The sequence below is a fragment of the Hibiscus syriacus genome, unplaced genomic scaffold, assembly GCF_006381635.1.
Source record: "Hibiscus syriacus cultivar Baekdansim isolate YM2019G1 unplaced genomic scaffold, ASM638163v2 tig00110893_pilon, whole genome shotgun sequence".
Classification (NCBI taxonomy): Eukaryota; Viridiplantae; Streptophyta; class Magnoliopsida; order Malvales; family Malvaceae; genus Hibiscus; species Hibiscus syriacus.
The window spans coordinates 5,146,115-5,290,293 of NW_024062901.1; the positions used below are offsets into that span (position 1 = coordinate 5,146,115).

General features: G+C 33.9%; 12 protein-coding genes, 1 long non-coding RNA gene and 6 pseudogenes across 14 annotated transcripts in view; 6 read left to right on the forward strand and 13 right to left on the reverse strand.

Moving 5' to 3' along the window:
* Positions 1–2,782: 2,782 nt before the first annotated feature.
* On the reverse strand, positions 2,783–7,459 carry LOC120145090 (annotated as a pseudogene).
* A 2,324-nt stretch (positions 7,460–9,783) lies between these two features.
* On the reverse strand, positions 9,784–11,987 carry LOC120144999 (actin-related protein 2/3 complex subunit 3-like). 2 transcript variants are annotated; one of them, XM_039158914.1, is made up of 5 exons: positions 11,896–11,987; positions 11,428–11,509; positions 11,051–11,159; positions 10,699–10,968; positions 9,784–10,125 (listed from the first exon to the last, which is right to left on the reverse strand). In XM_039158914.1, the coding sequence occupies exons 2-5, from the start codon at positions 11,428–11,430 to the stop codon at positions 9,983–9,985; spliced, it is 525 nt and encodes a 174-aa protein (XP_039014845.1). In that variant the 5' UTR covers positions 11,431–11,509; positions 11,896–11,987; the 3' UTR covers positions 9,784–9,982. The 2 variants fall into 2 exon arrangements, with proteins under 2 accessions (XP_039014845.1, XP_039014846.1); XM_039158915.1 differs by lacking the exon at positions 11,896–11,987 and adding an exon at positions 11,627–11,667.
* Positions 11,988–15,516: 3,529 nt separating this feature from the next.
* Positions 15,517–19,362, forward strand: LOC120145217. The gene is made up of 3 exons (XM_039159109.1): positions 15,517–15,608; positions 16,391–16,754; positions 16,994–19,362. Exons 2-3 carry the CDS (start codon positions 16,408–16,410, stop codon positions 19,167–19,169), a joined length of 2,523 nt encoding a protein of 840 aa, XP_039015040.1. The 5' UTR covers positions 15,517–15,608; positions 16,391–16,407; the 3' UTR covers positions 19,170–19,362.
* A 1,775-nt stretch (positions 19,363–21,137) lies between these two features.
* On the reverse strand, positions 21,138–26,349 carry LOC120145219 (3-hydroxyisobutyryl-CoA hydrolase 1-like). Its single transcript, XM_039159111.1, has 14 exons — positions 26,317–26,349; positions 25,984–26,064; positions 25,119–25,187; positions 24,446–24,509; positions 24,107–24,186; positions 23,465–23,548; positions 23,132–23,216; positions 22,693–22,778; positions 22,304–22,425; positions 21,994–22,054; positions 21,776–21,874; positions 21,551–21,652; positions 21,423–21,464; positions 21,138–21,336 (listed from the first exon to the last, which is right to left on the reverse strand). Exons 1-14 carry the CDS (start codon positions 26,347–26,349, stop codon positions 21,193–21,195), a joined length of 1,152 nt encoding a protein of 383 aa, XP_039015042.1. The 3' UTR covers positions 21,138–21,192.
* Positions 26,350–29,204: 2,855 nt separating this feature from the next.
* Positions 29,205–30,410, forward strand: LOC120145623 (protein PHOX1-like). Its single transcript, XM_039159428.1, has 3 exons — positions 29,205–29,256; positions 29,350–29,844; positions 29,936–30,410. The coding sequence occupies exons 1-3, from the start codon at positions 29,205–29,207 to the stop codon at positions 30,082–30,084; spliced, it is 696 nt and encodes a 231-aa protein (XP_039015359.1). The 3' UTR covers positions 30,085–30,410.
* Positions 30,411–31,215: 805 nt separating this feature from the next.
* Positions 31,216–33,610, reverse strand: LOC120145624 (annotated as a pseudogene).
* Positions 33,611–34,379: 769 nt separating this feature from the next.
* On the reverse strand, positions 34,380–46,574 carry LOC120145220 (annotated as a pseudogene).
* A 753-nt stretch (positions 46,575–47,327) lies between these two features.
* LOC120145218 (heparanase-like protein 3) lies at positions 47,328–49,857 on the reverse strand. Its single transcript, XM_039159110.1, has 9 exons — positions 49,604–49,857; positions 49,381–49,417; positions 49,094–49,277; positions 48,846–48,994; positions 48,528–48,758; positions 48,247–48,436; positions 48,052–48,177; positions 47,873–47,972; positions 47,328–47,786 (listed from the first exon to the last, which is right to left on the reverse strand). The coding sequence occupies exons 1-9, from the start codon at positions 49,838–49,840 to the stop codon at positions 47,391–47,393; spliced, it is 1,650 nt and encodes a 549-aa protein (XP_039015041.1). The 5' UTR covers positions 49,841–49,857; the 3' UTR covers positions 47,328–47,390.
* A 10,713-nt stretch (positions 49,858–60,570) lies between these two features.
* LOC120145625 (ankyrin repeat-containing protein BDA1-like) lies at positions 60,571–64,017 on the forward strand. The gene is made up of 2 exons (XM_039159429.1): positions 60,571–60,912; positions 63,814–64,017. The coding sequence occupies exons 1-2, from the start codon at positions 60,571–60,573 to the stop codon at positions 64,015–64,017; spliced, it is 546 nt and encodes a 181-aa protein (XP_039015360.1).
* Positions 64,018–67,004: 2,987 nt separating this feature from the next.
* Positions 67,005–70,311, forward strand: LOC120145626 (annotated as a pseudogene).
* Positions 70,312–71,323: 1,012 nt separating this feature from the next.
* On the reverse strand, positions 71,324–76,183 carry LOC120145627 (annotated as a pseudogene).
* Positions 76,184–79,698: 3,515 nt separating this feature from the next.
* On the forward strand, positions 79,699–84,549 carry LOC120145508 (protein OS-9 homolog). The gene is made up of 8 exons (XM_039159332.1): positions 79,699–79,838; positions 81,253–81,329; positions 82,040–82,243; positions 82,392–82,463; positions 82,621–82,736; positions 83,320–83,386; positions 83,512–83,618; positions 84,346–84,549. Exons 1-8 carry the CDS (start codon positions 79,754–79,756, stop codon positions 84,482–84,484), a joined length of 867 nt encoding a protein of 288 aa, XP_039015263.1. The 5' UTR covers positions 79,699–79,753; the 3' UTR covers positions 84,485–84,549.
* A 340-nt stretch (positions 84,550–84,889) lies between these two features.
* Positions 84,890–88,813, reverse strand: LOC120145507 (NEDD8 ultimate buster 1-like). Its single transcript, XM_039159330.1, has 11 exons — positions 88,450–88,813; positions 88,117–88,239; positions 87,760–87,856; positions 87,430–87,465; positions 87,021–87,208; positions 86,804–86,906; positions 86,241–86,422; positions 86,084–86,161; positions 85,766–85,868; positions 85,587–85,680; positions 84,890–85,422 (listed from the first exon to the last, which is right to left on the reverse strand). Exons 1-11 carry the CDS (start codon positions 88,752–88,754, stop codon positions 85,079–85,081), a joined length of 1,653 nt encoding a protein of 550 aa, XP_039015261.1. The 5' UTR covers positions 88,755–88,813; the 3' UTR covers positions 84,890–85,078.
* Positions 88,814–92,907: 4,094 nt separating this feature from the next.
* Positions 92,908–93,212, reverse strand: LOC120145509. Its single transcript, XR_005518136.1, has 2 exons — positions 93,125–93,212; positions 92,908–93,021 (listed from the first exon to the last, which is right to left on the reverse strand). It is a non-coding gene; the product is annotated as an uncharacterized LOC120145509 (long non-coding RNA).
* Positions 93,213–105,791: 12,579 nt separating this feature from the next.
* On the reverse strand, positions 105,792–107,629 carry LOC120144980 (40S ribosomal protein S11). The gene is made up of 6 exons (XM_039158901.1): positions 107,569–107,629; positions 107,455–107,495; positions 107,262–107,362; positions 106,268–106,412; positions 106,094–106,183; positions 105,792–105,992 (listed from the first exon to the last, which is right to left on the reverse strand). Exons 1-6 carry the CDS (start codon positions 107,578–107,580, stop codon positions 105,902–105,904), a joined length of 480 nt encoding a protein of 159 aa, XP_039014832.1. The 5' UTR covers positions 107,581–107,629; the 3' UTR covers positions 105,792–105,901.
* Positions 107,630–111,438: 3,809 nt separating this feature from the next.
* On the reverse strand, positions 111,439–113,319 carry LOC120144981 (40S ribosomal protein S11). Its single transcript, XM_039158902.1, has 6 exons — positions 113,214–113,319; positions 113,100–113,140; positions 112,907–113,007; positions 111,915–112,059; positions 111,741–111,830; positions 111,439–111,639 (listed from the first exon to the last, which is right to left on the reverse strand). Exons 1-6 carry the CDS (start codon positions 113,223–113,225, stop codon positions 111,549–111,551), a joined length of 480 nt encoding a protein of 159 aa, XP_039014833.1. The 5' UTR covers positions 113,226–113,319; the 3' UTR covers positions 111,439–111,548.
* Positions 113,320–117,050: 3,731 nt separating this feature from the next.
* LOC120145058 lies at positions 117,051–118,951 on the reverse strand (annotated as a pseudogene).
* Positions 118,952–128,353: 9,402 nt separating this feature from the next.
* LOC120145159 lies at positions 128,354–135,222 on the reverse strand. Its single transcript, XM_039159050.1, has 6 exons — positions 135,093–135,222; positions 134,375–134,965; positions 132,323–134,287; positions 130,259–132,016; positions 129,485–129,710; positions 128,354–129,396 (listed from the first exon to the last, which is right to left on the reverse strand). The coding sequence occupies exons 2-6, from the start codon at positions 134,870–134,872 to the stop codon at positions 128,816–128,818; spliced, it is 5,028 nt and encodes a 1,675-aa protein (XP_039014981.1). The 5' UTR covers positions 134,873–134,965; positions 135,093–135,222; the 3' UTR covers positions 128,354–128,815.
* Positions 135,223–142,407: 7,185 nt separating this feature from the next.
* Positions 142,408–144,179, forward strand: part of LOC120145160 (serine/threonine protein phosphatase 2A 57 kDa regulatory subunit B' kappa isoform-like) — a 2,605-nt gene continuing 833 nt past the window's right edge. The window contains exon 1 of the mRNA XM_039159051.1: positions 142,408–143,581. Coding sequence (XP_039014982.1) covers positions 142,430–143,581 — 1,152 coding nt within the window. The 5' untranslated portion in view covers positions 142,408–142,429. The remainder of the gene's footprint in view (positions 143,582–144,179) is intronic.

The window sequence follows — 144,179 nt, forward strand, 5'->3', positions numbered from 1 at the left end:
GAAAATGAAAATCGCAACACGAAAATGACTATCGCAACGAGAGAATCGCAACGCGAAACTAAAATCGCGTTGCGATTTGCATTTCGCGTTGCGATTCTTGGTTGATTTAATAAGCAATCTAAGTGAAATGGTTAATTTATTATTTAAATTACCAGTAAATTATCATCAATTTCAATATGAAAAACCTAATAATAATGCAAAAATTTCAAAAAGAAAATAATTAAAAAAACTAACCATCGTTGGTTGATTTGGTTGATTTTCCATTTCTGATTGTGAGGGTGGCTCTGAGAGATTTAGATAGACGGATTTCGCCGGAGATGGGACGGATTTCGTCGGAGATGGGTGAGAGAGTGAGAGATGGAGATGGGACTGAGTTGTGATTTTAGGTTTTAGGTTATGAGTTGCAATTACGGGATATACTGTGGACAGTTCAGTGTTCCAATATATTAATATTCATGTTTGGAATTTAAAAATAAAATACTTGGCCAGGATACTAATGGCGCTTTGAAATCGCATTGCGATTATGTATTATCGCGTTGCGAAAGTCAGTATCGCGTTGCGAAAGTAAGTATCTCGTTGCGATTTTTTATTATCGCATTGCGATAGTCAGTATCGCATTGCGATTTTCCCAATTCGCGTTGCGATTTACTTATTCGCATTGCGATTTTCCCAATTCGCGTTGCGATTTACTTATTCGCATTGCGAATTGGGAAAATCGCAACGATACTGTAGACCATCGCAACTCGATTTTCAACTATCGCATTGCGAAAATGCAACGCGAATTTGCGATAATGGAGATCGCGTTTCGAATTAGCGATCGCATTGCGATTTTGTTGGTCATTTTGGCAAATCCGGAAAAAGTTGGTTAAAATCGTATATTATATGGGATTTTTGGTCACTGAGGTTATTTTCGTTTGAAATTAACTACATTCATAAAAACCGTAGTCGCTTTCTTCCTCCTCCTTTCTTTCCCCTTTTATTTTTTCTTATAATTTGTGTTAATTTTATTGATCAGCCTAACTTTTTTTTGTTTAATTTTTTTAACCGGCGGCGGCACTGGTTTTAATGCTAGTTGTCGCCCGTTTGTTAACTTTTTTTCTTTATTTTGTTTAATTTTTTAATAGAATAATTATGCCTTTGTGACATGTTATCTACCTTTATGACACGTTTATATCTGCCTTTGTGCCATGTTTTTCTTTACCTTTTGGTAGCTTACGGTTTTTACCGTTGTTTACGGATTTTTTTGTCGTTTTTTGGTTTATGTTTTTTCTTAGGGTTTGATTTGACATCGTCACGACTGATCAAGATGGTGTTTATTTATTATCATGATGATATTCCTTGCTTTGGGCCCTCGAATGGATTTGGATATGTATTTTGCGTTCGTGGATAGTTTTTCATATCGCTTGACTTGATTTGTAATTCGTCGATGGTCTTTCAGTAATTTTATCACTTTTTGTGGTTCGTTTATCGATGCAGTTTAATTTTTCGTATCTTTATTTTATTCGAGTTTTTTGATTAGGTTTTTTTTAACATTTTCCTTATTTGGTCCTTATGTGATCTAGGTAAATTTTAAAATATTAAAAGGTAAATTTATAACATCAATTAAAAGGTAAAAAATAGAGACAAATGCAATGTACAATTTAGGAATTTACACAATCTACCGATAACTAATATGTTTTTTTTATAATTATGAAGTAAATACAAAATAATATATATGCAAAAACTATCGACCATCATTTGACAAGAAACACTCGTATTGATGTCAAATGTCAATTCGACACCAACCATTTTCTTTAGAATGAGAAAATGTTCAATGTGAAGATAAATAGAGATATGTGCTAGATCTCTTGTCATAAAGGTAATGTCAATATCTAAAAATAAGTATTTAAAATATATTCTTTTTTCATATAAGTATATAAAGTATTTTTTTGGTTAAAAAAATACCTCAACTTAAAATATTTTTGATCAAAATAGATACCTAAAATATTAAAAAAATTTCATCTAAGTTCTAGAAAAGTTGACTTGTGATATTAATTAAAGAATATTTTAGATACTTAGATTAAAAAATTGAATACTTTAGGAATCTATTTTGACCAGAAAATGCTTTACGTACATATTTTGATCAAAAAGACAAGTTTAGATACTTATTTTGACCAAAAAATACTTTTGGTACTCAAATAAAAATGTGATATACATATGCTTTAGGTACTGATTTGTGATATAAGTCTGTCTAAATCAAAAAGATTACCCAAAGCATTATAAATACAGAGTTGATTCTAAGTAGAGTTGCAGATACCTTGATCATTGTATTCTAATCCCTGAAATGGAGGAGACTGGGAAAATAAGCCACCTCCACCCCCGGACAGTGGACCGATCTGGACAATACTTAAGTAAAAACCCAGTCTCCATACGATCGGAAATATGACCAGAACAGAAATATGATCAGATATCATGAATCAATCAAATCAAGCAAAATGCTTAGATCTAGCTTTCATTGATCATTGAGAAAAAGGAACAATAACCACTTCAAGCTTACTGCTTACACTTGAGACATCATCAACATTTTGATATATATATTTGACTTACAGTTTATCATCTCTCCAAATTGCCATAGAGCATGATTAGTGTAATGTATGAGTGTTTTCCAAGTAAGAAAATGAACCTTAACCTTTATGGGGAAAAAAAAGGAAATTTGCACTTCAGTCTGATGGTATGCCATGTGAGAAACAATTAGTGAAATGATTTGAAGGGAAAGAAATCGAAAAGGTAACACTTGAACAAGTATGAAGATGAAACTCAAAAATCGATTCAAGGATTCCATACCTCATAAACTTGATTTTCCTGAATACTGTAGTACCTCAAAAAATTAGGCTCACTTAACACTGTAACCAGTAAAGAACAATCTGCCAAACTATTGAACAATTGAGTTGAGCAGCTTGATAGAAACTTGTTTTCCTCGTATATTAAAAGCTACCCATGTTAACCATAGACCAAATTCTTATCTCTGATGAATATCAGGAGGTGGCTTGGTTTTCACTTTCTTTATAATGTAGCACTTTCTGTACATAAAACATCATGTATCCTTGGGCGGCTCTCACAATGCTTTCATTAACTTGAGTAATCCAAGCATCATCACACTGGTACCATTGGTTACTTAATCGCAAATAAGTCGCATAATGAACGGCATCTAATCTACCTGTGTGTGTGACAACAGCAAACAACTCAAATTCGGTTGATAAGTCATTGGATGCATCTTGTTCATCTCCATCAAATGGGAAGATCCTGTTCCCAAATCGACTCCATAAAATGGAAGAAGAAAGATAAGGAGTCATGTCTAGTGATAATGGGAATTGCAGATACCGGTCAACCTTCCTTGACATCTTTCGTATCGAAGAATGTTCAAATCTTTTAACATGAAAGCATGAAACCAGAGGAAGTTTTCTTATCGACATCTGCTTATGGGACTCTTGCCTCACCTGACACTTTTGGCAGAAAAATTTCTGGTCAGAACCCAACTTCTCAGCTCTTGTAAATCGTTCTAAGCAACCCTTTAAGGTAGATACCCCACAGTTTTGGTTTGGACCCATGCAATCTACCTCAACATTGCAAGAACTATGGGATTTTGTAGATGAAGACTTCCCAGAACCTCCTTGATTTGGTTCCAAGTCCAGAGAGGTGTCTACACACGGGTCATTTGTTGTGGATGTGAACCCACAAGCCTTACACATGACATCCGATCTCAGAATACCAGAAAATACTCTACGTGGAATGCAACAATCTCCACTGCCAGTAGCATCAAGGAATGGGGTCATGACAATATCAACTATATATCACCTAAAATTCTAATTCAATTATAAAAGAATGGCATCAAAAGCAGCAAACACAAGCTCTTCGTTAAAAAAAAACTATTTGTGGACATGCATTCAATTTTATAAATTGTGCTGATTATATCCTAGCAGTAATAATGTCCAGAGAAAAGTGCAACGTGCTTCTAAAAAGGTTGCACAAAGCCAACTTTCAACAAAAATCAATTACAATCTAAGACGCCAATTTTCAACTACAATTAAGTGGACGTAATGAATCAAAAAATGTCTTTCAACTTCGTTTTTGCCAAGAATAGAGGATACTAGTTCTGCATTCACCTTAACAAGATAAAAGAGAGTGATATTAAATGTTTCGCTCATTGCAGGCTCACTAAAGCTCAATGATATTGATAACTAATGGTCAGTACTTGGTATTTCCTCTGCTTCCGATATTTATCTTGAGCTTCCGGGCAAATATGAAAAATGAAGCAGCACACGATAACGGGTCCCAAGGAATAATCTAAATTCAGACATTAATAACACAAGCAGAACATAGCAAGAAACTAATGGTGTATGAGGTAGAGAAAAGATTATTTAAGTTGAGACAACCATGCAAACAACTAGCCCAAACTTCAAGGTCAAAAGACTCCAGATTTCTTTAGCCCAATCAAGGCATTTGAAGAAAGTTTATGTAAAACAAGATGACCACATGACAGAAACGGCTTTCAGGTAGGTTGTAAAACTAAAGCAATTCTCTCTCCTTTTCTCAGACCAGGACAACTCTTTAGAGGATGGGATCTTACATACGAGAAAGGGGAAGCAATGTGAGAATTGAGGTGAGAAATTCCTATGATGAAACCAAGTAGGCTAAAGAAGATTGACTTACAGGAGTAAAGCAGTTGACATCATCAAGCCTGCAGTCCTAAATCTGAGTGCACTTGTCAACTCCTAGGGCAAGAAAGAAGACACCTAAACTCATGCCCTGCAGTTGATATCAGGGTTACTTCTTAATCTTTATCAAAACCTTAAAGATGTTGATTAAAAATATAAATACTGAAAACAATGAAGCGAGGGACACACTAACAGTACCTGATACGGCAGTACTAACAAAGCACCAAGTTTTGCACTCTGCATTTCAAATAACACCTTTCACCAGCGAATTATTCTAGTTAATTTAATAAACTAATTATGCGGATTCACATACGACTCCTGAATAAAATAGTTTTTAGTAAAAGATAAAATCCTTCCAAAGCAAACACCTTTTGGAGAAACTAACAAATATGTAACAGCACATAAATTACTAATAACATAACAAGAGTAGCCAACAGTTACAAGCCATGAGGAGCTTAAGAAGATGTGGACCCAAAATCAAATTCCTTATATTTAGGAGCTGCTTCAATCTATAAATTACCTTATAAATAATACAATCTACCTATGTAAAAAACCTCACATAAACATTCAAGTGCCTACATAAACATAAACAGTTACATACTTAAAGTCGCTACGAGTAAGAAAGCAAGTCACCTGGACTCTGGGACCTCCTTTTATCCTTCTCCACCTTCTCATGAATTCCATCAAGCATGGAAATGAAAAATTCATGGGCATCTTGCTGCTCATAACTAGCCAAATTTGCCGCATGTTGCTACCAACTACACAAACCTTATTTTACATTAATCCCACTTCTTTTACCTCAAAACAAATAATAGAACCCAAACGATATTTAAAAAAAACTTTTTTTTATTAATCTTGATATTCACTCTCAGAATTAAAAACAACATTATGTTGACAAAAACTAACCTGTACAAGAACTTAGCTGGACTATATGGAGTCCGATCCCCGGAGAAAACAGCCGACAACATGACGTCCATGTCACAAGCCAAACACAATCTTGAATTTTTAGTGCCATTGATAGCACTACTTTTTTGTTGACAATAATATCTATTATGCCGATCGCTTAAGAAATAGTTACGCAACGGCGGAGTATGGAGCAATGCTTGTAAGGGTTTGTTTGTTTCCCGTAATTGGAATTACGGAATTGGTTTTCCCCGAATTCTCGTGTTTGTTTCACGTAATTCGTTTTTCGGAAAATGTTTTCCCGTGTTTGTTTCACGTAATTTGTTTTTCGGAAAACGTTTTCCCGTGTTTGTTTCACGTAATTCGTTTTCCGGAATGTAATTCATTTTCCTAGTAACAGAATTTCCTTTGTGTTTTCTGTAAAATGACTTACAGATTCATTTTCCGTAAGTCATTTTCCGAACTTTTCACTTCAAAGCAAAAATACTCAAAATAATTTTATTTTATGAATTTAATATTAATAAATATTTTATCATATCATATTATTAAAATAAAAATATATTATTATTAATATTTATATAATATATATATATTTTAATATTATATATAATAATATATTATATAATATTTTATATTTTAATAATAATAATAATTATTTATATATTTCAATAATATTTTAGTAAAGATATTAAAATATACTAATTAATATTTTTAAAATATAATATAGTACTATTACTTTAATAAATAATTAATATAATTTATAAAATTTTATTTCACTAAAATATACCGAAAAAATGTTTAAATAACATCTTCCAAACATCATAAAACGTTTTCCAGATGTTTTCCAGAAATGTAATTCATTTTCCAGAAATGTAATTCATTTTACAGAAATGTAATTCATTTTACAGAAATGTAATTCATTTTCCAGAATTCAAATTCCAGTAATTCATTTTCCAGTAATTCAAATTCCAGTAATTCAAATTCCAGTAATTCATTTTCTGGAAAACCAATTACAGCTAAACAAACAGACCCTAAAATTGAATTCATAAAGCAAGTATTCCCTAATTTATTTAATCCACGTAATCCCCAAGGTACTTGTGTTTTCGAAACCACCGACGCATTGGTGGAGTCGTGGAGAGGGATCAATTGGTTTCCAATGGAGATGTCTTCTTCTGAATCTGGCTTCCACGGGCGGTAATCTACTCGATGTCGCTTTCCTAGATTCTCCGGTTGAGACCCCGCAACGTTGAATTGCATTGCTGTGGATCCGGAAGTTGAGGTGGTTGCGGTGGCGTTCTTAGCGAGGACGACAACAGCGTCGAAGTCGCGATCGTAGACCTGGTCACGGCACGCGCAGCAGAACAGTTCAGCTCGATCGACGTCCACGGCGATCTCGTGACCGGGAAAGGAAAGGGAGTGATCCGACGCGTGGGAATGAAGAAGAGGCGCGTGACAGAACACCGCGGCGCAGGAGACGCACGCGTACAGTCTCGGACGGGAATATTCGTCGCACGTGTCGCACCGTGGGACCTCGGAGGGTTCCCTCCTTATGGAGGCGCGACCACCGGGCGGCTTGACGCGGATACAGTCCTGTAGGGCGCGAAACGGCTTGGAGCCGTTGCGAGAACGGAACTCGAGGAGGTGGGGACACGGCTGAGGCGAGGCGTGGCCGTCGGTCTTGGAAGACATGGTGGTGGTGGCGGCGGTGGCGGGAGGTGATGGTCGCGTTGGAAATAGAAACCCTAGAATGAAGGACATAAGGGTCATGGATCTGGATAATCGAAGTTGAAAATCAACGGCTGAGATTGATCGAATGAGAGTGAAGGAGCATTGAGTTTGATGGAAAATGTTGGGGGTGTGTATCGGATAAAAAAATATATGTTTTACAATTTCTGTTTATCTTCTGCATTAATCCAACAATTAAGTAGATCAAATAGAAACCCTATTCAATACTTGCCCAACAAGGAACCATTCCATTTTGGAGTTTTTAATCATAAAATAGTAGGTTTACGCGTTGTTTTTGTCTATGTAGTAAATTTAATTTATCATTTTTTTCTTTATATTATTTTATCGTTAGTTTAATTCTCAAAATTATTTAATTACATAATTTTAAACTTTAAAACCTTTGATCTTAAAGCCTAACCCCAAACTCTAAAGTCTAACTTAAAACTTAAACTATAGCATTTGTACGTCATTGAGGGGATACGATATCTCTTTTCGACATCCATTTTAGAACGTCGGAGGGAATAATACCTCTTTCTAGAGGGAGGTTGTATCCCTTATTTAACATCGAGGAGGACCATACATCTTCCTTGAAATGCCATGGATTATGGTCAAATTTGGTGAGGAATTAAAATGAAAGATCAATCGATCATTATTGGATATATAAATGGACTTAGACGGGTAGGTAGGTCGTTGTCCCCTAAAAATTTCAAATTTTTATATAATTTAGATTTTTTTATTTCTATTGAAAATTTATTTCCATACTGCTAAAATTTTATAAACTTATTTCCCTTTAAAATTTTATAAATTTATTTTTACTAATATAAAATCTAGCATTCATCCATATCTAGACAGAAAACGAATTTAATTTTCTAATGTGTAGTTATTGAAGTTGTAATCCTTATCCTGTTACATGCCTCCAATAATTTGGGCAAGCATAGGGAAGTTTTACCGTACGATAGTCTTAATATACGACTAAATAAAATCATTATTGGTTTTGTTATTTTTTTAAACAAAACCGGTAAAAAATTACCTAAAACATTATTATTTCTACCGGTTTTGTTATTATTGGACGCTTTATCGAGCTTGATAATATATCCGGTAAAATGCTACCTAAAACATTATCAAAACCGGTAAAGCGCCCAATAATAATAAAACCGATATAAATAATACTATTTTCAGTAATTTTTTATCGGTTTTGTTAAAAAAATAATAATAACAAAATCGATAATATCTTTCTTTAACCGTATAATAGGCTGCCGCACCTGAGACTTCCACGCATGCGAGGAGCCCCATTTCTCTTTTTAATACAATCATATGTTCCCTTTTCTTGCATCATTGACATGGTGTGGTGGCCAACCCACCAACCCAAAGCTCAATCATTTGGTTGTGTTGTAACTTAGCCACCTCTGCACCTCAAACAGCCTCATCATCAAAACCAAACACCGTAAAACCAGGCACTACATGATCTAGGGTTATTGCTACAATACAAAGGGAAAGACTGCATGAATACCATGCAATTTTAATTTTGTAATAAAAGACATATAGATTATTCTACGTCTTCGGTTTTTCCAAACAACATTCATAGAAATATAGAGTAAATAAAAAATAGTCGGTGATAGGGAAGACGCACTATGATCCATGCATCTTTCTCGAAAAAATTAAAGTTATGTAATGTTTTCGACATCCTCCCCTTAATACTGTAGCAATGACCTTAGATAAAAAAAATAATATGGTAAACGTCTTATGCGAAAAAATCTTTTATTAATAGAAGGATTGTTGGTGTCATACTTAGGGTAATGATGACTATAAATAGATCGACAATGCGAATAGATTTAGAGCATCATATAGCAGATTTAGTTGGTGACAGGATTTTATAGTTTTTTCTTTTATAAAAATTGGATGTCTCATTAAAAATTCCATTCGTATTCGTCCACATACTAACAAGTATGTTAACGAACATTAGAATGAAGAAAAGAGTACTTCATAATTCATTAAATAAAAATCCAGTACATTTGAAAACACGAAACACCCTCACGCAAGGATAGACACCATTACAAAAAACCAGAATCACCTAAAACTCTCACCTCCTCAACCACAAAGCTCCAGAGACAATCACCCTATTCCTAAATTACACCTCCAGCAAAAGTAAAACCACCCAACACCTGAGGACATTACAGAACAGAAAAACAAAACAATATTTTATAGTTGTCTTGTCAAGTGACTGTAACAATCCGACTGTAACAATCCAAAGGATATAGAACTCCGACGACCTCGATATTCAGAGGATTATAATCAGAGGTGCGATTTACAAAGGACATTGACAAAGGAGATTGCAAGAACAGATTTGACAGTTTTTGACAGAGATCTGCAAAATGATTACCAGTTACAGTCCCTGCTACTTGTGAGGAACAAGTAACTGAAACATGAAGCAAAGGAGATTCTTACAGCTAAAGGCAGAATAAAAAAGCTTAAAATGATCCTTTTCTTTTGCTCCCTTGTCCCATGAAGCAATCAAGATAACAAACAATACTAATTTCCATCAATACGATATGATCGAATGTACAAGTTCATTTTGTTACAGGCATTTCGAAACATATCGTCTTATGGAGGCTTTCACATGTTGCTTTTTTGATCGAGTATACAACATTTGTATATTTTTTTCATGGAACAATTATATTCATGAATTTTCTTTTCGCGAAAGCTAACCACCATTTATTTGGAGTTCCGTTGGGCCTATAGGCGACGCTCAGCAGTCTCCCGCTTGTTTCTTCTCGTATTTGCTTCAGATAATTCCTAAGCAGTTCTGCATTTAAGAAACCAACGAATTATATGGTAGCCAACTATCGAGACCTCGGTACCCGAAGAGGTGAATAATATCACAAAGGATCGAGAGTTCTACAAAGTATCCCAAGCATTGCATACTTCCTCCAACACTCCTTGTTTATTCAAAGCACTATTGGAAAATCAACAGATTTTACAATTTCATGTTCACCAAAATTGAGGCTTTTTAAACAACTTGATTTAATTCCACCATCAGAAGGGAGGCTCTCGGAAAAAAACTCGATCCCCCGAGTTAAGATAAGCATAAAGTCGAGAATTTGCATCACATATAATTCAAAACTATAGCCCTGAAGTGGAAAATACATTTTATCTGCATAATTCTCAATCTTCCATGCAAAAACAATTTGAGCTACTGTTTTCTCAAGACAATAAATAGATCAGGTACGGTGAGGGCCGAGGCAGCTAAACTGACTAAAAGAGTTCACTACGGCTCAATACGATACTTGGAACATGTTTAACAAGTACCCAACACTTCAATAATCGATGCATCTTATATCATGTATCAAAATGTAAAAGAAGATAGTAAGAGATTAACCTGCTTCCTTTTGAGACTGTGGAAGCACAAAGAGCCCTGGAAAAGGAAAACCCGATTCTCCAGGTACAGGAACGTCTTCCAATCCCAAGTTAATGATTGCCTTGGTACCTTCAGCCAAGGTCCTACAACCCTCAAGCCTCTTCAAAGCCACATTTATGTAGAAAGTCAGATATATAAGGAGTTTATCCGCGGGGCTCTTAATATCGAAGTTTCTAAAGAACACATTAGCACGAAAGAATGTGATCGCTTCATCGACAATATCAGTTTTACCTGCAAAAAAACATCTTGAATTACCAACTCAAAAGATAAGGATATAATATCGAGAACTACTGATGACGGTGATAAATCCGACCTTGATCTGAAACAGGTGCAGGACCCCTTATATGACTTTTCAAAGGAAGTAAAAGGAAGCCACAAGCTTTAGTAATTCCTTCCTCATCAACAAAACTAGAGTGATAAACCTGGCATTAAATAACCATTTCTAAGCGAATACGAGCCAAATGATCATAATTAAACTATTATGAATTACGTGCATAATCTAGCAGATGAAGGGGGCAGGAATTTAAATAGCGATCTGCTATTGGAACAGCAACCATTATATAGCCTATTTCACAACTGCAATAGAGGCAATTACTGCAATCGTGATAAACGCAACGCAGCCAAAGAAACGGCCGCGATCGCAATTTAAATCCCTGGATGGGGTATAAGGAAAGAGATTGCTTCAAATACCATTCTCTTAGATTTCTTTTTCCAAACAAACAAACGAGGCAATGGGATTTCCACTCAAAAGAACAAGGGCAACCAAATGTTTCTGCAAAGAACAACAATACAACACCAAATTACAATCAAAAGTTACGATTTTTTTCCCCACATGAGTAAGGAATTTCCCTATCCACAATATATAATAACACTCAATTAGTTTCTTTACATGGAATTAAGCGAGACCCGAGATCTTAAAAACTAGGCATAAGCCCATCAAATTAAAGAAGCAGTGAATCGAAAATTCAAGGCAAACCCATTATACTAATGGGGAGTTCAGTGCATGTAGAAATCTTTAATGGGAAAAAAAGAGGGGAAATGAACCAACAATTTTTTCTGGTTAATTTAAACTTAGATGAACCAACCAATTGGGTGTTGATCCATTCAATCATATGGTTAAAATGGGAGAAAGAAGAAGAAAAAGAATGAGCAACTTACTGCCAACAAACGCTTTCAACTCAACGCCAAAGTTTGAACAGTAATCAACTCACCTGCCTTTGGTTGGGGTTTTTCTTGGAGATCAAACCATTTAACTGGGTTGAAGATCACTACACAAAGCCCAATATAATGAGAAAAAAAGTTAAATTCGATTTATTTTTATTTAAGGGTAAAATACACAAATGATCCTTCGATTATGGGATACTTCTTTATTAAATATTTCAACTATTAAAAGTTACAAAATAATCCTAAAATTATATAGTGTTGCTTTGTTGAGTCTCTCGACTATTAAAAATTACAAAATGTCTCATATTAATTATGTTCCAAATTCGTATTGAGTTGAACATTAAGCTGTTGACTATGATATGATAAAATCTAATCCCATAATCCCATGCCACTATCATATCACAACCATCATGTTAACATCCAACTTAAACAACCGTTAATTTTTTACCGAAAAAAGATGAGTTTGGAACATAATGATTAGTCAAGTGATCATTTTGTAACTTTTAATATTCAAGGGACTCAACAAAACAATACTCTATAATTAGAAGAATATTTTGTAACTTTTAATAGTTGAGGGACTTAATAAAGTAGTACCATATAGTTGAGGGACCATTTGTGCAATTTACCCTTTTAATTTATAATTAATTTTAATTTATTTATAGGACAAAGTACCTTAACTGTTCATGACTATAAGATATTACTTTCTTAAGTTCCTCAACTATTAAATATTACAAAATGTTCCTTTTATTATAGGACAATGATTTGTTGAGTATTTCGACTATTAAAAGTTGTAAAATAGTCATCCAATTATTCATATGTTTCAAACTCGTCATTTTTTATTAAAAAATAATGATGACAATCTAAGTCGGATGTCTGAGATATGATAGTCGTTTGAGATTTTGGGATAAGATTTTATCATATTACAGTTAACAGGTTGAGGTCTATCTCAGACTATCGTATATTTTTTTAGCATAAAATGGTATAAGTTTGGAATATATGAATAGTTGGTTGACCATTTAGTAATTTTTAATTTTCGGGAACTTAACAAAAAAAAATGTCATATAATCAATGGATCATTTATTAACTTTTAATAATCAGATGACTCAACAAAGCAATGCTCTATAATCGAGGGACCATTGTGTATTTTACCCTTATTTAAAATATAAAGAATAAATATTTTATATTTAAAATGGTGAAAATGAATTTACAATACTACATAAAAATATTGATTTTCTGTTTTTATTGAAAAATAATTTTATTTAAAAATATACATTATGAATAAAATTTTCTGGTCCCTTTTCTTGAGTAGAAATTATTAAAAAAAACTTATTAAATAAAAATATAAAGCTATTTCCTTAAAATAAAGTTTAAAACTAAAAAAAATCAAAACCTGTTCCAAATAATAAAATATTTAAGTGCAAACAGCTTCATCATTATGGATCACTAAATTATTAGGACGATCCTACGTAGCTTACTCAAGTGTAAAATTTATCAATTAAATTATTAAATAGAAGAATTAATATAAAAATAAGTGTTTAAATTTTATCTCGAAAAAATGTTTGAGTGCTTAAAAATTTTCACTAAAAAAGTTTTTTTCGTCACACTTTTAGATATCCGGACGTTAACCGTTATTAAAAATTGTTAATTGATACGTTTCACGTTATGATAATTTGAGGGTTTTTATTTAAAATAATTTTTTTTTTAAAAAAAACTGATTTTTTTTCAAATTTAAAAAACCCAAAACTTTTAAAACTTTAAATTTAGTCCCTTTGCTACAACCATTCGCCATCAACACTGTCACTCAACCGAACACTTAACGACGTATGGACGACCAACCACCCCACGAAAAAAACCCATACTTTTGCAACCAATCGAACACTAAAAAAATGGTGTAAATGAGAGATTTCGTTTTAGGTTTTTGAATCCCTAAAAATTTCTTAGATCTTTTGTGTTTTTTTAATAAAAAAATATTTTTTTAGCATTTTAAATAAATTCTTAAAATTATTAGAACGTGTCATATATTATTTAACGAGGTTTTTTTTATTGTGGTTAATGGTTGGGCACCTAAAAGTTAATAGAGAAAACTTTAGACACCTATTTTTAACAAAAAATTCTTTAGGCACTAAAATGTTTTTTGAGCCATAGTTTGAGCACTTATTTGTATTAAACCTAAACATAATAATGACTAAATTACATAATTGATCACTTTCATTTAAGTTTTATACAATTTTCTTCATTGAATTCAAAAAAAATAATATAATTTTGACCACTTTCATTTTTATTTAATTATGATGTGTTCATTTTAAGGTTAACTCTAATTAAGATGTAGTCATTGAAGGTTAAATCTCATTAGACCCGTAATGCATTGTTGACGTAACACAATAAATTTATAAAATTAAAAAAAAGGTAAACTACACAAATGGTTACTTATGTTTGATTACATTTTCGTTTTCTCCATCGAAGTTTCAAAAATAAAAAATTAAACGCTAAAACATCGAATAGGTCTTTGAACAAAAACTTAGTGATCATTTGTGCACTTTACCCATTTTAATTTTATAAATTCACTATGCTACACCAACAATTCGTTAAAGGTCAAACAATAATTAACCCTTAGTGTCTACGTCTTAATTGAATAAAAACAAATATGACTAAATATCATGTTTTTTAATTAAGTGAGAAAAAATATATAAAATTTAAACGAAAATAATCAATATTGTATTTTACTCGTTATTCTATTTTTTCCTTTACATTCATTTTAACCAATCAAAGCACGCCACGTATCAATTTAGATTAAAAAATCTATTTAATTTTAATAAAAAAGAAAATATGAGTGACTTGAAAGGTAATTTACTCTTTTTAATTAAAATCATATAACATCTTTTAGTTAAAGATGTCGTGGCTTACTTTGTTTAACTAAAATTTTCTCATCAACGAACTTTAAAAGAGGGATTTAATTAAAAAAAACTTTAAAGTTTAGAAACATACTAAAAATACTTTAAAAAAATAACTCAATACAATATAATTATATAATTTAAGGGCCAAATTGTACTTTTCAGCTATAGGAAAAAATGTACCATGTATCTTAATATTGTGGGTAAACTATAAACTTCATCACTTAATTATACTCTCTCTCATGTTTTGCTCACTAAACTTTAAAAGTTTCCAATTTTCTCGTTGAACTTAATACATTTGATTTTTTAGTCACTTCTCCGGTAAATAATTAACGACGTCAAAATGATGTCGTTTTAAAATAGAAAATTTTCATCAAAACGATGTCATTTTATATCTATATAAAAGTCAATTTATAACGTCGTTAGTGAGAAAACGACTAAGTGACAAAAACTCAATGTATTAAGTGTAGTGAAGAAATTGAAAAAATTTAAAGTACAGTGAGTAAAATAGGAGAGAGACTAAAGTTCAGTTACTAAGTTTGTAATTTACCCTAATATTGTCAACTACGCTTCTAATATCACAATTTCCAAGAATATTAATATATTCGTTAAATTACAAAACAATCCCTATAATTTTACAATTGTTCCAACACTGACCCCCAATTCCCCACTTTTTATTTATTTCCCCATCACACCCTCTCCCTTCTTTCCTTCGATAACTCGCTCTTCTTTTTCCTAATTTCTCAAAATTGACCCCAAAGCTTTTAGGGTTTCTCCTTCACCTCCATTTCCAAGCCCTTGACTTTTGCCTCTCTGGTAAATTCACCCCCTTTTACTCTTTCCTTCTATTCTTTATCACTCAATTTTTCTCCTTTAATTGATAATTTTTTAATGCATGGGTTTGCATGCTGTAATTTGGTTTAATTATTTTAATTCTATTGCATGCTCCAGGAATCCTTGCGGCTGATTCGAAAATCTAATTTAGTTTCGTATTTAAATTATTGGATTTTCGTTAAATCTTCTGCTTCTTGGTGGGTTTTTGCTAATCTGATTATTATGAGACCCTTGTTTTTTTTAATTGAGCTCCCTAGCAGTGGATAACCCGTTTGGTTGTTTTATATGTTGGCTTTGAGCACTTTTTTTTAATTACTGGTTAGTTATGTGATGCTGCTTGTAAATTTTGAGCTTTTGTTAATGTAAATTCTTTTTTTGTCAATGGTGTATCTTTTTTCTTTTTTATTGCAATGATAAATTATTAAGTTGGTTGCCTTGGTTTGATGGTTTAAGAAAATTTTATGGTTCCGTTGTTTGAAGCTTTAGTAGTGTGACCGCTTAGTACTTACTGTAAGTTTGCCTTTGAGGAATGCCATGGTGCTTAGTACTGACTGAAATGAAAAAAACTGTGGTTTTTGGACTAAATTGCCAAATCTTGTGTAATTGTTGTATGTTTTCTGCCAAACCCAATGCTTGCCTTGCTCATAGTGTTAATGCACTGATGTTGTAGGCCATGTATAGTTTGTGATGATTTTAAATTTTGGTTGTAATTTATTTTATGATTTTATGTTACCATTTTGTAGTTTTGTTGTTGTTCATTTAAGTTAAGAAGCGATTTGGAATGGTGCGGGGGAAGCTGATTTTGATTTTCCAGCATGGTGGTGAATTTGTGCCGAAAGATGATGGATCCTTGTCATATTCTGGAGGAGAGGCGCATGCCTTGGATATCAGTCCTGAGACAGAATTCGACGATCTCAAGTACACATTAGCTGAAACATGTAACTTGGAATATAGATCTTTGACTGTCAAATATTTTCTCCCTGGAAACAGGAGAACTCTAATTACTTTGTCTAATGACAAAGACCTGAAAAGGATGTATGATTTTCATGGGGACTCGGTGACTGCAGACGTTTTCATTACAGGGACAAAAGTCGTTGCTCCTGTAAATCTTGGCACGCAAGCTAAGAGGTAATTGCAGTCTACCGGCGATTATCAGCATCTTCTAGATTCTTTTTGCTGTCAATGTTATTCTTTTGTCACGTTTTATAAGGGCATCCATTATCTTTGCATCATCAAGCAAAATGAGAATGTGCTGAAACAATCCATGTTCTTTGATGAGTTTGGGTTTGCCTCAGTATTTGTGCATAGTGGTTAATTGTGGAAATAGTCAAATCAACAGTTTCATTAAGATCAGTCATCACTTGCAGGAAAGCTGGCGCAAAAGAAGGCTGCGCCTCTGCTGCGGGTCCTGCAACTTCCAAAGGTTCTCGCTCTGATGTTGGCCTGAAGGATGTTACCGTCGGTATAGCAACTCCCCGAAGCCCCACTAGAGCAGCAAATACATCAAAACATACTGCTGTCTGTAACATTGTTGATGGTCTTTTTGAGGTCAGTGTCGTTGACGCAACTGACTGTAGCACAGATACATTTGATATGAGTGCTTCTCCTGGGGAATCTGTTAAGAAACGAAGGCGTACTGACTCCTGGAGAAGTGAGGCTAATGGTCTTACCATTGTGCCTGATGCTGACAATCTTGAGGAGACGAGGCAAACTACATCCTGGAAAAAGGTTGCCAGGAAATGCAATCTTGCTGCAGTACCTGATAATATGAGTCTGGATCTTCCCAGTGATGCTTCACCGGTGAAACTGGTTGAATTTTGGAAAAATTGTATTACTGGTGAAGGCCAGGATTTCGAAAGTGTGGTGGAATTCCGTGACGCTCTACAGAAATATGCCATTGCACATCGGTTTGGTTATAAACTAAGAAAGAATGACACTAATCGTGCTAGTGCTATATGTGCAGCAGAAGGCTGTCCTTGGAGGATTCATGCATCCTGGGTCCCATCCGACAATGTGTTTAGGGTTAAAAAGCTGCACGAATCACATACCTGTGATGGTGAATCTTGGAAGACTGCCACTCCAGCTAAAAATTGGTTGGTGAATATTATTAAGGACAGGTTAAGAGATAGCCCACACCACAAACCGAAAGAAATCGCCAACGGCATTCTTCGTGATTTCGGGCTTGAGCTGAATTATGCACAAGTATGGCGTGGAATTGAAGATGCTCGGGAGCAACTTCAGGGTTCATACAAAGAGGCATACGGTCAGTTGCCTTGGTACTGTGAGCAGATAGAGGAGGCAAATCCTGGTAGTTTTACGAAGCTTCTCATCGGAGATGATAGAAGATTTCATCGTCTTTTTATATCCTTTCATGCTACAGTTAATGGTTTCCAAAGTGGTTGCCGGCCCCTTCTTTTCCTCGAGGCCATCCCTTTGAAATCAAAATACCATGAAATTCTGCTCACTGCCACCGCACTGGATGGGGACGACGGGATTTTCCCTGTTGCATTTGCTGTTGTAGACAATGAAAACGAGGACAGTTGGCGTTGGTTTTTGGAGCAGCTGAAATCTGCAGTATCGACTTCTCGTTCTCTAACCTTTGTCTCTGATAGAGATAAGAGATTAATGAAGCATGTACTTGAAATATTTGAGAATGCACACCATGGTTACTCGATATACTACTTGATGGACAGCTTCATACAAAAATTGAAGGGACCCTTCCATGGAGAAGGGAGAGCCTCATTGCCTGGCTGTTTCTTGGCTGCAGCGAAAGCAGTCCGACATGGTGGTTTTAAAACGTACACCGAGCAAATTAAACGGATTTCTTCAAGTGCCTATGATTGGATCATGCAAAATCAGCCTGAATACTGGGCAAATGCATTTTTCAAGGGTGAGCTTTACAGTCACATAACACTCAACATTGCTGAGTCATATGCTGACTGGATAGAGGAAGCACGAGAACTACCCATCATGCAAAAGCTAGAAGTACTAAGATGTACAATCATGAAACTAATGGAAGATTCTCGAACGGAATCGAGTAACTGGACTACGAAACTTACACCATTGAAGCAGGAAATGTTACAAGAAAAATCCGCAAAAACACGTGGTCTGAAAGTATTATTCTCAACCGACACCCTATTCGAAGTCCATGATAACTCCATTCATGTTGTGGATATCATTAAACAACACTGCAGTTGTGCCATTTGGAAACCAACCGGCCTTCCTTGCCATCATGCGATCGCCGTTTTTAACTCCACAGGTGGGAATGTGTATGATTATTGCTCAAGGTACTTCACAGTAGATAGCTTCCGATCAGCATTCGCTGGGAGCATAAATCCTGCTTCGGCCATTGTTCACCCTGGCGGAAATGAAGAAGATGATGACGATGAACAGATAATGCCTCCGTGCATCTCGCGACCATTAGGACAACAACAGAAGAAAATAAGACGGAATAAAAACCAGGGAATCATCAGAAGATCCGTTTGTTGCACTCGGTGCAAAGGAGTCGGGCATAACAAGGCTTCATGCAAGGTAAGCTTATAGGGAGCATTTATCTCTTGTATGTATGTATTACTCTGTACAGCTTTCATGGTTACTTCATGTAATTTCCAGTTCCTTTTAACAACAATCTCCATGAACTAACAACATTTGCATGCCATGAATAGTTGTATTAGGATAAAGTACTTGGACTTTGTTGCACCTCAACTCTCATCATCATGCTATGGTTGCAATTTTGTTTGGATTGAGTCATACCTTCTTTCTTTTGATACATACATACATACACGCGTGTGTGTATATAGGTGTAGGATCCGCTTACACTGTGTAAAACTAATAATAGGTGGTAGAGGCCGTTACTCCTAGTAATAGTATTTTAGCTCCTTTTTATATCGATTAAATAATATCTCTATCTTTCTCAATTTTTAAATTTAAATACTTAATAAATTCTTATTATGTTATTATAAAATGAATTAATCATCTCAATATTTGATTTTAGTTCCAATACACCATGTATGAATACACAGATACAACCTCCTCCTTTCTCTCTCTACGCATACTTTTAGCTTAAGCATACACTGAAGTTAACTTGCTTTCTCAGTCGAATTATATAAGGGTAGTTCTGCTGTACGACATCCTAATATACGGATAAAGAAATATGCTACTGGAAATGTTAATATTTTTTTTAATATTTTCGGTAAAGTATTACCTAAAATATTATTTTTTATCGGAAATGTTAATTTTGCTACCTAGTTTTCAGTAGAAAAAAATAACATTTTAGATAGAACCTAATATTAACATTTCCGGTAGAAAAAAATATTTTAGGTATCATTTTACCGAAAATGTTAAAAAATAGTAACATTTCCGGTAATGTCTTTCCTTAGTCGTATATTAGGATGCTTTTCCTTAGACATCCCAATTATATATTATTTGTTGCAAATTTTACCTTTATAATTTTTAAAACATAATGATCATTTTAAGATTAATTTATTAAAAATATATTTGAGGAACGATAATAAACTCAAACTAGTAAGATCAAAGATTTATTTGATAATTTTTTTAAATGATTAAACTTTTTAAATTAAATCTTTTTTTATATATTGAAATGTATTTTTTTTAAATTAAATATCATTTGCACATAAAATAAGTGTATATATATATATATTAAAAAAACCCGATTATGCTCGCGAGCTGTTCGAGCCGCATATTATAATGCTTGAATTTGTGTTCAACCGATTGAATGAACAAATAAATATAATTTCAGATGGTAATTATCTAAATATTTATTAATAAAATAATAATAAAAATATATGTTTAAAAAATCATAAAATATTTATAATATTACATCTAAAATTATTTATAAAAAATCTCGATATTTATAAGATTGATGATTAAGATGTTGATACGTGCTAATAATCTAATTACTACTAAAATTTATAAATAGGATTCAGGGATATACAAGAAGAATAGTGAGGAATAAGCAATCATCATCTGCATCAAGTGACTGAAATTAATATTATTAAAATTCAACAGCAATGAGATAATAAAATTCTTATTCAATCATCATAAAACAAGATAAAAAATTAATATATAAAATTATCTGTAACAAATCATTAACGTAAGTGATCGAAATTTAACTTTTTAAATTTCTGTGCTTAAAGTAAAACAAAATGAAAATGAAAGCAAAAGTATCATCCGAAAAGTTTACCATCTTTCTTAATCTTTGCCCTCTCCTAACAATGTGCTGGCATTGGCCTAGCTTACTTGCAACACAAGTTGTTGCCATTTGTATGTCGAAAAAATATCATCGAAACAAGTATATATAAAGTGTTTAGGGTTCAAGTGAAGGCTACAATAGAACAATTGGATTTGGAGCTTGTTCAGGCATGAAATGAAACACGTTGTGAGCAATGTTGTTAGCTCCGAAATCATGCGAAATCGAGAATAAATCTATCAAACGAGATCAAATGGTATATAATATTTAACAGAAGCATTAATTGTGGTCTCATATGGATTCAGGCATCACAACTTACAGCCCATGTACTCTAACATGATCATTTTATGTGATCATCTACAGCTTTGCAATGACATACGGTGGCAAGTTGAATTTTGATCTAGCTGGAAGCTTGAGATCTTCCCAGTCTTCATTCTTCACCTTTGAGAAATAGATGTCGACTGTAGTATCGGTGATAAGCTCCAATTTCGACGGCTCCCACTGGTGAAACAAAATGGAAAATGGTGAACTAGTCCCGGAATTTCATAATATTTAAGGATTGAAGATTCGGGAAAGAGAATCCTAACCTTTGGGTTCTTATCTTTATCCAGTAGTATGGCCCTGCAACCCTGTTAAGTAAGACAGATTTTAATCGGTTGAAGAAATGGTGTGAACCAAAACGAGTTAAAATGCATAAATTTGAGACGATCGAAACCTCGAAAAAGTCTTTGCTGAATTCTCCACGCATGACATGGCAAACCATTCTATATTCACGAATGAGGCATGGACCTACACCTTGGAGTCTACCTGCCCTAATCTGGTATTGCAAGAAACAACTCATCAAGCTTCAAACAAAAGATATGATAAATACACTCAAGGAAATCTCAGAAAATAATGATACCATTGGCATGTCCTAATCAATAAGAATACGTAAACTTACTGATCTAAGAGAAATCTTAAGACTTGTAGGCGAAGCCTTTTTCAGTGTTTGAATTGTAGTAGAGATCCAACCGTCCCTTCGATTAACAGCCTCGTTCTCCTGTGTAAGCATGATGGTACACAAATTACAGGGAACTTTGTAAACTCATGCAAGAAACATTAAAAGCGGTCACCGGATTAATTTTTCTGATAACAACCAAAATCGAATTATCAACTTACAAGAGCAGATAAAATGTCTTCAACAGTTTTCTGAGAGAAGCATCTATCAATGACATCTAACCTGCAACCATGTAATGTAACCAATGATAATGAGGATTTTAAAAGTCGAGCCAGTCGCCCGTTTGCAAGTTTGAACATGTGCCTTCAGTTTATAGTTATAGGCTACCTCCACTTTCATAAACAGAATTGAAATACAAGGGCAGATACTCAAAATATCTTATATTTACTACCAATATTTCAGATCTCTCCTTGATGGAAGCAGATAGAAAAACAATAATGCAGGAAAGTGCATTGTTAAAAGAAAACTAACCGATTGTACACACTCTGCTCTTTCAGTGAGGGTTGCTCGGAGTATTGGCCAATAATTGATGAAATGATTACTGTATCACTGGAATCTGCAGCACATAATGCAGCTTCTAACGCGGGTAATTTCTGTTGATTAAGTGAAAAGATGTAAAAATTATTATAAGCAAGAGAATTCATACTGCCGATTTTGGATATAAATTAAGCAGAGGTTTTGAGGATTCTAAAGAAAAATGAGAAGGATCAAAAACTCTCTTAGAGGCATGCTAACTTTACTAGCAAAAGGAAACACAAAGCTGACACTTCCTCTATCATGTTTTCTCAACCATCAAATACAAAACTACATTGTCTGGAATATATTTTGAGCTCAACCATATTTTAGGTTGGGAAACATACTGCTGACTGAACAAAGTGAGTTGCGAGGCCACATGCAAGCATTTCTGCACCGTCCAATCTGGCACCAGTAAGACAGAGATACTCCCCTGCCAGAAGATGATGACGAGATGTGAAGCTATGCATAAAGCAAAGTCCAGTATATAAGTTTTTGGCTAGTTAGAGGAAATGAGTACAACATGAATCAGTTCTGCGAACCAAGATAGACCCTACCACCAAGGCCAAATATAGTTATTGTAGCTATTATTAAGGAGAACCCAATTTACGGAGCCTTACTGCCTTTGCATTTCTTTTGTAACTGTACAAGGCACTAGCCAAAATCCAGGACGCTAGCGAAGAGATGTTATGTTTCAAAGGATTTAGCCTTGGGATACGAAATTTCAAAAAAAAAAAAGGTAACTGAGAACATGTATAAGATATTCAAGCATATAAATTGAAGTACCGAAAAATCCCGGGAGTCTTGACAAGAAATAGGAGGCTCCTACATCTGGGAAGAGTCCCAAAGCTGTTTCAGGCATTGCAAAAAGCTACACATCCAATACATAAACATTTAGAAAGGGGAAACCAATATACTACACCTAACATTTGATTCTGTCTAGAAAATGTAAGTAGACAAGATTTAGGGAAGAGACATCACATTATTTTAGTTGGAGGCTTATCATTTTCTAGTAAATAACAGAGAAAAATTTGGCAAAAATGATAATAGAGGCATTTTTCTTCTAATTTATGCAAGGAGCTTATAAAGTATTTCAAATGAGACAAAAGAGAAAAATACCGAGTTCTCAGTTGCAACACGGAATCTACCATGCATTGAAGCACCATTCCCACCTCCCATAACGATTCCATTAAGAATTGAAACCTTCAATGAGATTTGCACTCTCAATTAGAAAAATCATGTATATATATATATATATATATATATATAAGTCGTCATAGCCTTAACTGCTTCTTAATGAAATTTGACTTAGAATCTGTTTGTTTAACTGAAATTTTGTCATCCTCTTATTATCCATGATTAGTTCCATCTTTCTCATTCTTCCTCAGTATCTTCCCACGCCCCCCCCTTCTACCACCACAAATAAATATCTAAGATCACAACCCAAACACCCTGCCCAGCAACTTGTTATTTGATTTCACCCTTTCCCCACTCCACTTTTGGTAAGTTACCAGGTTTTGTGTTCTTTTATACTCACATTCAGGTTACATATAATATATATATTATATAAATGTATAGCAACTTATCAATTGATTTCACCATCTCTTCACTCCAATTTTGTTAAATTTCCAGATTTTGTATTCTTTTATGCTCAAATTCAGATTTCTTTATTGTCCGTAACTTGTTTGAGGATATGCATTTTTTTTGGTATGGAAGAACACTTTCGAGAAACAGATGGCGCTTTAAAGCCATTTGGGTTACCTGTAGTTTGCTATAGGTTGCCATCAAATAGTTTAAGGTGAATTCCTTCATAAAAAAATTGGCACCTGCTCTCCATCCACCTAATGAACATAAATGCATAACCAAAGGTCGTTGGCTTAAAATTCCTCCAACAAACAAGGAGGAAAAAGAGGACACATTTGGCTCTTTAAATGTGGTTAGTCCACTATGATAGCAAAAGAGAAATCATAAATGATAACAAATGTGTGGTAGACAAAGAGGAAACAAAGGTGGCAGCAAACTAATATTGTAACTTATTAACCTTTTAGATCTAAAGGATTAGTACTATCTGGTATCCACAAAAAATGAAAAAATCCATACCTGCCCTAATATCATGTACCACAGCTGCAACATCTCCACCAGCACAAAATGCTCTTCCTTTCCCCTAATGAAAAATAGACAGCTATCAGGTATATTCTCTTCAATGCTAAAACATGCGATTCTTCAATAATCAGTATAAAAAGATTAACTAATTCACGAAATTAACCAAGTCTTTCAACACTTTGGTTACATTAAGGAATATCGATGGTATAAACCGACCAGACACTGCACCTTTATCGTTTACGCTGCCAATTAAGTGGCACAGATGAGAAGTAAATTCCTATCTAGCCTTCACCTAAGAACCATATATGATTGATAATGCTAATATGTAAAGCACAGTTATACTTCCAATGGGAATCCTGGCACAGACTATACCTTTGGCTATCTATGACCACACTGATGTGCTACAATAGTAAACCAAAAGTACATATAGCTTTTCTATTTGACATTCTAAGAATATGCAAGAAAAACTGCCGAACCTAAAATGTGCTGTCAAACAATCTGATTCTCGAAATGAGATAAGAGCAGAGACCCGGCATGCTTGTATGCAACCCAAAAAATGCCATCAGACTCAAATGTCTTACAATTTCATGTTTTTTTTCTCCTGTCAAATTGTTTCTTTGAATAAAGTAAAAGAAAATGATACGAAGGTTGTATCTTCAGAGGTGCCTACCTTCAATATTACCAGCTTGACATTAGGATCGTCCTCATTGGCAAGAAAAAGTTCTAACAACCGAGAAATCTACCATCGCAAGAGAAAACATTATTACTATTTGATAGACAATTTGTGAAATTCATGAAGAAAATATAGAAATAGAGAAGAAAAGCATGATTACGGATCCTGAATACAACATTTTATTAGAAAGAGAAACCATATAAACTAGCAGTTACGAAAATAACTAGAAAAAAATGTTTGATCCATTGTTGTTAAGGCATGCTCCTAGATGTGCCTAGGCAATAAGAATTGGCACCAGCCGACAATATATGCATAGCATTTCACAACCTTCTGTGCAACACAAAGTTGACCAAGCCACATCTGATGCGCCTAAGCACCCTTTTCCATGAGCCGGTAGGCACAAAATTGTCCACCTTGATATTCTATTTTTTGATTTCTGGAATTTTTTATTTTATAATTAACTGTATTGTTACTAGTAAAAAGAATGATAATAACAAACTTTGTAAGTCTCAAGGTTTGAGCATCAACAACCGACATAGTCACATAGGACCATAAGCAAATCATGCATATTGTCCAACAAAAGAAAAACAAAATTGAATATTTTGTAGGATAAACATGTACGATTCCTTATAGTTTATATCATGATCATATACTTACGATTTTTAATTTAATGCACTATTACTACAGTAGATCACAAGATGCAACCACAACAATAATTAAATATAAAATTTTAAAACTCATGTTAATTACACAAAGGAAAGCTACAGCATAAAGAATTTGTTCCTAAAACTCACTGCATGACACAAGGGTAATTCCCAATTACTGAAAGAGTTGAAGCACCCTATTAAAAAACATATCATACCATCTGAGATGAAAGGGCGTTGAGTTGCTTAGGCCGGTTTAAGGTTAGAATTCTTGCAAAGGATTTCTCTTCTACTAGAACCTGCAAAGGTAATGAAGAAATACAAATGAAACTCCAGTTAGTCAAGCTATGAAGCAAAGAGAAACGCTGGGAATTCATAATTCGGCAACCAGTTTCGACGTGTGTGTAATTGAAATGGAAAATCAACATGAAATCAAGTATTTTGATTCTTTGAATGAAGAAAATGGATAGAATAAGAATGAAAAACACCCAATATTCCAGAAAAAAGAAAAAGAAAAAGGAAAGCTGGATCATTTATCAATGGAGACTCACCTCATCATGTTGGGAAGAAACGGATGAAGCCATTTCTATCGTTTAGTAGTTCAAAGCACCAACTACGATTCCCAGAACGACAATAAACAACCGCAGATGTTCAGAGCAGGCAGAGGCCTATGAGATGCCGTTTTAACCTGCTGACAAACAAACATGGGTAAATTACAAATTCCCATCACTCAACATTCTTCTTATTCTTATTTTGATTGTTAAAGTTTATTTTTTAAAATGGTAAATTGCTAGTTAAGTACCTAAACTATCAGTTTTGGTCATTTTAGTACCTAAACTTTCAATATTTCATAACCATACTTAACGTTTAGTTTTTGTTTCATTTTAGCACCCGTTCAAAATTTAACGTTAATTTTTTTTTAAAGTTTAGGTACTAAAACGAACAAAAACTGATAGTTTAGGTACTAAACGCGTTAAGTTTTTATCGACGAGTACTAAAATGAATCAAAAACTAAATTTTAGGTATGATTTTGAAAAATTAAAAGTTTAAGTACTAAAACGGACTAAAATTGATAGTTTATGTATTAAATGCCTAATTTACCCTTTTTTAATTTTACTCATTGAATTTTTAATTCAATCTTATTTTGATCACTCTATTGTTAAATATTTAATGAAATTATGAATGGAAAATTTTATTTTCAAAACTCTAAAATAACCCAAAAATCTTATTTTTATGAAAAAAATCCTTAATTTCGAATTCCTTTTAATTTCTCGATGATGGAACATCTTCTTTAAATCTCAAAGATGAGGAGGTGAAAAAGGAGGAGGTGAAAAAGGAGGAAGTGAATTGTATATTTTATTTTCACGAATGGTGAATATTATAGATAAGAATGATTTAGGGCTTTATAGGTTTTAAGTTTGAGATTCAGTTTTAAAGTGATTTAGATAAAATTTCAATTGATGAAGTAGGAATAGTAATTGCAAAGTTGTCGGGAGACAATGATGAAATTTAAAATTTTCACCATTAGAAAAAAGATAAAATAAAAAAAGAAAAAAGAAGAAAAAAAATAACGTGAATGATACTTAGATTTTATGTCAATAAAAAACAATTCACATTAGTACACATAGCTTCCATTTCACCATTTCATTTATGATTTAACACTTAAGTGACTAAAATAGAATCAAATAAAAACTTTAATTAATAAATTATAAAATTTAAACTTTAGTGACCAAAATATGAGTAAAAAGAGAGTTAAATGGTGAAATTTGTAATTTATCCACCAAATGATTTGTTGAGATAAATTGTTGTAACTATATCGCCTTGGTTCAACTCCCAACCTTTGGGTTCTTTTCTTTATCCAGTATTATGTTGCCATTCTATTTATAATTTAATATTCGAATATTTAAAATAGAAAAAAAAAACAAAAATTTAATGAATAAATTATTGTAGTGACTAAAATATGATTGAGAAAAAAGTTAAACGTTGAAGTTTATAATTTGTCCAATAAATAATTAGTTGAGATAATTTATTGAAACTGTCGGGCCTTGATTCAAATCCCAAGGGGATCTTATGGTCATATAAATTTTAAGGGTGATTAACGTATTTAGTACCTAAATTTTTTATTTTCAAAATCACACCTAACATTTAGTTTTCATTTCATTTTAGTACCTTGCCGTTAAAAATTTAACGCTTTTAGTACCTAAACTATTAGTTTTGGTCCTTTTAATACCTTAAAATTTAATTTTCTTTTAAAACTTAATGTTAACTTTTGAACAAGGTACTAAAACGAAACAGAAGTTAAACTTTAGGTATGATTTTGAAAAAAAGAAAGTTTGAGTGCTAAAATAGATCAAAACTGATAGTTTAGATACTAAATGCATAGTTTACCCTTTTAAGTATCAAAAGTTACTAGTTTAATTTGATTAATTTAAACTTTGATTCAAATTTAAAATACAAAATTAGAAGGCAAAACGATCTAAACTAATAGCTAATAATGCAAAAGATTCGGCTCAAACTTAAAAATGTTTAAATACAAAATTCAGACAAACTCGAATGGATGACCCAAATGACTCGATTGGTCACAACATTTGAAGGTTGTAAAAATATATTACGAATTAGATCAAGTAAAAAGAGTATGTTCCCGCATATGATAATTAAAGCTTCATTCATTAATCAATAACCAGTTGGTCTAGTGGAATGAAGCACCAGGTCCCTTAAGCAATGTCAGGGGTTTGAATCCTGATGTCTGCGAATGGAACAAACTGGATTGGGAAGGTCGCCCTCACCTCGGCAGTATCCGATCTGGATTAATCGGTCAATAGATCGGATACCAGTGATTAATTCAAAAAAAATGTCATTCTAAGTTACAAATTCAGTCTATCAGCTTAGGACAAAACTCATTGATGTTCGTTGTTATTCGATATCAGCATGGTTGTGGTTGCGTTTTCAATTATATTGTGATATAAACATAACATAATGAATACTATTACAATCATTGCATGTATCATTATCATTATATGATGATTCATTGTAGGTGTTCAAACTTTTTTTGAATGACCCAGGTGTCTAATGTTATAAACGTTATCATTTTAGGTGTTTGGATTGAAAACTTAGTTAAGTTACACGTGTCATATTATAGTAATTTTAAAAATTTTATTTAAAATTAAGAAATTAAAATTATATTTTAGAAAACACAAAAAAATAAAAATAGCCCCAAAACTTTAAAAACCCTCATTTCAACCCCTAAACCTATGTCGCCCACCATCCTTTTCAGCCGACAAAGATCCACCCGACCTCACTTCCCCCAGGTGATCAATATCCATATGAAATCGCGATCAATTGATGTTTTTGTATTTCATGAACCCTAGGCTGAAAATTACGATCCCATGCAATCCCGACGGTCAATCAAAGACAACTATGGCGACATTTGACTAAGAAGATGCCAGGAACTACATTGACGACGATTGTCGTGGATGGAAAGGTCAACCACGGTGTGTTAGGGTTAGGGATTTGAGTTTTTATTGTAATTTAAAAGAAATTATGGTTTTTTATAGATATGAGGAAGCACTGAGAACCAAAACAAGATTTCTATGAAGCTCATCTAGCTCTTGGGCAACAAAAGTTTGAACAGGCAAAACTTTCTTGGTATTATGCAATTACAAATAATGTTGATCCGGAAACATGGCCTTCTGAGAACGTCTTGCACCTCTATAACAACGCCGAGGAAAATATGGAGAGGGGTATGCTGATGTGGGAGGAATTAGAACGACAGCGCTTGCATGAGCTTTCCGATTCGAAGAATGAACAAATTCAGTTGAAGAAAATAGGATCGAATGGTTTACTCAAGGATATATCAGCAGATGAAGCTGCAGAGCAGGCAATCAACACGAGTGCTCTGATAAACCTGTTATGGGGTACTATACTTTACGAACGTTCAATCATGGAATTCAAACTAGGTCTACCTGTCTGGCATGAATGTTTGGAGGTTGCTATTGAGAAGTTTGAGCATGCTGGAGTTTCTCCCACAGATATAGCTGTTATGGCAAAGAACCACTGTTCCAATAACATCGCACTCGAAGGTAACATATGGATTGAAGTTCATAACTTTTGTGTCGTCAACGGATATCCGCATAAACCTTGAAAGCATAACTTATATTTTTTCACTTGCAGGCTTGGGGTTTAAGATCGACGAGATAATACAGGCATGGAATGAGATGTATGAAGCTAAAAGGTGGAAAAGCAAGATTCAGTCACACCGACTAGAACCCTTACTTAGACGGCGGGCTCCAAAAATTTATCATGCATTGGAGCATGCATGAGTTGCATATTGTTTTGAGTGGGATTTCCAGGGTACCAATTGATTGAAAGGCATATCTAAGTACTTGACATTATTTGAAGTGGGACAGGCAGTACAGCATTATAGTTAGGTAAGTTGATTCTTTCTTTAGTATGAAAAACAATTTACTATGACAAAATCTGCTGCAATTCATATCATGCACCTCAAATTTTCACTTCGGATATGTTTTGCTAAACTGGTTTGTGACTTTCAATTTCATGTTTATTCAACTCCCATACCATGTTTTTGGTAAACGTATATAACTTGTTTCAAGCATTTATTTCCAGGCATAACATAGGATCATACCTTGTGCAGTTTTTTCTAAAAATAGGTTACCGATACACGTTTGGCGACAACGTTAAGGAGCAGCAGGGATCTCATGTTTTTTTGTTGGTTTCTGCTTTGTTCTTCATCTGTTTCCCTCAAAGAAGTGGAAAATACATGCTGAATTCTTAATTGCAATAGTTTATAGGTTGTTTAAAGACCAGGTGGTTTTACTAACAGTTCTGTATTCGGTTGATAATGATCCTAGTTCTGCATGTTGTATTCCTCTATGGTTTTAAGGATTTTGGTGAATTTGTTTACAGGTTTTTGGTTATTTTACCAGATTGTGTTTGCATTGTGCATAACATAAACATAAATTTCAATATTCTAAGGATTTTTCTCAACTGATCATCACACACAACTAATTCCATCGGTTTACCATTTTACCAACGACCATCTGTCGATGTGATTATTGTTAAGACTATCACCTATTTTTGTTGAGATTGTTGTTTCTCATGCATCAGTTTATCACGTGTATGTACATACACTCGTCTCCGACATTACTCAAACTTAACATCTGTATCATTGTATCAACCAATATTTTTCTAAGCTTTCACGTATGTGAAGTATTGTTGAAGGGTTGACCTGTTAACACATATGATTTTTAGAAAAAGACTTAATTAGCATAAAGATAAATACGCTGAGATACAGGAAGAAATTCGGTGTTCATTGGGAAAAAAAAGCAGCATATTCTTTGCAATGGAGAAAAATAATAAAATATCTACCTATAATATGTTCTATTTCCTAATTGATAAATCAATCACCTAAATGGAGCAATTTTTAGTTCCCCCTACGGCTGAACCTTGCAAGCAGGGACAATAACACCAGGCATGTGAACGAACACAATGGACAAAGGAGCAACCATTATCGGTTTCGCCGAAATCACATGTAAAGGCTTCAATGGAGGTATGATCCCAGAAGAATTTACACTTAAAACGTTTCCATTAAGTAGCATGGTCTGGCTCTGCAAATTTCCATCTTTTGAGGTTAGATGGTATTCTTCTCTTCTTAGTCTGGAATAGATGCCTCTAGGCAGCTTGATGATTGTTGTTTTATGGATTTTGTGATTATGGAGTGGAGCACGAGACCGGTGTTTGTGTCGCAAGGTCATTGTACTATTGAAGGCGAGCTTAGCCTCGACGGTAGTGCTATTGTCTAGGTTGATCAATAGTAGTGTGATGCCTTCCTGCAAAATAGAAGAATTTTGGTCAAAATCTTAGAAGGGAAGGATTACTTGTTATGATAATTGCATATGAGATGATGAACTTACTGATTGTTTTGCACAGTGGGTATAGGAGCGGATCTTTTCGGTCCCATTGACGCTTGTCGAAAGAACATTTCTTCCCATTAGCCGGTGCCAAAGAAGAGCACTGCAATGGGGAAAGAATTATCATCAATATCTGAAATAGATAGGCTGCGAGTCTCGTAATGAAATAATTTCAGAAAGCAGAATAACCTGTAGTAGTCTGGATTTGGTTCGAAGTTGGTGGTGTTTAGTAAACCATAATTACCACCAATCAGTGACTGTCTGCAATACGTTTTCGTATCGTACTTGGATGCCATGCCGAGTTGATCTAAATACCAGAAACTGAACACAAATGCATCTGTAACAAGATGATGGCCGCTGTTGTAAGCTCCTCCGGCCTCACCCACCCAGGCAACTGCTGAAGTTGGAGAACTCTTGATGATGTTTTGGAGGCCGCTGAATGTTTCGGACTCACATTCGAGAACAGTTGGATCAAGAATCTTTTCGACAAGATGCTCATCAACTCCTACAGAGTGAAAAACGATCGTGAAGTCCAAACCTTCTTTCATGTCTTAAGCTCCTAGAAGATCGAAATACTGGGATTGTACAAGGTGAATCATACCTGGACCAAGGTTGTATATGTGGTGAGTGACAACATCTACGGATTTGATTGTCTTATTTATGTATTCTTTGAACCAATCCGAGTCATAGAACCCGCCGGGTGCAATAATCATCGGCTTCGAATCGACATTCTTGTATACGTTCTCCACTACGCTTTGAAGAGCAGCTGTGTCAACTGCATACTGGTCTGCCGAGACACGAGTTCCGACACCGCTCCCGGATAATTCATTTCCTGACAAGCAAAACACAACAAACATAATTTGTTTCAATCTTAATACCAATAATGTATTGATAGTTCAGACATTTCATCAGTAGTTACCTAATTCCCAACCATGAATGGTATAGTTCTTTTCGACAGTGTAACGTATAAAAGATTCCGCATTGGTGTAGTTCCAAGCACCAACGGCTTCACCATTAGGATGTACAGTTCGACCAGCAAGAGCATTTAATCCAAAAATGATCTTAGCCCTGAATTATGAAACAAATTAATGGTCAAATAAAACATTCATATTGGTGTATGTTCATTATATGTATGTATGTATGTATACCCTGATTTTTGAAAGAAGGAATTAAGTTGATCCCATCTATTCATTGGTAAACATCCATTTGTAAAACCAAACATCTCAGATGTGTTCTTCACAAACGAAGTGCAGTGTTGTTGATTCTCATCTGTACCATATATGACTTTGTCTTGTAATGAGCCGCCCAATCTAATCTTCAATGGTGAAAAAGCTGAAAAATTACAGGGACCGATAAATAAATAAACAAATTAAGATGAAGTATTAGTAATTATAAAATATCCACGAATGGAAAAGGAATTGACTAACCTCTGATGGCATTCAAGAATATATTATTACTAAGATCCTGCAAAGAAGAAGGGAAGATCAGCAACCACTTTTAAACTAGGAAATAGCCTTTTTCGGATTGAACAGAAGCACCCTTTCAAAAGTATGAAAATTTTCCAGAAAACTGAGAAACAAGAACAGAAACACCATTAAAAGAACAAGTTTGGTTGATTGCAGACAGAAGAAGAAGACATTACCAGATTGAGAAGACCAGCAAGACCCCAGCTGCAAGTACCATAATCACACTTCTCAGGAGGCCACCAATCCAAAGTAGCACAAATGAAATCGTCATCTATTCTACCAATGGCAGCTTTCCCTTCGATAAAAACAGTTCCTTCAACAGCTGCATTAGCAACCTGTGAACTTGCAAAACTCAAAACAACAAAACAAACCCAGAAACAAAATGAACCCATCGCTCAAATCTGAAAACAAAACTTCTCACTGATTCTAAAATTTAGTCTTACAAGAACCATAATCCTTTTCATCTATTTATAGGAATAAATGCTTGATAAGAAAGAAATATACTATTACAAGAAGTATTCTTCAATATGAATTCCTACCTTCAGTTAATAACTAACAGAAGAAACATAGTCCTGTGCAAATTGTATGTAGTGATTAAATCTAATATTACAAGGACTATTCTTCCATATAAATTTTATTTTCAGTTAAAAACTAACAGAAAAAATATAGTCCTCTACCGATTGAATGTAATGAATAAATCTAACACAAACAATATACTCGTGTATCCAATACGTATTTCATTGTATTAGAACTTTGTCCATGTTTGGAACACATGGTAGACACTGACACTTTCAGGATAGAAGTTTTCATATTTCAGGATTACATTTCTATATTATAATTTCCAAACTTTTGATAATGGCAGTTCCAATGGAAGTTTTGCAGAGAATATTTTAATGGAAAGTTCCATAATGGCAGAATCGCATATTCATTAATGTTATCGGGTTAAATAAGAATCTTGTTGGAATTCCAAATTTTCTTTGCTTTTAACTTGTGTAACCTTATACTTGAAGATGCAGATGTAGGTTTTTAGAAATCACCTTGTCGTATGTCCTTGATGCACTATGGATACTTTCGTACCGCTCTTGTGGCACTTTATGACGTAATTCACCCAGATTTTATAGTTTATTGTATGGAAAAAATTTGACACTTTGGTATCATTTCTCAACGTTTTGGATGCCACTTCCGAGAACAAGCCGATGGAAAACCGAAATATGAAGGACCTCAAATCAGTGCTGCTTCTATGGGTCTCCTTCCTTGCAGGTAGTGCTGAAAGTAGAGACTGACCTAATACTTCACTTTCTTGTACAATCTGGGATTTGTTTCATTGATGAGATCTTCTGCTGGTTGAATCTCTTGATCCGGATTCGGAATGCAGAAGACAGGCAGAGTAATCCTCTCCCTCTCCGAGTTCGTCACCACTTGATGTACTGGACTCTCGAATATTACATTGGTCATTATCTGTATGCATTCCATGGAACCACTAATGAACGTCACTTGTTAATCATGGCATCTCTACTCAATTTACTGCAACAAAATCATGTTTCAGGACTCGGACTCGGGTGACGCTTTTGTATCCCGCGAACCCTAGACTGAAAATCGTGATCCCGTACAATCTCGACGGTTAATCAATGACAACTATGACAATATTTGACTAGGAAGATGGCAGAGACTACATTGACGTCGATGGTCGTGGACGGAAAGGTCGACGAATACAGGTTAGGGTTAGGGATTTGAGTTTTTGTTGTAATTTAAGAGAAATTATGGTTTTTTTTATAAATATAAGAATATTTTTAATTTTTTCTAAAAATCCAAAATTACCAGAATGTGACACTTGTGACTTACGGAATAAAATTAACGACAATTACGACTCGAACACCTAAAATGATAACGTTTGTAAAATTAGACACTTGAATCATTAAAACAGTGTCTAAACATTTATTTGTGAAAACGCTATAGTTTGAACATTTATTTTATAATTAATCATTTTATATAATTAGACCTCACGTCATAATGTCACCACGAGTCTCACTTGTCATCACCATCACTCGTCATAAAACTACAATTTAGTCCTTCGTAGTTTGGTAAGAATTCAATTTGGCCCAAATTACTTGATTTAAATGCGGTTTTAGCCCCGATAACTTTCAATTTAATAAATTTAGTACCTATAATTATTTATTTACGAGTCCTTTTTTCTATCGAAGAAAATTATTCAGGGTCATGTTCGTATCACGTTCACCCATGTTCGTGAAAAAGGGTCAGGAACCCAAATTTAAAGTTGATAAGCTCAAATTCAAGCAATTAAGGTGAGTACACTCGAACTCTAAAATGTTCCATAATTTCATAGTTATGATACTTTGCATGTTATTTATGGGTGTATGAATAATATCCGAATGGAAATTAGGAAAATTACCAAACTACCCTTAAGTACAAATAATGAATACTAATGATAAAAACAAATAAGAAATCATAGAATTTTAGGAGATTACCGCAAGACTTTACTATCTACAAGTTTAGTCTTAGTAAAAGACCGAGATGACCTTGAGTATATAAAATGACCAAAATACCCCTAGTCACAGTAAATGGATAAGAAAAGCCCGAAATTGCAAGGAATAAGTTATTATACATCGATAATTAATTCAATATATATGTCGTAAAACGTCTGATATACTTGAGAGTATATTAATTATCTTACGGGCTAAAATATTAAAAAGTTAGTATATGTGAAATTATTAAATTACCCCTTTGATTGCCTAGATGCGATTCAAGGGTCTATATTAGTTGTAACCATAATTAATGGTTTGGTGATCATCGTCGCGGGTATATAAATTATGTGTTTAGTATTTAAACTATCAGTTTTAGTTCGTTTTTGACAACCCAAAGCTTTTAATTTTTTCAGAATTATATATAATGTTTAGTTTTTACTTCATTTTAGTATCTCTCCACTGAAAACTTAACGACACTCCATATTTTATGGATAAATTACACCATTCACCTCTCAACTATATTCTTACTCTTATTTTGGTATTAAAGTTTAAAAATTTTCAATGTAACTACTCAATTTTCAAATTGCTCCTATTTTAATTACTCTAATTTATTTTATTAATACTTTTTGTGACATGACATTTTTATTATTATTTTATTAATATATAATTTAAAATAAAAAATAAAATTAAAAGTTAGAGTGATTAAATTAGGACTAATTTGAAAGTTAAGTAATTAAATTAAAAAAAATAAACTTTAGTAACCAAAATACTAGTGAGAAGATAATTAAGTGATGAATAATAAATTTTACGCATAAAAATGTGCCGCAAATCACCCGTTAAGTTTTTGGGTAAACTATATCATTCATCATTAAACTTTACTCTTTCTCCTATTTCACTCACTGTACTTTCAGTTTTTTCAATTTACTAACTATACTTTTAAATTGCTCATTTTTTGGTCATTCTGAAAGATTATATATTTTTTATTTTGGTATGAGATGACATTTTTTATTATTATTTAATATAAAAATAATTTAAAATATAAAATCAAATCTAAATGGTGGTCGACGGTGACGAGAAGGGACGTTGATTATTTTAAATCATTTTAAATTTAATAATAGTTTTTTATTTTAAATTGTTTTATATTTAATAATATATGAAACTTCCATGTAATAGAATAATAATAATAAAATAATTTGTAGCGAACAAAACATGAGCAATTCGAAAGTTCAGTGAGTAAAATGAAAAACTGAAAGTAAATAAGTGAAATAGGAGAGAGAGTAAAGTTCAGTGATGAATGGTGTAGTTTACCCTAAGTTTTTAATGACGAGGTATTAAAACGAAACTAAAAATAAATGTTAGATATGATTTTGAAAAAATTAAAGTTTTGGTACTAAAACAAACTAAAATTGATAGTTTAAGTATTAAACGTATAATTTATCCAATTGTTTTTTAAAAATCAAATTTATTAAATATTAAAATAATTAATTTTCTTTTCTTTTTTCACTTCAAAAAGTTAGTTTTATTATAATAAAACCCACAATAAAGTAAAGTGGCACCAGAAAAGGCATGATGCTTTCAACGACGACTGCAAACATTGAAGTTGTTATGACCCACGACGAAAGAAAAGCTACCCCATTCGGAATATAAAACAAAAGAAAACTCATTGTGTCCATCACCGATTGCCCTTCACGATGATTCGAATCAACCTCGCCGGCCTGATAAACACCGCCCGGAGGGCTGGGAATTGCTTGGTAAGTGATTGTTTGAACCAGTGCGAGTACGACGAGCAAGGCATTGATTGTTCCGAGTTTCATCTCTCGGACGTAATCCGACACCATTGTGTCAAACCATGACTTGTTCTTTTGAGAAATGCCGGGATGGCTCTTGAGAATTCCCAACATCTCATTGTCGTCGCCTTCAGTTTGTCTTTGCAAGACATCTGATGCTGTCAAACCGCCTTCATTGGACTTGTTCTTGTCCGACAGCTTGATCATCTGCTTGATTCGAAAGTCCATGATTAATTGACAAAATACAAAACATTTGTAATGATCAGGTTCACGTTCCCCTATGCAATGCATTGACATTGGACATTAGACATTGATGTTTAAAAGTTTAGGTTTTTTTCTACTAAATAGGAAGGATTACGAGACTCGATGAGTTCTAATCAGATCCTAAAAGATTATTATTGTTGGATATCAAACTCAATTATTGAGTAATAAAAAATGGCAAAGATATTTTGAAGAATTGAAAGGTGGCAGCAAACAAAACAATCGCATGTGCATGTAGTCAAGAAAATCCAAAGTTGCAATTAAAAAAATCAATGTCTAGAAAAGTCTTGAAATCTTTGAGGAATTCAATCACGCCGGCTAGAATAATATAGAAGCAAGTTAAGTCGGTTTATTACATATATAAATATGTGTGTTTAGGTCCAAGTGAGTGTGTGAGTAACGAGAAAAAAATAGAGAGAATTGAGAGAGCTTAGCAAAGCTTAAAATAGTGAGGTTGAGTTTGTAAACTAGCCGCAGCTAGTATTGCAGTATTGTAATATTGAGAGTGTCGTTGTAACATATTTTGTTTCGTATAAATAAAAAGTTCGAGTTATAAATTACCGAGAGCCCATCTACGCTTCCAACAAGTGGCCTCAGAGCTTGGTTCGAGTTTAACGTGGTGGAGAAGATGGCCAACATGATTCAACCTCAAATTCCGAGATTGACAAAGACGAATTACGGAAATTGGAGCATTCAAATGAAGGCGATACTAGGCTCCCAAGATTGTTGGGATATCATCGAGGATGGTTACACCGAGCCTGAAAATGCAGCAGCAGAAGCAGCCCTGGCCAATGAAGAAAAGAAGGTATTGAAGGAATCCCGAAAAAAAGACAAAAGAGCGTTGTTCTTTATTTTTCAAGGAGTAGACGAATCTACCTTTGAAAAAATTTCTGATGCAAAGATCGCAAAACAAGCGTGGGAGATTTTGCAAAAATCTCTACAAGGTGCCGAAAAAGCAAAAATGGTACGCTTACAAACTCTCCGAGCTGAGTTTGAGATGTTAAAAATGAAAAATACAGAAACCATCGATGATTATATTAGCCGTGTGAAAGCGGTCGTAAATGAAATGAAAAGAAATGGCGAATCACTCGATGATGTTAGAGTGATGGAAAAAATTTTGCGATCATTAACAAGAAAATTCGATTACGTGGTAGTGGCAATCGAAGAATCGAAAGATTTATCTCAGATATCGATCGATGAGCTTGTGGGTTCACTTCAAGCCCATGAGCAGAAAATAAAACAAAATAAAGATTCTGAAAATTTGGAGCAAGCTCTACAAAGCAAGATAAATGTCAACGAATGAGAAGCTAGCAGCAGCTACATACGAGGTCGAGGAAATCGTGGTGGTTATCGTGAAAGATACAATGGAGGACGAGGAACTCATGGACGTGGTGGTCGATCATATAGCAATGTTCAAATAAGCGAAAGCAATCCAACATCAGGCCATGGACGAGGATTCAGAGGCCGAGGTAGGGGCATATATCAACAAGGAAGTAAATTACATGTACAATGTTATAATTGCAATACGTATGGTCATTATAGTTATGACTGTAGATCTGCTCCTAAACAAGAAGAAAGAAATAACGTAGCAGCTGCTGAAGAAGAGAAAATTGGAAAATCTCATGTATTCCTCACTTATAAAGGAAATGAAGAATTCAAGAAAAATATTTGGTATCTTGATAATTGTGCCAGTAACCATATGTGTGGTCAAAGGGAACTGTTTGTGAAATTAGATAAATAGTTTATGGGCGAGTAACGTTCGGAGATGACTCGCACGCAGAACTAAAAGGAAAAGGCGAAGTCATGATTACTCAGAGAAATGGAGAAAAGAAATACATTTCAGATGTTTATTATGTATCTGCTTTGAAAAGCAATATCATCAGTCTTGGTCAACTCCTGGAAAAAGGATATGAAGTGCAGATGAAGAACTGCTCGCTTGCCATCAAAAATAAAGAAGGAGAATTGATAGCCCAAGCTGATATGACTCGAAATCGTCTCTTTACAATTGATATTGAGTCGGGAGAAGTCAAGTTCATGAAGACCGCGATCAAAGATGATTCATGGCAACCAAAGATCAACCCTCCAAATCAATTATGTGAGGCTTGCATCAAAGGAAAATAACATAGACAAAGCTTTGAAGTTGGTAGATCCTGGCATGCCCGAAGACCGCTGGAGATAATACACACAGATATAGTTGGTCCTTTTGATATATCATCGCTTGGCGGTAACAGGTACTACCTAACTTTTATTGATGATTTTAGCAGGAAATATTGGATTTACATCTTGAAAGAAAAGTAAGAAGCGTTGGAAAAATTGAAAGAATTTAAAGCAATGATAGAAAAACAAAGTGGTCAATATTTGAAGATACTCAGATCAGATAGAGGAGGCGAATATACATCAAAGTTATTTGAAGAATTCTGTAAGGAACATGGCATCATCCATCAGCTGACAGCCAGATACACGCCACAACAAAATGGAGTTGCAGAAAGAAAGAACCGCACAATCCTGGACATGGCAAGAAGCATGATAAAAGGCAAGCAACTACCGAGAAATTTCTGGGCTGAAGCAGTTCGATATGCAGTTTACCTATTGAACCGATGTCCAACAAAAAGTGTGAAGTATATGACGCCAAACGAAGCATGGAGTGGACAGAAACCAGGAGTTGGACACCTCAAGATTTTTTGATGCATCGCATATGCCCACGTTCCTGAACAGACCAGAAAGAAGCTTGATGACAGAGGAGAAAAATGTGTTTTCATTTACTATGATGAAAGAAGCAAAGCTTACAGATTATATAATCCTCTTACCAAGAAAATAATTATTTCAAGAGATGTCGAGTTCGATGAAGCAGACTATTGGAGATGGAGCAAAGAGGAAAAGAAAGTTGAAGGACTATTTTTTAAAGATAATAATCTTATCAATCAAGATGAACAAGCTGATGATCAAGGTCCTCAAAAAAATGTACCATCGTCCTCAAGCAGTAGCAGTGATGCCAGTAACATAATAGAAGATTCAGAAGCACCTCCCACAGAAGTTCGAAGATCCACAAGAGAGAGAAGAATGCCAGAAAGGTACAACAATTATGAACTAAATAATGTTTCACTTTTCTGCTTACTTGTGAACAGTGATCCAATAACATACGAAGAAGCGGTTGAAGATGACAAATGGAGGAATGCAATGGATGAATAAATTGCATCAATAGAAAGAAATGATACATGGGAGCTAACAAGACAACCAGAAGGTCATAACCCAATTGGAGTAAAATGGGTTTACAAGACAAAGACCAATAAAGAAGGAAAGGTCGAGAAGCACAAAGCGAGGCTAGTTATCAAAGGCTATAAGCAAAAACAAGGAATAGACTATGATGAAGTATTTGCTCCAGTAGCAAGGATCAAGACCATTAGACTTCTCACAGTAGTCGCAACACAAAAAGGATGGAAAATTTATCAAATGGATGTGAAGTCAGCATTTCTAAATGGCTACCTAGAAGAAGAAGTTTATATTGAGCAACCACCTGGATACATTAAAAATGGACATGAAGACAAAGTTTATCGATTGAAGAAAGCTCTATATAGTCTGAAGCAAGCCCCGAGAGCATGGAACACGAGAATTGATGAATATTTCCAGAGAAACGGATTCATGAAGAGTCCATACGAGCATACCTTATACACAAAGAAAAATGAAGACGGTGATATCATGATCGTGTGCTTATATGTGGACGACATGATTTTCACAGGAAATAATCCAGGTATGTTCAATGATTTTAAGAAAGCTATGACTAAAGAATTTGAAATGGCAGATATTGGAGAAATGTCATACTTTCTTGGAGTTGAAGTGAAGCAAATGCAAGAAGGAATATTTATATCACAAAAGAAGTATGCAGAAGAAATTTTAAGAAATTTCACGGTGAATATTTATGTCATACTGGGATTGTACAAGGTGAATCATACCTGGACCAAGGTTGTATATGTGGTGAGTGACAACATCTACGGATTTGATTGTCTTATTTATGTATTCTTTGAACCAATCCGAGTCATAGAACCCGCCGGGTGCAATAATCATCGGCTTCGAATCGACATTCTTGTATACGTTCTCCACTACGCTTTGAAGAGCAGCTGTGTCAACTGCATACTGGTCTGCCGAGACACGAGTTCCGACACCGCTCCCGGATAATTCATTTCCTGACAAGCAAAACACAACAAACATAATTTGTTTCAATCTTAATACCAATAATGTATTGATAGTTCAGACATTTCATCAGTAGTTACCTAATTCCCAACCATGAATGGTATAGTTCTTTTCGACAGTGTAACGTATAAAAGATTCCGCATTGGTGTAGTTCCAAGCACCAACGGCTTCACCATTAGGATGTACAGTTCGACCAGCAAGAGCATTTAATCCAAAAATGATCTTAGCCCTGAATTATGAAACAAATTAATGGTCAAATAAAACATTCATATTGGTGTATGTTCATTATATGTATGTATGTATGTATACCCTGATTTTTGAAAGAAGGAATTAAGTTGATCCCATCTATTCATTGGTAAACATCCATTTGTAAAACCAAACATCTCAGATGTGTTCTTCACAAACGAAGTGCAGTGTTGTTGATTCTCATCTGTACCATATATGACTTTGTCTTGTAATGAGCCGCCCAATCTAATCTTCAATGGTGAAAAAGCTGAAAAATTACAGGGACCGATAAATAAATAAACAAATTAAGATGAAGTATTAGTAATTATAAAATATCCACGAATGGAAAAGGAATTGACTAACCTCTGATGGCATTCAAGAATATATTATTACTAAGATCCTGCAAAGAAGAAGGGAAGATCAGCAACCACTTTTAAACTAGGAAATAGCCTTTTTCGGATTGAACAGAAGCACCCTTTCAAAAGTATGAAAATTTTCCAGAAAACTGAGAAACAAGAACAGAAACACCATTAAAAGAACAAGTTTGGTTGATTGCAGACAGAAGAAGAAGACATTACCAGATTGAGAAGACCAGCAAGACCCCAGCTGCAAGTACCATAATCACACTTCTCAGGAGGCCACCAATCCAAAGTAGCACAAATGAAATCGTCATCTATTCTACCAATGGCAGCTTTCCCTTCGATAAAAACAGTTCCTTCAACAGCTGCATTAGCAACCTGTGAACTTGCAAAACTCAAAACAACAAAACAAACCCAGAAACAAAATGAACCCATCGCTCAAATCTGAAAACAAAACTTCTCACTGATTCTAAAATTTAGTCTTACAAGAACCATAATCCTTTTCATCTATTTATAGGAATAAATGCTTGATAAGAAAGAAATATACTATTACAAGAAGTATTCTTCAATATGAATTCCTACCTTCAGTTAAGAACTAACAGAAGAAACATAGTCCTGTACAAATTGTATGTAGTGATTAAATCTAATATTACAAGGACTATTCTTCAATATGAAAAAATATAGTCCTCTACCGATTGAATGTAATGAATAAATCTAACACAAACAATTTCATCGTGTATCCAATACGTATTTCATTGAATTAGAACTTTGTCCATGTTTGAAACATGTAAGACACTATGACTGATGATACATTCACGATAGAAGTTTTCATATTTCCCATATTAAGGATTACAAAATAGAGGGAGGGAGCACTTTTGCAGAGAATATTCCGATGGAAGTTCCATAATGGCAGAATAGCATATTCGTTAATGCTATCGTGATCATCCTGTTCAATACGAATCTTGTAGGAATTCCAAATTTTCTTTGCTTTTGAACTTATGTAACATTACACTTGAAGATGCAGATGCACATTTTTAGAAATCAAATCACCTTGTCATCTGTCCTCGATGAACTATGGATACTTTTGTACCACCGTTGTGGCACTTTATGATGTAATTCAACCAGATTATATACTTTATTATGTGCAAAAAATCGGAGTATTACTAGGTAAAAACATTCTCATTGAGATTAAGTGCAAAAACAGTTCCTAAATTAAATGAAGAAGTGTTGCAGGCTTCTCTTGTTCTCCCACAACCTGTTGTCAGTATCACAAATGACAGATTTTTGTTCTCCTACAACCTGTTAGATGGTATTGCCCTACAAATTATCCTCAGTATCAATGTGAAGTTTCTTTATTTCATTAAAATTTCACAATTTTGTGTCATTTCTCAATATTTTGGATGCCACTTCTGAGAACAAGCCAAAGGAAAACCGAACTATGAAGGACCTCAAATCACTGCTGCTTCTATAGGTCTCCTTCCTTTCTGGTAATATTCAAAGAAGAGACCTACATAATCTTTCACTTTCTTGTATATGTTAGAGTATGCCTAAATACCAATCATATGATGATTGTAATAATATATTTATTTATCAATTTTATTGAATAAAGACATTTTCACTGTTATTTTCAGTTATATATATGTGTTTAACATAAACTGAAATATAATAAAATCCATATAATAACATTATTATTATTAAAAGATTCATAGTAAAGTATTATTATGGGCATGGACAATAATAATACGCTTAAGACTAACATGCTATTGATTGATGAAAACGAGTTGTCATTGACGTAGAAATATCAGAATTGATACATGATTATATTGTTAGAGAACAATGTATTGGATTAACCCATCATGAGCATATGTCTTGGATTATTATGTGACGGTCATAACATTGCTCATGATGATGACTATATGTATGATCCTCATACTTGAGATCAATGATATCCCAACATATATTGTTGTATGTTTTGATACAGTTAAACATGCTCCGTAACTGGTTGCACTATAAAGACTGTTATTGAATATATCTCGATATATGTAGTGGGGTGTGTATGATTAAGATAGGATTTGTCCTTCCTACATAATAGGAAATATATCATATGTCACTTGATTGAGTGAGACTAGAAATGCATGGTCATGCTCGAATAAGTTGATATGAGATATCACAAATTATTCGTTAATTATAGTCTACTCTAGATATTAATAAACAATAGATGGACTATACAAATGTGACTATTCCAAGATTTGTGCATATTCTAGATATAAAGGACAAAATGATGTAATACATAAAAGAGTTAATCACGAAGATGATATATCGAATTATAATTTCTTGTAACTTAGGTGACAATGATATATTGCTAGATGTCACTCATTGTATGTAATATTAGAATTGTTTTAATAATTACTACTAATATTACAAGAACCTACACGGTCACACCCTAGGATTGAAATGAGCAAAGATGTACAATTTATTGTACGTTACTAAAATATATCTAGGGTTAATATATGTATATTTGATATACATGTGATTTTAATTATCCCGAGTATAGTAAGTAAACATTAAAAGAGTAATTTTGATTACAACTATTTTAATAGATATTTAATTTGAAATAATTAAATAAGAGTTTAAATAAACGTTAAAGATTGTAATTCGAATTATAAGTCTTTAATGGATATTTAGTTTGAATTAATATAAATAAGATTTTAATTAATTCGAAATAACTTAAAATCCCTAATATGTTAGGGTAACTCGTATATTTAAAGTGAGGTAAGTTCTAGTAACCATTTTTTCTCTTCATCCGTTTTTCTCAAAACTGTTTTTGGGAAAAGTAAATTTTGCTCTCAATCGGGTGAAAGACTGAGACGTATTTTCGTGGAGGCTTACGATTTGAACTGTTAGTGATCACCATTAGTCGTTGTTGTCTTTGTTGTTTTTCAAGGAACCCATTGTAAGTATTCGCATCCTTTTCTCCCAATTTCAGTTTTGCGTACTTAAATCACTGGTGAGACCGACGAGTTTTAATTTCCGTTGCGCCATGGGGTGCGTCGACGTCGCAACAATATAATCTGGGATTTGTTTCATTGATGAGATCTTCCACCGGTTGAATCTCTTGATCCGGATGTGGACTGCAGATGACAGCAAGAGTAATCCTCTCCCTCTCCGTGTTCGTCACCACTCGGTGTAGTGGGCTCTTGAATATTCCATTGGTCATTATCTGTGAGCAGCTCATGAAACCACTAATGTAAGTCACTTGTTAATCATGACATCTCTACTTAATTTACTGCATCAAAATCATGCTACAAAAACTCTCATGTTTTAGCATGGCCTGACCTAGTAGTTAAATTACTCAGAATTGGGTGAGTACCATTACCTCTACTTGATCACCGACATTGATCAGAAGAGCTTGAGGTACGACCGGAACGTTAAACCATTGATCGTCTTTCAGGACCTGAAGACCTTCCACTTCTTTGTCCTGCAATAGCATGGTGATTGCCGATCCATCAGCATGAGGTTTAACCCCAAGAACAAGATCAGGCTTTGGACATATAGGATAAAAATTAAATCTTGCTTGCGGCAATCAGAATTATGAATTTACCCACCGTGGGACTCATTATAAGATACAATCGAACAGTCCAATCGATTGTCTGGTTTTCAGATAAGATCATATCGTTTCCGTACCCTTCGATGCTCCCGATCTCTCTGGTGTATTTCTTCTTTTCTTCCGACCGAAGGGCAAAGAATTGGCGTGCAACTTCTTGCTCTGTGTCCAGAAATTCACCTGTAATTCCATGATTGATTGCCTGCAACTCACAAAATAATTTCTAATGCTTAAAGTAGATCGATGATCGAGTTTCTGAGTTTCTCGAGTTCTTCTCCAACGGTGGAAGATGAAGATGCAAGGAGTTGCAGATCTATAATTGGAACACCCAACACAGGAAAACAGACATCAAGGGCTCCACCTCCACTGTCATCGGCTCTACGGATGTATCTTTCCAGGACTTCTTTACCGCCGATAGCAGCAATTTCCTGCACGGTCATCGGTTGTGGTTGAATCTCGAAGGGACCGAGTGGTTCAGCTTCAGCTTCAGCCATATTGCAAAAGAGAGACCCCAAAGGTTCAAGCCTGTTCAATATCCACTGGTTTTATTATATATATAGGCAACAATGGAGAAACACTGACCAGTTTCTGCTTGACATCATTCATGAAGATATGTCCTCCGAGAAACTTGAATTAGCAGGGAACACAGAGATTACAACATGGATTTGAAAACCAGTCAAGTAATAGACAAAACCATGAAAAGGAGTGATTCCACTCCATTTTCTTTCTTCTTTTTTCAACATTTTCACAGTATTTTAATGAAGTAAATATGTGGGTGGATTGGATTTGGACATTTTACATGCTATATTATCTCAAGTGGTAGTGACAACCGGTGAAGGCGACGCCTTTATGGACAAAACCATTTTTTTATTGTAAAGTTCAGTCTTCCATTACTAATCTTGGAAACATACAATCTTGTTTTCGCACTTTATTCATAAATTTAACATATTACACTTTTAGAAGAATGTGATATTAAGTAAACTATTTTAGATGATATATATATATATATATAATTTTTGTTGCCGTAGCACCAAAGGACAACAGCTAGGACATGTCTATTATCATGTTGGACACAGTCAAATGATGTAAAACTTTTTGCAGGTTAATTCCACCACAATTCGTCTCTTTGGTAGCTACACAGTGGTAAGATTATTTTGTATCTAGTGCATCAGTTTATCATATATATGTATATATGTTCAGATTCAGAGTTGATGGGGGAAAAAGGTGTGTTTCTTCACTATGGAGAAAAATAATGAAATATCTGTAACAAGTTATATGTCTTATTTGATCGATCGATCACCTAAGAGGAACCAATTTAGTTCCCTCTACGGCTGAACCTTGCAAGCAGGGACACTAACATCGGGCATGTGAACGAACACAATGGATAAAGGAGCAACAGTTATCGGCTTCGCCGAAATTACATGTAAAGGCTCCAATGCAGGTATGATCCCTGAAGAGTTTACACTTAAAACGTTTCCGTTAAGTAGCATTGTTTGACTCTGTAAATTTCCGTATTTTGCTGTTAGATGGTATTCCTCTCTTGTTATTTTAGCATCAGTGCCTTTAGGCAGCTTGATGATCGTTGTTTTATGGACTTTGTGCTTATGGTGTGAAGTACGAGACCGGTGCTTGCGTCGCAAGGTCATTGTACTATTGAACGCAAGCTTTGCATGGACCGTAGTGCTATTGTCTAGGTTGATCAATAGCAGTGTGATGCCTTTCTACAGGATATAAGGAAACTTGGGTCAAAATCTTAGAAGGGTAAGATTACTTGCTTTGATAGTTGCATATGAGATGATGAACTTACTGATTGTTTTGCACAGTGAGTGTACGAGCGGATCTTTTCGGTCCCAGTGAAGCTTGTCAAAAGAACATTTCTACCCATTAGCCGGTGCCAAAGAAGAGCACTAAAATGGAAAAATATCATCATTGATAGATAGGCCGCGAGTCTCATAATGAAAGAATTTCAGAAAGCAAAATAATAACCTGTAGTAGTCTGGATTTGGTTCAAAGTTGGTGGTGTTTAGTAAACCATAATTTCCACCAACAAGTGACTGTCTGCAATACGTTTTCGTATCATACTTGGATGCCATGGCGAGTTGATCCAAATACCTGCATTTCATGTCCCTCAATCAGAAATCTGTTCCTAAGCATTGGGATTGCAAGGTATTACGATTTTACCAGAAACTGAACACGAATGCATTTGTAACAAGATTATGGCCACTGTTATAAGCTCCTCCGGCCTCACCCACCCAGGCAATTGCAGAAGTTGGAGAACTCTTAATGATGTTATGGAGGCCGCTGAATGTTCCGGACTCACCTTCGAGAACCGATGGATCTAGAATCTTTTCAACAAGATGGTCATCAACTCCTGCAGATAGAAAAACAATCATCACGTCCAAACCTTTTCACATCTTAAGCTCCTAGAAGATCCAAATACTGGGATTGTACAAGGTGAATACCTGGTCCAAGGTTGTATATGTGGTGAGTGACAACATCTACGGATTTGATCGTCTTATTTACGTATTCTTTGAACCAATCCGAGTCATAGAACCCACCAGGTGCAAAAATCAACGGCTTCAAATCGACATTCTTGTATACGTTCTCCACAACGCTTTGAAGAGCTGCAGTGTCAACTGCATACTGGTCTGCCGACACCCGAGTTCCGACCCCACTCCCGCATAATTCATTTCCTGACAAGCAAAATATAACAAATATAATCCCTTTCAATCTTACTACCGATACGTTATCAAGAATACAGACAGTTCATCGGTAGTTACCTAACTCCCAACCATGAATGGTATAGTTCTTTTTGACAGTGTAACGAATAAAAGATTCGGCATTGGTGTAGTTCCAAGCACCAACGGCTTCACCATTGGAATCTATAGTTCGACCAGCAAGAGCATTTAATCCAAAAATAATCTTAGCCCTGAATTATGAAACAGCTGAGCTATATTAATCATTCATATTGGTGTTCATTATATGTATGATGTATGATGTATGTATGCATGCATGCATATATATATACCCTGCTTTCTGAAAGAATGAATTAAGTTCATCCCATCTATACATAGGTAAACATCCTTGTGTAAAACCAAACATCTCAGATGTGTTGTTGACAAATGAAGTGCAGGGTTGTTGATTCTCATCTGTGTCATATATCACTTTGTCTTGTAATGTGCCGCCTAATCTAATCTTCAATGGTGAAAAAGCTGAAAAATTACAGGGACTGATAAATAAATAAACAAATTAAAGCTGAACTATTTGAAATAAAAATATATATATTTCCACCGAATGGAAAAGGAATTCACTTGCCTTTTACTGCATTCAAGAATACATTTTTACTAAGATCCTGCAAAAAGAATGGAATACGAAAGAACATCTCAGCAACAACTTTTAAACTGGGAAATAGTCTTTTTCGGATTCAACAGAAACACCCATTCAAAAGTATGAATTTTTCCCAGAAAACTGAGAAACAAGAACAGAAACAACGTTATAAAGACATGTTTGGTTGATTGCAGACAGAAGAAGACATTACCAGATTGAGAAGACCAGCAAGCCCCCAACTGCAAGTACCATAATCACACTTCTCAGGAGGCCACCAATCCAAAGTAGCACAAATGAAATCTTCATCTATTCTACCAATGGCAGCTTTTCCATCGATAAAAACAGTTCCTTCAACAGTTCCATCAGCTGCTTGTGAACTTGCAGAACTCAGAACAACAAAACAAACCCAGAAACAAAAAGAACCCATTGGCCAAATTTGAAAACCCATCAAAAGGAAAAAGGTTTTAGATCTTAAAACTCTTTCAATGTGCTCTAAATGAGCATGAAGCTGAAGATATTAGCTTTGTAACTAGGATTCCCATACGAGGCAAAAGTAAAAGATAACTTTTTTGTTTCCAAAAACATAAAGAGATACTAATCAATACGCTGCTCGGAAAGTGTATAATAAAAGCAAACAGAGTAGCATATTAAATGTGCATATATATATATATATATATATGGGAAGAATCAAGTTAAGCTTGCAATGGTTATTGGTTAGCTTGACATCTTCGTTTAATTAAGGTGAAAATAATGAGAGGTATTACTTTTTCTCTCTTTTCAATTTAAAAAATAAATTTAATTTAATCTTTTGACCAATATTTTTTTGTAATTGACCGTTACATCACTGACGTAACAGTTCACTATACTAATGTAACGGTTCATGATATTCATGTGGTTGCCCACAATAGTTGATGATGTGTCGGATGACATGACAAATTAGTTAAATTGGTAACTCAAACATAATAGATCGACTGTCAAATCAGAAACGTAGACTGCCATGTTAGTACTATAAACTACCACGCTAACACTGTAACAATCAACAACAGAAAAACATTGGTCAAAATACTATATTAAATTTTATTTTCTGAATTAAAAAGTTACGTTGAGAGAAAAATAATATAAATATTACATTGATTTTCTTTCAAAAATACATAGACCTCTAATATTTTTTTCCATTTAATTAACTTAACAGTTTAGAATAAAGTGAAGTTTGTTGCACAAGTGGGATCATTAATGTGATGTTGTTACCTTCTTGAGGACTGAATCTAAAGGTTGTGGGACTAGGGATGGGATTTTGGGTCGATTTTCTCCGATCTAATTCGAAACGAAAAATATATATATATTAATTGAATCCGACTTAATTTTAGGATTAATCACTTTTTATCTGGTCTAATTCTATTAAATTTGAGAAGTATATTTCCTTCACTTGAATTCAATTTAATTCGAATTTTAAGATAAAACTCACATTCAATCTAATTTAACATAAATATATATAATATTTTTATCATGTGAAACGAATATTTAATTAAAAAGTTATATAAAGAAGGTATTATAGTAATTATTTTTAAATTTACAGAAGAAAATAATACTATTTCTTTTGGTTGAGTCGAACGAAAAAAATTCACCTTAACTGATCTGATTCTTTATAAAAATCCGGCTTTATTTAATTTAAATTAATTTATTTTCAAAAAAAATAATCTTACTAAATCGAATCGAATCGAAATCTATCCGTTTTAAATTATCATCTCTGTGCGGGTAATAGTATAGAGTTTAGGGTTACTCGTGGATTATTCCTCGAGACCACATGAAACAAAATTTATTTAGATTAATATATCTTTACTGCTATAGTAGTATTATAGAGCATTTAGTTAATAGTCATTTTGTTCTAAAATAAAATACTAAAAGTTTAAATATTTTTAAAAAAATTAAAATAGCTACTCAGTCAAATATTAAATTATTTTTAAATTTAAATATTAAATTGACCCTTTAATTATATTAAAAATCAAGCAGGAGCGGAATTAGGAATTTAATATAGTGGAGTTAAAATATTTTTTATTTTTCGTAAATATAATTTCTTTTAATTGAAAGGGTCTGATAAAATTTTTTATTTATTTTTTTAAAAATATATATTTTCTCTATATTAATTGATAATCAAAAATATAATTGGCAGGGACCAAGACTCTGTTACCCCTGATTTCGTTTAAATATATGTTTACATGGATGGATTACAGTCAAAATAAAAAAAAAACTATTTTTTAAAATTAAATTTTTAAAATAAATTTCTTTATTTAGTGACGAATCTACGATATAGGTGAGAGAGGAAAGTGTCCCTAACTTTGACGGTTTAATTATTTTTAGTTTGCATGAATTAACTTACTTCAATAATTCTTAGAGATCACATGTTTAAGTACTAACGGCTACAGTATGGTGATTGAACGTTTATTATCGTATACAATTTTGTAATCATCTTAGTTTAATAAAAAATAATTATTTTTAACTCACTAGTATTTTTGAAATTATTACAGTTAAATTGGTTTAATTATTTTCTTGGACCCAATATTAAAATAATAATTTTCAATTATTTTATTTGGCATTTTGTCAAAGTGGTTGAATCATCTAACGTGATGGATATAGATATGAACTTGGAAGAATTTTTGTTGGGTGAGTGATTTATAAGTCAAGTGTCAAATCTCTACTAATACCTACATCATGACCTGCCTTCAAATGGAGTATTTTCCCTCCTAATTCAATTTACTCCGTTCGTAAATGTCAGGATTCGAATCTCTGACATTGCTTAAAGGACCTAGTGTCTCATCCCACTAGACCAACGGGTTGTTGGTAAAAATATAATAACTTTAATCTTAATACATTATTTACATTTATATCGTATTTGCATCTTAATTGAAAAAAAGTTGATCTCTTTCACGGACGGTTGTATATAGAACGTGCGAGAGATAAATTTTGAATTTAATTATCTTGTCCCTCTCGTTATTTGATCGGAATCTTCTTTGATTTTTTTAGACTAAATACATAATAAATCTATATTATTTTGAATTTAATAATCTTATCCCTCTCGTTATTTGATCGAAATCGTCTTTGGCCTCCTTACTCTTTTTTTCAAAACTAGTTAGTTGGAGATATTCAACAAACCATGCTTTTCCCTGGTGAGACTTCGTACCTAAACCAAAAGGAAATTAAACCACCAACAGCTCCATTGATTCAATGTGTTAGTCAAGGATACGACTAAGGAAATATATTATCGAAAATGTTATTAGTTTTTTAATATTTTCGGTAAAAAATTACTTAAAAATTATTATTATTTACCTAAAACATTAATATTTTTTAACATTTCTGGTAAAGTGCCCAATATTAAAATTTCCATTGAAAAAAATAATGTTTTAGGTAGCGCTTTACTATATATGTTAAACATTTCCGGTAAAAGCCCAATAATAACATTTCCAGTAGGAAAAATAATGTTTTATGTAAATTTTTATCGAAAATATTAAAATAATAATAACATTTTCCGGTAACACATTTTTTTAACCGAATATTAGGCTGCCGCACGTGAGATTTTCCCTAGTTAAGGGACAATTGTTTTTGCTTATTATTATGCTGATGGGTAGAGCAAGATTTTACCCTAAAACACCCTTTCTTTCGGGGATGGGCGAGCTGAAATTTTAAATTTTTAAAAATTTATGTTCATTTTCTAAAATTTTATAAATTTAAATTTATTGATTGAAATTTTAAAAGTGGGACACATAAATTTTTTTCTATGCATTCTTTTAAAGCTGTCAAGCTACTGTCATCCACTAACAACATACCCAAATTCTTCAATGCAAGCAAACGCCCGCCAATATCATCCAAGAAAAAAAACTTTTGGGGTTGTTTGACCTACAATTTATTATTATTATTATTATTATTATTATTAGCCGACTCTATTTTCATATGTAATAAGATAAGGAGAGGTAAGGTAGTAAGCTGCTCCCAACGTCAGGTTGAGAGCAGCTTCCTTGGAAGACCTCCATTATGAATTGCCCTCAGTGTGACTCAATCCCACGACCACAAGGCTAAGAGACTTGCGCTATACCAACTGAGCTAGACGGATAATTTTTGACCTACAATTAAGAAACATCCAAATTATTCAGAACTGGCTGCTTTTGCAAGGAAAGTCCTTGTATTATTCATCACTTGCCAACTTATCATCTTTGGGGGCAAACTACATTACTTAACTATGAAAAGATTTTAGGATAAAGTACAAATTCGATCATTTAACTTTACTCTTTCTCTTATTCCACTCATTATACTTTAAATATTTTTAATTTTTTCACCGAACTTAAAACATTAAGTTATTTTTTTTATCACTTAGCTATTTCCTCATTAACGACGTTATAACATAGTTTATTTTATTTTTAATGGTAAATTACAAATTTAATCATTGAATTTTATTCTCTCTCCTATTTCACTCACTGTACTTTTAATTATTTTCAATTTAATCATTGTACTTTATACATTGAATTTTTTGTCACTCCTCGTTTAACAACAAAAAAGCCACGTCATAACGTCATTAGTGAGGAAATGGCCGAGTGACAAAAAACACAATGTATTAAGTTCATTGAGGAAATTGAAAAGATTTAAAGTACATTGAGTGGAATAGGAGAAATAGTAAAGTTTAGTTACCAAATTAGTAGTAGACCGAAGATTTTATTTTGATCATTGATATTTCAATTTCGCCAATCATATTGTTTAACTATCTAAATGATGTCAATCGAGTCATATGTAGTTAACATTTGATGGAGGAGTTGTTAAAGAAATTGGTATAATAACACATTTAGTCCTCATTACTTACACATTTTATCAATTAAATTAAAATTAAGACCAATTTTTCTTAATTTCCATGTCAACTCCTCTGCCAAAGGTTAATGCCATATGGTTTGATTAGTTTCATTTAGTATCAAATGTTAATGCCTCATTGTTTCTATTCAAAAAATAATAATAATAATTAAATGATCTAATTGATAAGATTAAAAAATCAATGGTAAGATTGAAACCCGTAATTAAGTAGTTATGATTGTAGTTTACTCTTATCTTTAAACAAAAAATATAGAAAAATATATATATTATATATATATATATATATTCTCAAATTAGTTCAATATATTATAAATTTGTATAAAATCTTACATTTTAGCCTCATTTTTACATTTTAGCGTTTTGGTTTATCTAATATTTTATATAATTTATTATAATAATTTAATTTAGCAAATTTTATGTGTTCTTATTGTATCTAAATTCTTTTTATACTTTACATAGTTTGTTATAATAATTTAATCAAATATTTTACCAAATTATTTTAATTAGTTTTAATCAATTATTTCATATTTATAAGGTTTGTTATAGTAATTGAAATTTTGGGTAAAATATAAAAATGGTCCCCCGACTATAGGATACCACTTTATTAAGTCCCTCAACTATTAAAAGTTACAAAATAATCCTCCAACTAAAGATCATTACTTTGTTGAGTCCCTCAACTATTAAAAGTTACAAAATGGTCACATGACTATTCATTTTATTCCAAACTCGTCATTTTCCGTTAAAAATTGACGGTATTATGAACTGAATGTTAACCTACTGACTTGTAATATGATAAAATAGAATCCCAATATCTCAATCAACGTCATATCTCAATCATTATGTTAACATCCATCTCAGATGACCGCCAATTTCTTAAAGAAAAAGGACAAGTTTGAGACATAATGAATAGTCGAGAGATCATTTTATAACTTTTAATAGTCGAGGAACTCAACAAAACAACACTCTATAGTCGGAGTACCATTTTATAACTTTCATAGTTGAAGGACTTAATACAACAAAACCCTATAGTTGGGGGACCATTTGTGAACTTTACCCTAAAATTTTCTTTTAAATGCATTTATTTAACTATGTAATGTGTAATTACAACATAGTTGGATGCACCAAAAGATTTGTTTAAAATTTTCATTTATGTGTAATGTGGCATCCAACTATGTTTTGGTGTAATTAGGTATTTAACTTTAGCATTCATGTGCTATGCGTTACCCAACTTTTTTAATGGTGCAATTTGATATCTATTTTTTTGTTGCAATTAGGTACCTAACTTTATTTTTTTTTGAGAATTTACATTTTGCTTGATTCATACTAATAGCTTTAATGTCGTTTAGTTAAAGTGATAATATGTGATATAGATTCCAAAGTTATGCATTAAAATTTTGCGTATATACACGCAATTTAAAAAAGTTAGGTATCTAATTAGACCGGAAAATAAAAAGTAGGTATCTAATTGAACCCCAAAACAATTAAATACCTATTTGTGTAATTAAAAAAAGGGTAAACTACGAGTTTAGTACCTAAACTATCCGTTTTGTTCCGCTTTAGTACCTAAACTTTCAATTTTTTCAAAACCACACCTAACGTTTAGTTTTCGTTTCATTTTAGTACCCGTCATTAAAAACTTAACACTTTTGGTACCTAAATTATCAATTTCAATATGTTTTAGTACCTAAATTTAAAAAAAAATCAAAACTTAACGTTAAGTTTTTAACGAAGGTACTAATGAAACAAAAACTAAATGTTAGGTATGATTTTGAAAAAAAAAATGAAAGTTTAAGTACTAAGATAGATCAAAATTGATAGTTTAAGTACTAAACGTGTAATTTACCCTTAAAAAGATAGATATCACATAACATATAAATGTCAAAGTAAATTAAAAAATTGTAAATATTAATTGTCAAATTTATTATTATGCCATATGACAACTCAACCTACCTTACTAGCTTTCAATGAATCCGATTTCTACTCAATAACATCAAGGGGAAAGATTTTTAATAAAGTAAATTAATCTTTTTTTCTCTAAAAAGTTGGAAATCCAGTTAAGGACAATTATTATGTTATAGGACTTTATCATAAAAAGTATGAAATAGAAGTTCCAATCAGCAATAAATTTGAAGGTATCTTTACGTGAACTCTTCTTTATTTCTTAGCAAATAAAATGTGATATTTCATCAATATTCGCAATGCAAGTCCCTCTCAAGGTTAGGTATTTTTTTTTTTGCCTAATAAACTTCCTTTTTGGGTATTTGATTTTCTGCTTAGAGCCTTCGGGTACGACAAAATGAGATCTCAAGGGGGGAAATAACAGTTTTCTTTATAGGTAATTAATTGATTTTATGATTTAATGCCTAATATTTGTGAACTCCTTTTGACTTCTTCAATATCATATGAAAGAAATAGTTTTTAGATTTCTAGGATGATGTCACGAGCCCCGAGCCCTTGACCAATGTCACAATGCAAGGAGGAGCTCATGACAACCTAGTGGCGTTTTGGGCCTTGCCAAACCCTTTCAGGCCGCCCCATTTCATGGGGATGAAGAGCCAAGTACAATTATGGAAGGAGAATCACTTAGTTAATGCAGGATCATCTTGATTCTTTCCATATTCTTTGTAATCCTTTTTCTAAAGGAAGTTATCAAGGCCATTATATAGTTTCCTTAATTAGAGAGATCTTGTAATTATGATTCCTTAGATTGGGGGATTACATTCGATAGAACCATAGATGTACTTAGATCTTAGACGTTCATTGAGGGGAGCCTCCACTATAAATTGAGGTATCTCATCCTTATTTGTACCCACTTCTTCATTTTGAGAAATCACAGAACATTCTTTCAATCTCTTGTCTTGTTCTTGTTTTGGCTTTCTTTTTCAAAGTTATTTTGTTTCCGTTGTGCTAATCTAAGTATCTCTGCTTGGATTGTTTTAGGCTGACTTAGCCGCATTATTTGAAGAAGTAACTAAGGTCGCGCGTTCGAGGTATTTGAAGTTCTAAGGACGTGACAAGTGGTATGAGAGCCCAGTTTTTCAACGAGATGGCACCACAAAACCAAGATGAGGTCCCAATTTTTGCTGACGGTGTTGAGACCAATGTAATTGTTGTGAGAAAGCAAGCTACTTCGAATGATATGGTGGCATCCTTTAAAAAAAGGATTGGTAGGCTTGAAGACCTATACAATGAGATCAATGAGACTCTGGATTCAATCGAATTCCGCCTTTCTATGCCCGAGGAGAGAGGCATGAGGACCCAAGAACAAATCAAGGATTTGTCTAAGAAGCTGGATGAGTGAACCAGGGGTCTTAAGAGCATGCATTTTTCTATGAGGGTGGAGCTGATGAAGAAGATGAAGGAGCTCAAGAGTGAGTTGTTGGTCTACAAGGTTGTTGTGCACAATGGGGTGCTAGGGGAGGCATATAAGCCCAGGATTGATGTCTCTAAGCCAAAAGTGTTCAATGTGAGTCGAGTTGCTCAAGACTTTGATAATTTTCTCTTAAGCATGAAGCAATTCTTTCGGGGTAATGGCATTGAGGACGAGACCACTAAGATAAATATTGCTTCCAATTATCTTACTGATGTTGCTAACTTATGGTGGCAAGGCAAGTGTTTCAAGGTGAAAGACAAGTTACTTCCAGTCGAGACATGGGATGAGTTCGTGGGAGAACTTAAGGAGCATTTCTAGCAAAAGAATACTCAGCACGAGGCTCGAGCAAAGTTGAAGCAGTTGAAGTATGACCTTTCTCTCTTGGAGTACATCAAGAGCTTCACGGAGATCTGATTACAAATTCTAGAATTGGGTAATTCGGATGGCTATTTTGCCTTTATCGATAGGTTACAATGATGGGTGAAGTTCGAGATCCAGCGAAGGGAAGTGAAGGAACTGTTCGAGGCCATGGATGTGATCGAGTCTTTGGCTTCGTTTGAAGTCAAGAAGACCGACTCTTCCAAACCAAAGCCAAAACCTAAGGGTAATGGTGGGGGACAGAAGGCCAATGAAGAATCCAACAAGCCATCAAGAAGTCACGGGAAATCTAACAACCAAGCTAATAAGGGTAACCAATCAGGTGACTTGACATGTTTCATTTGTGGAAGAAATCACATAAAGAGGGAGACCTTGAAGCTTGGCTCCATTCTGAGTTGCTCGAGAGTCAAGAAAGGTCGATAAAAGAAGGGGCTAATGTTTATGGACATCACCATGGCTGGAAATAACATGAGTGCATTAGTTGATAGGGTACCTCAGAGTTGTTCATGTCCGAACATGCCTTCAAAAGACTTGACCTTCCGATGGAGAAGGCGAGTGGGTTTATCAAGACCGTTAATTTCAAGAAAGCTCTGATTGCGGGGATAGCAAAAGGCACTTTAACGCATGGCTTCACCCGAGTTAAAAGAGCTACGCATACATTTGTAATAACTCTTGGATGTGAGGTATATCCGACCATCTAAGGCACACTTTAGTGAACCAGTGTTGTTTCAAAAAAAGCATGATGGATGTGCATCGACTATCAGGCTTTGAATAAGCTCACTGCGAAGAACAAGTACCTGATCCCGTTGATTGTTGACTTGTTAGATCAACTTGATGGTGCAAGGTGGTTCACCAAGTTAGATTTACGGTCCAAGTATTACCAAGTCAGGATAGTCGAGGAGAATGAATCGAATACAACTTGTGTGACACGCTACAGTTCGTACGAGTTCTTTTTGATGCCTTTTGGCCTTACGAATGCCCCTGACAGATTCTGCACATTGATGAATAAAGCAACACAACCCTTTCTTGATTGATTTATTTTAATCTACCTTGATGACATTGTCGTGTATAGTTAGACTCTTGAGGAACATGTTGAACATTTGAGGAAGGTTTTCCAAGTCTTACATGAGAATGAGCTCTATGTCAAGGAGGAGAAGTGCTCATTCACCCAAAAGGAGGTCTTTTTCTTTAGTCATATTGTCGGAGGAGGCAAGCTCTGAATGGATGGGGGCAAGGTTCACGCCATTGATGAGTGGAATCTACCCATCAAGGTGTCCGAGTTGATAGCATTCTTGGGACTAGCCAACTATTATCGATGGTTCGTAAAGGGCTATTCCAAGATGACCACACCTTTGACTGAGGTTCTAAATAAGAACAAGGCGTGGGATTGGTGTTTAAAGTGCCAAAAGGCTTTCGAGAAGATCAAAGAGGGCATGATGAGTGAGCCGGTATTGGTGTTGCCAGATTACTCCAAGTCATTTGTTGTTTTCACCGATGCATCCGACATTGCCATTGGTGGGGTCCTTATGCAAACAAAACATTATAGTCCAACAATTCACACCAATTGCCAAGAAGGCATCGCAACAACTTTTATCAATGCGATCAAATTCGCTGCTAAACATAGTGTCAAAAATATTGATAATACCCCAGAATGTTAAGTAGAGTCGAAAAGTATTTGAGGTCAGCAGGAGCCACCGTCGATGATGGCAGGTGCGGCTGTTTCGGGAAGTGCGTCATGATCCCCAACAGGATCAGTGAGACCAGTCTAGGCAGACCAGCTAGCCCTAGCTGGATAAAAAGGGTTGTGAATATGGTAATGAGCAATAAAATTATAGTTTGTGAAGACCAGGGATTCAAATAGTAGTTGCGGTCGCATTTTCGGTCGCGATTGCGGACATAGAGGACGCTATTACGAGGATTACGGGTATCACGATCATATAACAACGGTTTCGGAGGACACCACTACAACTATATCGAGGGCGCTATCACGATTGTTGACCGCTATTTAAATCCCTGGTGAAGACGTGGTTATCTATCAAGTATATGAACTGTGTCAATGGAGTGTTGAAAGGTGCAATTTGAGTGTGATTATTTATAGTAAATTAAACCAAGAGAGAGCAAGTTAATATTGATTTTCATTCACTACAATCTTCTGTTTCTTTTTAGCTTTTATTAGAGATGTAGTTACAAATTTTGGTATTAAAATTTACAAAGATACTCAATGCTCAACATTACAACTGCATTGAATTCTTAATAAAATTTACGTTTAAGGGGTAATTTTATTTATATAGTAATCCCAAATTATTAACTTTGTCCATATTTTTTAAATACATTAATTTGAGAGTTAATTGCATCATATGTCCCTAAATTATAACCCTCATTTAAATTGATCCTTAAACTTTTGAATGTTTCAATTTCATCCTCAAACTATAACTCTCATTCTAAATTAGGCCTTAAATTTTTGAACATTTTAATTTCATCCAACTATGACCCTAAATTTCGTCCATAAGTTCATCCGAATATGCAATTAGGTTCAACCATAATTCAAGATAATTTTTTTTCAAACATATATAGAAATGGTGACTGAATTGTTATCCGTCGACAAAGATCTTATTCGTGTCAAAGGGAGGGAGGGCTTCATTGTTCTTCATTTTGTTGCTCTCCAAGGAAATGTTGATCTTCTATCTCGGTTTCTCGATCTTTGTCCCGAATGTGTCTTTGATTTGAGTACTCGGAAACAAACGGCACTGCATATTGCTGCAGAATACAACAGTTTTGAAGCTTTTGAAGCTATGGTGGAATGGATTCAAAGAAAGTTGGTAAACACTAAACGAGTTCTGAAAAGTAAAATCTTGAACTCACAGGATAAGGATGGAAACACTGCATTGCACTTGGCTGCAGCAAATAACCAACAACAGGTTTAACAGATCCGTTTCTTTTACTTTTGGATTAAACAATATTTATGTTGCAAAAACTGGGTTCTAAGATGTCATCTGAAGGTGGGCATGAAATATGAATTATTTTATGTTACTTGTACATTTTAATGACGCTAGGGATGGTAAACAGGTACAGTTTCGTGGATTTCGCACTGCATCCGCTCCAATTGGAGCGGGGATGGGTATAATTTTAGCGGGTAGTGGGCGGGTGTGGATTTATAAAGTGGTACCCGTCGTGTGTGGTGGGCGGGTAATGGGTTTGAGACATTACCCTCCCCGCATCCGCCCGCCCCACATCCGCCCGCCCAGCTAAATATTTATTAAATTTTGGACTATTATGAATTTAGGTGTAATTTTAGAGACTAATTTATAAATTTTAATATTATATAATATATAACATATAATTTAACTAAAAAATAAGGATATTTAGTCTTTAATCTGGTATTTGATTAGGGAAATATTCGGCTATTTGATTAAACCCATAATCCCACTAACCACATCACTTTCCATGTTCTTTAGCTCATGCTGCCCATCCAAACACAAATTAGCCGTACTATAAGCATTAACATCAAAAGCAACAGTTTCCATGCTCTTTAGCCCCTCAAAACCCATATTAGGCGCACTATGAGTATTAACATCGAAAGCAACACAACAATCCAGCTCTGCGACTACATGCTCCCTATAATCTGTCTCCATAACATTCGTAGAGCCACTCCTCTGACAAATTGAAGCATGCGCTGCTACCCTATCACGAACTGTCTGGGAACCAACTCCAACATCTCATTAGTTTGTTGTCAGGCGAGTCTAGATGTGTATGTCGCTAGTGGGTAGTGGGTGTGGGGATGAATTTGAAAATGTACCCGCGTGGGCGGGTGTGGATTTGAAAATTTGTACCCATCATGGGTGGTGGGCGGGTGGTGGATTGAAAAATAATAGGTGGGTATGGGGATGGGGGAGGGGGTATCCGCACCCGACCCGCCCGTTTGCCATCCCTAAATGACGCTTTCCATGCTAAAATTTTAGTTATGTATATAAAGATGGGTAAAGTACACAAATGGTCCCTTGAATATAGCATATTGCTTTATTAAGTCCTTTGATTATTAAAAGTTATAAAATGATATTTTATCTATAGAATGTTGCTTTATTAAGTCTCTTGACTATTAAAAGTCACAAAATGGTTACTCGATTATTCAATATGTTCCAAACTCGTCCTTTTTCCGTTAAAGAAATGGCATTTGTTTAAGTTGGACGTTAACAAGATGATTGAGATATGATAATCATTTGAAATTCTAGTTAAAAATTTTATAATATCACAATCAACAGGTTAACGTTCAGCTCAAAATAATGTTCATTTTTTTAATAGAAAAGGATGAATTTGGAACATAATGAATAGCCAGGTAATCATTTTGTAACTTTTTATAGTCGATGGACTTAATAAAATAGTACCCTATAATCAAGGGACCATTTGTGTACTTTACCCAAAAATATTATATTATTAATATATGTGTCCACTTTAAAAAAAAATTGGATCCATGCATATAAATTCTATAAATTTTAGTTTATACAAATCAGTTTATTTAAATGTCATATCTTTTTTAGAGTTTAGCGATAGGGTTTAGCTTTAAATATTAAGGTTTTTAGATCTAGTTTGGAATTTTAGAGGCATCGTTTAGGTTCTATTTTAGGTTAGATAGTAAGATTTAGGATTTTAGATTTTAAGATCAAATAAAAAGTTACTTTTTTTTAAGGTTATAGGTAGAAATGGAAATGGTTATGGGTCAGATCGGATTTTGGTCGATATGATTTAAGTATTTTATTCAGGGTTGGAGTTAGGATTAAACATCAAGAGAGGACAATCTGTTAATTAAAAAAACAGATGCCTAGTAAGAATTTAAACCTAAAGATTAGAGATGAAAATGTTTCATTTTATTAATATTTAAAGTAATAGGGACCTAAAATGTTTCATTTTTTTTAAAGATTCTAATCTTTATTTGGTAAAGTATGGATTTAAATGAATATATATAAGATTCTCATTTTTATTCGATAAAGTTGGGACTTAGTTGAAAATATTTATAGAGAGATGAATATTATGACAATTATCTTTAAATATATAAGAGATAGTCATATTATTATCTCGAGTCAGATCAGATAGAGAATTTTTCATCTTAAACTCAAACTCGACCTGACCTTATTTTATATATAAAAAAAATATGACCGAATCCAAATCCAAATTTTCAAATAATTGTTGGAAGCGTAGATGGGCTCTCGGTAATTTATAACTCGAACTTTTTATTTATACGAAACAAAATATGTTACAACGACATTCTCAATATTACAATACTACAAAACTAGCTGCGACTAGTTTACAAACTCAACCTCACTATTTTAAGCTTTGCTAAGCTCTCTCAATTCTCTATATTTTTTTCTCGTTACTCACACACTCACTTGGACCTAAACACACATATTTATATATGTAATAAACCGACTTAACTTGCTTCTATATTATTCTAGCCGGCGTGATTGAATTCCTCAAAGATTTCAATACTTTTCTAGACATTGATTTTTTTAATTGCAACTTTGGATTTTCTTGACTACATGCACATGCGATTGTTTTGTTTGCTGCCACCTTTCAATTCTTCAAAATATCTTTGCCATTTTTTATTACTCAATAATTGAGTTTGATATCCAACAATAATAATCTTTTAGGATCTGATCAGAACTCATCGAGTCTCGTAATCCTTCCTATTTAGTAGAAAAAAACCTAAACTTTTAAACATCAATGTCTAATGTCCAATGTCAATGCATTGCATAGGGGAACGTGAACCTGTTCATTACAAATGTTTTGTATTTTGTCAATTAATCATGGACTTTCGAATCAAGCAGATGATCAAGCTGTTGATGAGCTGCAAGGAAACGGACAAGAACAAGTCCAATGAAGGCGGTTTGACAGCATCAGATGTCTTGCAAAGACAAACTGAAGACGACGACAATGAGATGTTGGGAATTCTCAAGAGCCATCCCGGCATTTCTCAAAGGAACAAGTCATGGTTTGACACACAATGGTGTCGGATTACGTCCGAGAGATGAAACTCGGAACAATCAATGCATTGCTCGTCGTACTCGCACTGGTTCAAACAATCACTTACCAAGCAATTCCCAGCCCTCCGGGCGGTGTTTATCAGGCCGGCGAGGTTGGTTCGAATCATCGTGAAGGGCAATCGGTGATGGACACAATGAGTTTTCTTTTGTTTTATATTCCGAATGGGGTAGCTTTTCTTTCGTCGTGGGTCATAACAACTTCAATGTTTGCAGTCGTCGTTGAAAGCATCATGCCTTTTCTGGTGCCACTTTACTTTATTGTGGGTTTTATTATAATAAAACTAACTTTTTGAAGTGAAAAAAGAAAATAAAATTCATTATTTTAATATTTAATAAATTTCATTTTTAAAAAACAATTGGATAAATTATACGTTTAATACTTAAACCATCAATTTTAGTTTGTTTTAGTACCAAAACTTTAATTTTTTCAAAATCATATCTAACGTTTATTTTTAGTTTCGTTTTAATACATCGTCATTAAAAACTTAGGGTAAACTACACCATTCATCACTGAACTTTACTCTCTCTCCTAATTCACTTATTTACTTTCAATTTTTCATTTTACTCACTGAACTTTCGAATTGCTCATGTTTTGTTCGCTACAAATTATTTTATTATTATTATTCTATTACATGGAAGTTTCATATATTATTAAATATAAAACAATTTAAAATAAAAAAATTATTATTAAATTTAAAATGATTTAAAATAATCAACGTCCCTTCTCGTCACCACCGACCACCATTTAGATTTGATTTTATATTTTAAATTATTTTTATATTAAATAATAATAAAAATGTCATCTCATACCAAAATAAAAAATATATAATCATTCAGAATGACAAAAAAAATGAGCAATTTAAAAGTATAGTTAGTAAATTGAAAAAACTGAAAGTACAGTGAGTGAAATAGGAGAGAGAGTAAAGTTTAATGATGAATGATATAGTTTACCCAAAAACTTAACGGGTGATTTGCGGCACATTTTTATGCGTAAAATGTATTATTCATCGCTTAATTATCTTCTCACTAGTATTTTGGTTACTAAAGTTTATTTTTTTTAATTTAATTACTTAACTTTCAAATTAGTCCTAATTTAATCACTCTAACTTTTAATTTTATTTTTTATTTAAATTATATATTAATAAAAATAATAAAAATGTCATGTCACAAAAAGTATTAATAAAATAAATTAGAGTAATTAAAATAGGAGCAATTTGAAAATTGAGTAGTTACATTGAAAATTTTTAAACTTTAATACCAAAATAAGAGTAAGAATATAGTTGAGAGGTGAATGGTGTAATTTATCCATAAAATATGGAGTGCCGTTAAGTTTTCAGCGGAGAGATACTAAAACTAAACGTTATATATAATTCTAAAATGATTAAAAGCTTTGGGTGCCAAAAGCGAACTAAAACTGATAGTTTAAATACTAAACACGTAATTTATATACCCGCGACGATGATCACCAAACCATTAATTATGGTTACAACTAATATAGACCCTTAAATCGCATCTAGGCAATCAAAGGGGTAATTTAATAATTCACATATACTAACTTTTAATATTTTAGCCCGTAAGATAATTAATATACTCTCAAGTATATCAGACGTTTTACGACTATATATTGAATTAATTATCGATGTATAATAACTTATTCCTTGCAATTTCGGGCTTTTCTTATCCATTACTGTGACTAGGGGTATTTTGGTCATTTTATATACTCAAGGTCATCTCGGTCTTTACTAAGACTAAACTTGTAGATAGTAAGTCTTGCGGTAATCTCCTAAAATTCTATGATTTCTTATTTGTTTTATCATTAGTATTCATTATTGTACTTAAGGGTAGTTTGGTAATTTTCCTAATTTCCATTCGGATATATTCATACACCCATAAATAATGCAAAGTATCATAACTATGAAATTATGGAACATTTTAGAGTTCGAGTGTACTCACCTTAATGCTTGAATTTGAGCTTATCAACTTTAAATTGGGTTCCTGACCCTTTTTCACGAACATGGGTGAACGTGATACGAACATGACCCTGAATAATTTCTTCGATAGAAAAAAGGACTCGTAAATAAATAATTATAGGTACTAAATTTATTAAATTGAAAGTTATCGGGGCTAAAACCGCATTTAAATCAAGTAATTTGGGCCAAATTGAATTCTTACCAAACTACGAAGGACTAAATTGTAGTTTTATGACGAGTGATGGTGATGACAAGTGAGACTCGTGGTGACATTACGACGTGAGGTCTAATTATATAAATAATTATAAAATAAATGTTCAAACTATAGCGCTTTCACAAATAAATGTTTAGACCCTGTTTTAATGATTCAAGTGTATAATTTTACAAACGTTACCATTTTAGGTAAGTGACAAGTGTCACATTCTGGTAATTTTGGATTTTTAGAAAAAATTAAAAATATTCTTATATTTATAAAAAAAACCATAATTTCTCTTAAATTACAATAAAAACTCAATCCCTAACCCTAACTTATTCGTCGCCTTTCCGTCCACGACCATTGATGTCATGTAGTTTATGTCATCTTCCTAGTCAATATTGTCATAGTTGTCATTGATTGACCGTCGAGATTGTGCGGGATCGCGATTTTCAGCCTAGGGTTCGCGGGATACAAAACGTCACCCGAGTCCAAGTCCTGAACATGATTTTGTTGCAGTATACAATAAAAACTCAAATCCCTAACCCTAACTTGTATTCGTCGACCTTTCCGTCCACGACCATTGATGTCAATGTAGTTTATGTCATCTTCCTAGTCAAATATTGTCATAGTTGTCATTGATTGACCGTCGAGATTGTGCGGGATCGCGATTTTCAGCCTAGGGTTCGCGGGATACAAAAACGTCACCCGAGTCCAAGTCCTGAAACATGATTTTGTTGCAGTAAATTGAGTAGAGATGCCATGATTAACAAGTGACGTTCATTAGTGGTTCCATGGAATGCATAGAAATAATGACCAATGTAATATTTGAGAGTCCAGTACATCAAGTGGTGACGAACTCGGAGAGGGAGAGGATTACTCTGCCTGTCTTCTGCATTCCGAATCCGGATCAAGAGATTCAACCAGCAGAAGATCTCATCAATGAAACAAATCCCAGATTGTACAAGAAAGTGAAGTATTAGGTCAGTCTCTACTTTCAGCACTACCTGCAAGGAAGGAGACCCATAGAAGCAGCACTGATTTGAGGTCCTTCATATTTCGGTTTTCCATCGGCTTGTTCTCGGAAGTGGCATCCAAAACGTTGAGAAATGATACCAAAGTGTCAGGACATACGACAAGGTGATTTCTAAAAACCTACATCATCTTCAAGTATAAGGTACACAAGTTAAAAGCAAAGAAAATTTGGAATTCCAACAAGATTCTTATTTAACCCGATAACATTAATATGCGATTCTGCCATTATGGAACTTTCCATTGAAATATTCTCTGCAAAACTTCCATTGGAACTGCCATTATCAAAAGTTTGGAAATTATAATATAGAAATGTAATCCTGAAATATGAAAACTTCTATCCTGAAAGTGTCAGTGTCTACCATGTGTTCCAAACATGGACAAAGTTCTAATACAATGAAATACGTATTGGATACACGAGCATATTGTTTGTGTTAGATTTATTCATTACATTCAATCGGTAGAGGACTATATTTTTTCTGTTAGTTTTTAACTGAAAATAAAATTTATATGGAAGAATAGTCCTTGTAATATTAGATTTAATCACTACATACAATTTGCACAGGACTATGTTTTCTTCTGTTTCTTAACTGAAGGTAGGAATTCATATTGAAGAATACTTCTTGTAATAGTATATTTCTTTCTTATCAAGCATTTATTCCTATAAATAGATGAAAAGGATTATGGTTCTTGTAAGACTAAATTTTAGAATCAGTGAAGTTTTGTTTTCAGATTTGAGCGATGGGTTCATTTTGTTTCTGGGTTTGTTTTGTTGTTTTGAGTTTTGCAAGTTCACAGGTTGCTAATGCAGCTGTTGAAGGAACTGTTTTTATCGAAGGGAAAGCTGCCATTGGTAGAATAGATGACGATTTCATTTGTGCTACTTTGGATTGGTGGCCTCCTGAGAAGTGTGATTATGGTACTTGCAGCTGGGGTCTTGCTGGTCTTCTCAATCTGGTAATGTCTTCTTCTTCTGTCTGCAATCAACCAAACTTGTTCTTTTAATGGTGTTTCTGTTCTTGTTTCTCAGTTTTCTGGAAAATTTTCATACTTTTGAAAGGGTGCTTCTGTTCAATCCGAAAAAGGCTATTTCCTAGTTTAAAAGTGGTTGCTGATCTTCCCTTCTTCTTTGCAGGATCTTAGTAATAATATATTCTTGAATGCCATCAGAGGTTAGTCAATTCCTTTTCCATTCGTGGATATTTTATAATTACTAATACTTCATCTTAATTTGTTTATTTATTTATCGGTCCCTGTAATTTTTCAGCTTTTTCACCATTGAAGATTAGATTGGGCGGCTCATTACAAGACAAAGTCATATATGGTACAGATGAGAATCAACAACACTGCACTTCGTTTGTGAAGAACACATCTGAGATGTTTGGTTTTACAAATGGATGTTTACCAATGAATAGATGGGATCAACTTAATTCCTTCTTTCAAAAATCAGGGTATACATACATACACACATACATACATATATATAATGAACATACACCAATATGAATGTTTTATTTGACCATTAATTTGTTTCATAATTCAGGGCTAAGATCATTTTTGGATTAAATGCTCTTGCTGGTCGAACTGTACATCCTAATGGTGAAGCCGTTGGTGCTTGGAACTACACCAATGCGGAATCTTTTATACGTTACACTGTCGAAAAGAACTATACCATTCATGGTTGGGAATTAGGTAACTACTGATGAAATGTCTGAATTATCAATATATTATTGGTATTAAGATTGAAACAAATTATGTTTGTTGTGTTTTACTTGTCAGGAAATGAATTGTCCGGGAGCGGTGTTGGAACTCGTGTCTCGGCAGACCAGTATGCAGTTGACACAGCTGCTCTTCAAAGCGTAGTGGAGAACGTATACAAGAATGTCGATTTTAAGCCGATGATTATTGCACCCGGCGGGTTCTATGACTCGGATTGGTTCAAAGAATACTTGAATAAGACAATCAAATCCGTAGATGTTGTCACTCACCACATATACAACCTTGGTCCAGGTATGATTCACCTTGTACAATCCCAGTATTTCGATCTTCTAGGAGCTTAAGACATCAAAGAAGGTTTGGACTTCACGATCGTTTTTCTCTCTGTAGGAGTTGATGAGCATCTTGTCGAAAAGATTCTTGATCCAACTGTTCTCGAAGGTGAGTCCGAAACATTCAGCGGCCTCCAAAATATCATCAAGAGTTCTCCAACTTCAGCAGTTGCCTGGGTGGGTGAGGCCGGAGGAGCTTACAACAGCGGCCATCATCTTGTTACAGATGCATTTGTGTTCAGTTTCTGGTATTTAGATCAACTCGGCATGGCATCCAAGTACGATACGAAAACGTATTGCAGACAGTCACTGATTGGTGGTAATTATGGTTTACTAAACACCACCAACTTCGAACCAAATCCAGACTACTACAGGTTATTCTGCTTTCTGAAATTATTTCATTACGAGACTCGCAGCCTATCTATTTCAGATATTGATGATAATTCTTTCCCCATTGCAGTGCTCTTCTTTGGCACCGGCTAATGGGAAGAAATGTTCTTTCGACAAGCGTCAATGGGACCGAAAAGATCCGCTCCTATACCCACTGTGCAAAACAATCAGTAAGTTCATCATCTCATATGCAATTATCATAACAAGTAACCTTCCCTTCTAAGATTTTGACCAAAATTCTTCTATTTTGCAGGAAGGCATCACACTACTATTGATCAACCTAGACAATAGCACTACCGTCGAGGCTAAGCTCGCCTTCAATAGTACAATGACCTTGCGACACAAACACCGGTCTTGTGCTCCACTCCATAATCACAAAATCCATAAAACAACGATCATCAAGCTGCCTAAAGGCATCTATTCCAGACTAAGAAGAGAAGAATACCATCTAACCACGAAAGATGGAAATTTGCAGAGCCAAACCATGCTACTTAATGGAAACGTTTTAAGTGTAGATTCTTCTGGGATCATACCTCCGTTGAAGCCTTTACATGTGATTTCGGCGAAACCGATAATGGTTGCTCCTTTGTCCATTGTGTTCGTTCACATGCCTGGTGTTATTGTCCCTGCTTGCAAGGTTCAGCCGTAGGGGGAACTAAAAATTGCTCCATTTAGGTGATTGATTTATCAATTAGGAAATAGAACATATTATAGGTAGATATTTTATTATTTTTCTCCATTGCAAAGAATATGCTGCTTTTTTTTCCCAATGAACACCGAATTTCTTCCTGTATCTCAGCGTATTTATCTTTATGCTAATTAAGTATTTTTCTAAAAATCATCTGTGTTAACAGGTCAACCCTTCAACAATACTTCACATACGTGAAAGCTTAGAAAAATATTGGTTGATACAATGATACAGATGTTAAGTTTGAGTAATGTCGGAGACGAGTGCATGTACATACACGTGATAAACTGATGCATGAGAAACAACAATCTCAACAAAAATAGGTGATAGTCTTAACAATAATCACATCGACAGATGGTCGTTGGTAAAATGGTAAACCGATGGAATTAGTTGTGTGTGATGATCAGTTGAGAAAAATCCTTAGAATATTGAAATTTATGTTTATGTTATGCACAATGCAAACACAATCTGGTAAAATAACCAAAAACCTGAAAAACAAATTCACCACAATCCTTAGACCATATAGTAATACAACATGCAGAACTAGGATCATCATCAACCGAATACAGAAGTGTTAGTAAAACCACCTAGTCTTTAAACAACCTATAAACATTGCAACTAAGAATTCAGCCTGTATTTTCCACTTCTTTGAGGGAAATTGATGAAGAACAAAGCAGAAACCAACAAAAAAACATGAGATCCCTGCTGCTCCTTAACGTTGTCGCCAAACATGTATCGGTAACCTATTTTTAGAAAAACCTGCACAAGGTATGATCCTATGTTATGCCTGGAAATAAATGCTTGAAACAAGTTATATACGTTTACCAAAAACATGGTATGGGAGTTGAATAAACATGAAATTGAAAGTCACAAACCAGTTTAGCAAAACATATCCGAAGTGAAAATTTGAGGTGCATGATATGAATTGCAGCAGATTTTGTCATAGTAAATTGTTTTTCATACTAAAGAGAATAAACTTACCTAACTATAATGCTGTACTGCCTGTCCCACTTCAAATAATGTCAAGTACTTAGATATGCCTTTCAATCAATTGGTACCCTGGAAATCCCACTCAAAACAATATGCAACTCATGCATGCTCCAATGCATGATAAATTTTTGGAGCCCGCCGTCTAAGTAATGGTTCTAGTCGGTGTGACTGAATCTTGCTATTCCACCTTTTAGCTTCATACATCTCATTCCATGACTGTATTATCTCATCGATCTTAACCCCAAGCCTGCAAGTGACAAAATATAAGTTATGCTTTCAAGGTTTATGCGGATGTCCGTTGACGACACAAAAGTTATGAACTTCAATCCACATGTTACCTTTGAGTGCAATGTTATTTGAACAGTGGTTCTTTACCATAACAGCTATATCTGTGGGAGAAACTCCAGCATGCTCAAACTTCTCAATAGCAACCTCCAAACATTCATGCCAGACAGGGAGACCTAGTTTGAATTCCATGATTGAAAGTTCGTAATCCTATTTTCTTCAACTGAATTTGTTCATTCTTCGAATTGGAAAGCTCATGCAAGCGCTGCCGTTCTAACTCCTCCCACATCAGCATACCCCTCTCCATATTTTCCTCGGCGTTGTTATAGAGGTGCAAGACGTTCTCAGAAGGCCATGTTTCCGGATCAACATTATTTGTAATTGCATAATACCAATAAAGTTTGCCTGTTCAAACTTTTGTTGCCCAAGAGCTAGATGAGCTTCATAGAAATCTTGTTTTGGTTCTCAGTGCTTCCTCGTATCTCTTATCAGCTTTGCTGTATTCTAATTGTGCATAATCATAGGTAGTTTTGTTCTGCTCAAGTATGGATTCTCTCGAACCCTCTTCGCTGATGTAGACCATCTTCCTAGCTCTAGACATATGAATATTCCCCCAGTCGAACAATGCTAATGCTGTCATCTCTTGGAATTTCTGAGCTGCCATGTCGAAAAGGTTCTGGGCCTCTTCACTTGTAACCGTGTCCTCCATGGCCTCGGAATATTGCTTCATACCAATTTCATGAAGATTTAAGTATGTATCTAAATCCAAGCCAACATAGTTCCTGAATAGTTGAGCAAACTCAATTATCCAGTCATCGATGCAACACGAGTCTTTCCCATTTTCCATAAACTTTCAAGCATCACCATTTTCACGCTTAAATCTCTCGAAGAACGGATCCTGCTTGGAATCAACTTCTACAACTTACAGCCTCATAGAACCTTATGATTCTGCTGCTATTTCAGCCAATCTCAATTCTTCATCACTGGTGATTGTGACCAAATCACCTTCTTCATCACTGTATTTGACAAGAACTTCTCTCGAGCTAGGAAATCGATCGTGAATTACTTCCCTTAGTTGCACAAGGCTGCAGTTAAGTGGCAACCGAGCCCATCTTATATCTTCACCCAGAATCAACTTGGTACTCTTCTTTGGTACTTCCGTTTTACTGCTAATTTTCTCCTCCACAACCTGTTTATCCTCAGCCTTCTTTTCCTCTACATTTTCATCAACTTTCTTTTCCTCAATTCGATCAACAACCTTGTCATCTTGAGCTTCACTGATCTTCTTCTTGTTCTTGGTTTTCGCTTTGATACCTTTCGATGTTTGGGAAGCACTTGGTGGTTCAACACATTTATCTTCAGCCTTCTTTTCCTCTACATTTTCATCAACCTTCTTCTCCTCAATTCGATCAACAACCTTGTCATCTTGAGCTTCACTGTTATTCTTCTTCTTCTTCTTGGTTTTCCCTTTGACAACTTTCAATGTTTGGGAAGCACTTGGTGGTTCAACATATTTATCCTCAGCCTTCTTTTCGTCTACATTTTCATCAACCTTCTTCTCCTCAATTTGATCCACAACCTTGTTATATTGAGCTTCACTGATCTTCTTCTTGTTCTTGGTTCTGTTCTTGGTTTTCTCTTTGACAACTTTCGGAGTTTTCGAAGCACTTTGAGGTTCAATGGATTTCGGAGGTAATTCAACCAGTAAACCTTGTTTCTCAAGTGAACTTCTTACCCTTTGTGAGATCTCTAATGTCATAGTATTATTAGGCTCCATGTTAAGAACTGCATTAACATCTCGGAAAGCTAAATCCAGCTTATTCAAAGACTCGTAACACCGACCTCTCTTTACGAGCACTTTACTATACTTCAGTGTGACCTCTGAGGCCAAACTAAGCTCAAGGAATGCCTTGGGCACTCACTCAATCCCATCTGCATATTACATGCCGCAATATTGGTCCTAAGATGGCACACATCTATGTGATTCTTAGGAAGCAATTTGAGAGCCTTCTCATATATCACCATTGCTCCTTCAAAGTCCCTTTTCCGAAACAGTTTGTTTCCCTCTTCCTTAAGTTCTCGAGACATGGCAATGAAAACCACCATGTCTGAATCATTAGATTTCGAACTATTGCCCCCAACATTGTTTTGCTTCATATTGTTATCACCTGTTTGCCCTGGTTACTTCTTGTTCTTTCCACTATGTTCCCCATTGCAAATCCAACTCAAACTAGAAACCCTCACAAACAAATCAAATGAGACAGACGACGACAATAACAACTACCCTGATATTGAACAAACTTGTTATACAAGTTAAAAGGCTCAACCCCCAGCAGCTAAAACCACATGCAAACTCCCACCAAGGATGAAATTAATTCCCAGGAGACCTTAAAACACCAACTTTTGACAAGTTCTACTATGAACAAAAAGATTCAGAAACCAGTTCAAGCACACCAAACCATTAAAACCCAGATACCAAAAATGAAAACAAAAACAGAAAAAATGTAATCTTTATCACCTCCAAGCCAGGAGTTGTGATGAATCCCAGTTTAGAGAGAAGCAAAAGAATCCTCAAGCCCTAAACTTCAGCTAAAAGGGAAACCCTTCATGCACAACCAAAACCAAAGAAGAAAACTTGAAGGCGGGAGACCTTAAAATACAAACTTTTGGCAACTTTTACTATGAATAAAAGGATTCAGAAACAAGTTCAAGCACACCAAAACCATTAAAACCCATATACCAAAAATGGAAGAACAAAAGCATAAAAATGTAATCTTCACCACCTCCAAGCCAGGAGTTGTGAAATCCCAGTCTAGCCCTCAACTTCAGCTAAAAGAGAAGATCCTTCATGCACAACCAAAACCAAAGAAGAAAACTTTAAGACAGGAGACTTGGGCAATTTTACCTAAATAATACCCCCACAACCAAATATTATCTCTCAGACACTCTTTCTTTAAATATTATCGATCTAACATCTGTTTTGATAAAGTACGGATCATGAGATGCGTCTTCACAGGGTTTTGTCTGATCTGACACCACAGTAGAAAGGAGCGGATCATGAAAGGCGCATTCGTTGGAAAATTTGACACGTACAGGGAAGGCGCGGATCATGAGGCACACCTTTTATTATTCACTAATTATTGTGCACTTCATTATTACTTGAGCCTTAACTCTCTCGGTTATTCATTACTCCCGAATACAAACATCAAATCACACCAAAATTAATTTCACATTCTTCATTCTATAAAGCTAGTAGATTTTGTTATAATTTTTAGAAGGTAAAATTATTTTTTTATTATATTATATTTTATTTATTTTATATTTAATTATTTGACTAAATTTTATTGTATTAATTATTTTATATTATTCTTTGAGGTTGTAAAATGAAAGGTGAGATCATATCTCGACATATTTTGCTAATACGGTAACAATATTAAATTATGTTATTTAAATTATTATGATTTTTTTTATTTTTTAGCATTAATTCATATTTTAATTCGTATATTATTTATTTAATTAGGTGTATTTAAGCTATTGTTTTTGTAGATATATGACTCAATCTTTCAAACTCTCAAAATGAGACGTATTCATCTATTGTTTATTATGATGAAGAATTTCGGAAAGATGAAACTAACGTTGTTATCGCATCAAATCATTCAGTCAGAATATCCTTAAAGAGAAACATCACTCTTTAGGAGTTGATCACTAAAATTTTAAGGAAGGTTCATGTTGGAGGTACTAGAAGATTATCCTCATTTGAGTACAAATTTTCAACTACACTATTTTTGTTAACTTGTACAAAGTTCGAAATCTCTAACGATGATGTTGTTGCTATGATGGGTGATGCTCAGAATCAAAATTCAGACGCTGATACCCAAATGTATGCCACATTTGTTGAAGTGTCTGAGGTTCGTGGTATGTCGTTATGCTCCCACTATGGGATGACTCAATAAGCTGATCAAGTTGACAACCCAACTCAAGTAATGTGTAATGATTTTAACTCGTTAATTGGAAATCGACATCCTGATACCATCTTATCAAGTTCAATGTGAAGACATTCTTCAACAACTTGTTACGATCTCCACCTAGGTGGCTCCACGAACAATCCGTATGACAACATCGCTTTTAATTCAAGGGGAAGACATTCATCTGCCAATTTCTTTGACCTGAATATGGAGGTGCCCTCGAAACATCAATCTATTCAGTACCCATTTGACACGATGCCAACAAGTTATAGGGGGAGGCATTCAACTACGAGCTTCTTTGATCTCAATATGGAGATGTCTGCGACATAACACATAGTTCAAAACCCGTACAAAACAATGCATTCAAGCTCAAGGGGAAGACATTGAACTACTAGTTTGTTCAACCTAAATATCGACATTACAGAGGAACCCTTATCTCTATCAGAAAAACCTCTTAGTGAGTCAAGTGCGGATGGTGTTGAGACTGGACTATTCATTGAGCTAAAATCACCGCAGTTCGACATTGACTCCAATAATGATGATGTATATGAAGTTCCCACAAATACAACACACACAGAACCTTCAGCACACATGTATAAGGCTGACTATGGTGCAATGCATGGGCAATAATTTACGAATATGTTGGTGACTACAGATTTAACTCACCAGTCAATGATGATGAGTTATATATCGGAATGAAGTTTTCATCCAAAGAAGAAGCGATGATTATAATTAATAATTACAACATTCTAATTTTGTTCACTCCAGAGTCGACCGATCCACCACCGAAAAGTATGTTTGTTATTGTGTCCAACGTTATAATTGATGCACTTGGATGGTTCATGTATTGATGTGGAAGGGGAAAACATATGGGAACTAATAATATACAAAGGTTCCCATACATGTTGTGCTAGAAGGACCAACCAAGACCATCCCAACTTGGACTCCTATATTATCTGCCAAGCCATCATGCCCATGGTCAAAGTAAGCTCCCATATAGTTATTGCGGTGTTGATTTCAGCTATACAGTCTGAATATGTGTACACCGTCTTCTACAGGAAAACATGGAAGGTAAAGTAGAATGCCATTAAAAAAAACTTCACGGCGAGTTGGATTCATCTTACAACAAACTACCAAGTTGGTTTAGGGTAGTGCGCAGACTAAGTCATGGGATAATAATGGACTTCGAAACTTGTCATACATATCACAATGATCGAGTGCTTCGAGATCAATGTCGATTCTATCAGCTTTTTTGGACTTACCCACATTGCATTAATACTGTGAAATACTGCAAGTCTGTGGTTCAAATTGATGGGACATTCTTGTATGGAAAATACAAGCAAGTTTTGTTATGGCAATTGTCCAAGATGGTAATCACAACATTCTTTCAATTGTTTTAGCCCTTGTTGAATGAGAAGATACAAATTCTTGGGCCTTTTTCCCTAAAAAATTAAATTAAAACACTACAAACTAAATAATAAAAACAATTAAATAAAAACATTAAATACAAACGTTATAATTCAAACAATTAAATAATAAAAACTTAAAAAAAACACAATAAATAAAAAAAGTTCATAATTAAATAATAAAAACATTAAAAAAACTAAATAAATAAAAATAAGTCTATTGATGTCTACGTCTTAAATGTATTTCACGAGGCAGTGGTTGTCTATTTCGATAAGGATTTCTTCGTATAAATTGCTTTTCCACCTTATTCTCATTGTCATCATCAGCAACAATAGCAGCTACATTTTGTTAATAAGGGACGGATGACGATGTAGCACCTCCATAGAATAAGGACCCTGGAGGTGTATGACTAATCATCCTACCGCTCATAGAAAATTACGAAAACTACGAAAACATTGACATTGATAAATGGGAAAATTGAGCCAGAGGTGTCTTTCGTGAAGCATCACCCACCAAATAAACAATATATTAAGACCATGCTGGATCTATAAGAATGAGAGTATATCCGCCAGTAGGCCTCATAAAACCCTGTGATGGTGGCATCGGAAACGATTGCGATATCATCTAAAATAGTTGCGATGGCATCTGAAACGGCTGCCGAATATAAATAAGTTGTTGTTGTGATGGTTTTGATGCTACAACTGAGGATGAACCGGAAGTACCTGCTATCTGTCCATGATTCGAGGGACAATAATGACGTGACGGTGGATGTTTTTCTCGACGTCTACGAATGCTCCCACCACGTGTTTCCTCTAAAAGTAGGAACAACTTCCCGTTCATGATGAACCACTGATAATAGTTGTCTACAATCGAATAATTATCCAAATAAATCGGCTCCCTACAGGGAATGAGTCTATGTCGATCCTCTCAGATCATTACCCACTCGTTGTGCTTCATCATCCAGTTGACTTCTTTTCTGCCCCATCTATCGATGTTATGCATATTGTCGAGATTCCTAGGTGCTTCAGGAATAAATTGTACGAAACCAAATTGGCGGAGCACACAATCAATAGGATGTCACTCGATAATAACATAATATATCAGAGGGACCACCACCATCCATACATCTAATGGGCCACTCAAGTGTGGTGGGATGCAATGCTTCATTTCTTCATTAGAATAAGGAGAACATTAAAACTAAAATAAATATATATAATTCTTATCAAAATAATATTCTAATTATATAATGATAATTAAAGATAAATAATAAATTTAAATGCATACCTATTTAGTGTCAAAAAAATTCATTGTATACTAAAAAAATTATTGACATTACCTCAACAATAACGGGAAGACTAACGAGTTTTTCACGACCAGACATAAAAAAGAGCATGTGATACCACGCCCATGATTGAAGAAGAAAGAGACATCTGTAGATAACATTTTTTTAGATAATCAGTTGCTTGACACATTTCTCTAGACAGAGATGCGAAACTCGCGCAGCCTCAACTGAATGAGCCAGCGACTCAAAAATCTGCAAGATGACACAACCACATACAATGAACTTGGTTGCGAGATTTATCGGGCATAAAGATCCCTTCTATGAGATGCAATATGCAAGCCCAGACACATATTTGAGCATGTTCCTTGGAACAGTCGTCGCTCAACCGTCGAAAATTTCTAGCCAACTATAATAACGATATTCAACTACCATTGAAATTAGGCAGTATATCTCCAAGATACTCCTCGCACAAGGAATGCCAATGACCATCCGCCACACCAGAAATAACATCCCCATCTACCGGAAGCCTCAAATGTAAGGAAACATCCTCCAGCGTAATAGTGCAATCCCCACATGAAAGAATAAATGTGTGTGTCTCTGGTATCCACTTCTCAATCAGTGTAGAAATAAAGTTGGATTCAAAGTTACAGTGCCCTTCATATTTCGCTATGTAACTGAATCCAACCTTAGCTAAATACTGCCAAACACGACTTAGTATCTCTAATTTAGCATCGAATAAATATATCTAATATACGGTCATTCACCTAATTAAATAAATAATATACAAATTAAAATATAAACTAATACTAAAAAAATAAATGAATAAAACATTCACACTAAATAAAATAACAAAATTTAAAATTACTACCGTATCGACAAAATGACTCGATATATAATTCTCATCTAAACGCAGCAACCCGCCTAAAAAGTTCTACAAAATTAATACAATAAAATATAATAAAATAATAAATTATTAAATGATTATAAAATAAAAAAATTTAGATTCTAAAAACGATAATTATACTTACTTAAAACTTGATAGAACGATATATATAGAAGGAAGATTGAGATTTAAATGTAAACCAAGGATTATGATCTACGTCTTTCGTCACGTGTCTTATTCCTAATATTTATGGTAATCGAACCCGAATCTTTAAATAATAATAACAATTTTTTTACTACGTAAGCCACCTGTTTTGGGACAAATTTTTCTTCAAAGTAAAGGCCTAGATTTTAGGTTTTAAGCAGAGGGTTTTGGGGCCTTAGGTCCATAAACATGTTGAATGGCTTACGCTTTTTGACAAAACAACACGAAGCCCATCTTAACCACACCTTTACATGACGTGGCGGTATCTCATTGCTCGACCTGCGTAGACTTGTGTCATCTTCACCTGCTCTGGCTACATCTTCTTCCTCGAGCTCCTCAGAGGGCACAAGTTATATCGTTCCGATTCTTCAAAAAGAAAAAGGAAATATGAGATTGTTTGTTTGTTTTGTAGCAGTTGTATATATCTTGGGAAGCAATGTCTTAGCCGATCAGATTTTCTCAGCTCAAGTAGGTCAGCCCATATTTCATAGTTTCCTATTTGTAATTCATATAATTGTTTTTTTAATTCTGGGTTTTCTTTGAAGTAATTGTTTTCATGCGTGAAACATGGAAGAGTTGAACTCGTGATGAGAGGATGGTACTTCAAATATCTATTCCCAACGATTTTATTGTTTTAGATGTATGAATATTTACTGGATTCTAAGACATGCTACTTGCTTATTGTTAATTATTAGAAGGATGAACCGAGGGGCCGGCGGGATCTATCATCGCCTAAAATTTTCGAATTCTCATATAGTTTAGATATATTATATCCGGCGGTGGATCTAAAAATTAAGAAATGGGCTCCAAAATTTTATTACTCTATTCTAGAAAATTTTGGGTATGCAAATTTCCCTATTTTTTTCTGTTTCCATTAACAAACTAAACTAAATTTAACATTTTTTCTTAAAATAATGGGTGTGCAATGGCTCGCATCCGCCCCTGATTATATCTATAAATAATCTGTTTTCGTTCACTAAAATTTTATAAGTTCGCACATAGCATAAAATCCTCTATTCGTCCCTGAATGAAGTAATATAATATGATTTGTCTTAGATTCCTTGTCTATTCACAATTAGGGAATGGTTTATCTGAAAAGAAATTGATGACTTTGTTATTATTAGTGCTTGAGTGGTGAAAGTAGCTCCAAAGACAGGAAGGTGATTCATTAGGGCTGTATCCCTTCATGGTAAGAAAAGGGGTTTTTGTTTGTTCGGAATTCGGTTCGATGAAGTGTTGTAATTGAATGAGGGTGGACTAGATTTCAATTGTGCTTCGGTGACCTGAGATTTTGCCTACTTCACATGACAGTATGATGAATATTTTTAATTGTGAAAAGTGTTCTCTGCATTAGTATTGTTCCGTTTTCCCCCACAACTAGAAAGACTGCAATTGAGTTTAGTTAGTTTACTTTTGAATCCCAACTCCTTTTGGCAAATGTTTTTGTATAGAGTTACCAATAGGTGTCGAATCTGATTACTTATTCATGAGAACAAAGTCATGCTAGCCGACACGCAAGATGAACGGCGGATAATTGGCTTATGTTCTCGTTCCTTTGTGTTTGTGGGTCAATGAAAGGCTATTGGTTCTTAAATATATAAGGGTGAACTTGAGAAACCAAGTAAACCAGAGACTGAAAAAAAGAAGAGAGATACTAAAATGTACAGTATTAATCTCCAATCAATTTTAGAAAGAGCTATTAATTGTTGCAACCAAGACATTCTTAATGTGTGATGCTATCATTCTGCATATTTTCCATCTAACTACATTGCAACTGGTTTATTGGCCGTGTCTGGTACTTTTTTTAAGTATTTACGATATTGGTTCTACTGCTTTCAAGTTTTTCTTGCTTTCTGACGCTTTTCAAATTCTTTGCTGTAAAGTAGCTGGCACACTTGGTCGAAGCCCCCGTGAACCAAAATACAAAATTGAGTTCCATTCTGAAGAATCTCCCTACCATCCCGTGAGTAAGAGTAGAATTTTAACACCTTCCGCTCTTCTAGGTTTGATGAAATCTTGATGAACACGTTTAAGTTTGCTTTGCATTCGATCTTAGTTGCTGATTTTACAGTCCACAGATTTGCAGTCTTCGTACAGCATGATGGATTTGTATAATGAACTGTGGTATAGTATCATCTGGAACACGAACGAAACACAATGTTGATCAGATTTAGGATAACACCACTTAATTATTCTTTCACGGCTGCAAATTTCCTTGAGCACGTAAAATTCATAAATAATAACACTTAAAAATCCTGAAATCATTTACATGTTCACCTTAATGTAAGTCGGAACATTTTTATTTTAAAGTTTTCTTCTTAACATGCTCTTATTATTTTCAACTAACGAGTTCAAATATACTAGTATAATTTTTATCTAGAAACATACTTCAGCATAATGATTCATTTTCTATGTTTGAATGCTTGAGAAAGTTTGTATCTTGAAATTGGAGAGAACGCGTCCGAACTAGATTGCAACTTGGTGTCATTTCTATAAAAGATGGTTATTAATGGTATGAGAATAATGAAAATTTCAGCATCTTATTCTCGTCATAATTTTCTGTGTGAATATATTAGTAGTAGGCTGGTTTTCCTTTGATGTGAACCTATCAAGTTCCATCTGGACTCGCCGCTTTTAATGATCTAACATTACAATGCCTGAAACGTTTTGCAGGATGATGATCAGGAGTCTGTTTTTATGCCTAATAAAGATGGACAGAACTTTTTATGTTTCTTGCCGAAGGTGGAAAAGGCCAAGACCTTGAAGCCAGTTACTCAGCAGAACACTAGTAGCATGATTGTGGAGTCCGAGAAACGGGTTAAACTGAAGACACCTGATGAACTGCTGGAAGTACTGAAAGATAGATGCTTTATCAGAGTAAACACCTGGTTGCTACACACTGTTTGTTTGTTGTTCCCTACATCAATGCAAATAATTGAGAAAGGCTTTGTTCTTCCTTGTTTTTATGTGCCACTTAACTCATATCTGGGTTTAGTGCTTATGTTGTGAGCTCTTTTCTTTGCAGCAAGAGGGTTGGTGGTCTTATGAATTTTGCTACCAAAAGCAGTTGCGGCAACTACATGTGGAAGATGAAAAGGTATATCTTTTATTGAATTTAAGTTGCTCATAATTTCATTAGACTTGGGGGTTTTTTTCCCCACTTGTATGAGAGTTTCATCTGTGATTTTTGCTACCACCGGCAGTTTTTATAGTTTCTTAATGGTACATTTTCTATCATTTTGGAATTATTGCAGGTGGTTCAGGAATTTGTCTTGGGTGTATATGATGAAGAGGCCACTGCTGCTTTCAACCAGAATCTCTCCGACATCTCCACATTAAAAGATCCTCGATCAAATGATGCATCACAAAGGTGAGACTTCGTATGGTTTAAAATTTTAGGTTGCACCCAAACTTTGCAGTCTTTATTATAATAAGTATACCTCCTTCGGACCTCCTCGCTGTCACTCCACCTGTCAAAATCTTCAAAGTTCCATATCATCCCGCTAGCTACAACCCCTTAACATGACCATTGACAGGACCACATAATCCGTCAGAACCAAAACTACTATATGACAGTCCTATCTATTTGTCTGCCAGCTTATGGATAACCATCATCACCCTAGACCTGCCACTAGCACTAAGGTTCTGTATATGAATCACCATGCAAGGTTAGAGAAGGAATCTCTCTCGGTTTTTCTATTTGTTCATCATCTTCTTTAACTTATCCATTCTCTGCATCCTTCACAGAATTACCACTCGGGGCACTCCACCCAAACCAGAATGGGTGAACCGTAAAAAACCATCACAACTCCATTTATCCCATTAACAATAATCCTTCAACTTTTACCAAAAAAAAAGTTACAACTTCCAAGTGGAGAAAAGTACAAGATTGTACTGAACTTAAAGAAGGAGAATAAAGAAAAGGACTGTAATGATGCCATGTCTCATTGCAGGTATCACCCTCATCAATATACGAATGGAACCCTATGTGATCTTACTAATAAGCCCCGAGAAACTGAGGTATGAAGCAACAAAGTTACAGTATTGTGAGATGGTTTTTAGAACTCCTTTGGAAGGAAAAGGTCCTGCATTTTTAATCTTAGATTCATTCTCATCTTTTTATGCTTTGTTATTTCTGTTTGTAGGTGAGATTTGTCTGCTCAGAGCCGAGAGCAATGATTAGTTCCATTACAGAGTTATCCACATGCAAGTATGCACTTACTGTTCAAAGCCCTATGCTATGCAAACACCCGTGAGTCTCCCTCTCTCTCCTCCAAATTCTAAATTTAGCACTATTGATGCCAGTTCCTTAGAGCTGATTGTGCCTGTTGGAAAGGTCAAAGATACTGTGCATGTCGTATCTCACCCTGATGGAAAGGTCAAAGATACTGTGCATGTCGTAAATGAGATAATCAGTTTGAGTATTGCTGAGCTCGGCTCAATTTAAAAAGTTGAAGTTGTCAAGCTCGACTAGTCAAAATTAAAAATTGAAGCTCGACTCAAAAAAACTTGAACATAAAACATTCTCAGACTTAACTCGTTTGAAACTTGAACTCGAGCCTAGTTCAAGTTCGAATTCGAACATGAACCTTAACTACAAAAAAAAACCCTTATATTGTATTTAAAAAAAATAACAAATGAATGTCTATATTATTAATAATTTGTTTTTAAAAAATAAAATTTTAATATATTATTCTTTTCAAGTTGCTCGCGAACATTTCGAGTCGAGTATGAAATAGTTCACTTCAACTCGTTAAGAACTTGAGTTGAGTCCATTCAAATCAAGTGCTGATTGAACTTTTATTGAGTCCAATTCGAATAACTTCTGATCTGTTTTGTCTCATTTACGGCCTTAGCCGCCTATAGAAAATGGATCGTTGTATAATATTTCTAATGCCACCACTTATTATTATTTTTTACATTTTTTAGTGTTTATTTATTTAACTAAAAGATTGTGATTACTATCCCTTATTTTGTAGGTTATTCCAAGAGGAGAGACCTGTGTGGCACACCATTAACTGCAATGCCCTTCCAAAGGATACCAAGGTTGAGGACACACGTATTAGCATGACCATGGACTCTGAAGAACAATCTAACAATTATGATTCAAGCGAATGAATGTTGTCAATCTTCTTACACTTAATCATAGATTTATAGATAATTAGCCTTGTCAAACTATAATATATTATACTTAAGGTTTAAGTTTGAGTTTCAATCGAGTTAAGTCTGAGAATATCAAATTTAAGATTCAAGTTTGAGCTTCAATCGAGTTAAATTTGAGAATATCAAATTTAAGTTTTTTTGAACTTGAGTTGAGTTTAAAAATTTTAAACTCGTAAGTTTTTTTAGTGGAGTCAAACTTCAATTATTTTTTCTTTCAAACTTGAGTTGAACTTGATAATTTTAAGCTCGAGTTTTCAAAGACTCAACTCACTTACAACCTATATCAACATACATTTATGCAGACAGGTACAAATAACAAGCACGCAACGCGTTCATGAACGCTATCTGGGCATTTGTGAACTGATAATTAAGGATAAAAGGATTCAAATGTGAAATTACAAGCCTTTTGTAGTTGTAGAAAGAGCTATTCTGTTTTTTTTTTTTCGTTCTAAATCATAAAACTAAAATTATTGGCATTTACTACTGTACAGAGGCCTGTATCAGTGGGTGCATCCTCTTCACAGATGTGTACTAGTAATTTGTTCAGAATTATTTTTCACATCCCGAAGACTGAGCTTCCTTGCTATCCGTTGAGGCCAAAATAGTCAAATACTCCTGTATTGCTTCACCTTCCTTTGTGACTTCAATGTCATAGTCCGATAACGCATCGGCACCTTCTATGTCTCTTGCAAGTTCATCTTCCATCTCCACGTCCCGTTCTTCATCTGCAGCAGTTGACGTGCCTTCAGCACTGTCATTGGTACTCGCAATATCAGGATTCAAGATGCTGTAAGCATCAACACCAGGGAGTGGTGGCTGAAATCCTGATAGCAGTCGACTCAATGTTTGCTCCATAGTTTCATCAGACTGAATGGCAGCAACGGCAGCAGCCACTGAACCCGGGAAAATATCAAAATGTTACTAAAAAATCGTTATCAAGTTTATGGGCCTCAAGTTACTAGAATATCTAACATGGCAACAGTGTAATCTTAGATCATAAAGTGAAAAACAACTATGAAAATATAAGTACAGCAGTTGAGAACTATTTCCTTATTACCTATAGATCTGTCAAATCCCATGGATACAAGCTCTTCAATTCTAGCATTTGCAGCTCGTTCCTTTCGTTTCCTTTTCCTTAATTCAATATCAAGCTGACGACAAACATAGTCAATGAAAGACGCATGGCCAATAAAATTAAATTTAGGAAAACTCCATGCAAAAAAAAAAAAAGTCAACCTGGATGGTAGAATTAGTTTCTGGATTGGTCAGATCATCCAATGCCTTTTGAAAATCATTCTCGTTCCTTCGAAGGGCTTCAGCAGCAAGTTTCTTCTCAAATCTGCCAAATAAAATAATATCTTAGCCTTTCCAATAAAAGAAAAAGAAAATAAAAGAAAGGAGAAAGTTAAGCTTTTTGTGGAAGGTACAAAGCCAAAATGAATGAACTGTCCTTATCTCCATTTTACTTTCATTAGTCATTACTATGAAGAAACTTGAACTTTTGACGCCAACAAGTATACACCAAAATAATAGTCACAGGAGTACACTGCTCACCCAATAGCCACTAATTCTTTCAATTTGTCAAGATTCACAGCTTTCTTCAATGGTGTTACTCCATATTGCTTCAGCTCCCTGAAAATTTGTTACATTATTTTATTAGTACACAAAAGAAAACGACAATTAAAACAGAAATTAATCATATCATGCTCACATGATTTCCTCTTTGTGCCTGATATCATCCTCTCGCTTTTGTGCTCTCTTTGCTTTTTCCTCGAAAAGAAAATCAACAGCTCTCCCCATATCTTGATTGTTCAATCGTAATGCCCTCCTTGCATCATGTTCCTTAAATCCCATGCTCATAACATGAGATAAGGCTTCGTCAGACACTTGTAACTGATATCAACACAAAAAAAATAAGGCTTAATGTTGGAAAAGGATGCAAATAAACTATGGTTGAGAAAATAATACTGGAAAAAACAAAGGAAATGGCAAGCAAATTACGAATCCAGTCATAGAATTCATGGTTCCCATTTTATCCACTTATTGAAGCCAAACATAAACCTGTGCTCAAAGGATAGATACAGATACTCTGACAAGGGTAGTTTGAGATGAGAGGCACAGTGGTAGTCCCCCAAGACAAACCCAATCAACTCAGAAAAGAGGGAAGAGTGTCAATGATCTCCCCTTTACGATAAAACCATCAAATAAAAATGAACAACCGGAACAAGATATCTGAAAAGAGAGCTAGCTGTTTTGAACAATAAGTAAAGAAACCTTTGAGAATTTTGCTTGTGCAGATGTCAGTGCCATTTTAGATTTATGGAACTGACCATTATGGTATGCCACCACTCCTTCCAACAACTCCAACCTCATGTGTCTACAAAAATAGAGTGCAAAAGAGATTAGTTAAACATTGCAACCAACAGCATTCTAATTCACGACCAGAAACACAAAAATAGAGCCACTGAAGTAATTTTCTGAAAGGACTCACAATGCAAGCTCTGGCTGGCAACCAGCTTGAAGGAGTCTAACACGGGAAAAATCCTTCCCATGACAACGTTCAAGTCCTTCTCTGGATTTTTCAAGGCGTATCCCTGCTACTGAAAGCCAACTAATGTCTCGAAGCAAGAAATAGCACCACACCATGTCTATTTGCAGTATTGGTACATTGTCAATGAACTGAAATAAAAAACATACATTCAAAGTGGGGAGGATATTGAGTCGAATCTAAAGAACAAGCCCGCAATCATTCAATACCATATGCATGCTCACAAATATATAGGGTTAACTAAAAGCTAAAGCAACTTTTATTTGTATCTATAGACAGAAAACTGAATCACAGCATGGATTAAGTTATTCAGAAAATGAATCTTCTTCAATTCTAAGAAAGAAAGTCTTACCTCAAGGACCTTGGGATCACAAAGTGAGAAAGCCTCCTACAAGAAAGAATAAGGTACAAACTATGTCATATAACTTCATTATCAGCTTCGCTAACAAGCTATGTCGTATCTAGGCATGTGAATAGAGATACAACCCTCCACATATATGGAAAAACTTGAGAAAAATTTATTATATCGATGTACATGTATTAGTATTCGACACCCATACTCATTCCCCAAATCCAATTAACATTCCAGACAAGAAAGTTCATCAGCTGCTATTCTAAGAATCCAGATGCAAACAAGAAAAAACAGTGTTGAAGCAAATATGAGAGGATGTTCGCAACTAACCTCCCCCATGGTAAGCACTTCCAATGCATCTTTATACAGTTGTCTCCTAAGTAGATTCTTTGCATTTTCATGAAGCATCAAACCCATCATCACTGCCCTGTTCGAAGACATTCATATCTTACTTTAGTAATAAATGGGGCCAACAGTCTTAGTACCATAGTATTAACTATTAAATTGCGGCTGCAACGCTACGATTTTCAAGGTCACTACAACACCGCAAACAATATCCGAAACATAATAACGTAGTTATTTTAGGAAATAAATCATGTCGTAACGTCCACAACATCACGACCCGGCAGCCACAAGGGCAACCGCAATTTAGTACTATGCTTAGTACCCTAGGAGAAAATGTTATACCGCTGATCAGTCTCGGTTCCTAGTTGCACTTTTTGTCCTCCCTGGTTTTCAAGTTCAATATTGAAGTCTTCAACTGGCAACGAACCATCTACGTGTCTCTGGGAAAGTGCAGTGGCAGCTGCCCTGCCAATAGAGATAACCATGGATTATTAACTGGGTAGTTCTCTTTTCATTCAACATGTCCCTAACCCTAAAGATCATAATTTTCCCCATTACAAGAATAAATTCATTAACTTTGATCAAGCCCCATAATTTCAATAAAACGAAGAACCCCAATCAACCATCAAGAAGAGCACCCAGCTTCAATAAAAATCAAGTACAGAGTTGACTCACTTGACTCGAGCAAGTCTACGAGAGCGCTCTTCCTCGGCCATCAGCTCTTGTTTCAAGGACTTGCCTTCATCGACGGAGACACGGCTGGCCAGAATCTTGGAATTGTTTCTGATACCCAATTGGCTTAACTTCTGGGACCCATCGCCGTCCTTCAAAACTTTACCGGCGGAAATGAGGTTGATGGAGTCGGGGCGAAGGCCGTTCGATCGCTTGGCTACCTCCTCCCTCAACATTGCCACCGTCCAATTCTCCAATTCTAACTCTAAAACGCCCACCCATGTCCCTCCGATTCTCAATTTCGCCATACCCAGATGATCAAAAGAGTAAAAACTTTATATTTCTTTTTCCTGAAAGGGCTAAGACTTCCCCAGTGAGGTCGGAACGTCCCAAGTATATATAGCCTTGAAAGAAGAAGAAAATATTTTGGGGTAACTTCGCCACCAAGTTTTGCATTATCTCCCCAATTATTACTGTATATTAATTATTAAGGTAAATTATGTATTTAATTATTTAATTATCATTTTTATTTTGTTTTGGTCACTAAACTAGTTTTTATAAATTCAAAGTAATTTAAATTTAATTTTTTAATTTACCCATTTTTCTTATAAATTTTACTGGGTAAATTACGTATTTAGTAATTAAACTATTAGTTTTGATCTATTTTAGTACCTAAACTTTCAACTTTTTTCAAAATTATATCTAACGTTTAGTTTTCATTTTATTTTAGTACCATTCGTTAAACACTTAACGCGTTTAATACCTAAACTATCAGTTTTAGTCCGTTTTAAGACCTAAACTTTCAAACTTTTTCTTAAACTTAACATTAAATTTTGAACGAGATACTAAAATGAAACAAAAACTAAAGTTGTTAATGGGGAGTACTAAAATGAAACAAAATAGAACTTTAGGTATAGTTTTAAAAAAAATTAAAAGTTCAGATACTAAAACATATCAAAACTTATAGTTTATATACTAAATGCGTAATTTATCCTAAATTTTATTTTACATTGAAGAAGAACATCCTATGGACCGAGGCATGCGACGCCGGCGAAAGAAATCTATGTTTTCGGAAAAGTTTAGGTTGAAGAAAACATATTAAAAAAATGGGTAAACGAAAAGGTTATTCTTAAACTACTTTAGATTTTAGATTTATAAAAGGCTAATAATTAATATTTTATTTAAAATTCAGGAATCAATCTTTTCATTAACGTACCACGTCATTAATTTAAAGACATGTAAAGTTACAGTGACTAAAATTTAATAAAATGATAATATAAATGATCAAAATCTAATAGATAAAAGTATATGGAAAAAAGATAAATGATCGTTTCTGTAATTTACCCAAGTTTTTCTTTGGCAGCACGCGTCCTAGTATTTGAGGAACCCTAGAGGGATATGAAGTCTCATTGAAGTTATCAGAGTCTTGATAAAAGTTTTATTCGAGTAGATTTTGAAAAATTAAAAGACTTTATCCTAATACACTCTTCTAGTTAAAGTATCATCACAAATTACTTTTAAATTATCAATTACTCTTTTAATATCATTGTTTATAAAGTCTTGTTTGATATAAATTTATCGGGTGATCTCGACGGTTATGAGATTATTGTTCTTCTTAATATTATTGTTTATAAAGTCTTGTTGGACATAAATTTATCGGGTGATCTCGACGGTTATGGGATTATTGTTCTTCTTAGAGTTTTGGGTTTGAGTAGATGCTTTCTAACAGAGTGTTAAAGTTAAATTTATGCACGAATCAACTTACCTCAATAGTTAAAGAAATTGTTGATGTTCTTAGAGGTCACAGATTCGAGCATCAACGATTGCAGAGCGTTTATTATCAAATGGTTGAACGAGTATTTAGAACATATACTACTTTGTAATTATCTTAGCTTAATAAAAAAATTAAATTTATAATTTAACAATGTAATTAAATTTTGATTCATAACTCGTAAATAATTCTCTTAATCTCCACACCATTTAACAAAATCAAAATAGGAGAAATCTGACAGTAACTTCAGTCCATTTATGCGAGACAAAAAAAAGATCTCAAAATGGGCATAGTTAAATTCATTCATCGAAATGGTTAGTTCCCAAGTCGATCAATGGCTCACATATAAAAAAAATAGGATAGAGTACAAAAAAAAATGTCCTCCGATTATAAGATATTTCTCTGTTAAGTCTATTGATTATTAAAAGTTACACAATGGTCCTTAAATTATATGACAATGTCTTGTTGAGTCCCTCGACTATTATAAAATACAAAATGATCACCTAGCTATTCATATGTTTCAAACTTGTCATTTTCATTAAAAAAAATGGTGGCCATATAAATTTGTATTTTTATCATATCCCAGTGCTTGAAACATATGTCGTTGAGCCAGTGCCATTGAGTTAGTGCTTGAAGCGTTATGTCACTGAGTCAGTGCTTGAAGCGTTATGTCACTGAGCCAGTGCTTGAAAAATTGGTGGTCATCTGAGTTATATTTTATCATATCCTTTTCCTTTTGAGGTGTATTTTGTGGGTTGAGGCTAACTCTCTATTTACATTATGTCATTGAGTTAATGCTTGAAATACTATGTCTTGGAGTCAGTGCTTGAAGGCAACGACAGTGACAATGGACATCATCGAAATATGATTTTATCATATCTCAGTCAACAGATTAACGACCAATTCAATCGGCCGTTAAGTTTGTTAACGAAAAAGGACGAGTTTGAAACATATGAATAGTCAATCATTTTGTAATATTTAATAGTTGAATGACTCAACAAAGTAATACCCTATATTAGAAGGACCATTTATATATTTTATCCTGAAAATAGTAAAACTATAATGTATACAAATTTTATTAATTTTTATAAGTGTTTCAATATATTATTTTTAATTTATTCTTATTGAACGATTGATATTAGGTTCATATGTTACATTTTATAGAAACGAGTGATATTAATCTCGTATCGGGAAAAGAAGAAGATAGATCTTGAAGTTTAAAAGTGGTGACATTACATATTCTATTAAACATATTTTTCAGGAATAGAATAGTGATTATTTGAGAAGTGATTTCATGTCGATCATCTTAATAGATGAGATAAGTAAGGTGGATAATCATGATAAGAGCATCACGGGATTAAATGAGAAAGAATGTTAATCTCGTATCAGAAAAAGAAGAAGATAGGTCTTGAAGTTTAAAAGTGGTGGCATTGCATATCTTATTAAACATATTTTTTAGGAATAGAGTAATGAATCTTTGAGAAGTGATTTCATGATAAGAGCATCACGGGATTAAATGAGAAAGAATATTAAACTCGTATCAGAAAAAGAAGAAGATGGGTCCTGAAGTTTAAAAGTGGTGACATTGCATATCCTATTAAATATATATTTTCAGGAATAAAGTAATGACTATTTGAGAAGTGATTTCAAGTCGATCATGTTAATAAATGGGATAAGTAAGGTGGATAATCACGATAAGAGCATCACGGGATTAAATGAGAAAGAATGTTAATCTCGTATCAGAAAAAGAAGAAGATAGAACTTGAAGTTTAAAAGTGGTGGTATTGCATATTTTATTAAACATATTTTTCAGGAATAAAGTAATAACTCTTAGAGAAGTGATTTCAAATCGATCATCTTAATAGATGGGATAACTAAGGTGGATAAACATGATAAGAGCATCAGGAGATTAAATGAGAAATAATATTAATCTCGTATCGGAAAAAGAAGAAGATAGATCTTGAAGTTTAAAAGTGGTGGCATTGCATATTCTATTAAACATATTTTTCAGGAATAGAATTGTGATTGTTTGAGAAGTGATTTCATGTCGATCATCTTCATAGATGAGATAAGTAAGGTGGATAACCATGATAAGAGCATCACAAGATTAAATGAGAAAGAATATTAATCTCGTATCAGAAAAAGAAGAAGATAGGTCTTGAAGTTTAAAAGCGGCGGCATTGCATATTCTATTAAACATATTTTTCAGGAATAGAGTAATGACTATTTGAGAAGTGATTTCAAGTCGATCATCTAAATAGATGGGATAAATAAAGTGGATAATCACGATAAAAGCATCACGAGATCAAATGAAAAAGAATATTACGACTTTAATAACAATATCTTTTTAGCTCATCTTCTTTATTCAAGTGTACTAATATAAAATTAATATATTAATTATAAATAATACTAGTGAAATCATTTCTAAAATAATACTAGTTTGTACCAAAACACAATAAAATTGTTTTAATTTATTCTTTCAATCAAGGCTAAAATTTCTATTTTGCAACAATATTCCAATACCATGAAATGATATATTTTTTATTATCTGCCATGAAATATATACGACAGGCCATGGATGATTAATTAGCAACATCAGCCATTGATGTTCAAGATCATTTTGTTGCACGACTCCTCAGGCAAGACAACATTCCCTTATGCTCTGTTTTAAGCTGAGAGTCATCCCTTTCCCTCCGCTCCACCACTCGAACAAACTCGTCCGAGCTTAGGCTCCCGTCACGATTCGAATCGAGCAAATGGAATAATATGTTCACCACGTTATCGGTTAACGATACTTCACATACCTTTAACAACAACATGCAACATTAGTGTATACGATATCGAAAATATACTCATATTTGACACTCACCTCGATCCGAAAATCGAAAATAGCTAAGCAATACGTACTTGGGATGCAGCTCTTTGGAAATCCATTTTGGATAGCACCCCCCCCCCCCCACTTACTTTCCCATAGCTGAAAATGGCTAGAGAAAAGGATCGCAACTTCTTCCGTAAGTGAGCGAAGTTTTTGAACTCTTCGAATGAATTCCAAACATCTTTGAGACTCGATTCGTTCGATATTTCATCGACTCGATCGAGCAACTTGCTTATGTCGCTGATATCGGCGGCGACCACAACGAAAATGCAAAATCTTTAGTCGATATTGTTCCATGCAGCTTGTAGTCGTAATGTGCAAACTCCAACCTCAGGATCTACAAAATCGAAACATGGTGATCATTTTCTTCCTGAATGTTAATTTGAAGTTATCTTGTATGGAACACACACTTCATGGTGTAAAGTCCAGATATATCCTTAGGTAGTGCACGAGTGTAACACCCTCAACCCGTACCCGACCCGGATACGAGTTCGAGATGTCACATTGACTTTTTAAAATAATCTTCTTAACAAAATAATAAAACATTTGGACTTATATAATTAAAATATGATAATATACATAGGTTTATACAAAGTTCATCAAAATGTTTAGAGCATACTCAACTTAACAGTTTGATTACATATCAACATTCATTTACATAACAAAATGACCTACTGATTAAGTTGCTTCTGATATGATAGTTGCAGGAGTAATATTGTCCATCTGCTTAATCTGTCTTGTCTACTTTCTCAGATCCTACGTGTGAAACACTTACACGCTAAGTCATCGACTTAGTAGGGCAATGTAATAATAACAAGGAAATATAATGAAAATGCCATAATGAGATGGAATGTAATGAAATCATGTACTTAGTCAATGCAGTTTATATCGCCATGTTCCTTACCCAAAAGCATATTAAATTAACATTCATGAATTCCTATTAATTAGTTTATTGGCCCATTATACCATACTGAGAACCTAAGGTATGTGAGTATTGTGAGGTTGTGCAGTATGATGTCACCACAACTCGAATAAATACACCAAAGTACCACGTAGAATTGCACCGAAGTGCCACGTAGAATTGCACCGAAGTGCCACGTAGAATTGCACCGAAGTGTCGTGTAGAATTTCACAATAGTGCCATATAAGATGTCCCAAAGGACCACGTAGAAAATTCCTTAAGAATCATATACATATGCTAAGGACCAAATATGTGTCTCAAAAGAGCTCATACATGTTCCAAAGAATACATATATGTCCTGAAGGACCGCGTAGACCCTCTACTCTTGGCATGCCAACTATACCTATATTTTTTATCTACATAGCATGGGTTTTTCTCAACTTACATAGTATATCACATAGACATGTCAATTCCTTACCTTCATCACATAGCTCGTATAACTTTGCATACATATTCATTTAAAACATACTACACAATGCACATAGTATGAATTCCTATTACGTTTCATAATATGAAATGAATCATGCATCAATGTATTGAATCTAGACTTATCACAAGTCTAGAACTGGATACATTACGATAATCATGTTATGCATAAGCACTCACCTATATTTCTTTGCTTTTCCCTCAATCGGTCTTATTGGGCAATTGTTCTGGAACTTGTTTAGGCTCTGTATCTACATAAATATAATTTTCAAGATGATTATCAGATGCTTAAACCATGCAATTTGCTTCTAACTTAAACAAATTTTATAAATCAATATTCTATTTTTCCTTTAGGGATATCGATACACCCCTTGAGGTATCGGTACCCTTACTGCATTCTGTTAGTTTTTCATTCAAGAGGGTATCAGTACCTAACTGGGGTATCAGTACCCTCATTACATTCTGTGATTCTTTTCGTTTGAGAGGGTATCGGTACCTATTGAATGGGTACTGATACCCCTAGCCTATAAATCACATTTTTATGCACGAGAATTCTTCATTTCCAACTCAACACTTCCTACTTCCTTCCTTTACATATTCTTAGTTCATCTATATGTTATTAAAACCCATTTCTACTCAATAATAACTTCTTTAACCTCTAAATTGAATCATTTATATGTAATCCAAGAATTACACTTACTTTGAAACATGTTCTAAATTTAATTCTAACACCTCATACTTCTTAATTAGCTTGATGACAAGTCAAATCCAACTTCTAATTCTTATTATAAACATTATTCCAAGATTTCATTCAATAACTCCTAACTTTTAATCTCCCCTAACTTCATCATCCTTTGATTTTAAGATAACCTAAACTTTCCTTAAGCTTAGTTGTCATCTAATGATCAATAAGCAACCTTAAATTCATCAAGAATTTAATCAACAAAAAAACTCACCTTTAGTTTGGCTTCACGGTGGATAAGAAGAATGATGAATAAGAGAAATCTAGAAACTTTGGTTCTCCCCAATAGCTTTCCACGTGGGTATAAAAATATCCTCAACTAATATTTAATTATTTCCCTTGTTAAAAAACTCATTTGCCCTTTTAGTTCCTCATTCTTTGCTAATTGATCCTACATAAAACATTTCAATCAAGTCCTTGAACTTTTCAATTTATCCAATTTGGTCACTGAATTTTAAATCTCATAATTTAATCATTAACCTAGTATGGAGGATGTTACAAATCTCCCCCTTAAGAAAATTCATCCTTGAATTTTCATTGCACAAACAGATGGGGGTATTGAAGTCGCATATCCTCTTCACGTTCCCATGTTGCCTCCTCTACTTTGTAATTTCTCCAAAGAACTTTGACCAACATAACCGTTTTCTTTCTCAATTGTTTGACTTCTCAAGACACTATTTGTATTGGTTCCTCTTTATAGGTCAAATCAGGTTGAATTTCTACTTGTTCTGGTGCAACGATGTGAGAGGGGTCGAACTTATATCTTCGTAACATGGACACATGGAAGACGTTATAGATTTTCTCCATTTTCGGTGGCAAAGATAATTGATATGCCACTGGTCCTATTCTCTTAACAACTTCATATGGCCTGATGAATCTAGGACTTAACTTTCTTTTTTGACCAAATCGTAATACTTTCTTCCATGGAGATACCTTCAGAAACACTTTATCTCCAATTTCAAATTCAATCTCTTTTTTTTAAGGTCAGAATATGACTTTTGCCGATCAAATGCTACTTTAAGATTATGTTGAATTTCCCAAACTTTCTCTTCCACATCTTGAATCAAATTCAGACCAAGCATGCTTCGATCTTTGAGCTTATACCAGTTTAATGGCGTACGACATTTCCTCCCATATAACACCTCATAGAGTGCCATCTTAATACTGGACTAATAACTATTGTTGTAAGCGAACTCTGCCAGTGGTAAATATTTTTCCCACGACCCTTTGAACTCAATAACAGATGTTCTCAACATATATTCCAAGAACTAAATAGTCATTTTTTATTGTCCGTCAGTCTGAGGATGAAAAGACGTACTAAAGTTTAAGCGAGTTCCCAAAGCTCCATGTAGGGATTTCTAAAATCTTGAAGTGAATCGAGGGTCTCTATCAGAAACTATAGAAACAGGTACTCCATGCAATCTAATAATTTCTCTAATATACAGTTCCTACATAAAAACATTTCAATCAAGTCCTTAAAGCACTAACCCGATATAGAGGATGTTACAGCGAGGCACTTAAAGCTAACTAGCTTGGGCACAAGGTCTGACACTCAAGGAGTGGGCTAGTCGAGGGGGTTGACCGATGCAGAGATCCTGGGTAACCATCCTCGGTAGACTAGAGGGGTATGTGAGCTCCGAGATGCAGAACTCTTAGTCGCACCATGATGTCTACCATAGAGTAGAGAGTGCAATATACGAGTATACTCACTACTGTAATTATCAGTTAGCTTGAGCATGACATGAACACTTTTAGTATGACTTAGTTGTTAGTGTGGCACTGGGATAGTTAACTCAGTGTTTGGAATTTGTTTCCTTACGCAGGTTAGTCGAGGAGCAGTCCGAGGACTTTTTGACAACAGTGATTCAGACCCAGATAGTGCAGAGTACGTCTCGAGTTCATCTTTAGAGGGTATGTATAATTGTAAACCCCGATTTATATATTTTTGTATGAGTCATAACTCATTTTAAACTATGGTTTGTATGACTTAATATTATTTTAGAAGCTCATAATATAAACTATTTTATTTAAATTGTAATTGATTTATTTTAGCATGAGTGATTATAAATAGTCATTTTTTAAAAACAAAATAGAAAAAAAAAAATTGTTAACCACTTTGGTGGTTTCGTGTGGTATTCTGATCGGTCGACTATGTGTCGTATTGGTTTAGGGTGTTACATTTAGTGATATCAGAGCGTCAGGTTTGACGTTTCTAGGGCTCGTGGGTCAGTGTTGGTAATAGAGTTTATGGGTATACATGCCCTAAAGAGTTATGTCGTACTTCTGCATGCTATAGTAGAGAGCTCAAGCCACAATAGAGAGGGTAGACTTGAGATTATAGTTTTCCTAATTCTTATCCTAGCGATGAGAGTTCCAAGAATAATTTCGATGGCTTAAGTTAGAAAGAAAAATGAGATTAAGATAGTAGAGTTTAATGAGAAGTCAAGAGTTTAAGGATCGTACTGGCCATTAGGGCACAAGAGAATTTCTCTAGAGAAAGTTTCGTGGAAGAACCATGAGGTCAATGAAGCAATTAGTTAGCATATATGGGTATTAGATCAAAGTTGCATAGTAGAAGCCTAGAGGTCGACTTTAGTAAAAGAGTTGGCAAGTGTCATAAGGTCTCAGAGTTGTCTAAACCCAGTGGATAGAAGAGGTTATCAGGTTGTGTTGTAAGTTAACCCGAATAAGTAAGGATAGTAAGGAAAAAATTTAGTGTTAGCAGTGAGTTGTGGAGTTCCATAAGGATTCCCAGTTAAAGATAGAGAAAGTTTTAGCAGATGATCTTAAGATAGGGGTTTGAGTTTCTAGCCCTTTGAGTTAGATGTTCTAGCAGTCAAGATATGTCGTAGATGCCCAATAGAGTTTCAGAGTGAGACCTTTCTCTAGGGAAATTTCGGGGATAAAATTTCTTGTAGGAGGGGAGAGTTGTAATGCCCCGAAACTCGGGTCAGTAGTTTGGGTCAACTATAGACTTGTAAGTCAAGCCAATTAGACTTTCCAAGGTAGTTGGACCAAGTTATATAGGTATTGGGCTTAAGTAAGGCCAAGAGTTAAGGGTACGTGATTGTTTTAAGTAAAGGAAAAAATGAGAAGGACAAAAAATATAGTTTACCCATAGTTGGTTTTAAAGGTTATAAACCCCCTTATTTAACTAGATTTTATGGGAACCTTCCACCAAAAAATATCTCTCATCTTTCATTTTCTCTTCTCATTTCTTCTTCCTTCCCAAGAGAAAACAAAAAGATTGAAGTTTCTTGAATCCCAAACCTAGTTTGAAGAAACCAAGGTAAGATTCGTATTCCTCATTCCTTAATATTTAGTTAAGAAAAATCAAGTGTTTTAAGCTTTTTTTGGTAGATTTGAGTTGTAGGAGTTGTATTTAAGTTTAATCTAACCTCTAGTTGAGTAGTAATTCATTTTCTTGCTTGGTTTAGTTTAATCAAATGTTTAGCAATTTTTATGGTAGATTGTTCATTTGATGTTATAAGCATGATATAAAGCCTTATTTATGCTCCTTGTATTCACATAAAACTTTAAGTATATTTGGGGACCTCACTAAGGTTTTTGGGATTGGAAAATAGAGTTTTTAGTGCTTGTTTTTTGACTCCTGCGGGTAGAGTATTAATATTATAGGGATAGTAGAGATATTTGTTCTTCGTTTTAGGCATATTCGTGAGTTTCTGGGCAAGAGTATCAATACTCTTTCAAGAGTATTGAAACTTTGGGTCATAGTTTCAAAATTACCATAAAGTTTCGAAACTAGGCAGAACAGAATGTTTAAAAGTATCGTTACTTATATAAAGTATCGAAACTTTTGCAGGAGTATCGATACTCTTGGGCTAGTATTGATACTTTCATTCTGTATAGGGCAAAAATGTCAGTTTTTAAGGGAATTAGACTCTAGGAACCCCAACGCTTCTTTTTATCACCGAATAAGACTACAAGTGAAAATGTTAATGATATTAACATTACACTTAGAAACAAGATCAATTAGGATGAAATAAAAATAACCTTGGATGATGCCCGGGAAATGATCAGGACACTCAAGTTCCTTTAGAAAATGCTCGCATTATCGAAAGTATAGATTCAGTCCAGATATATCCTTAGGTAGTGTGCGAGGTACTTAAAGCTAACTAGTTTGGCGCCAAGGTCTGACACTCAAGAAGTGGGCTAGTCGAGGGGGTTGACCGATGCGGAGATCTCGGGTAGCCAGCCTCGCTAAACTAGAGGGTGTATGAGCTTCGAGATACAGAACCCTCAGCTGCACAATGATGTCTACCATAGAGTAGAGAGTGCAGTATACGAGTACTTTCACTATTGCAATTATCAGTTAGCTTGAGCATGACATGAACACTTTTAGTACGGCTTAGTTGTTAGTGTAACAATGGGCTAGTTAGTTCAGCGTTTGAAATTTGTTTCCTTACGCATATTAGTCAAGGAGCAGTCCGAGGACTTTTTGACAGCAGTGATTTAGACTCGTATAGTGCAGAGTACGTCTCGAGATCATCTTTAGAGGGCATGTATAATTGTAAAACTCGATTTGTATATTTTTGTATGATTCGTAACTTATTTTAACTATGGTATATGTGATTTAAATATTATTTTGGGAGATCTTAATGTAAACTATTATATTTAAATTGTAGTTTATTTATTTTAGCATGAGTGATTATAAATGATCATTTAAAAAAAATTAAAAGAAAATTTTGGTTAAACACTCCAGTAGTTCTGTGTGGCATTCTGATCGGTTGACTGTATGTCTTACTAGTTTAGGGTGTTACATTTAAATTATTTTCAATAAATAATATTGAATAGATCGAGCTCGATATCCTCCAATGAACGATCGTTTGGATGGACTCTCTCTAGAGATGAGAGCTCGATATCATCCTCCTCCTCCCGATCCTTCAATGGATGAATAGATCTTGTTTTGTTTTAGTTGTGTTTGGTTTGAATTTAAAACTTAAAATTGTTAAAACATTTTGAATGCTTTTGGATTGTTTATTTTTGGTTGTTCGAACTTATGTTTAATACATTTGGTTTGGATTTCGTGTTTATTTTGCATCTTTAGACATATATGACCAATTATCCATTACATGTTTATGAATATTGATTTATGAAATTAATGACTAACCTCTCTTTTGATTGTGATCTTAGCAGCTTAAGCTTTATATTAATAAATCAATTAGCTTACGTTTTTCAAAATTCTTGTTTAAAACGTTTTTATAGGGTCTTTTTGATTTAACAAAAAGGGGGAGAAAGTGTTAAAGTAAAGGGAGTAATATTTTTCAAAATCAAAATTCATTTTGAAATTAGAAAATCTTAAAAATGTTTTGTTATATCAAAAAGGGGAAGATTATTGAAAACATTTTGATGTTTCGATATAACAAATTAAATTAAAAGAATTTTAATTTTGAAAAAGATTTTTCTAAGCATATTCGATATATTAAATCGAATATCAAAATATTACTCAAAGTATTTCAAAGTTCATTTTAAATCCTTACTAAAGTGTAAAATTAAGTTTTAATCTTAAAATAATTTCAAAACAATTTTACAAAATATTTCGAACCATTTCAAAGCCAAAAATTCCAGATTGCTCAGAGGGAACTGATTCCCCCCTAAGGGGGTACCGATTCCCCCTGAATGGTTTGGCTCCGAGAAAAACAGAATGCTCGTAGGGAACCGATTCCCCCTATTTAACGGTCGAAATATTTAAATTTTACACTTAGGGAACCGATTCCCTATGAGCGGGAACCGATTCCCCCCACTCTTCAAGCAGAAATATTAATTGTTTTCACACTTAAACGGCTCTAATAACTTCATTAATGATCCCCAACGTTCAGAAGTGATCCAAGGTGTATTTAAACAAGCTTAGAAGCCATTGATCAACAACAAGAAACATCAAGCAATTAGAATCAATAGAGAATCAAAGAGAAAGCATCAAACCTCAAGTTTGAGTATTTCAAGCCTATTTTTCATTCAATATTCATTTTTCTTTCAATAACACTACTTGTACTCAATTGTATTCATTCTTGAGTGTTCTTTTTTTGTTCTAGAATTGTGCAAACAATCTACCTTGTGAGGATTTCCTTGTAAGTTTGCAAATTTGTATTGTTCTCTTTGGGAGAGAGTGTTCTCAGGAATTTGGGGTATAATTCTTGAGAGTTTGTAAGGTTACTCTTTGTCCTCAAAAGAAAGACAAATTAGTGAATTTATGGAAAATCCTTAGTGTGGATAGCTAAGGTAGTGGACGTAGACTTTGGTTGAGAAAGTCAAACCACTCTAAATCGCTGTGCAATTTCTTTCAATTTTCTGCAAAAGCTTCCACCAAAATTTTTAATTGCCAATTCACCCCCTCTTGACCGATTCTGTCAATCGATTAACTCAACAAGTATGCAGTGTTACGCAGTATCACAAATTTTAGTATTTCATACTAAATTATGTGAAGCGTCATTGGAATAGTGTTATCCGTCATCGAATAACTCAATGGTGGAAAGTGATAGCGAGTGCAAGATGTAGAATCTCAAAATCCCTAAGTCAGAATATGGTTGCATGAGATCTCCGCTTTGTGAGGTGTGCTTTCTAAGAGAGCCAGATGTGGCTAATTTTGCTCAGTAACTGGTTGATTTTCGATTGGGAACACCTTATATGCTCGATCAGGTGTGTAGCACAAATGTATATCGCGAGGCAAATGAGAAACAGTTAGATAGTGTGGATAAGTATTAAATCAGAGTTGCATAACAGAAGCGTAAAGTTCGACGTTAGGAAGTTGAGAATTGTTAGCATATCTTCAATAGTAAACATCGAGACTGTATTGGTTAGTGCCCGTAAAACCTTGACGTGTAGCATGAGAGTTACCTAAGTTCAACAAGTATCAAAGGGTAAGTTGTTTTTCAATACAAGTATATTTTAATGATGAAATTTCTTTTAAGGAAGAGAGAGTTGTAACTCCCCAAATTTTCGGTTAGTAGTTTTAGGTTTACCCGAGAGGCAAGTAGACCTCGTGGAATTAATAATTTAAGTCGTTGGGCTTAACTGGGTTGGATTTGATCCCAATTAGCCATAAAAAGGAGATTTTTTAATAGTGGAAAGATAAGGAGGAACCAATAGTGCATTTTTCCATTTTTATAAAGATAGGGCTTTTATCACATTCCATCTTCTTCTCCTCTTCATTTCTTCATTTTTTTCTCATTTTCTTCTCTCCCACTTTCCTCTCCAAGTGCCATAGACAAGGGTAAGTTTCTTGGGCCTTTTCATATTTCTTTTAAGCTTTATTTTGTCCTTAATCCTTCCAGCAACTTTCTTTAGGTGATTCAAAGCTTGATATTCTTGTTTGGCTAGAGAAAGTGTGAGAAATCAACCAAATCACAAAGAAAAAGAGTGTGGCTAAGCAATGAGCTTCATTTCGGGATTCAAACATCAATGTAGTGTATTTCTAATCTTTTGGAGTGTTAAGGCTTTCAAAAATATAAAGAAATTGCTAGGATTTGAATATTTGAGCATTTAAGGTTTTATATTTTGAATTCATGACTAAATCATATTTTAAGTGTAAAGAAGACGTTTTTTATGCAACCTTATAACCCTAAGTAACTCCCTAAAGGTTTAGCACATGATTAGGAACCACAATAAGACATTAGAGATGATTTTTAGGTGTTTACCAAACCTAAATAAGATATTTCTAAATTCGAGTATCGATAATGAGATGAACACTATTGATATTGGATGATTTGGGGTAAAATCTAGAGATTTCAGACAGAAAAGATCGATATTGCCCCTACATTATCGATACTCAGGGTATATAGTATCAATACTAGCCTATTTTTTAGGACATCGAAGCTATTTTTGGTACCGATACTCAAGGGTATTGATACTTAACCTCAGGTATCCATACTATAATTAGAGTATCGATACTACATACCATGGATGATCATATTCAACCCGATTGAGGTCTGTTAGAGCTAAGGATGGTCTATAATGATAGAACTTAGTCCGCGGGGGATGTAAATGGCCAAAGGGACCTAGAGACACTCGTAGATATAAGTTACAACTAGAGTAACCATAGTGGACGTTATGTGTCCAAGTATCTTCAGTTGAACACATAACGTATACCTAAGAATGAATGATCGTTTCAGAGGATATACTAGTGAGCAATTTGACGAAATAATCAGATAATGAAATAGCGGAGTTGTGTACTACAAGAATGTCAGTGAATGGTGAATGAATTGTTATCCCTCTAATTCAAGAGTGAATTAAGAAAAACATGGTAAGAGGGAATAGAGCATCGCTACCCAGTATTGAACTCGAGTTAGGTATCGGGCTAGCTAGTGTTGAAAGCAATGAACAACAATCTTAGTAATCGTCATGAAGTCACGAAACGCGTAGAGACTTCTTTAGAGATAAAAAATGACTAAAATACCCTTATGTAATGAATGACTAGGGTAAAACAACTTAATAAACTAACATGAATAACATATTAATAAACACTTGCATAACTTTGTTGCCCTAGTGTAGGAAGAAAACGAGCGAGATAGCAGCTAGGTGAGAGAATGACTTCACTTCAGGGTGTTCAGCTAGGCTAGGGTATAGTCAGACTACCTTAGTTGCCCTAGTGGGGCCTTGTCAGTGGGAGATGCACTTCAAGGGCTATATAGGGCACGAGGCTCGAGCACTCACGATGAGTTGGTATATGTATTAATGAGTATTTTGTGGAACACCGTCGTAGTAGAACTTCTAGCTTCTCCTTTAGAATATTATACTATAACTCTAATGGGCATATGTATTCATACAACCTTACTCATGTATTCATATTTATAACCTTGAGTTGTATTATTTTGATTTAAACTATGAGTCACGGAGTTCCTATTTATAAAATGTTTTATAACTATTATTTATGTCTTTTATGATACCATTCAACATGTTTGAAATGGAAATAAACAAATTTTGAAAAGCAGGGGTTGCCTCGGCGGCCCAATGTGACACTTTAGGCCCATTCGAGTTTAGGATGTTACATGAACAATCAAATTCATTGGAGAACTTGGTTGAAATTAAAGTTAATAGATAATAGAGGGATGTTAGAGTACAATCATATTTTTGAAAATTTCATAACTTTATATAATTCAAGTATTTTTATATCAATAAATATATAATTTAGGTATTTTATATTTTTTATTAATGATTTAATTTTGCATATTTTAAATTTATATTTGTGTACTCTTAAATTTCTAATATAATTTCTGAAATTTACACCATTAACACAAAATATTACATTTTCCCCTATAAAAATCATTTATTTATTCTTTTTTAATAGTTTGAGGTAATTATAATGTAATATTTATTTGTATTTTTTAATTTATTCACAACATACATATATCTTATAAATACAATTAATCAACTCATTTATAAAAAAAACATATTTTCATTAACGCTGCTTAATAAGTTAAAAAAAATTATTCTCAAGTCAAATTGAACATGTAACTTTTAATGTTTTTACCATTCAAAACTTTTAGATGTTTTTAATTAAATTGATTAATATTTTTAATTAATTTGAGGTAAATACAAGTAATATATATTCAAAAATAATTTTGATCTATTTGATATCAAACAGTCACTTTTTTTTTACATTAATGATATTCAAATCTAAGACTTCAAAGAATAACAACAATTCATTTACTACATATATCACTTGATTCTCGCAATAAATTAAAATATAAATTATTGTTATTATCATTTCTCTTGCCAATAAGCCTCTGATTGTATGAATCCATCATCTGTGCATCATTTGATGGCAGAAGAGTGCCATGCTTCTTTGACTTGCTTCTTTGACTTGCTTCTTTGAAGTTCATGGAGATGATTCTTGTCGAACCTATCACTGCCCATGGGGAAGTACCCCATGCTACCAACATCTCGTGGTGAAAATAGCCTTGGTGAAACTCGAGACAGTGGAGAATCTTCGAAAGAATCGTAATTATGCGCAGGATATAGAAACTTTTCATCCTCAAACAGGAACCCATTTGGTCTTCCTCAAAATGGTTGAGATTAACTTCTTATTTTTTTGAATAAATATCTTCACATTTCCTACTTTTAATCTCAATCATATATTTTCACCCATCTAACGGTGTGTAAAACTAAGAGTTTTACATTGTATAAGAGGATTCTGTCCATATGAATCTAATTACACTGTGTAAAACTCTTTTAATTTTACATCTTTATAGGATTATTAGATGAGAGAAATTAAAAGTTGAGAATAACAGTAAAATATGAAAAGTTTTTCACTGAAAAAAAATAAGTTAGTCTCAACTTTGATTTCCCTCGATCTAATGATTCTAAAAGTGTAAAACTAAAAAAGTTTTACATAGTGTAAATGAATCTTCTATATATATATATATATAGAGAGAGAGAGAGAATATTCAGACAATAAGATTGGTTTGAATAAAACTAAAAATAACAATAAAATAAAATATTGTAAAATAGGATCTAAAATTATTAATTACATTTGCACTTAATTTAAAATTCCACATTTAATTTGACAAAATCCCAACATATAAAAAGTAAACGCAAAGAAAACAAAATTGGATTTAAAATCCAAAGATTATTCAAACCTAGAGGCACTTCATCCACTTTTTAATGTCTTCTTCATAGTTTTTCTATAACCCCATACTACAACAGAAAGAAGAAACACTTGACTTACATTCCGGTGAAAGCTTTCTTCCCGCCACCGGAAGATCCAGCAGGAATCACTTTCAAGATGTTAAACCGCACAGTCTTCGACAGCGGCCTGAAATTGCAAATAAATTACAAAATATGGCCAAAATCAGCATTTTGGAACTACGCAGATATGATCGTTCATTGACAAATGGAACGATTTAGAAGTGTTACCTGCATTGTCCGATAATGACATGGTCCCCTTCCTTCACACGGAAGCAGGGAGAAACATGAGCAGGGATGTTCGAATGTCTCTTCTCGTACCTGAAAAAAAAAGGAAGGGAAATTTTAGGCTAAACTATCACTTGTTTAAGAAAAAGGTACATGCAAATCAAGCTTGGATCATACCTTTGGTATTTCTTGATAAAATGAAGGTAGTTCCGTCGAACAATGATTGTCCTCACCATCTTGGCACTGTGGCAAGTACCGGCCAAGATACGCCCCCTGATAGAGACGGTGCCGGTGAAAGGACATTTCTTATCAATGTAAGTTCCTATAGGAAACAAGATACAAAACATGACTAAACAATATAACCAACAATTTTAAAACGATTCAATTCATAATGCAAGAAACATATTCAATTCGACATTATCCATCAGAACAACGGACTATTCGTGTTAATCGAATCAATTAAGTATAGTAAAACACTTTTTTTAAAATGTGTATATACATATATAATAGATTTATGAGGGATCATTTTCTAAAAATTTCCAAGGCAAGACAAAATAGAAACAAAGAAAATTGGTAGCTAGTAGACTGGGCGGTTCACTCCTACTGATTTGGGCAAAGAGCCGCAGCCAGCAGGTGTTGAAGTATTATGTCTCTATAAGGAGGTAGAAAAGAGAGAAGTGAGGGTGAGGTGATTCCATATGAGTTTCATCCATACTCTTGATCGAAATATTTTATAGCGACTCTTGAAACTGGTGACAGGCGTAGAATTATTACTACTACTTGTAAGTTAGCAGGCTAGGTGGATATAAACAAATAGAAATAGATTCAACTTTAGTAGGTCAATTGGTTCCGTCAACAAGTAAGAGGGATGTTAGATATTCGAGATCTTCTTCTGAAGACATTCTATTCATGTCTTTCGGAATTCTCGGAAAATGTTAGGTGTTCGAGCATCTTCCTCCTGGGATGCTCCTCCGAGATCCTACTTATTGAGAGGTTCTTTCTCTGAGAACTCGATTACATGCGGAGGACATTTAACAAATGTACAACAATAATGCAATTCCAGCTAGCTTAAAGCAATCTTCATTCAGCTTAAGCTACTAAATGCACACAAAAAATAAAAAAATAGTCCATGATTAGCACCTAAAAAGATGAAACAAAAAGGAAAACAAACCTTCAATAGCTTCACGAGGAGTCTTGAAGCCCAAACCAATGCTCTTCCAAAAGCGATTCCCTCCCTTTCCCGGTCTCTTCCCTTTCCCAGATTTCTTAGAGCTGAAAACAGTATAAACTCAACGAAAATAAACCCAAATCGAGAATCGAGCTATAGCTCAAATATTTCCATGGAATTGAGCAGTAAGATTTGCCTTAAAAACACTTTGGGTTGCTTCAAAAACGCCTTCTCGGTCTGTAAACAAATGGAAAATCAGAGAATAACAAGTACATCAAAGAAAAGAGTGAGAGTGGATATCAGATTAGACCTGTTCCGCCATTGTTGATCAAGTTTGGAATAGCGTAGCACAAAGGGAAGTCAAAAAAAATATGAGAGCTGTGATTTGAGAAACCCTAAACCCTAAAGTAAACCTCCGACTTTCAATGTTTTCATAGGTGAGTTTGGGTCAACTATTCCATTTGGACCTTCAAATGTATTGTATCAAAGATATTTTCAACATGGCCTCAAAAGAAGAAGAAAATTTGGTTTTTTTTTAATTAATCACTAGTATCCGATATACTAATCGATTAATCTAGATCGGATACTGTAGAAACGAGGGCGACCCTCCCAACACAGTTTGCTCCATTCGCAAACGTCAGTCGGTATTTTTTTTAATTAGCTCAAAATAATTATAAAGTAATATATATTCAAAATATATATTAATAAGTTAAAAATAGACATATATATCTTATAAATATAATTACTCGGATATGATATTTCTAAGAAATATATATTATTTTATTTTTATAATCGAAATCATTTGAAGAGTACAACTCAATATACTTTAATTTTACTTTAATACACTGAGAATAATTATTAGGTAAGCTACCCACTAGTTACTATATTATTATCATTTTCTATTTTTTATCATAAAATTATAATTAATGCTAAATTTTTTTATGACAAATATCACATATTAATATTCATTATTAATTTTATTAGTTAAAATTTATAAATAATCATTAAATTATATCAGGATGATATTTCTATATAAAATATTATACACTTCTCTTTGAATAACATGTGTCATGTTTAACAAAAAAGAAATTGCTAGGATTTGAATATTTGAGCATTTAAGGTTTTATATTTTGAATTCATGACTAAATCATATTTTAAGTGTAAAGAAGACGTTTTTATGCAACCTTATAACCCTAAGTAACTCCCTAAAGCTTTAGCACATGATTAGGAACCACAATAAGACATTAAAGATGATTTTTAGGTGTTATCCAAACCTAAATAAGACATTTCTAAATTCGAGTATCGATAATGGGATGAACATTATTGATATTGGATGATTTGGGGGTAAAATCTAGAGATTTCAAACAGAAATGATCGATATTGCCCCTACATTATCGATACTCAGGGTATATAGTATCAATACTAGCCTATTTTTTAGGACATCAAAGCTATTTTTGGTACCGATACTCAAGGGTATTGATACTTAACCTCAGGTATCCATACTATAATTAGAGTATTGATACTACCCACCATGGATGATCATATTCAACCCGGTTGAGGTCTGTTAGAGCTAAGGATGGTCCATAATGATAGAACTTAGTCCGTGGGGGATGTAAATGGCCAAAGGGACCTAGAGACACTCGTAGATATAAGTTACAACTAGAGTAATCATAGTGGACGTTATGTGTCCAAGTATCTTCAGTTGAACACGTAACGTATACCTAAGAATGAATGACCGTTTCAGAGGATGTACTAGTGAGCAATTTGACGAAATAATCAGATAATGAAATAGCGGAGTTGCGTACTACAAGAATGTCAGTGAATGGTGAATGTACTGTTATCCCTCTAATTCAAGAGTGAATTAAGGAAAACATGGTAAGAGGGAATAGAGCATTGCTACCCAGTATTGAACTCGAGTTAGGTATCGGGCTAGCTAGTGTTGCAAGCAATGAACAACAATCTTAGTAATCGTCATGAAGTCACGAAACCCGTAGAGACTTCTTTAGAGATAAAGAATGACTAAAATACCCTTATGTAATGAATGACTAGGGTAAAACAGCTTAATAAACTAACATCAATAACATATTAATAAACACTTGCATAACTTTGTTGCCCTAGTGTAGGAAGAAAACGAGCGAGATAGCAGCTAGGTGAGAGAATGACTTCACTTCAGGGTGTTCAGCTAGGCTAGGGTATAGTCAGACTACCTTAGTTGCCCTAGTGGGGCCTTGTCAGTGGGAGATGCACTTCAAGGGCTATATAGGGCACGAGGCTCGAGCACTCACGATGAGTGGGTATATGTATTAATGAGTATTTTGTGGAACACCGTCGTAGTAGAACTTCTAGTTTCCCCTTCAGAATATTGTACTATAACTCTAGTGAGCATATGTATTCATACAACCTTACTCATGTATTCATATTTATAACCTTGAGTTGTATTATTTTGATTTAAACTATGAGTCACGGAGTTCCTATTTATAAAATGTTTTATAACTATTATTTATGTCTTTTATGATACCATTCAACATGTTTGAAATGGAAATAAACAAATTTTGAAAAGCAGGGGTTGCCTCGGCGGCCCAATGTGACACTTTAGGCCCATTCGAGTTTAGGATGTTACATGAACAATCAAATTCATTGGAGAACTTGGTTGAAATTAAAGTTAATAGATAATAGAGGGATGTTAGAGTACAATCATATTTTTGAAAATTTCAGAACTTTATATAATTCAAGTATTTTTATATCAATAAATATATATAATTTAGGTATTTTATATTTTTTATTAATGATTTAATTTTGCATATTTTAAATTTATATTTGTGTACTCTTAAATTTCTAATATAATTTCTGAAATTTACACCATTGACACAAAATATTACATTTTCCCCTATAAAAATCATTTATTTATTCTTTTTTAATAGTTTGAGGTAATTATAATGTAATATTTATTTGTATTTTTTAATTTATTCACAACATACTTATATCTTATAAATACAATTAATCAACTCATTTATAAAAAAAACATATTTTCATTAACGCTGCTTAATAAGTTAAAAAAATTTATTCTCAAGTCAAATTGAACATGTAACTTTTAATGTTTTTACCATTCAAAACTTTTAGATGTTTTTAATTAAATTGATTAATATTTTTAATTAATTTGAGGTAAATACAAGTAATATATATTCAAAAATAATTTTGATCTATTTGATATCAAACAGTCACTTTTTTTTTATATTAATGATATTCAAATCTAAGACTTCAAAAAATAACAACAATTCATTTACTACATATATCACTTGATTCTCGCAATAAATTAAAATATAAATTATTGTTATTATCATTTCTCTTGCCAATAAGCCTCTGATTGTATGAATCCATCATCTGTGCATCATTTGATGGCAGAAAAGTGCCATGCTTCTTTGACTTGCTTCTTTGACTTGCTTCTTTGAAGTTCATGGAGATGATTCTTGTCGAACCTATCACTGCCCATGGGGAAGTACCCCATGCTACCAACATTGGTGAAAATAGCCTTGGTGAAACTCGAGACAGTGGAGAATCTTCGCAAGAATCGTAATTATGCGCAGGATATAGAAACTTTTCATCCTCAAACAGGAACCCATTTGGTCTTCCTCAAAGATGGTTGAGATTAACTTCTTATTTTTTTGAATAAATATCTTCACATTTCCTACTTTTAATCTCAATCATATATTTTCACCCATCTAACGGTGTAAAACTAAGAGTTTTACATTGTATAAGAGGATTCTGTCCATATGAATCTAATTACACTGTGTAAAACTCTTTTAATTTTACATCTTTATAGGATTATTAGATGAGAGAAATTAAAAGTTGAGAATAACAGTAAAATATGAAAAGTTTTTCACTGAAAAAAAATAAGTTAGTCTCAACTTTGATTTCCCTCGATCTAATGATTCTAAAAGTGTAAAACTAAAAAAGTTTTACATAGTGTAAATGAATCTTCTATATATATATATAGAGAGAGAGAGAGAGAATATTCAGACAATAAGATTGGTTTGAATAAAACTAAAAATAACAATAAAATAAAATATTGTAAAATAGGATCTAAAATTATTAATTACATTTGCACTTAATTTAAAATTCCACATTTAATTTGACAAAATCCCAACATATAAAAAGTAAACGCAAAGAAAACAAAATTGGATTTAAAATCCAAAGATTATTCAAACCTAGAGGCACTTCATCCACTTTTTAATGTCTTCTTCATAGTTTTTCTATAACCCCATACTACAACAGAAAGAAGAAACACTTGACTTACATTCCGGTGAAAGCTTTCTTCCCGCCACCGGAAGATCCAGCAGGAATCACTTTCAAGATGTTAAACCGCACAGTCTTCGACAGCGGCCTGAAATTGCAAATAAATTACAAAATATGGCCAAAATCAGCATTTTGGAACTACGCAGATATGATCGTTCATTGACAAATGGAACGATTTAGAAGTGTTACCTGCATTGTCCGATAATGACATGGTCCCCTTCCTTCACACGGAAGCAGGGAGAAACATGAGCAGGGATGTTCGAATGTCTCTTCTCGTACCTGAAAAAAAAAGGAAGGGAAATTTTAGGCTAAACTATCACTTGTTTAAGAAAAAGGTACATGCAAATCAAGCTTGGATCATACCTTTGGTATTTCTTGATAAAATGAAGGTAGTTCCGTCGAACAATGATTGTCCTCACCATCTTGGCACTGTGGCAAGTACCGGCCAAGATACGCCCCCTGATAGAGACGGTGCCGGTGAAAGGACATTTCTTATCAATGTAAGTTCCTATAGGAAACAAGATACAAAACATGACTAAACAATATAACCAACAATTTTAAAACGATTCAATTCATAATGCAAGAAACATATTCAATTCGACATTATCCATCAGAACAACGGACTATTCGTGTTAATCGAATCAATTAAGTATAGTAAAACACTTTTTTTAAAATGTGTATATACATATATAATAGATTTATGAGGGATCATTTTCTAAAAATTTCCAAGGCAAGACAAAATAGAAACAAAGAAATTGGTAGCTAGTAGACTGGGCGGTTCACTCCTACTGATTTGGGCAAAGAGCCGCAGCCAGCAGGTGTTGAAGTATTATGTCTCTATAAGGAGGTAGAAAAGAGAGAAGTGAGGGTGAGGTGATTCCATATGAGTTTCATCCATACTCTTGATCGAAATATTTTATAGCGACTCTTGAAACTGGTGACAGGCGTAGAATTATTACTACTACTTGTAAGTTAGCAGGCTAGGTGGATATAAACAAATAGAAATAGATTCAACTTTAGTAGGTCAATTGGTTCCGTCAACAAGTAAGAGGGATGTTAGATATTCGAGATCTTCTTCTGAAGACATTCTATTCATGTCTTTCGGAATTCTCGGAAATGTTAGGTGTTCGAGCATCTTCCTCCTGGGATGCTCCTCCGAGATCCTACTTATTGAGAGGTTCTTTCTCTGAGAACTCGATTACATGCGGAGGACATTTAACAAATGTACAACAATAATGCAATTCCAGCTAGCTTAAAGCAATCTTCATTCAGCTTAAGCTACTAAATGCACACAAAAAATAAAAAAATAGTCCATGATTAGCACCTAAAAAGATGAAACAAAAAGGAAAACAAACCTTCAATAGCTTCACGAGGAGTCTTGAAGCCCAAACCAATGCTCTTCCAAAAGCGATTCCCTCCCTTTCCCGGTCTCTTCCCTTTCCCAGATTTCTTAGAGCTGAAAACAGTATAAACTCAACGAAAATAAACCCAAATCGAGAATCGAGCTATAGCTCAAATATTTCCATGGAATTGAGCAGTAAGATTTGCCTTAAAAACACTTTGGGTTGCTTCAAAAACGCCTTCTCGGTCTGTAAACAAATGGAAAATCAGAGAATAACAAGTACATCAAAGAAAAGAGTGAGAGTGGATATCAGATTAGACCTGTTCCGCCATTGTTGATCAAGTTTGGAATAGCGTAGCACAAAGGGAAGTCAAAAAAATATGAGAGCTGTGATTTGAGAAACCCTAAACCCTAAAGTAAACCTCCGACTTTCAATGTTTTCATAGGTGAGTTTGGGTCAACTATTCCATTTGGACCTTCAAATGTATTGTATCAAAGATATTTTCAACATGGCCTCAAAAGAAGAAGAAAATTTGGTTTTTTTTTAATTAATCACTAGTATCCGATATACTAATCGATTAATCTAGATCGGATACTGTAGAAACGAGGGCGACCCTCCCAACACAGTTTGCTCCATTCGCAAACGTCAGTCGGTATTTTTTTTAATTAGCTCAAAATAATTATAAAGTAATATATATTCAAAATATATTAATAAGTTAAAAATAGACATATATATCTTATAAATATAATTACTCGGATATGATATTTCTAAGAAATATATTATTTTATTTTTATAATCGAAATCATTTGAAGAGTACAACTCAATATACTTTAATTTTACTTTAATACACTGAGAATAATTATTAGGTAAGCTACCCACTAGTTACTATATTATTATCATTTTCTATTTTTTATCATAAATTATAATTAATGCTAAATTTTTTATGACAAATATCACATATAATATCATTATTAATTTTATTAGTTAAAATTTATAAATAATCATTAAATTATATCAGGATGATTTCTATATAAAATATTATACACTTCTCTTTGAATAACATGTGTCATGTTTAACAAAAAAGAAATTGCTAGGATTTGAATATTTGAGCATTTAAGGTTTTATATTTTGAATTCATGACTAAATCATATTTTAAGTGTAAAGAAGACGTTTTTATGCAACCTTATAACCCTAAGTAACTCCCTAAAGCTTTAGCACATGATTAGGAACCACAATAAGACATTAAAGATGATTTTTAGGTGTTATCCAAACCTAAATAAGACATTTCTAAATTCGAGTATCGATAATGGGATGAACATTATTGATATTGGATGATTTGGGGGTAAAATCTAGAGATTTCAAACAGAAATGATCGATATTGCCCCTACATTATCGATACTCAGGGTATAGTATCAATACTAGCCTATTTTTTAGGACATCAAAGCTATTTTTGGTACCGATACTCAAGGGTATTGATACTTAACCTCAGGTATCCATACTATAATTAGAGTATTGATACTACCCACCATGGATGATCATATTCAACCCGGTTGAGGTCTGTTAGAGCTAAGGATGGTCCATAATGATAGAACTTAGTCCGTGGGGGATGTAAATGGCCAAAGGGACCTAGAGACACTCGTAGATATAAGTTACAACTAGTAATCATAGTGGACGTTATGGTCCAAGTATCTTCAGTTGAACACGTAACGTATACCTAAGAATGAATGACCGTTTCAGAGGATGTACTAGTGAGCAATTTGACGAAATAATCAGATAATGAAATAGCGGAGTTGCGTACTACAAGAATGTCAGTGAATGGTGAATGTACTGTTATCCCTCTAATTCAAGAGTGAATTAAGGAAACATGGTAAGAGGGAATAGAGCATTGCTACCCAGTATTGAACTCGAGTTAGGTATCGGGCTAGCTAGTGTTGCAAGCAATGAACAACAATCTTAGTAATCGTCATGAAGTCACGAAACCCGTAGAGACTTCTTTAGAGATAAAGAATGACTAAAATACCCTTATGTAATGAATGACTAGGGTAAACAGCTTAATAAACTAACATCAATAACATATTAATAAACACTTGCATAACTTTGTTGCCCTAGTGTAGGAAGAAAACGAGCGAGATAGCAGCTAGGTGAGAGAATGACTTCACTTCAGGGTGTTCAGCTAGGCTAGGGTATAGTCAGACTACCTTAGTTGCCCTAGTGGGGCCTTGTCAGTGGGAGATGCACTTCAAGGGCTATATAGGGCACGAGGCTCGAGCACTCACGATGAGTGGGTATATGTATTAATGAGTATTTTGTGGAACACCGTCGTAGTAGAACTTCTAGTTTCCCCTTCAGAATATTGTACTATAACTCTAGTGAGCATATGTATTCATACAACCTTACTCATGTATTCATATTTATAACCTTGAGTTGTATTATTTTGATTAAACTATGAGTCACGGAGTTCCTATTTATAAAATGTTTTATAACTATTATTTATGTCTTTTATGATACCATTCAACATGTTTGAAATGGAAATAAACAAATTTTGAAAAGCAGGGGTTGCCTCGGCGGCCCAATGTGACACTTTAGGCCCATTCGAGTTTAGGATGTTACATGAACAATCAAATTCATTGGAGAACTTGGTTGAAATTAAAGTTAATAGATAATAGAGGGATGTTAGAGTACAATCATATTTTTGAAAATTTCAGAACTTTATATAATTCAAGTATTTTTATATCAATAAATATATAATTTAGGTATTTTATATTTTTTATTAATGATTTAATTTTGCATATTTTAAATTTATATTTGTGTACTCTTAAATTTCTAATATAATTTCTGAAATTTACACCATTGACACAAAATATTACATTTTCCCCTATAAAAAATCATTATTTATTCTTTTTTAATAGTTGAGGTAATTATAATGTAATATTTATTTGTATTTTTTAATTTATTCACAACATACTTATATCTTATAAATACAATTAATCAACTCATTTATAAAAAAAACATATTTTCATTAACGCTGCTTAATAAGTTAAAAAAATTTATTCTCAAGTCAAATTGAACATGTAACTTTTAATGTTTTTACCATTCAAAACTTTTAGATGTTTTTAATTAAATTGATTAATATTTTTAATTAATTTGAGGTAAATACAAGTAATATATATTCAAAAATAATTTTGATCTATTTGATATCAAACAGTCACTTTTTTTTATATTAATGATATTCAAATCTAAGACTTCAAAAAATAACAACAATTCATTTACTACATATATCACTTGATTCTCGCAATAAATTAAAATATAAATTATTGTTATTATCATTTCTCTTGCCAATAAGCCTCTGATTGTATGAATCCATCATCTGTGCATCATTTGATGGCAGAAAAGTGCCATGCTTCTTTGACTTGCTTCTTTGACTTGCTTCTTTGAAGTTCATGGAGATGATTCTTGTCGAACCTATCACTGCCCATGGGGAAGTACCCCATGCTACCAACATTGGTGAAAATAGCCTTGGTGAAACTCGAGACAGTGGAGAATCTTCGCAAGAATCGTAATTATGCGCAGGATATAGAAACTTTTCATCCTCAAACAGGAACCCATTTGGTCTTCCTCAAGATGATTAACTTCTTATTTTTTTGAATAAATATCTTCACATTTCCTACTTTTAATCTCAATCATATATTTTCACCCATCTAACGGTGTGTAAAACTAAGAGTTTTACATTGTATAAGAGGATTCTGTCCATATGAATCTAATTACACTGTGTAAAACTCTTTTAATTTTACATCTTTATAGGATTATTAGATGAGAGAAATTAAAAGTTGAGAATAACAGTAAATATGAAAAGTTTTCACTGAAAAAAAATAAGTTAGTCTCAACTTTGATTCCCTCGATCTAATGATTCTAAAAGTGTAAAACTAAAAAAGTTTTACATAGTGTAAATGAATCTTCTATATATATATATAGAGAGAGAGAGAGAGAATATTCAGACAATAAGATTGGTTTGAATAAAACTAAAAATAACAATAAAATAAAATATTGTAAAATAGGATCTAAAATTATTAATTACATTTGCACTTAATTTAAATTCCACATTTAATTTGACAAATCCCAACATATAAAAAGTAAACGCAAAGAAAACAAAATTGGATTTAAAATCCAAAGATTCTTCAAACCTAGAGGCACTTCATCCACTTTTTAATGTCTTCTTCATAGTTTTTCTATAACCCCATACTACAACAGAAAGAAGAAACACTTGACTTACATTCCTGTGAAAGCTTTCTTCCCGCCACCGGAAGATCCAGCAGGAATCACTTTCAAGATGTTAAACCGCACAGTCTTCGACAGCGGCCTGAAATTGCAAATAAATTACAAAATATGGCCAAAATCAGCATTTTGGAACTACGCAGATATGATCGTTCATTGACAAATGGAACGATTTAGAAGTGTTACCTGCATTGTCCGATAATGACATGGTCCCCTTCCTTCACACGGAAGCAGGGAGAAACATGAGCAGGGATGTTCGAATGTCTCTTCTCGTACCTGAAAAAAAAAGGAAGGAAAATTTTAGGCTAAACTATCACTTGTTTAAGAAAAGGTACATGCAAATCAAGCTTGGATCATACCTTTGGTATTTCTTGATAAAATGAAGGTAGTTCCGTCGAACAATGATTGTCCTCACCATCTGGCACTGTGGCAAGTACCGGCCAAGATACGCCCCCTGATAGAGACGGTGCCGGTGAAAGGACATTTCTTATCAATGTAAGTTCCTATAGGAAACAAGATACAAAACATGACTAAACAATAACCAACAATTTTAAAACGATTCAATTCATAATGCAAGAAACATATTCAATTCGACATTATCCATCAGAACAACGGACTATTCGTGTTAATCGAATCAATTAAGTATAGTAAACACTTTTTTAAAATGTGTATATACATATATAATAGATTTATGAGGGATCATTTTCTAAAAATTTCCAAGGCAAGACAAATAGAAACAAAGAAAATTGGTAGCTAGTAGACTGGGCGGTTCACTCCTACTGATTTGGGCAAGAGCCGCAGCCAGCAGGTGTTGAAGTATTATGTCTCTATAAGGAGGTAGAAAAGAGAGAAGTGAGGGTGAGGTGATTCCATATGAGTTTCATCCATACTCTTGATCGAAATATTTTATAGCGACTCTTGAAACTGGTGACAGGCGTAGAATTATTACTACTACTTGTAAGTTAGCAGGCTAGGTGGATATAAACAAATAGAAATAGATTCAACTTTAGTAGGTCAATTGGTTCCGTCAACAAGTAAGAGGGATGTTAGATATTCGAGATCTTCTTCTGAAGACATTCTATTCATGTCTTTCGGAATTCTCGGAAAATGTTAGGTGTTCGAGCATCTTCCTCCTGGGATGCTCCTCCGAGATCCTACTTATTGAGAGGTTCTTTCTCTGAGAACTCGATTACATGCGAGGACATTTAACAAATGTACAACAATAATGCATTCCAGCTAGCTTAAAGCAATCTTCATTCAGCTTAAGCTACTAAATGCACACAAAAAATAAAAAATAGTCCATGATTAGCACCTAAAAAGATGAAACAAAAAGGAAAACAAACCTTCAATAGCTTCACGAGGAGTCTTGAAGCCCAAACCAATGCTCTTCCAAAAGCGATTCCCTCCCTTTCCCGGTCTCTTCCCTTTCCCAGATTTCTTAGAGCTGAAAACAGTATAAACTCAACGAAAATAAACCCAAATCGAGAATCGAGCTATAGCTCAAATATTTCCATGGAATTGAGCAGTAAGATTTGCCTTAAAAACACTTTGGGTTGCTTCAAAAACGCCTTCTCGGTCTGTAAACAAATGGAAAATCAGAGAATAACAAGTACATCAAAGAAAAGAGTGAGAGTGGATATCAGATTAGACCTGTTCCGCCATTGTTGATCAAGTTTGGAATAGCGTAGCACAAAGGGAAGTCAAAAAAATATGAGAGCTGTGATTTGAGAAACCCTAAACCCTAAAGTAAACCTCCGACTTTCAATGTTTTCATAGGTGAGTTTGGGTCAACTATTCCATTTGGACCTTCAATGTATTGTATCAAAGATATTTTCAACATGGCCTCAAAAGAAGAAGAAAATTTGGTTTTTTTTAATTAATCACTAGTATCCGATATACTAATCGATTAATCTAGATCGGATACTGTAGAAACGAGGGCGACCCTCCCAACACAGTTTGCTCCATTCGCAAACGTCAGTCGGTATTTTTTTTAATTAGCTCAAAATAATTATAAAGTAATATATATTCAAATATATTTAATAAGTTAAAATAGACATATATATCTTATAAATATAATTACTCGGATATGATATTTCTAAGAAATATATTATTTTATTTTTATAATCGAAATCATTTGAAGAGTACAACTCAATATACTTTAATTTTACTTTAATACACTGAGAATAATTATTAGGTAAGCTACCCACTAGTTACTATATTATTATCATTTTCTATTTTTTATCATAAAATTATAATTAATGCTAAATTTTTTTATGACAAATATCACATATTAATATTCATTATTAATTTTATTAGTTAAAATTTATAAATAATCATTAAATTATATCAGAATGATATTTCTATATAAAATATTATACACTTCTCTTTGAATAACATGTGTCATGTTTAACAAAAAAAAATTCTAGATACCAAACCAAATTAATTAATAATAATACTATCAAGTTTTTGAAATTTTTTTGAAAAAATAAATAATTTTTTTTGTGTAAAAATTATATTAATTGTTTTATATAAAAACGAAATAAAAAATTTTATGTTAAAAGACGAATTATAAAATTATATCAAATTTTTTCATGCTACCTTTTGACTTCCCAAACTTCTCCTAACCAAGCCTTCTGCAGAACTGATAATGGAAGATAAACCAACGCACAAACAGGATGGAGACCAAGTTCATCGGATGCCGGTGGTAAGGGTAAAGTAAACTCGATTTTAATTTTTTATTCGAACTCGATCCGAAATTTTTTTAAATAAATTTTGAATAATAAAATAAGACTTCAATATCTCGAATAATTCAAAATTTTAATAATGAGTAAATTGATTTTCAAATTCAAGTTGAATTCCTCGACTCCTCACAATAGGGGATTGTCTCAGGAAAGGCGGGTTAATATACGGCTAATATACAGCATTACCGGATACATTAAAATGTATTTAATAAATTCGGTTTAGCGGTACCTATTATGTTGACAACTAATAATGTTTTAGGTAGAAAAAATGAAAAACTATTAAAAAATTTGGTAACCGGTAAACTTTGGTTATCGGTAAGTATCTATCCTTTTTATAAAAGTGTCCATACGTTTAACATATCAAGTAAATTTTACCGGTTTTGTCATAATGAATCTGGTTTTGTCATATTTTTACCTGTTATATTGTAAATTATCTATCCTTTTTATAAAAGTGTCCATACTTATTTCACTGTGAAAATATATTATTATTATCTTTAGTTAATATTGTTAAATTTAAAATCTAATAATATTTATAAAATATCAAAACAATCAAATAATTTTTTGTGTAAATGAATTATTAATTAATATTGTAGGTGGAAAACATGAAACACTATTAAAAAAATTGAAACATAAATTACATAACTTTCAAAAAAGTATATCATTTTTATAAAATGTCCATACTTATTTCACTGTTGAAAACATATTTATTATTATATTTGGTTAATATTGTTAATTTAAATTCTAATAATATTTTATAAAATATCAAACACAATCAAATAAAATTTTGTGTAAATTAAATTATTAAATTAATATTGTAGGTGGAAAACATGAAACACTATTAAATAAATTGAAACATAAATTACATAACTTTCAAAAAAGTATATCATTTTTATAAAAGTGTCCAACTTATTTCACTGTTGAAAACATTTTTATTATATTTGGTTAATATTGTTAAATTTAAATTCTAAATAATATTTTATAAAATATCAAAACAATCAAATAAAATTTTGTGTAAATTAAATTATTAAATTAATATTGTAGGTGGAAAACAAGAGTAGTTATCTATATTTGTATATTGAAAAGTGTATGTAACAAAATAATTTGATTTGCGTAAACTGATATATGAAGGAAAAAATGGAGTCAATGGGTTGGAAAATTGTTGGTGGAGCAGATGACTTTGAAATTGAGGCCGAGACTCGAAAGCAACCAAAGGGTGGATATATGTACTTCTAGTAAGTATCAATGTCTTTTTGTTATTATTGTTGAAATGGTAATTGGATTAAAGTATCGATAAACTTTAAATTGAATGGGCAACTGAATGGGTATGAGATGTTATCACAAATAGAAAGCTTAATTTATGCAGTATTCATCATAATTGACATGTGTGGTTTTCAAATTTTGTAACAGATATGATTGCGGCATGTATGTGATGATGTGGATGGAATCGATCGGTTCTACAGGGGCAACTGGTGATTTTGTAAGTGGATAGAAAAAATTGTTTGTGGTAAAATTGTTAAAAGTCGTAGATTGAATGCTGTAGTTGACAATACTTAACGTTCTGACAATTTGAATATAGGTTGTTGGAGACTGGGATCGATCGCGAGTATTAAATGATCTCGTAAGCCACAATCAAAATGAACGAAGACAGGAGATAACAAAAGCTGCAATATTACATAAGAATAACCAAAGGATGCAATGATGTAAATGTCGAGTTAATTTTGTATAAGATTTATAATTTTGTATACGATTTATATTTTTGTATGTGAATAATTATGAATGAGATAAGAAAAGTTAGCAGTATGTTGTTGTACATGTTTTATACACATTAAGGGTCATGTCGATACTTGGAAGTAAAAGGCAAATTTACAATATGGCCAACAGGTGCACCCATAAGTGTCGATCCATATAATGTAATATGTAATTTTTTCAATCTAACCGTACAATTATACCGGTTTTATGAGAGGATATGTCTAAATAATGTGTCGACACTAATATAGTTTGTGTCGATATTTTTTTTCCAGAATTAATGGAAAACAGGGTGCACCCATAAAGTGTCGATCCATATAAAAAAGTGTCGATCCCAAAATCATCGAACCCAAAGTATATGTAATATGTAATTTTTCAATCTAACCGGTACAATTATACCGGTTTTATGAGAGAATATGTCTAAATAATGTGCGACACTAATATTTTGTGTCGATATTTTTTTCCAGAATGAATGGAAAACAAGGTGCACCCATAAAGTGTCGATCCATATATAAAAAGTGTCGATCCCAAATCATCGAACCCAAAAGTATAATGTAATATGTAATTTTTCAATCTAACCGGTACAATTATACCGGTTTTATGAGAGGATATGTCTAATAATGTGTCGACACTATATAGTTTGTGTCGATATTTTTTTTCCAGAATGAAGGAAACAGGTGCACCCATAAGTGTCGATCCATATATAAAATGTCGATCCCAAAATCATCGAACCCAAAGTATAATGTAATATGTAATTTTCAATCTAACCGGTACAATTACCGGTTTTATGAGAGAATATGTCTAAATATGTGTCGACACTAATATTTGTGTCGATATTTTTTTCCAGAATGAATGGAAACAAGGTGCACCCATAAAGTGTCGATCCATATATAAAAAGTGTCGATCCCAAAATCATCGAACCCAAAAGTATAATGTATATGTAATTTTTCAATCTAACCGGTACAATTATAACCGGTTTTATGAGAGGATATGTCTAAATAATGTGTCGCACTAATATAGTTTGTGTCGATATTTTTTTTCCAGAATGAATGGAAACAGGTGCACCCATAAGTGTCAATCCATATATAAAAAGTGTCGATCCCAAAATCATCGAACCCAAAAGTATAATGTAATATGTAATTTTTCAATCTAACCGGTACAATTATACCGGTTTTATGAGAGAATAGTCTAAAATGTGTCGACACTAATATAGTTTGTGTCGATATTTTTTTTCCAGAATGAATGGAAAACAGGTGCACCCATAAGTGTCGATCCATATATAAAAGTGTCGATCCCAAATCATCGAACCCAAAAGTATAATGTAATATGTAATTTTTTCAATCTAACCGGTACAATTACATAAAGTGTCGATCCATATATAAAAGTGTCGATCCCAAATCATCGAACCCAAAAGTATAATGTAATATGTAATTTTTCAATCTAACCGGTACAATTATACCGGTTTTATGAGAGGATATGTCTAAATAATGTGTCGACTAATAGTTTGTGTCGATATTTTTTCCAGAATTAAGGAAAACAGGTGCACCCATAAAGTGTCGATTCATATATAAAAAGTGTCGATCCCAAAATCATCGAACCCAAAAGTAAATGTAATATGTAATTTTTCAATCTAACCGGTACAATTATACCGGTTTTATGAGAGGATATGTCTAAATAATGTGTCGACACTAATATAGTTTGTGTCGATATTTTTTTCCAGAATAATGGAAAACAGGGTGCCCCATAAAGTGTCGATCCATATATAAAAAGTGTCGATCCCAAAATCATCGAACCCAAAAGTATAATGTAATATGTAATTGTTCAATCTAACCGGTACAATTATACCGGTTTTATGAGAGGATATGTCTAAATAATGTCGACACTAATATAGTTTGTGTCGATACTAATTTAAATATCAAGTGTTTTCCACCGTTTATAGTACTCTTAATCGAGAAACCCTAAACATAAATGCAAGCAGGCAGATCTTCCTCTTTCTTCTACCGTATCATAGTGACGATCAGATATTCAGGTAATTTATCGATATTTTATGGGTTTGATTGATTTCTATATTGGAGTTTTATCTGAATGTGTTTGTGTTCCATTGTAATAGGGGTAGCATCCAACCAAAATGGCTCCAAAACGTCAGCGTCAGAAGCGAGGTCTTTCTCAAAGCTCTTCTCAACCCAGTTCTTCTCAACCACCTCCTTCTGTAACAAACGATTCTTCTGAGGAAATCAGGTCCTTCGAAACTCTGAACTTTAGATCCGACATGGAGAAACAAAGATGGCAGACGAGTTTTAAAGTAAGGAAGATTCGTCCCGAACGTGTCATTGACCTGGGTTTCTTGTTTGATGATAAATATGCATTTAGTTTTAACATTTAGTTTTAAATCCACATTTACATCTTGGGGTTGGCTTGAATTCCTTGGTGTAGAACCAAGATATTATCCCAACCTAGTTAGAGTCTTCTACAACAATGCTTCCTTACAGCACGAGCCTAAAGACTAATATAATAGGAATTAATACACATGTCATGGGGAAGGATATATATATCTCCAGAAACTATTGCGGAGGGTTTAGGTGTAGCGAATACAGGGGATTCAGATGAAAATGGTGTAGATTGGTCTACAATTAAACGGGTTACTAGAAATAGCCCAATTCACCTCGATGTAGAGTCCAGAGTGTTTCACAAAATGCTCACATGGTATATCCGGCCTAGTGGGGGAAAACATTCAACGCTTCGAGACAGCGATTATTGGTGGATAGCAAAGTATAAATCCAAAACGGCTCCAAACATTGCAAAACTCATATTTAATACAATTGTATATATGGTCACAAAGGGAGCAACAATTTCAACTACACTACCATATGGATGTGTCATCACCCATCTGTTGAAGAAGAAGGAAGTTGATTTTTCGCATGACGCCCCTGTTCGATTAACCCGCAAGATTGACATGGTATTTATTAAAAAAGCGGGATATGATTTTGTTGAAAAACTCGGTTGGAAGCGTGTCAAGGAGGTCGGATTAGATCAAGAGAGGGAGGAAATGGACCCCGTTGGCCATGAAGAAGAGCAACCAAGTGGAGACGCAATGATGGAAGAAGCTCCAGTTGCAGAGGATGTCACAATTAAGACCGTGATGGAATACATGGTCAATTTTCGGGAGCATATTGATTCCCTTGTGAGTGGAATGCGATCCGATATTTCATCATTGCAACGTGAAGTCTCCATGTTGCGTAACGAATTACGTCAACGACATTAATAGGTAGCCCTTATATAATGTAATAGGTATCGTTTATATAATGTAATAGGTAGTGGTTATATTGTAAAGTTTCTATCCTTTTTATAAAAGTGTCCATACTTTTTTCACTGTGGAAAACATTAATTTAATATTAATTTTTGAGTGAGTTTTAAGATATTAATTTAGTAATTATAGGCGTCTAATGATTTATTTTTTACGTTACGGTATATATTATTATTAAATTAAAAATTCTAAATAATATTTTATAAAATATAAAAACAATCAAATAATTTTTTTCTGCAAATGAAATTATTAAATCAATATTGTAGGTGGAAAACATGAAACACTGTTAAAAAAATTGAAACATAAATTACATAAGTTTTAAAAAAAGTATCGATCCTTTTTTAAAAAGTATGGACACTTTCAATATAATAGAACATATGATGTAATAGGTAGCCCTTATATAATGAAATAGGTATCGTTTATATAATGTAATAGGTAGTGGTTATATTGTAAAGTGTCTATCCTTTTTATAAAAGTGTCCATACTTTTTTCAATGTGGAAAACATTAATTTAAGGTTATCTTTTGAGTGAGTTTTAAGATATTAATTTAGTAATTATAGGCGTCTAATGATTTATTTTTTACGTTACGGTATATATTATTAAATTAAAAATTCTAAATAATATTTTATAAAATATAAAAACAATCAAATAATTTTTGTGCAAATGAAATTATTAAATCAATATTGTAGGTGGAAAACATGAAACAATGTTAAAAAAATTGAAACATAAATTACATAAGTTTTAAAAAAAGTATCGATCATTTTATAAAAAGTATGGACACTTTCAATATAATAGGTAAACATATGATGTAATAGGTAGCCCTTATATAATGTAATAGGTGTTTATATAATGTAATAGGTAGTGGTTATATTGTAAAGTGTCTATCCTTTTTATAAAAGTGTCCATACTTTTTTCACTGTGGAAAACATTAATTTAAGGTTATCTTTTGAGTGAGTTTTAAGATATTAATTTAGTAATTATAGGCGTCTAATGATTTATTTTTTACGTTGCGATATATTATTATTAAATTAAAAATTCTAAATATTATTTTATAAAATATCAAAACAATCAAATAATTTTTTGTGCAAATGAAATTATTAAATTAAATAATTCAAATTGAAAATTAAACAACAAATCAATTAAACATTGTTGTGGGTACATTAATTGAACATTGTTATGGGTACATTATTTGGATTAATTTCGTTGAGATGGGTTATGTATAACAAAACAATCTATCTCGCATGTGAGTACTTTATTCCAACCATGTGACAAGTGTGACAACTCCATCAACTCACAACTCAGCTTTGAACTCAATCAATATTGTCTTTTAGCTTGATGGTTCATAAAGCATGTTACTTGAACAGTATGAATCAATTATGCAATTTTCATGTTCAATTTAACACTGCATTTCAAATTCATTTCATATGTAATTGGAGTTTGAATTTAAATTTCAATTTGAGTCTGAATTTCAATATATATTTCGGCTCCACTATAAATATTAGCCCAAGCCAATATGCATGTTATCATTGATTATTCCTAATTTCCATTGTTTTTTTTCCAACGTATAAATGCGAGGGAAATCCCGACCATTTTATTTTTTGGTCAACTTTAAAGCGTCAGAAACGTTTCGGGCGTATGATCTGGGTGGTATACAAGAAATGTAACAAATAGCAACTAAAATCATAAGTTGAGTACCACCCAAATCATAAGTCTGAAATACTTCCGATGCTCATCAAAATCCAAAGCTCATATGGTGCCAAGCAAAAGGAAATCAAAATCCAAATCTCATATGATGCCAAGCAAAAGGAAATCAAAATCTACAACTTGAGTTTGAACATTGATATGATATGTTCAGTTGTTATCATGTTGGGATTTTCTCGTTTTTGATTGCTTGGATAGTTGTTCTCTTGCTTCTTCAAGTGTTCTTAAGATATTAATTTTTGAGTGAGTTTAAGATATTAATTTAGTAATTATAGGCGTCTAATGATTTATTTTTTTCTGCAAATGAAATTATTAAATCAATATTGTAGGTGGAAAACATGAAACTGTTAAAAAAATTGAAACATAAATTACATAAGTTTTAAAAAAAGTATCGATCCTTTTTATAAAAAGTATGGACACTTTCAATATAATAGGTAAACATATGATGTAATAGGTAGCCCTTATATAATGTAATAGGTAGTGGTTATATTGTAAAGTGTCTATCCTTTTTATAAAAGTGTCCATACTTTTTTCACTGTGGAAAACATTAATTTAAGGTTATCTTTTGAGTGAGTTTTAAGATATTAATTTAGTAATTATAGGCGTCTAATGATTTATTTTACGTTGCGATATATATTATTATTAAATTAAAAATTCTAAATATTATTTTATAAAATATCAAAACAATCAAATAATTTTTTGTGCAAATGAAATTATTAAATTAATATTGTAGGTGCATTCACATGAAACACTGTTAAAGTATCGATCATTTTTATAAAAAGTATGGACACTTTCAATATAATATAATGTAATAGGTAAATTTGCAATGCTATCGGTATAAATATACCGGTTTACTTATAAAATAGGTAAATATAAGCGCTATCTATTACATTATATAAGCGCTACCTAGTATGTTATTGTACTTTATAATATTTTCGGTTAAATAATATAACATAACCGGTCTAAATTTTAACCGGTCACTTGTTTAACCGGTCACGCCGTATATTAGCCGTTTTTTAGGCGCCGCACCGCAGAACCACCCTCACAATAGACATATATTAGTATATTTAAGGTTGACAATTTAATCCAAAACCGACAGGTTTTAACCCAACCTGATCATCATGATAGACATATATCAGTATATATGATTACGGTTGATAATTTAATTCGGAATCGACAGGTTCTGACCCAATTCGATCCAATAGGGTTGGTTCTTTTTTTTTTTAATTATCAGGTTGAGATTGGGTCGAGTCAGATTTTTTTCAAGGGTGGGGTGAGGTGAGGTCAGATTCAACTGAAAGGTGAAAAAATTCCAATATGATACAAATATAATAATGTAATTTCCTTCAAAAAAAATTATTATTATTTTAATTAAATCATTACTTTATATCCGATCAAGTCAAGTCAGATTTATACTCTATGAATTTAGGTTAGGTCAAGTGGAAGATATATTTTCCAGGTCAAGTTGGAAGAAAAATGTATAATTTCCGGATCAGGTTAAATTCGGGTAGAGGGTATCTATTTTCTTAACGGGTAGAGTTGGCCGAAAACCCAACCCTAACCCGACATATTTCCATCCCTGTATATGATTGTGAAAGCCGTTTAGATTAGAATCAATTAATAACACATCTTATAAGATAATAATAATAATAATAAAAATACTTGCAGCAATTTTTGTTTCTCAATTCAGATGTTTTTTGTTTTCATACATATATCCCTACCAAATGCGCCAAATTCCAAGCATTTCAATCACACAGGGAAACATCAATTTGATTACAAAAGAGATGCTTGTATTTTTTGATATGACCATACCGAGGCTGAGAGGCAAAACCGATCGAACTACGACGTCATGGACCGGAAAAAAAAGAAAATTCTGTACAGATATCGCCTGCCGAAATTCCATACACCACTTACCGGAAGAATCGAAACAACGGTTGTACTACTGTGCAACCTGCTGCTAGGATTAGAAAGAAAACATCGAGGCCAGTAGATCTTTCGTGTTGGCATTTTTACGCTTAATCAACCGATCAAAACTCCGAGCCACCATTTCGAGGAAAAGAATGTTTGATTCTTTACGTATTTCATCAGCTCAAGAACTGAATGGTGTTGGCTAATTTCGTTCAGTCGACACTCTCCAAGGTTTATCGGGTCGTTATTCTACCCATCACCACCATTTAAGTCCTTGGAACATTCTTTAATTGCCTCTGCAGTCATGAGAGCAACCACAGCCTTGTGAATTGCAAGATCTGCTCTGAAAAGCAATCTCTGCGCTTTTTCTCTCTTAAACTTGGCCTTTTTAAGTGCATGCTGCGCTGCACTAGATGCATCACGCAATGTGAACTCGTCGATATCAGAGTTATCCCACTGTTCCGGACCCTGCCTTTGAAAGCCATCAGGAAGGTAATGCCGCTGGCTTGGCCACTCAAGGAAGTCCCTGTTCCATCGGTGAATTCCATTTCTCTTGCCAATAAGCCTCTGATTGTATGAATCCATCATCTGTGCATCATTTGATGGCAGAAAAGTGACATACTTCTTTGACTTGCTTCTTTGAAGTTTACGGAGATGATTTTTATCGAACCTGTCACTGCCCATGGGGAAGTACCCCATGCTACCAACATCTCGTGGTGAAAATAGCCTTGGTGAAACTTGAGACAGTGGAGAATCTTCGAAAGAATCGTAGTTATGTGCAGGATATAGAAACTTTTCATCCTCAAACAGGAACCCATTTGACCTTCTGCCTGAAATGACAACAAATGAATTCAGTTTGCAAAGGGAAACATCGAAAAAAATTAAAAAGAAGAAAGTGGAAGCGTAAAGAACATTTACCAAAGGAATGACAACCCTCGTGATCTCCCAAGGCATGATGGTTTTGACCGGAAACTGAAATTTTCCTCTGGGATCTATACTTTGACCCTTTATTCGGAAGTTCCAGTCCCCGGGGTTTCATACAGAAAGCAAACATGGGTGGCTTCTCACAGGCTTTAGAGTTACCTTTAGACATTGCTTGCTCCCACTCTCTCACTTGCTGTTGGTACCTTTCCCACAATGGCAGCTGAATAAAAAGCAAAATATTGTTTAAAATAAGTTGACATCATAAAATATTCAAGAAAACAAACACATGCACAAACAAACCACGGTAAAATAGTAAAATTGTCAGGTAAAATCAGAGCCTTGAAAGATGAATTTGAAAATTCTTCAGGCTCTTGAAAAGGATAGGAAATAGATGGAATACAATTCAGACAACCCATCATAGACTCAATAGTAATTAGGTTTAAAAAGAAAGAAGAGAATCGATAACTAACTGAAACAAACAAACAAAGCTAGTTACTGAAATAAACTGAACAATAATTAACACAGATTTTCGGTTTTCCCTTTCCAGGATCTTGATGGCAAGTACATGTGTTTCTGAAGAAATTACATCTAAATAAGGCAATAAATGAACATTATTCAGACTACTGAATACATCTGTGCAGAAACAAGTACTTCAGGTGACCTTGCACCAAAAAGATGTTGACAATTTCAATCTGCTAGTAAAACTAAAAGGCATTTACCAAAAGAAACAAATGCATGAAAAGAAAACCAAGGTTTTTCAAAAGATACCTGGAGATGACGGATTAAAGGCATTCCAAGTCTCTGTCTCTTCTGTTGCCAATGCCCATAGATTGCTGTGGTTACGTTTAAGGACCCAACTCCAGCCATGAGCTCTGGGATTTCTTCAGAAGTAAACTGACTGCACTGTTGAGTATATGCAGCCTTCTCAAACATGTCCATAACCTTCTCAAACATTTCATCAGAAAATTCCAAAGAATTACCGATATCACTTTCTGAAGTTTTGCGAATTCTCGAAATCCACTGTTCGTCATCACTATCCATGTCATATAAAACACGGGATGGATTCAAAGCCATCTCAACATCAGTGTCAACCTGGCGCAAGTACTTTGAAGAACAACGAACAAATGACACTTCTGTCACATTTTCATCATATTCCTCTATTAAGCGAACCCCAGGAATAGGAATGTTCTTCACAGAAGCAGCACGGAAATTACGGTTGTAGCACTCTTCATGCATCTCCTTGAAAATAGCCCACTGACTCCTGTCTGTGAACTCCAAGATCCAATCTTTCCCTCCTTTCCACATCATAGCATGTGTAAAACGATTGGTGGATCCAAGCTGCAGGAACTGATGTGCCTTGTAAGAGTACCTTGTAGACCCTGACACTTTAACAGCCAGCTTCCATTCATTATGATCAAAGAGCTCTAGCGCAACCTGCGCTCCACATTCTCGCCATCCTCTGTCACCAGTAGTAATTAGTACATTTGCATCACAAAATAGTAACTCCAAATTCCTTTGGGAGCCTCTAGAAACATCAGATGATCTCATTTCATTAGCCCTCCTGATTCGCTTTTGAGGAAGGGCTCTCTGCTGCTGGCCTTTATTTTTTGAGCAGTAATCTAAGCTTCCAAAGGGCATCGAGTATGATACCTGAGACCATGGCTTTTTAGGTCCATTTCCAAAGTTACTGTTGAAGAAATCAGCCTTTCCATCTGACCAACCATGAGTATGATAACCAATCGATAAACAACTTCTATTTCGATGCCATGTACTTCTCGGAGCAGTGGGATTGGGACTTGGGATAATTCCACCATTCATACTCCAAATCAAATCAGCAGACTGCCGAGTACTGGGTAATTCACTGTCAACACGCTTTCCATATTGATCAAAGGGTGGAATCTCAACCCTAATACCATTCAAAACAGAACAACCACTTCCATTCTTCTTATTACCATCAACTGGACACTTTGATGACACAGCAAGTTGCCGAGACTCTGAAATGTCACATTGTTGCTTCGGTAATGAACCAATGGCTATGGCTCCAATTTCTTCAGGTTCATGAGAGCTAGCTGAAGTTCCATCAACGATTTGATCACCATTTTTGTACTTCTGTGAGGACTTCTTCAGACATACATTACCACAAACAGAGAGACCAAGATTTGTTAACTCAGCATCAAAAGCAACATCCTTTAATGAAGCCTTCAGATTTTTTTCTACACTATTTTCAGAATTGTTCATACAGTCATCTCTACTACAACTGTCATCCAACAACAAATTCCCAGACCTTCCTGGTTGCTCAATGTTGTCATGATCGCGAAAGCTGATGCAAGAAAGACTACGTTCCATAAGTAGCTTAAGATGCAAACTAAGAAAGAAAGTAGGTGCAGCACCAAAAGAAAGGGCAAACTGAGGAAGATTCCTATGCTTCTCAGAATTGCAAGAAAACTGGCCAACTTCCAGAAAACCAGATTCTTTGGAGACACCCATACGGCTGATACCTGGCTTATATTTTCTCCTCCTTAAACCCTGGTCAACAACAAACAAATTTCATACCATTTAATACAGCCACAAAAAAGGAAGGTATTAATATGACTGTACGGCAATTGTAAAACTCACCAGCGCTCATGGTTGATAGTTAAATGACCAAAAATGACAGAACATAAAGCTAAAAATTAAAACTAAATGGAGTTTTTTTCTGAGGTATTGGCGAGTTTGGTTTTTGGGGGGAAAGAAAAAGATAAATTGAAGTATTTCCATGCAATCATAAGTAAAACAAACAAGAAAACCACCATTGAGGTTTTAGTACCAAAATCACATGGAGAATAAGCATACCTCAACTGTTGAGGAGTCTTTGCAAGCAGGAGAACCAAGTAACCGATTTGTTCCATTCTGAAGCGCCTTAATGTTATCACAAGTGCACTCGGACAGAGGCAGTTGCCTATTAAGTAGACAATGTCTTTTCAACTTATAGTCCAGTAACATCCATTTTGACTGCTTCACTTCATGGAAGTTGTAAAAAGCAAAGACAAACTGCCGCCTAAGATCTTGAGAGCAAGTTAATTTGAACCTGATTGAAGTTATAGGCAACTGCAGATCAGGACACTTCCCCCGCTCAGTAGGTCGAGAAAATACCATAAGGATCTGGAAAACAAAAGCTATAACCTTTTTCAAGGAACCTTCAAACAGGAAAAACCTTAATCCAACTTCATTATCAACAAAAAGGATCTCCATGTGAACCATTGGCCAGACAGTCATCACCATTCCACATTGCAGTAACAACAAAGTACGAAGCAGCCAAAGGCTATCTGTACCAAATAAGTTATCTGAGACAGAGAGCATAGGGACGCTCAACCCAACCCTGAATTGTTTTGAATGTATCAATGAAATATTTAATTGTAACTGCCCTACGTTATCACTAAGCAACAAATCTCGTTCAGGATCCAACCATCCCACGCAAGGATCAAGTACACCCAAATCCTGAAATTCATCAACACAGCCAAGGGATGTGATAGATTCAGAAACATTACTGCCAATACAATTGCTTTTAGAAGCCTGACACAATGCTTTATCCATCTTGCGAAAACGCCTTCTAAAATATACAATAGGATGTTTTTTGTTGGGGTAACTAGTGCTATCCAACGAAGAACCCTCAACCCTTCTGCTATCAACTGGTCTGTTTGACAATGCAGTGGTGTTGAACAATTTAACTTTACTTCCCTTCAATGAACCTCCATAGGGACAACCATTTTCATCTACAGCATCATTACACAAAAATTGTTGAGTACAAGAACCAAGAGATGAAACAGACTTTTTGTGTCTCTTCATGGAACGCAAAGGACAGGATTTGACACAATGACTGGAGCGAGCCAACCAGGAGATGATGGGCTCAGAATCCATATAGTTCCAGTTAGTACTCTCATCTTCTGTCACGAAATTTTTCTTACCCTTCTCTTTCTTGAGCTTCACATTCTTGATTCTATCATCAGAAACTCTAACTCGCCGAGATCTTTTCTTTTGAGATTTGCAGGGAAGTTCACTAGGAAAAAGCAGGAGCTTAAATCTCTCATTCTGTAAATCTATCCATTCCTCATCACGGTCGTCATATTTTACATGATGAAGATTTCTCACTTTGTCGTAGTCGTAGACAAGGCCATAATACCAATTCTTGTCCAAAGGCCAGAACACCTTGATCCTTCGATTTAACACCCAGTGTGCATCCAAGTCCCCAGAGAAAATTTCATAAAAATGGCGCCTTCTCCTTGAGTTGGCCTTCTCTTTATGACTTTGCCGTGGTCTCAATATCCTACCAGAAGCATCGGCAGAAGCAGATGCAGAACCAGACAAATTCTTAGACACGGGACTAGCATTCTGACCAGAAGACGCAAGAAAAGATAATCCATTCTCAGATGGTGACACATAAACTTTACTGTTTGAAGAAAAGCCAGTACAGTTTGGGTTAAACCGTGATGATAACATCCTTGCTGCATTTTCTTCAAGATTCTCTTCATCTTCTTGAAAGGCATCACAAGTCTCTACAGAACTCTCAGCCTTGTTAGCAACACTTTTATCACCCTTCATTGAATCCTTCTTCTTCCTAGGCTTCCTCCGTGATTTTTTTTGCAAAGAGTTGACATCATTTACAGCTGAGTAACCAGCAATACCATCAGCTTTCTTCAAATGCTGAATTGAACTTGACTCACTGTTCCGGTTCTCCTTAAAATCATCAATAATCTTCTCCCGTTTAACCTTCAAAGACTCATTCTGAGTGCCATAGTCTTCACTAGCTAACTTCACTTCCTCATTAATAACTTCAATAATCTTCTCCCGTTTAACCTTCAAAGACTCATTCTGAGTGCCATAGTCTTCACTAGCTAACTTCACTTCCTCATTAATAACTTCTTCACTATTAGATTGCCCTGCCAGCTTCAATAATTGACCATCCTCAAATTTGCTCCGCCCCATAAACCGCCGCTTACGCTTTGGTATCCCATTACCATTGTTATCCAAACTAACTGAGACATCATCAGCAATGCTACCGTTCTTTGATTTCTGACTGAATCCCAACTTATTCAAACTTCCCAGATAATGCAACCTTGAACTCAACCCACCATTATACACTTCAGTTAAACTCTTGTTACTATTGCTATCATGGACGACGGTTCTAAAACTACTGAGAGGAAGAGATTTCCTGCTCTTCTTCCTCTTGGAATTATTATTACTCCTCTTCTCACCATCACCCTCTTGTGAACTTTCTTTCCTCTTCAAACACTTATTCTTAGAAGAATCCTTTGAATCACCACATTTATACAAACTCTTAAGATCCAGAGATCTTGATTTCTTACGAATTTCCTCTCCATGAGAGTTTCCTATTCTATTTTCCATCAACAAAACCTCAATCCAAACAAGAAAAATTGAATCTCCCAATTTTCACATTCACATCAAACATGTTTCAGATCTGAAAAACCAAAATTGCACCTAAAAACGAAAAAAAATGAAAAATCCCCATAAATTCAGCGATCAATCTCAATATCCGTTTATTCAGACTACTTATTCAACAAATAAAACAATCAGCAAAGAAACCGAACTAAAATGCATTACTTACCTGGATCGATGTAAAAAGAGAACATCAATTTCTCCGCCGAATCGTGGATATCAAGGGTACGAGTTTAGGCTATGGTTAGAATCTAGGGATTGCGAGTTGGAACCCTAAATCCCTATTTTCGAGATAAATTTTGTTTTCCGAAATTCTTTTTATTTTAGCATTTTTTATTATTTTATTTTTACCATGAGAGTGTCTAGAGTTTCCTTCGGTTTCACGAGAGTAACCAAATCAGAAAAATGGGGAAAATTGGTATAATGTATGCTAAACTTTGCTTGTCGATTCAGCTACGTGGCACTCTGTTAACCCTCCGATTTAGAACTTGCGGTCGAGATCTTATTTTAAAATTGCCTGATTAATTAATACGGATCGATATTTTCGTCTGAAAAAAGTAGATTTAGGAACGGCCATGAATTAGGGCTGAAACAAGTGGGATCGAGTTTGAGTGTTGTTAAGGTTGATTCAATAAAAAAAAATTAAATCGTGTTCGATTCAGTTTAAAATTTCATGAGTTCAAAATTTTTAAACTCAACTCAAATTTAAAGTCGTGAGTTGAAGCTTGAAAGATAAATAAAATTTTAAACTTAACTCAATTGAAGTTCAAATTCAAACTCGAACTTGAACTTTAAGTATATAAAACCTTCTTGCTACATTTAAAAAAATAAACACGTAGATATTAATATTATTAATAATTTATTTTTTTAAATAAAATTTTGATATATAATTTTTTCGAGTTACTCGTAAGTTTTTTAAGTCGAGCATCAAACAGCTCATTTTAGCATATTAAGAACTCTAATCGAGCTTGAATTTCAATCAAATTTATTCAAGTCGAATATTTATCGAACGTTAATCGAGTCTATCTCAAATACCTCATGATCTATTACGTATTATTTACGGTTCTAACTACGATAGACTATTCTTAAAGTGGACGGTTGGGATCTTGAATTGATGCCAGAGATGTGGGGTAGTTAAACGGCTCTCTGTTTGCTGAAACCGGTAAAATTGGAAGGGAAATGAAAAGGTTTATTCCACATTTCTATTTTCTGTTAGTTAAATGGTCCTAATATTTAGAAGAAATAGCAAATATGCCACCAGGTTTTTGAGTTAGTAGGCGCCATTAAGCAAGTGAGAAAAGCCACTCGCTGCGATGACAGGTGAAGAGAACTCGCTCTATTTGTGAACACGTGGCGGGGAAATATGTGAGCAGTGCCACGTATCTGGACTTGAAATGGCGAGTCGGCTGTCGTTGGGGTGACGTGGTGAAAACGAAAAAGTTCAATTAATTATTAAATTTCTTTTTCGAAAAATTAATTGTTAAATTGACAATGTTAATTAGGGGTGATTAGGTACGTAAATGAGATAAGACAGTCCGTGAGTAATTCGAGATTGATTCGATCAAGATTTGATAAATACTCGGATCGAATGGATTTGACTCGAGCTCGACTCGAATTTTTAACGAGTCGAAACGAGCTACTTGATATTCGACTCAAAAAGTTCGTGAGCGCTCGAAAATATAATATATTAAGATTTTATATTTTTAAAAAAATTATTAATAATAGTAACATTTATGTATTGATTTTTTTAAAAATACAGTAAGATTTTCATGTATTTAAGGTTTAAGTTCGAGTTTGAGGCTTCAGTCGAGTTAAGTTTAAGATTTTTTTTTCATTTCGAGTCTTTTCGAGTTACTTCAGTTCAAGATTTAGAGTTCGAGTAGAGCTTGAAATTTTTAAGCTCGCAAGTTTTCGAGTCGAGCCAAGCTTCATTTCAGAGTTTTCGAGTCGAGTTGAGCTCAGCAATACTCGAGCTCGACTCGGCTCTTTTACACCCTGTGTGATTGTTTGTTCGTTTGAGGTAAATTTTAAAAAAAGAAAACTATAAAATTAGTCACTAATGTTTGAGGTAATTTTTATTTTCTCCATTGATGTTTTAAAAGTTACAAATCAGTCATTAACATTATTGATTGATTACAAACTAGTCACTTAACGTTACCTAAAGCGTTTAATGCTTACATGAATTTAGTTGACTAGGTTGACCGTCATGTTGGAGATCCAAATACATCACTAACGTTCACTATCAGGGTTTCAAATCGTGGTCGTGATCGCGTTTTCGGTTATTTTGGATTTACCGTGATTTCAATCGTCGTGGACGCTATTACGGTCGTCGCAGACGCTATTGCGGGTAACTCGGATGGCATCGAAACCGCTATATCACAGACAAAATCACGGTCGTATACTTTTTTTTTTTGAAACCCTGGTCACCATTGTTGTTTTTTTCTCTCTCGTCACCACCCAAAGAAAACTAAACCTTCCCCGGATATCTCATCAGTAAAAGGTTCACCATTTCCAAGGGTCATATTGTTGTTGATAGGAATAGGAGAGCTTTTCCAGGTGGGTTTTGAGTGTATTCCATTAGCAAAAAGAAATGGTGTTTTGGGGGGAAGAAGGTGAAAAGGGAGGGGAAGATGGTTGTTTGGTTGAAGGAGTAGGATTATACTTAAATAGAGTTGGGAGCAATCCTGCGCCGGTTTGAAAAACCTGGCAATTGACCCCTCTGAAATTTATAGGCGGTGGTGATGACCCAAATTTGGCAGGATCGTGTGGCTTTACCTTGCTTCAACACCCACTTCCTAGAATCGTCGACCCACGCGTTCAAATCGCCAGAAACTTCGCTCCCGTCCCGGAATAACCGATTAAGCGTTCTCTCCCCGTTGACGACACCATACCTTCTTCTATAAAAACAACGTCTATTTCTGGAACAGAACTAATCCTTTATTCGAGCCGGTTTTTGGCCACTACTTGTTTGACGGCGACGAGATGGTTCACGCTGTTAGCATCAACAATGGCGACGCTAGTTACACTCGCCGATTCACAGAAACGTAAAGAAAACCATTCGACGTGGAACGGAAAGCAAGCCGCCACTACAGAACCGAAGATGAGGTTGCATTCTTTTCTCCTTTTCTTTCTTTATATGTTTAAAGATGGCAACGGGCCGGGTTCGGGTCAGGTATTAGTCTCCTGTTTTTGTCTCTGTTTAAAAAATTTGTATCCGTCCCGCTTAAAAAATAGAGGGATTTAAACGGGGATCTCCATCGAGTAATCGGGGAAAACGGGTATTCCCGTTTAACATAAACGATTATTTAAACAGATATCAGGCCGGATATCAGGCCGGATATCGGGCCGGGTATATATATTTAAATTAAATATATAAATATTATATATATATATATATTAATTTAAATTAAATTTATTAATATTATATATATATATATAATAATTATTTTTAATATTTATCGGGTTAGGTATCGGGTCGGGGATTATTAAACCTGTCCCCATCTCCGTCCCCGTTTAACATAAATAATTTTTCTCCATCCCTGTCCCTGTTTAGTATAAACAATTTTTTCCCGTCCCCGTTTAATACAATTTTCGATTTTCCTCGTTCGATTCAAATTTTTTTTTGCCATCCCTATACATGTTTGTGTTCGTGTTTGCGGATAAGTAGTATACACAAGTAATTAGTGTTAGGATCCAGTAATATTTATTTAGAATTTTTATTAATAAATTCTGTAAACATTATTATTAGAGTATAAATTTTTTATAAAAAAATATTATATTTTATTATTGAAGTCATTTAATATATTAATGATACTAACAAATGTTGTAAAAGAGATTAGTGAGGTTTTTAAAAGTGCAAGAATAATACTGTAAGCGTCACACCACGTAAGATAAGACATGACATAGTGCGACTTGTTGACATTTGATATTAAAATATTTTAATTATACTCGAGAGATTAAGGGTTTATTTATTTTTTTGTAATTTATTTTTTGAAAAATATTTTCTTTATTTTTTAGTGTTTGACTGGCGTAAAATAAATCATCAATATAATTTATTTTTTTAATTAATTGACTTTCTTTTTCGTTTTTTGGAATATGACTAACGATCTGATTTTTCATAAGTTATTTTACGAGCTTTTCACTTTAAATCTTAATCAGTCGAATTTTATTATTTATATCTTTAATATTAATATAGTATTTTTGGCATCATTTAAATAAAACACTAATTATTAAATTAAATTTATTGATGATTTTAATAATATAATATACTTCATATGTCCATTGTTTTTTGGTCAATTTTTTTAACTTTAACTTATTATTATTATTCAAAATTTATTGTTGATAAAAATATGAAAAAGTATATTTTAAAAATATTAAATCAAATAGTTTTTAAATATATATTTTATAAAAATTAATTTTTAAAATATTTAAAATAATCATGATTAAAATTAAAAAATTTGGCTTTTTAAAAGTTAATAATGGACAAATTTAATGGGATGGAGGGAATAATATTTTTTGAACATTATAATTATATTATTATAATATATAATAAAATATTAATAAAATTAATATTATTTATTAATTTCATAAATTATTTTAAAATCTTAATATTTTTATTTATAAAATTATAGATATAATATTTTTTATAATAATATAATTGATATAAATAATATTAAATAAGCTATTCTAACATTTTAAAAATAATACTATTATTTAATTAGTAAATAATATTATGTGTTCTATTTAATATTTACAATAAATGATTTCTAAAAAAAGGTAACCAGTGAAAAATGATTTACACAACATCATTTACAAACCATAAAATTATTTTCAAAAAATATTTTTAAAAAAACATAATTCGTTTTTCGAAATCCATTTTTCGTGAAACACCCGTATCCTGAATAAAATATTATTTATCGATTCAATTAATGTTCAATTTTTAAAAAAATAATTCTATATCATCATATAATTGTAACACCCCTAACTCATATTCGACCCGAAAACAAGTCCAAGATGTCACATTGACTTTTCAAACTTTGATTCTTAAAGTAAAATCCCGGGAATTTAAAACTTTCATTAAAACAAAATATTTTAATTTACATAAAAGAAATCACTTAATACAAAATCGACTAGAGCATTCATAATTAACCACTTATTACATACCAACACTTTATACACAACAAAATATCTACTTTGTCAATTACTTCTGATCTGATTTCTTAGTAATGTTGATGTCCGTGCCACTTCTATTCTGAATCTTCTTATTTCTTGGTACCTACGTGTAAATCACTTACACGCTAAGTCATAGACTTAGTGAGGCAATAAATGAATATGCAACAATATCTTCATGAATATGCATTCTTACCATTTCCTTCATGACATTTCAATATGCATGTATCTATTACACAATAACATATATAATCATATCATGCATGTACAAAACTTACCTTCTTGTACCACTTTCACTTTACTTTGTATTTCAATTGCCCATGTATATTATTGAGAATAGAGGTATGTGAGTACATTGAGGTTGTGCACTAATGCTGTCACCACAGCTCGTATCAATTCCATCATGGGGCACCGAACCTTAGTTCAGTATTCGTCCCGAAGGACTGTCATATATGTCCCGTAGGACCACTACATCCCGAAGGACTATTATACCCTTGACTCTTGGCATGCCAATTACACCTATAGCTCTCATATCGTATACTATGAGCATTATTCATATATTTCATATGTTTATGTACTCATGTCATTTCTCTTGTGATCATGTAGCTCATGTCATGTTCTCATATCACATATCATATCATATATGTGTTTGAATATATTCATATATATACATCATTTATCCAATCACATGAACATATATATGCCTTATGCATGTATTACAATAATTATCATGTATGCATGTTCACAACTATTGTATTATGAAAATCAATATAGGAATTAGACTTATCACAAGTCTTATTCTATTATACTATACATATAGTATGCACTCACCTTAGCTTTGCTTTGATTCGATTCTAATCCTTTGATCGTTCCGGAATAAGCTTACTTTTAGTATCTACATAATCACACATGGATCTATATCAGTATTATAGGTAATATACTCTAATGGTTCACTCTTTAGATTAAGATAAATGCCAATTTCCTCTTTTAATGAAGGTATGCATCGAGCACTACTTGTGCATCGGTGCATAAAATGCATTCGATGTTTTATTATTAATGGAATGCATCGATGCATGCCTTATGCATCGATGCACTAATTACATTCGATGTTTATATTTTAAAAGAGTGCATCGATGCACTACCTGTGCATAGATACACCTTCAAACAATTTCTAGGTTTTAACCTTGATGAATCGATGCACTATGAATATGCATCGATGTACTCTGCCCAGAATCCTCTTTTTGAACCCGAAATTTCATTCATTTTGGATTAAATCCTTCATGTTTAATCTCCTTTTTCATTCTTAACTATAGTACACATCCTTAAACCAATTTATACTCATTTATTTCATCTTAAACCTCCAAATCCTATCCTTCATATGTAATTCAAGAATTACATCGATAATTCAACATGTTTGAATTCCACTTTTAACACTTCGTATATCTTAACTAGATTGATGACAAGTCAAATTTAACTTTCAATTCTAGTTATGAACTCTATTCCAAGATTTCATTTAAGAACTTCAAATCTTAAATCTCTCCTAACTCCATCATCCTTTGATGTTAAGATAACTTAAGCTTTCCTTAAGCTTAATTATAATCTAATAATCAAAAACCAATCTTAAATTTAACAACAAACTCAATAATCAGAAATCTTGCCTTTGCTTTGGTTCACACGCACAAGGAAGAAAGAATAAGAAGAGAACTCTGGAAGCCTTGGGTGTTTTCTCCCCTTCCACCCACGTGTATCCTTATATATACATATTTATCCCTTCTTTAATTATTTTTCCTTGCAATTACTCTATTGTCCTTTCATTCATTCTTCCCTTTAATTCCATCATACACAATAATTTACATGTAAATCTTTATACTATTCATTCATTTTATTTTAACCACTAAATTCTGAGACTTTACAATTTAGTCACTAACCCGGTATTGAGGATGTTACAATAATAAAATATAATATAATATTGTTAAAATAATAAATAAAATCAAAGTTGAAATACTGATGTAGGAATAATTTTTTTTAAAATAAGTTGGTCTAGTAAGATGAAGGACGGTTAAAGTTCGAGTCCTGGCGTTTGCGAATAGAACAAACTAGGTTGGGAGGGTAGTCATCGCCTCTGTAGTATCCGATCTGGATTAGTTGATTAATAGATCGGATACTAATGATTAATATATATATATATATATATATATATATATAACCTAAAAAGGTGAACGTTAAAGTTACTCCTACTAATTTTTTAAGAATTAAAGTATGAAATTTAAAATTTTCATATATAATAGATCTACAAACATAAAAGGATATTAATTCTTGTTCCTCTAAAAATCTGCAATGCTAAGGCAATTCCTCAGTAAGCTCCCTCGAAAATGGGGGAAATCTGACTCGCCTGAGCTTGCTCGGTCGAACTTATGCACGACAGCTGGGTCCACCCCGCAACCACACCGATCCAACAGTTTGAATTCGGGTTCTGGCCGCCTCTGTGGTCCAAAACGGACATCATCAGCTGTTTTTCCGGCAAGTGTTGTGGCGGGGATCGAGCCATTGTTGCCATTCAAAGATGTGCCCAGTTCGGAGAGGATGAATCTTTTTGTGAGTAAAGTTAGCCTTTGTTGTGTAACTTCCGATTTCACTGACCCAGCAAAAAATTTAATTGAGAAAGATGTTAAAAGACAAACTTTGCTTGAGCTTTTGGATTTTGTGTCTGGGTATGTAAGATTTAGCGAACCTGCAATTTTAGCCATGTGTAGGATGTGTGCTGTGAATTTGTTTAGAGTTTTCCCACCTAATTATCGATCTACTGCAAGTAATGGTGGTGAAAATGATGATGATGAACCGATGTTTGATCCCGCATGGCCTCATTTGCAAATTGTGTATGATTTGCTACTTAAGTTCATCGCTTCTTCAGGTCTTGATGCGAAAGTAGCGAAAAAGTATATAGATCATTCCTTTATTTTGGGATTGCTTGACTTGTTTGATTCAGAGGATCCAAGGGAAAGGGATTGTTTGAAGACTATACTGCATAGGGTTTATGGGAAGTTCATGGTCCACAGGCCTTTTATTCGGAAGGCTATAAGCAATATATTTTATCGGTTTGCTCTTGAGACGGAGAGACATAATGGGATTGCTGAGTTGTTGGAGATTTTCGGCAGTATAGTCAGTGGATTTGCTTTGCCTTTGAAGGAGGAACATAAGATTTTCTTGTGGAGGGTTTTGATTCCTCTCCACAAACCAAAATCTTTGGGGGTTTACTTTCAGCAGTTGTCTTTCTGTGTTACTCAGTTCATTGAGAAGGAGCCGAAGTTGTGCAGTACCGTGATAAGGGGGTTGTTGAAGTACTGGCCCATAACGAACAGCCAGAAGGAGTTGATGTTTCTAGGTGAGTTGGAAGAGATCTTGGAAGCCATTAACATGGTGGAGTTCCAAAAGGTTATGGTCCCATTGTTCTGGCGGATAGGCTATTGCATTAACAGTTTCCATTTCCAGGTATTTTCTTTATATCTGGATATTGATATATTTACCGACATTAAATCTGCAATTTTCTTAATTGCTGATCTCATGCTTAGTATGTTCTTGTCTTCCTTTTATCCAAGGTTATGCATTGACTTTTTTTGACTGGTTTCTATTACGCCCTACACCTTCCATTTAACTCTTTTTTTGTGCTAAACTTTCTACTATGTCACATTAAAAGATGTCTCTATTTATGTGTGAAGAAAATCAATGACTAGACTTTTATTTGAGTTGTGTGAACTGTTTCCTGTGATATTTAATCAATCTGAATTCTAGTTGCATTTATTCATGCTTGGGGCATGTCAATTTCCTCAATTGTTGGCCTTTGAACATTTTTGTTTCATGTTTCATTATAGATGAGCATAACTCCGAATAACTTTGGGGGTAGGCCCTGTTTTAGTATCTTCCATAATGTCTAGATCTCGGGGTTGATATCCTTGTTGGCTTTAATGACACTGAACTTATAATGAGGGTTGGGAATTTTATGGCTTTGATGCTATTAATGCCCGGTCCAGTCTTATAAATATCGAGCTTAACAGCTGATAGACCTTGTGTCTAACAAGCTATGAGCTAT

Coding starts and splice junctions, on each gene's coding strand:
- LOC120144999 (XM_039158914.1), bottom strand. Junction 10,969..11,050: donor TGCACCTGTTTCAGATCAAG/GTCGGATTTATC, acceptor GTTTTTTTGCAG/GTAAAACTGATATTGTCGAT. Junction 10,126..10,698: donor ACAGTCTCAAAAGGAAGCAG/GTTAATCTCTTA, acceptor TCTTAAATGCAG/AACTGCTTAGGAATTATCTG.
- LOC120145217 (XM_039159109.1), top strand. CDS start 16,408: ATGGTGCGGGGGAAGCTGATTTTGATTTTCCAGCATGGTGGTGAATTT. Junction 16,755..16,993: donor CTTGGCACGCAAGCTAAGAG/GTAATTGCAGTC, acceptor CATCACTTGCAG/GAAAGCTGGCGCAAAAGAAG.
- LOC120145219 (XM_039159111.1), bottom strand. CDS start 26,349: ATGGCTTCATCCGTTTCTTCCCAACATGATGAG. Junction 24,510..25,118: donor TCAAGCTGGTAATATTGAAG/GTAGGCACCTCT, acceptor ATTTTTCATTAG/GGGAAAGGAAGAGCATTTTG. Junction 24,187..24,445: donor GGTACATGATATTAGGGCAG/GTATGGATTTTT, acceptor TATGTTCATTAG/GTGGATGGAGAGCAGGTGCC.
- LOC120145623 (XM_039159428.1), top strand. CDS start 29,205: ATGCCAGGAACTACATTGACGACGATTGTCGTGGATGGAAAGGTCAAC. Junction 29,257..29,349: donor GGATGGAAAGGTCAACCACG/GTGTGTTAGGGT, acceptor AACCAAAACAAG/ATTTCTATGAAGCTCATCTA. Junction 29,845..29,935: donor CAATAACATCGCACTCGAAG/GTAACATATGGA, acceptor TTTCACTTGCAG/GCTTGGGGTTTAAGATCGAC.
- LOC120145218 (XM_039159110.1), bottom strand. CDS start 49,840: ATGGGTTTTCAAATTTGGCCAATGGGTTCTTTTTGTTTCTGGGTTTGT. Junction 48,437..48,527: donor CATATACAACCTTGGACCAG/GTATTCACCTTG, acceptor TTCTATCTGCAG/GAGTTGATGACCATCTTGTT. Junction 47,787..47,872: donor CTCACTGTGCAAAACAATCA/GTAAGTTCATCA, acceptor TATATCCTGTAG/AAAGGCATCACACTGCTATT.
- LOC120145625 (XM_039159429.1), top strand. CDS start 60,571: ATGGTGACTGAATTGTTATCCGTCGACAAAGATCTTATTCGTGTCAAA. Junction 60,913..63,813: donor CAGCAAATAACCAACAACAG/GTTTAACAGATC, acceptor CGAATCAAGCAG/ATGATCAAGCTGTTGATGAG.
- LOC120145508 (XM_039159332.1), top strand. CDS start 79,754: ATGAGATTGTTTGTTTGTTTTGTAGCAGTTGTATATATCTTGGGAAGC. Junction 79,839..81,252: donor GATTTTCTCAGCTCAAGTAG/GTCAGCCCATAT, acceptor GCTGTAAAGTAG/CTGGCACACTTGGTCGAAGC. Junction 82,737..83,319: donor TCAAATGATGCATCACAAAG/GTGAGACTTCGT, acceptor GTCTCATTGCAG/GTATCACCCTCATCAATATA.
- LOC120145507 (XM_039159330.1), bottom strand. CDS start 88,754: ATGGCGAAATTGAGAATCGGAGGGACATGGGTGGGCGTTTTAGAGTTA. Junction 86,162..86,240: donor AGGCACAAAGAGGAAATCAT/GTGAGCATGATA, acceptor ACAAATTTTCAG/GGAGCTGAAGCAATATGGAG. Junction 85,423..85,586: donor GGGATTTGACAGATCTATAG/GTAATAAGGAAA, acceptor TCCCGGGTTCAG/TGGCTGCTGCCGTTGCTGCC.
- LOC120144980 (XM_039158901.1), bottom strand. Junction 106,413..107,261: donor TCCTCGTGAAGCTATTGAAG/GTTTGTTTTCCT, acceptor TGTTTCCTATAG/GAACTTACATTGATAAGAAA. Junction 106,184..106,267: donor TTTATCAAGAAATACCAAAG/GTATGATCCAAG, acceptor TTTTTTTTTCAG/GTACGAGAAGAGACATTCGA.
- LOC120144981 (XM_039158902.1), bottom strand. Junction 111,831..111,914: donor TTTATCAAGAAATACCAAAG/GTATGATCCAAG, acceptor TTTTTTTTTCAG/GTACGAGAAGAGACATTCGA. Junction 111,640..111,740: donor GTCATTATCGGACAATGCAG/GTAACACTTCTA, acceptor TTGCAATTTCAG/GCCGCTGTCGAAGACTGTGC.
- LOC120145159 (XM_039159050.1), bottom strand. CDS start 134,872: ATGGAAAATAGAATAGGAAACTCTCATGGAGAGGAAATTCGTAAGAAA. Junction 134,288..134,374: donor GTGAAGAAGTTATTAATGAG/GAAGTGAAGTTA, acceptor GTTATTAATGAG/GAAGTGAAGTTAGCTAGTGA. Junction 129,397..129,484: donor CGAGGGTTGTCATTCCTTTG/GTAAATGTTCTT, acceptor TTGTCATTTCAG/GCAGAAGGTCAAATGGGTTC.